General features: G+C 43.1%; 1 protein-coding gene and 1 pseudogene across 2 annotated transcripts; one reads left to right on the plus strand and one right to left on the minus strand.

The window, feature by feature from the left end:
• Positions 1 to 5,707: 5,707 nt before the first annotated feature.
• TGFBR2 (transforming growth factor beta receptor 2) lies at positions 5,708 to 102,482 on the minus strand. The gene is made up of 7 exons (XM_082639742.1): positions 101,991 to 102,482; positions 66,217 to 66,385; positions 62,310 to 62,500; positions 30,317 to 31,116; positions 28,509 to 28,650; positions 10,999 to 11,126; positions 5,708 to 8,320 (listed from the first exon to the last, which is right to left on the minus strand). The coding sequence occupies exons 1-7, from the start codon at positions 102,082 to 102,084 to the stop codon at positions 8,141 to 8,143; spliced, it is 1,704 nt and encodes a 567-aa protein (XP_082495868.1). The 5' UTR covers positions 102,085 to 102,482; the 3' UTR covers positions 5,708 to 8,140.
• An 11,405-nt stretch (positions 102,483 to 113,887) lies between these two features.
• Positions 113,888 to 115,245, plus strand: LOC309813124 (tyrosine--tRNA ligase, mitochondrial-like; annotated as a pseudogene). Its single transcript has one exon. The product of its transcript is annotated as a tyrosine--tRNA ligase, mitochondrial-like (transcript).
• Positions 115,246 to 144,179: the final 28,934 nt, after the last annotated feature.

Below are 144,179 nucleotides of genomic sequence, written 5' to 3' on the forward strand. Positions count from 1 at the left end.
TTTTGAATTCCTTTTTGATTACCTACCACAGGACATTTCTTGAGGGCAGGTATATTTATAGCCCCGCAGGTCTTGTTAAGACGAAGTACCCATAAGCACCAGTTTTAAAGTTTTTGTTGTGAGAAATGGCTACAAGGCAGCAGCATTTCTATATGCCCCACTCTGGCAACTTGGGCAACCAGAGCCTTAGGAAATTTGCGTTCCTGGGTTATCAGAGTGGAATGTGCTAGAAGAAACTCCCGAGGGCTTGTGTCTCATTACTTCTTCCCCCTTACCCTTCACCCACCAAACAAACCCCAACCCTGCAAAACCACTACGTTGAGGGTGCTGTCATCTGTAGGTGGGGCAACTGTAAGGAAGGAGGATGGAGGTGGGAACCCCACCACCAGGAGACGTGGAGACCAGGTGACTTTTCAAAGCTCTTCCAGACCAGAGGGTCCACCCTTCTTTGGGTGCAATGGGCTTGGTTTAGCTTTTGAAGGGCCTTCCTGGATCTGGAGCTTGTGGTCCCATCCAGAGGGGACCAGGCACTACAGGTCCAAGGGGGGCTCATTTGCTGGTACATCCTCCCCAGCTCCCTCAGCCCCATGAGAGTCCAGCCTTGGGACCCAAGCCTGCTCAGGCTCCAGAGGATGTGACACCAGCCCAGGTCACCAAGGCCTGAGGAGAATAGAGTAGGCATTTCTTTCCTTTTTTAAAAAATTTTTATTTTCTGTTGGAGTATGGTTGATTTACAATGTTGTGTTTTTATGAGGTGTACAGTAACTTGATTCAGTTATACATATACATGTACCTATTCTTTTTCAGATTCTTTTCCCACATAGGTTATTACAGACTGTTGAATAGAGTTCCCTGTGCTATACAGTAGGTCCTCGTTGATTATCTATTTTATATATAGTCGTGTATATGTGTTAATGCCAACCTCCTAATTTATCTCTCCCCCCGTCCTCAACTTCCCCCTTCGGTAACGCTAAGTTTCTTTCCTAAGTCTGTGAGTCTGTTTTTGTTTTGTCAATTAGTTCATTTGTATCCGTTTTTAGATTCCACATGTAAGCAATCTCATATGATATTTGTCTTTCTCTGTCTGACTTACTTCCCTTAGTGTGATCATCTCTAGGTCCATCCATGTTGCTGTAAATGGCTTTATTTCATTGTTTTTTATGGCTGAGTAATATTCCATTGTATGTATGTACCACATCTTCTTTATCCATCCATCTGTCCATGGACATTTAGGTTGCTTCTGTGTCTTGGCTGTTGTAAATAATGCTGCAGTGAACGTTGGGGTCCATGCATCTTTTCAAACCATGGTTTTCTCTGGACATATGCCCAGGAGTGGGACTGCCAGATCATATGGTAGCTTTGTTCTTAGTTTTTGTTAAGGAACCTCCACACAGTTTTCCATAGTGGCTGTATCAATTTACGTTCCCACCAACGGTGCAAGAGGGTTCCCTTTTCTCTACACCCTTTCCAGCATTTATTGTTTGTAGACTTTTTAATGATGGCCATTTTGACTGGTGCTAGGTGATACCTCATTGTAGTTTTGATTTGCATTTCTCTGATAGTGATGTTGAGACATTATGTCTTTGAGATATGACAACATCACAACTTCATTGTGGAGTAGATAATAATAATTAATGCTTACGTGCACCAGTCTCTGTTCTAATGACTTTGAAAACAGTAACTCTATTTTTATAGTAATTCTTACTATAGGTAGGTCCTGTCATTACCCATTTTACATGGTAAGAAACCAAAGTAATAAAATGATTAAAAGGTTCATGCCATGTCAGCTTTGTGGAGCTGAACAATAATTTCAACCAAACCAAGGGGATCTGACTCCAGAGGTCCCAATTTTAATGATTTTGTTAGAATATTTAGACAAAATATGACATTTCAAAGGCATTTCATCTTTCTGGTGACACACCAGCATCAGGGCTATCATTATTCTATTGTCTACACAGCAGGCATGGAGCGGGGAAGATTCGAGGACAGTTTCAGCAGCACCGATTGCACGGGCTGCATGCAGAGTGAGTTTTTAGCATCAGGGGTGTGTGTGTGTGTGTGTGTGTGTGTGTGTGTGTGTGTGTGTGTGTGTGTGTGTGTGTGTAGAGAAAGAGTGAGAGAGCACACATTTCACACTGTGTGCAATTTTAGCTTAATTAAAATAGGAAGACTATTAACAAGCTATTTTAAAATGCACCAAAGATCAGGAGGTGTATTAGAATTAAATTACACCGTGTGAGGCTGATTCACAGGCCATGTAATGGGGAAGGTTCACAATCTTGTCTTTATCTGCAGTTTGCAAAGTAGGCCCGAAAGCCATAGCCCCACACCCACAGTCTGGAGCTATAATTATTCAAGTAAAAAAAGAAAAACTAATTGGAAATGTGATAAGCAACGATTAGGCAGCCTATTTCAGAAGGAAAATGAACAGAATTGCAGATGCCAACTATGGTGACTTTTGTGAAAAAGGATGGACACGCTTGCTTAGATGAAAACTTCTCTGTCACCCTGGGAAGGGTTTTCCCTCGGGACTAGCCTATTAGTGTACACCCTGTCATTTGCATAGGGAGCTTAAAACAAAAACCACCACTGCAAACTAGGAACTGCCAGGCACAGAGAGCGCCTGCATTCCAAAGCTGCTGACGGGTGCAAGGACCAGGACCCCGCTGAGGGCACTTGGAGACTTCCTGCCAACCGGGAATGCTCCCGACTTTGCAGTAGCCAAGACTGAAATAACCCGGGTAAAGCAGAGCCTGTAAGGGGGGGCGTCAGAGGACCTTGGCTCCTGTTTTGGCTGGAGCACTTGGGCTGGAGCCCAGAGTCCATGTGCCTTTGAGGAATGACTTTTGCTCCCTGATGGCCACCCTGGCCCCTCCAGTGTACACTGCATCTTCCTCCTGTGGATTTGACCCTAAAGAATCAGACCTCGAGCATTCCAGGACTCCACCTTGCCCTTCAACTCCAGCTTCACCTTGCGTTCAAGGTCTACCTGCGGGCTCTGGAGTCTGACTGCTTCAGTTCCAATCCTGGCCTTAAGACTGCTCACTGTGGGACTCTTAGTAATACCTTGCTCCCTGCCTGTTTCCTCACCTCTTATATGGAGGTAAGACTACCTCACAGGTTGGTGGTGAAGATTAAAGCAGATAAAGATGGTAAAACACAGAGAATGGTGTTTGGTGCTTCCCAAGTGCTCCATGAATATTAGCAATTCATACGGATTTGCTTCCTTGTGGGGAGCACGCCAACCTCATCATTCATATTCCCAGCCCCTGCCGTTGCCAAAAAAAGGACCGTTATCTACTTAATGCATTTTAAAAAGTCAATTCAAGTTTTTAAACCCAGCTATATTTCAAGCAATAATATTTGTGAAAGCCCAGGGTCAATGTGTTTATTTTTTCTAATACATGTTAAAATAAAAACAGACCCACTAAAATAATGTTTTTAAAGGTTGGCACAATCTGAAACTGTCTGAAGGAGTGGGCACACTCCACACATTAGGCAACACTATTTGCTCGTCCTCCAGTTGTGCTCTCGGCAAGAATTTAGACAGCACTTCTCATGTGAGTGGAAGCAAGTGGAGCAACAGAGATAAGAACACACCTTCCTTGTTCCCACTGTGCAGACAGACCCCTGGGGGGTGGTGGTGGATGAGAACAATGATGGTGCTATGGGGATGTTTCATGGTGGTGCAGCCCTCTCATCCTGCTGGGCAGGCCAGATCCCTCAGGAGACAATACGAGAAAAGAACCAAGCATCATTCCAAAGTATTATTTCAAATTTGAGGTCCAGAACAACTTGGCTTTTCAAGCAGACCTACCTCCGTGAGACCCTAGGCTTCTTACTGGAGTCCTCCGAGTGTGATTTCTCATCTGTAAAATGGGCACAGTACCTACCTCATGGACCTAGTCTCGGCAGGTGCTCAGTGAATGGGCGTCCTCCCCAGATGACCAGTACTCACCCAGGACAGGAGCTTCCCTGTGCTCCAGGCCTGCAGTGTGTGTCCACTTCTCTGTGTTGTTAACGCCCTCTGGGATGTATCTCAGTATCGGCCTCTTTGGAAAGCAGCCCTGGCACACTAAACCAACCGAATACTGGCCAGTATGCACTGAAGGCTTTCCAAGTTCAAGACGCAACACCAAAAGCCTTGCCAGTATTCCTTACCACAGTGGTCACTGGTATGGGATGAAACCTGTAAAATCCCGTTGTACATATAATTAAACTGAGGCATGGAGAGCGTAAGTAATTTGCCCAGGCCACACAGGTGGTAAATGGAGGAGCAGGAAACTGCTAAGATTAGTAACCTCTAAAACTGCCAAGCTACTAGTTAAGACGGCACACAACTAATGCCCGCAGTAGTACAGGACCCCGTCATCCAGATAAGTGATTCTCAGCCGAGAGTGATGATTTTTGTCCCCCAGAGGACATGTGGCAATGTTCGGTGACATTTCTGGTTGTTGCAGCTGTGGGGCAGGTGCACTGCTGGTGGGAGTGCACATACTGGTGCAGCCACTATGGAGACGAGCAGTGTGGACAGTCCTCAGAAAGTTAAAGATAGAGCTACCACACAATCCAGCAATTCCACCTCTTGGTATTTATCTGAAAAAAGTGAAGACATTAACTTGAAAACATATCTGCGCCCCATGTTCACTGCAGCATTATTTACGAAAGCCAAGATAGCCATGCAACTTGGGTCCATTGATGGATGAATGGATAAAAAAAAAAAAGTGGCGTATGTATACAACGGAATGTTTTTCAGCCATAAAATCTTGCCATTTGTGACAACATGGACAGAACTTGAGGGCATCACACTTAGTGAAATAAGTCAGGAAAGGGCTAGTACCATATGATCTCACTTATATGTGCAATTGGAAAAAAAACAAAAAAAACAAAAACGAGATTCAGAGAACAGGCTGGTGGTGGCCAGAGGCAGGGGGTGGGGAGTGGATGAAATGGGTGAAGGGGGTCAGAAGGTACAAACTTACAGTTGATAACATAAATAAGTCCTGGGGATGTAATGTGTGACAGCATGGTGACGATAGTTAATAATACTGTGCTGCATATTTGAAAGTTGCTAAGAAAGTCGATCTTAAACGTTCTCATCACAAGAAAAATCCTGTAACTCTGTATGATGACGGATATTAACCATACTTACTGCGATCACTTCACAGTACATACAAATATTGCGTCATTATGTTGTATACCTGAAACATACAATGTCGAATGTAAATTATACCTCAATGAAAAAGCTCCAAGTGGGATGGGCTGGCTGGGTAGAAAGGAAGAGGGAGGAAGCGTGACACATGGCGCGGGGGGGTGGTGCGGGGGGGAGATAGCGGCAGCCTGTTAATTGAGAGGAGTGGGGACGGAGAAGTGGGCATGCGCGGAGCCGGCTGCGCACCCCGCGAGAAGCCATGTGTGGATGCGGGCCGCTCCCGGGACCCAGGGACAGAGGAGATGGTGGTCGGGGACGTAGAGGGACATGGTGCCGGACCTGGGATAAGGGGCAAGCCACCACCAGCATCTGCCACATCTCCCAGTACTGAAGTGACTGCTTTTTTAAAAACAGGGACCTGACACTGTCAGTTGAAGAAGACAATGAATATGGAAGAGTTGGAGAGGATTTGTCTTGTGGCTTTTTCTGCACAAACTGCAAAATAACTAAATGAGGCTCGTGGACCCCTATGAATAGGAACAGGAGGCAGGAAGCTGACCTGAGTATTTTTGTTTTATTCAATTGAATAAACATTTTATTTATATAAAAGACAAACAATGCATAGAATGAAAATAAGTGCTTGACACAGTTGATATAAAAAGAGTATATAGCATTCACATTCCTATTTTAATAAATGAGTACTGGTGAAGTGTTCCATAAAAGAATAAAACTTTCCCTTTATGTAGAGTAGTGAAAAAAGTCAGTATTTTTAGGAACTACAGAATGATATTCCTTGGTCTTTTTCTTGAATAAGGGAAACAAACATAAAACAAGCCACAGTATCATCTGACACTACATTCCAGTTTATGCTGATGACCACCCAGAAGTGATAAAGCTCTTTTGACTCTTGGAAGATCCCATAATGGACCAGTATTCTAGAAATTCACCACTAGAGGTCAATGAGCAACAACTATTGGGACAGCCTCACCAGCCCTAAAGTGCAGGGGATTTCTGGGCACTTCCACGGCATTGCGGGTCAAACTACCTTAACTCTCTCAGCCCACCCCACAGAGCAGGGTTCCTAAAAGTTCCAACTAATCCCAAACTTCAACATATCTGCTAAAACCCCAATGAGATGAGACCTTCCAAAACCCAAGTAGAGCTGGTCACTGCCAGTCCCTCTCCAATATTCCTATTTGGCTGAAAATAAGCTTCAAAAACATTTTTTAAAAATTGTTATTTGCAGCATTAACACTTGTTTGTGGATTAACGAGTTTCCTATGGAGTAGTAAAGCACATTCTTTGTTCTTGTCCATGTGGACACAGATTTCCTAACTGTATGTGGGACTCCTGTGTCCCACATTCAAATTCTGCAAAGGTTGGGAAGGCAGGTGTGACTGAGACCAGTAACCATGATGACAGCTTCTTGGAGTAAAGGGCTCCCTCTGAAAGCAGAGGGGGAAGCTCGTAAAATACAAGCAAAAGAGATGTGGGTTAACAGGGACCACCCAGAGGAGGTCCCCATTAGTCCAAAAGAAGGCCAGCTTCAAATCTTAACCCCAGGAAGGGAATCAAAATCATACTCTATAAGCCAGAGAAGGAGTGCGTGGATGCACATTTCTCACAGGGGCCCTTGGTTGGAAGCAGGTTTAATTCCCAGACTAGGGTGGGGGTGGGTGGAAAACACAAACGTTCATGGCAGAAGTGAGCAGCTTTCAAGAGTGTCCACACCTGCGTCTGTGAATGATGTGGACCAGAGAGAACTGGAAACCATCTGCTCTCTAGAATTACTTGAGGATCTAAAATTTTTTTTTTTTTTTTTTGCAAAATCTCCAAGTATTTAAAAAGTGCCTCGATTTTGTTAAACACTGTGCTGGCCAAGCAAAACACACGTTCAGAGTGCCTGAGGAGACTCCTGATGTGGCAGTGCTGTGCTGCTCAAATACTTTCCCCTTGGCCGAAATGTGCTCGAGTCCCCTGAAGCCCAGAGCATAGAACCTACTAGTGTTGCATAGAAAGCTGGAGACTGAAACCAAGAGTGATAAAAAATACTAAACATAAAGAACCTGGAAGGGAGACCTGTTCCCTTTTAGGAAACAGGGAACAGTAACCTAGGTATGGGGGGGAATTTTTTTAAAAAATAACAATTTCTTATTAGTAGAAGGTGTGGCAATTTCACGGGTGGGGAAATGTGTCCTGATTTTTCTGTAGCCTGTGAAGGTAAAACATGGGGCTTAAAACATTTAAGCAATTAAAATGGGGCAAAATTTCTGAACTAGCTGAGGAAGGAGGTTCACAAACCAGAGGTGGGTCGTGAAGCTCCGGTGACAAGTCCAGGAGAGATGATGGCACACGGGGACCCCAGGGTCTGGTCCCCAAACAGTGCGACTCCAATCAGCTCCATGGCCAGAACAGGACCCAGTACAGGGAATTATTACTTTGCAAAAGCAAGTGCAACTTGGCCACAGCAGGCTCTGAGACCTGGAGTCTCTGTCTGAAGGCAATGACCGCCCCCCCGCCCCCCCCAACCCCTGTGTGCTCAGAGGTCCAGCACACAAGTGACTGCCAAGTGCTGAGGCTTCCCCAGAGCCCTTCCTTCTGTGCTCAGTGCCAAGCTCGCCCATCCAACCCATTTCTTGGGCATATTTGATCTTTTTCCTCACCTCTTTCTGGAGTATGGCTGTATAGATAGATATAGACATATATAGATATATATAAAACATAGCTATTCCATATTTATATACAGGCATTAATAAAGTGCAAATGTTATTGGCTATTGTAAAAATCAATCTCATTTCCTGAGGAAGTGCTAACACAGCTTATCCTATGACAAAGTCAAAGACATAGGACGCTTCCTGTCACCCCCTCCCCAGCTGGGTGGGGAGGGAGCGGCCCCGGGGTTCCAGGAAGCATCGTTCAGGGGCAGCTTCCTGCTGCCTCTGTTCTTTGGCCACAGGGGCAGCCATACTCGGCCGGCTGCCGGAAGAGCTATTTGGTAGTGTTCAGGGAGCCGTCTTCGGGAATCTTCTCCTCCGAACTGCTCCTGCCCGAGAGTCTGTCCAGATGCTCCAGCTCACTGAAGCGCTCGGCCACACACTGCGCCGTGAGCCGGGCCTCGGGGTCGTGGTCCCAGCACTCGGCCAGCGTCTCACACACCATCTGGATGCCCTGCAGGGGGAGAGGGTCCACAGGCCTCTGAGAGGGGATGGCGGCTCCTGGGGGCAAGGCAGCCCCTGCCTCGTCTCTGCCGCCATCGCTCTGTCCCCGCCTGCAGGCCAGTCCCCAGCACTATCTGACTGCAGCTGCAGGCGGCCAACGTTCCGGGGCCATCTGATCATAGGAAGTGGGGAAATGAAGACACAGCACAAGGCCCCCCGCTAGGCTTCTGGGGCACAGCAGCATCCCCAATCCTGAAAATTCCCGTGAAGTGGGCTTCTAATGCCATTTCACACCTTTCTGTTTGGTGGGGAGGGGCACAGCTTTAGGCTTTACTGTTGAGGGCAGTTTTAGGTTCATAGCAAAATCAAGTGGAAATTACAGAGAGTTTCCATATACGCCCTCCACCCTCACGGACAACCTCCCCCGCCATCAACACCTTGCATCTGTGTGGTGCACTTGTTAAAATCGGTGAACGAACACTGACACATCACTATCAACCAAAGTCAACCAGAACACGGTTCACGGTAACGTACAGGACGTGGATTCTGGCAGATGTGTCCCTCATCACAGTACCCACAGAAGGCCACTGCCCTAAACATCCTCTGTGCTCCGCCTCGTCACCCCTCCTTCCTTCCCCCTCAGCCCCTGACCATCACTGATCTGCTTATTGTCTTAATGGTTTTGCCTTTTCCAGAGATTCTTATGAGCTGGAATCATGTACACATTTCTAGGTAAACAGGACTGAATATCTGAGTGAAGTCCAGGCATTGGTCTGGTTGCATTTTCTGGGTTCAAGTCCCATCTTCCAGCAGCTGCTGAGGAGACCCTCTGCTAGGCCCCTCCTCTCCTGCATCAGGCTGGACCCTGTCTGTCTTCGTAGGTCCTGCAGGCTGTTTCAGAGAGTTCAACCTAACCCCATAAAGGCCCCATTCAAAAGGCCCATCCAGAAAACGCTGCCCACAATGCGTGACAAGGGTCTTCTTTCATGGCTTTAATTTTTATTTTGCATTGCAAATATTTTTGTTATTTCAAGTCATTTTTTGGAACTAAAGCAGGCACGGATTAACTAGATAGCCCGATAGGCGGAAACAGACTGTGCTCTTGCCAATCAGAGGCCCAGCCCGATCACTGGTGTCCCCTCACACGAGTGGCCAGATGGGATGGATCAATCCCAACTCTGCCCTGAGAATGGCACTTTCCTGTCTGCAGTCTAACCAACAACTTTCCCCATACACCTAGGAACCTGACCCTCCCTTCCCGCCCTGTGAGCGAGTTCATGATGTTGAATTGTGTAATTCACCTAATTGTTGGTATTGATTGATGGCCCTGTTAAGAGTGGAGTGTTATTGTTGGTACACAAGTAACATTTATTTTTTTCCGGCACTGTAATTACAGGCAGTAAATTAAATAAAATATTGAGCATTAACTTGAAATAAATAGGGCAACAAATCTCATTAAGAGAAAAAAATGTATTATGCAAATTATTTCCAGAATTTTATCATCATGAATAATGGCTTCATTAGAAGAACTGTACAGCAGAGGAGGCAACAAGAGTTTGAAAGAAGCAATACTAGTGCCTTCTGATTTCAGAGTGAACACAAAATAGTCTTGCGTTTTCAAAGTCAAAGAGGCCCTCCCGAAACCCAGGGAGAAGCCCTGGGCCACGGCCTCGTCCACGCTCTCCCCCGGCTTTATCAGGGTCTGTCCGCTGAAGTGGCTCTTGGCCAGCGCTGGCACACACCAGGCTTCCTGCTCCATCTGTCTCCTTGATTGCACCTGACTGTGGTTTCTGTTTCTTATCTGAATTATTTGCCTTGCCCTTAGGAAACCTATGACTTAGCCCCAGCCTTCCCTGGGTAAGGGAATTCAGCCAAAGGCGGCCATAAAAGGTTTACGTCAATGGAAAGGACAGTCTTGTCAGTGAGCTATGGGCACAAGGCCCCTCTCCCTCATTCACGGCTCTTCCCTGCTGTGCCTGACAGTCCCCAGCTCTCACAACCTATGCCTCCTTCTTTTCCTCTGATTGGGGGCATTTTGATGAGGGGAATTTGGATAGGTCTCCCTGTATGTCAGAACCACTGCCCTGCTATGGATGGATGGCCTTACCTACCATTGCTTAAAAAGAAAAAAAAAAAAAAGAAGCCATTAGGAAGTTCTGGAAAGACAGATTTCCTCTTTGTTCCCTTGCCCTTTGCTCTTCTGTGCTTTCCTTTATCCCAGCCTCCTCCTTCTCGACACACCTGCCGCAGCCTGAGCGCACAGCAGCCCCTTGCAGGCCAGCTGGCTGCCAAACACCCCTTCTTTCTCAGTAAGTATTACCTGCCAGAGCTGAAGATTCCCAGAAGAAAACATTTGGAACCCAGAAGGGAACAAAACATAAACTCCCTATAAGAGGTGAGTGGCACAGGCTGCAAACTAAATATTTTAACTCAGAAGCAAGACGGCTTGGACAATATGACAAATGCCCGTCAAACGATTCTGTGTGAGCCCTTTCTGAATGGTAGGTAGAACATGCAATAACAAGGTCATCCCACTTTACTGAAACTTCTTTATAAAGAAAAGTGAACAGGGTCATGGAAAACAAAGGGACCTGCCTCAGATTGATGCCCAATAGCCAGGAATTCTCTCCTACCTAAGATATTACTCTGGATGAATTTTACTTGCCCTTCGCAACAGTCACTCCTTACCTGGTGGTTGAGCCAGGAGCTGGGGATTTCGGGTCGTCCTCGATCTCTCAACACGTTGTCCTTCATGCTTTCGACACAGGGATGCTCCCGCACCTTGGAACCGAATGGAGGCTCATAATCCTTCACTTCTGTTGGAGAGAGCAGGCAAACACAGGGCCCTTGAGAAGGGTGTGCACAGCTAAGACACTGAGTGTGATGCACCTGTGATTATGCTAGGGGCAGTTTTTAATTCTTGTGGGTTCAAATATAAGGAAGGGTTGTGGAAGGAGCTTGAGAAGTATTCAACACATGACTGTTGAGTGCCCACGATGTCCTAACAGCTGGGGACAGAGCAGAGAACAAGACCAACAAGGTCAGGGGATTCAGGTGTTAATGCAGACATCTCAATGGGGCGATTCTGGTTCTTGGGAGGTAGAAAAATCTTACATATTACAATGGTTTGTGGCCCTACAGAGGTCCACAGTACATAAATAGATTTCATATGTGGTATTAAATTTCCTGGGGAGATTCAGCCATAAAAAAAGGAATGAAATTCTGATAGATGCTACAATACAGATTATGCTTAGTGAAATAAGCCAGACACGAAAGGACAAATATTGTATGATTCCCTTTATATGAGGTACCTGGGACAGGCTAATTCAGAGAGACACAGAGCAGAATAGTGGTTGCCAGGGGACGGGGGTAGAAGAGGTAGAGAGATATTGTTTAATAGGTACAGGGTTTCAGTTGGTGAGGATGAAAAAGTTCTGGAAATGGATAATGGTGATAATTACACAACACTGTGAATGTACTTAATGCTATCAAACTGTACCACTTAAGTTTTGAATTGTAACCACTTAAAAATGGCTAAACTGGTGAACTTTATATCATGTATAATTTTCCCACAGGGAGAAAAATCATGGGGAGTAGTGATTAATAAAAAAATGTCTACAAAGGCTCCTTGCAATAGTAATAATGAAAAAGAGGTTCAGAAATGCTGTTTTAGATGACAGAGGAGAGAGACTGATAACACCAACAAACAGAATTTAAAAAGGTAACTTTCCTTCAGTGATACTTGCTAAAAAGAAAAAAATGAAGGATGATGTAAACATTTCATTAGGACTTCAGGTTTCAACTAAGGACAAAATCTTTTCTTCTTTTTTTAAGGGAAATTCAGGTTGCTGATTTTCTTCTAATTTTTCTTATTGAAGTATAGTTAGTTGACTTACCATGTTGTATCAGTTTCAGGTATACAACATAGTAACTCAATATTTTTATGGATTATATTCCATGTAAATTTATCATAAAAAACTGGCTATATTTCCTGTGCTGTACATTACATCCTTGTAATTTATCTATTTTATACCTAGTAGTTTGTACCTCTTAATCCCCCTCACCCCTAACCCTTTTGGCAAGAAACCATAGTTTGTTCTCTGTATCTGTGAGTCTGTTTCTGTTTTGCTTGTTTTATTTTGTAGATCCCACATGTAAGTGAAATCAAGCAGTACTTGTCTTTCAGACTTATTTTACTAAGCATAATACCCTCCAGGACCATCCATGCTGTTGCAAGTGGCAAAATTTCATTCTTTTTTATGGCTAATATTCCATTTTGTGTGTGTGTTGTGTGTACACACATATACATTTTACTTTTGTATGTAGTATGAGAAAGTGTTCTAATTTCATTCTTTCACATTTAACTGTCCAGTTTTCTCAGTACCACTTATTGAAGGGACTGTCTTTTCACCATTGTATATTCTTGCCTTCTTTGTTGTAGATTAATTGACCAAAAGTGTGTGGGTTTATTTCTGGGCTCACTATTCTGTTCTACTGAGCTGTGTTATATGTCTGTCTTTGTGCCAGTACCATACTGTTTTGATTACTGCTGCTTTGTAGTATAATATGAAGTCAGGGAGTGTGATCCCTACAATTTTGTTCTTTTTTTCTCAAGATTGCTTTGGCTATTCAGGGTCTTCTGTGGTTCTATACACATGTTAGGATTATTTGTTCTAGTTCTATGAAAAATGTCATGGGTATTTTGATAGGGATTGCATTAAACCTGTAGATTGCTTTGAAGAGTATGGACATTTTAACAATATTAATTCTTTTATTCCATGAATATGGGATATCTTTCTATTTATCTGTATCATCTTCAATCTCCTTCTTCAATGTCTTATAGTATTTAGAGTACAGGTCTTTTACCTCCTTGGTTAAATTTATCCCTAGGTATTTTAATCTTTTTTTTTTTTTTTTTGTGGTACACGGGCCTCTCACTGTTGTGGCCTCTCCCGTTGTGGAGCACAGGCTCCGGACACGCAGGCCCAGCAGCCATGGCTCACGGGCCCAGCCGCTCCGCGGCATGTGGGATCCTCCCAGACCGGGGCATGAACCCGCATCCCCTGCATCGGCAGGCGGACCCTCAACCGCTGCGCCACCAGGGAAGCCCTAATCTTTTTGATTTGATTATAAATGGGATTGTTTTCTTAACTTCTCTTTCTGATAGTTCATCATTAGTGTACAGAAATGCAACAGATTTCTGTATATTAATCTTGTATCCTGCAACTTAACTGAATTCATTTATTACTCCCAATAGTTTTTTGATGGTGTCTTTAGGGTTTTCTACGTATAGTTTCATGTCATCTGCAAACAGTGACAGTTTTACTTCTTCCCTTCTAATCTGGATGCCTTTTTATATCTTTTTCTTGTTTGACTGCTCTAAGACTTGCAATAATATGTTAAATAGAAGTGACAACCGTGGGCATACTTGTCTTGTTCCTAATCTTAGACAAAAACCTTTCAGCTTTTCACCATTGAGTATAATGTTATTTAGCTGTGGCTTTATCATAATGGTCTTTAAGTTGAAGTGTGTTTTCTCTATACCATCTTGTTGAGTTTTTATCATGAATGGATGTTGAATTTTGTCAAATGCTTTTTCTACATCTATTGAGATGATCATATGACTATTCTTTCATTTTGTTAATGTACTATAAAACATTGATTGATTGGCAGATACTGAACATCCATAACCCCTGGAATAAATCCCACGTGGTCACAATGTATGAGACTTTTTACGTACTACTGAATTCAGTTTGCTGATATTTTGTTGAAGATCTATGTTCATCAGGGATAACGGCCTGTAATTTTCTTTTTTTTTTATAATGCCTTTGTCTGGTTTTTGTGTCAGGGTAATGCTGACCTCCCAGAATTTGTAAATTGTAAATCTGACCTCGTAGTTTAGAAGTGTTGCCTCCACTTCAATTTTTTTGCAACAGTTTTTGAAATAAAGGCATTAACTCTTCTTTATATGTTTGGTAGAATTCACCTGTGAAGCCATCCAGCCCTGGACTTTTGTTTGCTGGGAGTTTTTAAATTACAAATTCAATTTCACTTCTAGCGACTGGTCTCTTCAAATTTTCTGTTTCTTCTTGATTTAATCTTGGCAGGTTGTATGTTTCTAGAAATTTGTCCATTTATTCCATGTAGTCCAATTTGTTGGCATAACTGTTAGTAGTATTCTTACGATTTTTTTTGTATCTCTGTGATATCAATCAGTTGTTACTTCTCCACCTTAATATCTTATTTTTTTTATTTGGGTCCTCTCTCTTTTCTTCTTGGTGAGCCTGGCTAAAGGTTTATCCATTTTGTTTCTCTTTTCAAAAAGCCAGTTCTTAGTTTCATTAATCTTTTCTATTGTTTTCCTGATCTCTATTTTGTTTCCTCTCTGATCTTTATTATTTCCTTCCTTCTGCTGACTTTGGGCTTTGTTTGTTCTTTTTCTAACTCTTTTAGGTAGAAAGTTAGGTTGAGATTTTTGTTTCTTGAAGTAGGCCTGTATCACTATAAACTTTCCTCTTAGAACTGCTTTTGCTACGTCCCACAGATTTTTGAAAAGTTGTGTCTTTATTTTCATTTGTATCAAGGTATTTTTATTACTATTGCTTTGAATTCTTTATATCAGGTAAATTATTTATCTGTTTCATTAGGTGTTTATCTTGTTTCTTCATTTGAAATAGAGTCCTCTGTCTTCTCACTTTGACTATTTCTGTTTGTCTCTCTTAAATTAAGTGAAAAAGTTATCTATCCTGATCTTGAAGGCATACCCTTGTGTGCATCCCTATGCAGTCTGCATGTGCCCTTTGTGGCTTTGGTGGGAGAGCTGGATCTGAAGTGAGCATGGACCGTGACTTTTCCTGGAGTGCTGCCTCTGCTCTGGGGCAGGGAGCAAGCAAATCTGTCTGTGTGCTCTTCAAGAGTGGGGTCTTGGTTTCTTACAGTCCTCTGGTAAGCCCCACTGGTTTTCCAACCAGCCAAGGGGGCTCATCTTCCAGTGCCAGACCCCAGGGATGGGGTGCTTAACATGGGGCTCGAACCTCTTGCTTCCCAGGGAGGATCCTTGAGCTTGTGATACTCCCTCCTCTTCTGGGTCATGCAGTAGGGGTGTGGGTCTGGACAAGATCACTTGTCCTTGCCTCCTACCTGACTTTGTGTGGTTCTTTCTTTATAGTCTTTGTTGTAGAAGAGCTGATCTGCTAATCTTCAGGTCATTCTCAGAGAGATCTGCTCTATATGTAGTGGTAGTTTTGACATGTTCACGGGGGGAGGTTAGCTCAGGGTCTTCCTACTCTGCCATCTTGATCCCCCTTCATGTTCTAGGGTCGATATCTTTATAGAAGCTTCCTTGAATCTCCCCAGAGCCATTCTTTATTAGACATCTGGGGCAGAGTTCTATTTTAGGGTGTACAGCCACTGCTTATCTGTCTCACTCGACCAGACGGTGAGCATCTGCAGGCAGGTTCAGAGTCCCTTTCTCATGCTTGTATTCCTGGCACACACGGCAGGGCCTCCCATACAACAGGCTCTCAATAAATGCTTTGTTGAGCAAATGAATGAATTAATCTTAGATGCTGTCCAAAGTGGCCAACACATAAACTCTGGGACAATACCCATGTCAGTGCATCACAGGACAATTTAGAAAATAAAATCACTCCAGTACTGAAACATGCCTGAGACAAAAGGGAAAAGTAGGCTGGATTTGCCATTTTCCTCCAAAATAAATAGGACCTTTGGCCTTTACTTCAAAATAACCCTGTTTAATGAGTGAAACTTTCAATAATTTGCCCTTCCAGGCTGAGAATTGAAGAAGCATTTAAGGCGAAATGACATTTTGAAAAGAGATGGCTTGTTCTTGTTTATTTGATTTTCCCCCTTTCCCAGAACCTTACTTGCATATTTATCTTTTTCCGCCTCACCCAACTAGAAGAGCTGGCAGGGTATTTTCTTTTTCCTTAGTTGGGATGAAGGCCTCCCCTCCTCCACCACTTTGAGACAAGCACAGACCATCCTTCTGTGTGTCTGCATTTGCCTTCAAGTGCCCATAACACTTAGTCTGTACTGCTCTTGGGGTGAGATCTGAACTTGGATTTGCATAGTATTTATACACCTTATTTCTTTCTTCTAGTCCCTTATCTTTTACCGGACTGTAAACTCCTAAGGCCTAAGGCAGAGGCTGAGTTTTGTGTCTGCTGAAATTGTGCCTTATACACAGTAGGCTTTCAATAAATATGAGCTGGCTTGAATTCAAGCAAGAGCTAAGTTCCCAGTAAGGGTTTACTCTGACCTAAATCTTCTTTTCTATAAAATGAATGGGCTGAACTAGATGACCTCCATGTCCCCCTCCAGAGCTATCCTGTAATTCAATCTAATCAAATAATGATGCTCTCTTAGTGCCATGCCCTGAGGTATGTATAATATAATATAATATAATGTAATGTAATGTAATATGATTTGCATATGACATAAACTGCTCCTTAGACAATGTATCAGTCCACTGACTCTCCATTTCCAACTCTTTAGGCTGCCATAGCAGATGTGGTTGGTAGCCTGCCTAGACCCCCTTTACCAAGCCAAGAACACCAGCCCCGAGGTGCTGCAAACGCTGAGTTGTAAGGGCTCACAATTTCTCCCTTCTATGGAGAATTACCCTTGGTTGATGGGAGCTTCCTGGCCTGGAGGGCAGTCTGTAGCCAATGACGAATTAATATGGGAGTTGTTTTTTTTTTTTAATTGGTATAATTGCTTTACAATGTTGTGTTAGTTTCTACTGTACAGCAAAATGAATCAGCTATACATATACATATATCCCCTCTTTTTTGGATTTCCTTCCCATTTAGGTCACCACAGAGCACTGAGTAGAGTTCCCTGTGCTATACAGCAGGTTCTCATTAGTTATCTGTTTTATACATAGTAGTGTATATATGTCAATCCCAATCTCCCAATTCATCCCCCCCACTTTCCCCTTGGTATCCATACATTTGTTCTCTACATCTGTGTCTCTATTTCTGCTTTGTAAATAAGATCATATAGACCAATTTGTTCAGATTCCACATATATGCATTAATATACGGTATTTATTTTTCTCTTTCTGACTTACTTCACTCTGTATGACAGTCTCTAGGTCTATCCACGTCTCTACAAATGACCCAATTTTACTCATTTTTATGGCTGAGTAGTATTCCATTGTATATAGGTACCACATCTTCTTTATCTATTCCTCTGTTGATGGACATTTAGGTTGTTTCCATATCCTGACTATTCTAAATAGTGCTGCAATGAATATTGGGGTGCATGTGTCCTTTTGAATTATGGTTTTCTCTGGGTATATGCCCAGTAGTGGGATTGCTAGGTCAACACGGGAGTTCTAACAGTCTGTCTTGCCTCTAGAGGAGATGACTACTGTGCAATTCGTGCTCCAGAGCTCCCCCTGGGATAAAGCTGATGGTGGTGGAGATGGAGAAAAATGAGACTGTTGCATTTTTCTTTTTGTGCCTTTGATCAAATAATGTGAAGAACTGCAGAGAAAGCAAGTCAGAAGGTGAGTGGGGTTAGTTCAGAGAGTGCCATCTTTTAAAATAAATAACATCTTTTAAAAATTTTGGGGCCTCCCTGGTGGCGCAGTGGTTGAGAGTCCGCCTGCCGATGCAGGGGATACGGGTTCGTGCCCCGGTCTGGGAGGATCCCATATGCCGCGGAGCGGCTGGGCCCGTGAGCCATGGCCGCTGAGCCTGCGCATCCGGAGCCTGTGCTCCGCAACGGGAGAGGCCACAACAGTGAGAGGCCCGCGTACGGAAAAAAAAAAAAAAAAAAAAAAAAAAAAATTTTGGAAATGCCTCTAAGAAAAAAAAGCAAACAGCTTAGAGAGTAAGATCGAGTTTAGCACTTTTAAAAAAAAGTGCTAATGGTATGCATCATAAGTAGGGGTATTATTTGTTGTGTTTACCCCAGACCCATCATAAACCAGACATGAGGACTTGGAAAAGAGACATCAACTCTTTATGCCTCAGTTTCTGTATCCACAAAACAAGAGAAAGCGCAAGTGCTGGCCATCATTAACAAAGTCCTCCCTTGGTACTCGTGGGGCGTTGGTTCCAGGACCAGAGGCAGATACCAATATCTGCAGATGCACAAGCCCCATATTTGCCCCTCTGTATATGCGAGCTTTGCATCCACGATTCAAGCAACCGTGGACTGTAAACACGGTACAAGATCCGTGAGTGGCTGGATCCACATATGCCGAACCGCGGATGCCGGCCGAGGGCACGCTTACTACCCTAGGATGCTGGCCACAGCGCTCAGCACTCACGCTGTGCACCCACGCTGGCTCAAGTCCAAGAGGGTCAGGCCAGCAACTGGGGTCCACCCTCCCAACGTGCCCCAAGGGCAGCCCTCAATCAGCAGCAGATGGGGGTTGGAAGATAAACCAGGCTTCCTTGAGCTGGGGGTGTGATGCTGAGGTGCACGCGGGCTCTGTGCACTGCCAGGGTCCCCAGTGGGATCATGCTCTGGTTGTCCCCGTGGTGACCTGCCTGCTAGCACAGGGCTCATCAGCTCCCTCCCCTTCCTGACTCACTGCGTGTTCCTTCTCTCTGTGGCTTTTCCTGCCCTCTTTTTCCTGCAGAACGCTCAGCTTGGGCTCCTGTTCCAGGACCCGAGGCACCCAACCCAAGGCAGACGCCCCGCTCACCAATGGCAGGACCACCTGCTGGGACCAGGCTCCCTCTCGCGCCTCAGCTGGCTGCCTCCCTATAGGCGCAACAGGGACCTTGGGATTTCCTTGAGGGCCTCACACAGCCTCTGTTCTAAGAAACTTTTAGATCTCTCTGCTCTTCTTCCCACCCCCATCCCATCCTCCCCTCAGTCCTTTCACTGAGGGCCACCGCCCCATCCCGGCCCCACAGCATCTCTTTGTCTGGCTGGAGGCTCTCAGGAGAAAAAGTCTGCCGTCTCCGGCTCTGGAGCGCAGAGGGGACCCAGGCAGCGGAGATGCTCACTCCCTGAAAGTCAGCATCTGGTCTGCAGCTGCTATTTTGATCGTGGTTCCAACTTCATAGAGCCATGAAGTTGTTGGCAGTTTTCCCCTGAGCACAACCCTGACTTTTATATCTGCCCTCCTTCCAAATTATCCTGCCTGGAAATGCAGGCAGATGAAGACTGCGATCCCAGGCTCTCTTCACTCCTCTCCCACCCCTCTTTTTTTTCTTCCCTCCTTTCCTTTTGATTCTTTTGCATGTTTTGTCTGCCTCACAGGCTGCAGCAAGCTGGGGTTGTGTTTCTCCTCTTGTGAAAATACTTGCTCAGCTGGCTGCTGTGTGTCAGCTGCTATTCAAAGGCCGACATGGCCAGGGATTTGGAAGTCAGCCAGCCTGGGGGCCCGGTTGGCTGGGGTGACGTGAATATTGTGCCTGCTGTGCTCCCAGAGGGGGCCCTGAAGGACCCACCTTCCTCCGCTTCCCACACACCACACACGGTGCAAACACTTGCATGGACACCAGACAAGCCGAAAGCCAGGACAGAGACTTCTTTGTAGAAGAGAACAACTCTCCTGATTTGTCCTGGAGGGATGGTGAGTTCATGGCTTTCCTCCTTCTTTATAAAACAGTAACACACTGGCCACCTCCTTCCATTTGTTCCCTCCTCAAGCAACTCTGAAAAACCTATTTTCTTGGTTTCTCTTTTCTGTACTTTCAGATGACCCAAGTGCCTGAAATAACAACCCCTGTTATTAGCTATCCCCTAACTCTGTTTTGTTTATCTTTCTGCAATCATCACACACACACCCAGCCCAGTCCTTAAGTTATGATTTTATATCTATTCATGCAGTACTTGTCTTTCTAGCATAGTAGTTCTTCATTAGGCACCCAGTCCCTTGAGGACAGGGACTCTTTTTTTTTCTAGTGCTGCATCCTTAGCATTTTCTTTTAATTTTTATTTTAAATTGGACTACAGTTGATTTACAATTTGTGTTAGTTTCAGGCATACAGCAAAGTGACTCAGTTATACATATACATATATCTATTCTTTTTCAGATTCTTTTCCTTTAGAGGTTATTTCAGAATACTAAGCAGAGTTCCCTGTGCTTAGTATTTTTTTTCCTTTGAGGTCATACTGTACATTTCTCAGGTATTATTATTATTTTTTAATTAATTAATTTATTTATTTTTGGCTGCATTGGGTCTTTGTTGCTGCACACGGGCTTTCTCTAGTTGCAGCGAGCAGGGGCTACACTTTGTTGTGGTGCGCAGGCTTCTCACTGCTGTGGCTTCTCTTGTTATGGAGCATGGGCTCTAGGTGTGCGAGCTTCAGTGGTTGTGGCTCGCAGGCTCTAGAGCGCAGGCTCAGTAGTTGTGGCACACGGGCTAAGTTGCTCCACAGCATGTGGGATCTTCCGGACCAGGGCTCGAACCCGTGTCTCCTGCTTTGGCAGATTCTTAACCATTGAGCCACCAGCAGGTCCTTGTTGATGATCTATTTAAACTATAGTAGTGTGTATATGTCAATCCCAAACTCCCAATTTATCACTCCCTGCCGGCCAGCCTTGTTCCTTTGGTAACTATAAGTGTGTTTTCTAAGTCTGTTTCTGTTTTGTAAATAAGTTCATTTGTATCATTTTTTTTTAGAATCCACATATAAGCAATATCATAGGATATTTGTCTTTCTCTGTCTTATTTCATTTACTATGATAAGCTCCAGGTCCACCCATGTTGCTGCAAATGGCATTATTTCATTCTTTTTAATGGCTGAGTAATATTCAATTGTATATATGTACCACATCTTCTTTATCCATTCATCTGTTGATGGACATTTAGGTTACTTCTGTGTCTTGATTATTATAAACAGCGCTACAATGAACATTGGGGTACACGTATCCTTTTGACCCATGGTTTTCCCTGGATATATGCCCAGGAGTGGGATTGCTGGATCATATGATAGCTCTATTTTTAGTTTTGTAAGGAACCTCCATACTGGTCTCCATAGTGGCTGCACCAATTTACATTCCCACCAGCACTGCAAGAGGGTTCCCTTTTCTCCACACCCTCTCCAACATTTATTGTTTGTAGACTTTTTGGTGATGGTCATTCTGACTGGTGTGAAGTGATATCTCATTGTAGTTTCAATTTGCACTTCTCTAATAATTAGTAATGCTGAGTATCTTTTCATGTGCCTCTTTGCCATCTGTATGTCTTCTTTGGAGAAATGTCTATTTAGGATCTTTTGCCCATTTTTTGATTGGGTTTTTTTTTTTTTTTTTTTGGATATTGAGCTGCATGAGCTGCTTGTATATTTTGGAGATTAATCCCTGTTGATCGCATCATTTGCAAATATTTTCTCCCATTCTGTGGGTTGTCTTTTCATTTTGTTTATGTTCTCTTCTGCTGTGCAAAAGCTTTTGAGTTTAATTAGGTCCCATTTGTTTATTTTTGTTTTTATTTCCATTACTCTAGGAGACGGATCAAAAAAGATATTGCTGCAATTTATGTCAGAGACTGTTCTTCCTATGTTTTCCTCTAAGAGTTTTATAGTGTACAGTCTTACATTTAGGTTTTTAATCCATTTTGAGTTTATTTTTGGTGTTAAAGAATGTTCTAATTTCATTCTTTTACATGTAGCATTCCAGTTTACCCAGCACCACTTATTGAAGAGACTGTCTTTTCTCCATTGTATAGTCTTGCCTCCTTTGTTGTACATTAATTGACCACAGGTGTGTGGTTTCATTTCTGGGCTTTCCATCCTGTTCCATTGACCTATATTTCTGGTTTTGTGCTAGTACCATACTGTTTTGATGACTGGAGCTTTATGGTATAGTCTGAAGTCAGGGAGCCTGATTCCTCTGGCTCTGTTTTTCTTTTTCAAGATTGCTTTGGCTATTCAGGGCCTTTTGTATCTCCATACAAATTTTAAGATTTTTTGTTCCAGTTCTGTGAAAAATGCCATTGGTAATTTGATAGGGACTGCATTGAATCTGTAGATTGCCTTGGGCAGTACAGTCATTTTGACAATATTGATTCTTCCAATCCAAGAACATGGTATATCTTTCCATCTGTATGTGTCATCTTTGAGTTATTTCATCACCATCGTAGTTTCTTCAATACAGGTCTTTTGCCTCCTTAGGTAAGTTTATTCCTAGGTATTTTATTATTTTTGATGCGATGGTAAATGGGATTGTTTCCTTAATTTCTCTTTCTGACCTTTTGTTGTTAGTGTATAGGAATGCAACAGATTTCTGTGTATCAATTTTGTATCCTGCAACTTTACCAAATACATTGATGAGCTCTAGTAGTCTTCTGGTAACATCTTTAGGATTTTCTATGTATAGTATCATGTTATTTGCAAACAGTGATAGTTTTCCTTCTTTTCTAATGTAGATTCTTTTTCTTTTTCAGCTCTGATTGCCATGGCTAGAACTTCCAAAACTATGGTGAATAAAAGTGGTGAGTGGACACCCTTGTCTTGTTCCTGATCTTAACAGTGAAAAGCTGAAAGCATTTCCTCAGAGCATGATATTAGCTGTAGGTTTGTCATATACGGCCTTAACTATGTTGACGTATGTTTCCTCTAGGCCCACCTTCTGGAGAGTTTTCATCATAAATTGGTGTTGAATTTTGTCCAAAGCTTTTCTACATCTATTGAGATGATCATATGGTTTTTATTCTTTAAATTATTATTGTGGTGTACCATACTGATTGATTTGCAGATATTGAAAAATCCTTGTATCCCTGAGATAAATCCCACTTGACTGTGGTGTATGAAAATTCTTTTTTAGGTAGATTGCCTATCTTCACTTTACTTAGTTGTTCTCCCGGGGTATCTTGTTCCTTCATCTGGGACATATTCATCTGCCATCTCTTTGTGTAACTTTCTGTGATTGTGGTTTCTGTTCCGCAGGCTGCAGGGTTTTATTTCTTCTTGCTTCTGCTGTCTGCCCCTGGTGGATAAGGCTGGTTCAATGGGCTTGTGCCAGCTTCCTGGTGGGAGGGACTGGTACCTGCCCACTGGTGGCTGGAGCTGGGTCTTGTCCCTCTGGTGGGCAGGCTTTTGTCAAGGGGTGTGTTTAGCAGGAAGCTATGGGCTCAGGAAGATTTTAGACAGCTTTTCTGCTGACGGGTGGGGCTGTGTCCCCACCCTGTTGTTTGTTTGTCCTGAGGTGTCCCAGCATTGGAGCCTACAGGCTGTTGGGTGGGGCCAGGTCTTGGTGAGAAAATGGTGGCCTCCAGGAGGGCTCACGCCAATGAGTACTCACCAGAACTACCACCACCAGTGTCTTTGTCCCCGAAGTGAGCCAGAGCCACACCCTACCCGCAAAGGAGACCCTCTAATAATAGCAGGTAGGTCTGGCCCAGGCTCTCATGAGGTCACTGCTTTTTCCCCTGGGTCCTGATGTGCACGAAACCTTGTGTGCACCCTCCAAGAGTGGAGTTTCTGTTTTCCCCATTCCTGTGGAATTCCTGCAATCAAACCCCACTGGCCTTCAGAGCAGATGCTCTGGGGGCTCCTGATGCCAGACCCCCAGGCTGGGGAGCCTGATGTGGTGCTCAGAACTTTCACTCATGTGGGAGAACTTCTGCCATATAATTATTTTCTAGTTTGTGTGTTGCCCACCCGATGGGTATGGGATTTGATTTTATCACGATTGCATCCCTCCTACCATCTTGTTGTGGCTTCTTTGTCTTTGGATGTAGTATATCTTTTTTGGTAGCCTCCAGCATTTTTTTATCAATGTTTGTTCAGCAGTTAGTTGTGATTTTGGTGTTTTTGTGAGGGAGGTGAGCTCACATCCTTCTACTCTGCCATCTCCTGAGAGTCTCTATACCCTCAGCACTTTGAGTAATGCCTTCCATGCAGTAGGTACTCAATAAATTTTGGTTTAGTGAATGAAAGAATGAATAGATATATCTTCAGAGAAATAAGGATAAGGAAGTTATCTCAGACTTCAAGGCACTGAGGCTGTAACACACTACAGCATTTAATAGCCTTGGGATTCTTTTAAGAGACTCACCCAGAGGTGAGAGGAAAGTCAACCACTGGAAATGTTCAGAAGTGAGGCCATCACTGAATGTTCCCCAAGTGTGTGGCTGTCTTGCCAGAAGCTTCCAGAAAGGCTTCGAGTCAAAGGCCACAATACACAGAGTAGCACTGACTACCCCCTTCTGTAAAAATAATAATGGTAGTCCTAGCTGCCATGGGCTATACATGCTCTCCATTGGTCAGGCCAACACTGTACTAGGAAGGTTAGGGCCTGTGGGCCAGAGCCAGACAACAGGGCTCTGATGCTTGTCTCTACAACCTTCCCACCTCCTAAGACCTCAGTTTTCCCATCTGTAAAATGGAGCTAGTAACAGCACACCCTTCAAAAAGTCCTTGGTAGATGGAATGAGTTGTTCCATGAAGCAACTGCTTATGTAACGGCAGTTATCGTTTCTCGGTGGCCTTCTTCATCTGGACCAAACCTACTTCTACCAGAAAGTCTTTCCCTTTTGACGACTCTCTTCATTTATTACAACCCGTCTCTTGAGCTCCTAGGTGGAATCTTGTGGTAAGGGAGCTGGACCAACTGGCTTCCAAAGAGTGCTATTACCACCTCTGCATTTTCTCATCTGAGGAGAGTGCGGCTTCTCCAGCATTGTGTTGTCTCTTGTTTGTGTTTCCTCTGTACTTCTTGCACAGAGAGGATACTTCGGAGCCTCATTGTTCCTTTGAGAGCTGACCTAACCCTCCTTGCCTGACCCTACTGTTGAACTCCCTTTAGCCAATCTGGGCACTCAGTCTCTTGTCCCCTGCCTTGCCTGTAAAAAAGTCTCCTTCAGTGTTCCAGGCCCAGTAAATAGTACGAGACAAAGCCTAGCACTAAGACCTGTGATAAACACAGAGAGAAGCAGGCGAGGCCTGCTGGGCATCCATGCCAAGAGTTTGGGCTCAGCCCTGAGAACAGAACAGAGTCACTCGAGTCAGGAAAGCTGAGATTTCACCTTCTCCTCCTGCAAGACCGTCCTTTGATGCCTAGTCTCCTGCTTCATTCAGTTAGATGTCCTGCTACTCAGAATAAATGGGAGAGAATATCAGTGGATCTATATTGTGAAATAAAATATCAATCTATAACTCATCACACTGAGGTAAGCATTTTCCACATTTCCTTTTCTGAAATGAGACTGTCCGTGAAAAATAGTAATTACATATGCTGTATTTTCAAGTCACAGAAAGAAGTTTAAGCTTCAGAAAAGCCCTTTTATATCCTGCCCTCTCTCTGTATAAATTAAAGTGTAATATCAACTAGAGGAATATTGTCTATTTTATGTGTAAGGTAAGAAATGTGTCTGAATGTGCTAAGTTTTTAAAAGTAAAGGAGAAAAAAAAAGTCTGTTTCATCAGTAGGCAGCAAGCTTGGAAATACTTGTCCTTCCATCTGTGTTTGTACAACAGGTTAGAGGGAACACACCCTAACTTCCCTTAGGAGGTACTAACTTCAATGTACCCTCTAAGTGGCTCTTTAAATATAAAAGTCTCTGTAATTAAGACTAGGCTGAAAATCTGCCTTCATGGTTTTTGAAGCACAGGCACAAAAAAACAGAAAACAAAACAGAAAAAAACAGTACTTTTAAAAGAAGGCAAAAGAAAGGGTTTAATACATGAGTTCATGCACTTAATCAAGTGAAGGGCTGTCTGCTGGACAAAAGTGAGGATAGACAAAGAACTTTGATTTTTGCAGCCTGAGCGGAGATGGGAGGAACAGTACTGTGGGCTTAAGATCAAACAAAATGAAAACCGGGATGGCCTCTTTCCGGTTCCCTAAAGCTGTCTGTTCTTATCCTAAAGGTTATGAAAGGTTTTTTGAGGCTTGCTGAACAAATGGGACCCTGTTCCTTCCTTGGGAAAACTTATTTATACTGTATCCGTTTTTAGACCTTGTAAAAGTTGGTGAACTCGGTTCTTCCCCGTTAGCCTGAATTCTTCCACACTCAGCAAATATCCACAGGAAAGGGCGTCAGGCATTGATAACCATGGAAGCAGGGAGCTCACATCAGGCCTTAAGAAGCTGGCGGCACTGCCAGAGGGGAAGACAGGGACACAGTCTCCAGCTCACGTTTATAGAATGACGGGGCTTGAAAGGATAAGAGAGATACCGAAAACGAGGTAAATTTATTCTGAGACGATGACAACAGCATCATCGTCTCTTCTGACACAACTCACGCTGGTCTGGTCTAAGGATTCATTTTCGAGCTGTCAAAGCTTTCAAGCACAAAATGATTCTCAGTGGCTGAAACTTGATTAAACAAATTTCACTGTGCAAGAAAAAACTGTTACTTTTGGAAGTGCTATGGGGGAAGACATCTCAGGCAGGAAACCAGAAAATAACAGGGTCAGCCAGACAGGAAGTGCCATCCCCATGCAAGGACCCAGGGAAACAGGTGATGGGACAGCAAGGCTCCCAGCAGGACCCATCCTAGAGAGTCAGCTAAGAAAGTTCTCAAAAGGAGGAATTATCAGAGCAGGAAATGGTGCCAACCAGATCCACCTGGAGCAAAATGCTAGGTAGTTTGGCCCAGTGACCAAAGCTGTTAAATCTAAGCGACAAAATAAATATTGGTAATATTAAATACCCGTAGAATAAGATATATATCCACAACTTCACACTCATATAAATACATAGTAAAATGAATAAATAAAAGGGGCTGGTGAGAGAAAGGATATTTCGTAAGCAGAATATCTATGAATAAATGTAGAAGGGATAAGAAAAATAGAAAATCACCATTAGGCAAATATTACAGTAATAATTGTAGCTGGCAAGAACTACTGATGGACCCTAGAATTAGCAGGTAAAATAATGGTAAAAAAACAGGTCTAGTCTCCTTACTAAACAGGTGTTTAGTAGAAACAGGTCAAAGTGCCTTCCCACAAGATTTGTATTAATTACAAATGGAAAAGGTAGTCTTTACAGGGAGAAATGTGGAGACACCTTCACCACGTGATGAGATTGGACAGCACACTGGCATCTCCGCCCACATGTGACACCCTGAGTAGGGCTCAACATCATTTCTGTGGTATTCTTGCCTAAAAATGCACAACCTCAATCTAATCATGAGAAAACATCAGAAAAACCCAAAGTGACAGACAGGCTATAAAATACCTGGTCTGAATTCTTCCCAAGTGTCAAGGTCACGAAAGAAACACAGATTGAGCAACCATCACACATCAAAGGAGACTGAGGTGGCCTGGACACTAAGGTAACATGGAATCCTGGAGTGGATCCTGTTCCCCATTACTAGGGGCTTGGAAATACAAGTTAGTCCTATAGATTAATTAAAGACATGGTACCAATGTCAATGTCCAATCTTCCGCAGCTGTGCTTGGTTTAGGTAAGGTGTTAGCACAAGGGGAAGCTGGGTGAAGAGCGTATGGGAACTCCCTGTGCTACTCACGCAGTGATTCTGTGTGTCTAACATTATTACAAAACAAAGGCTTAAAATTGTTAGCTTGACTTGACTTAGCATCTAGCCAGGACCAGGTTGGGATACATCAGTTTTCTAAGGTGAGACCTAAGACCTTGACGGAAACCACTGAGAGAAGGGTCAGAAAAGGGTAAAGTGATGTGGACATTAGCCAGTCCCATTTCCAAGAAGATCAGGGGACAGTGCTCTCTAAAACAATGACATCCCCCCGTACCCCTGAAGAATACTGCATTCCTCAATAACCTCTCTCCATTAGATTTTTCAAAATCTAAACAAATATGTCAAACCATTTTGCTTGTTTTGTTCAACAAAGGAAAGTTATGTCCATAAAAGTAAATTTTGAGTCAAATCCAGTTCCTGTACCATATAATTCTGAAAAACCTTAAAATACAAAAAGAAACAAAAGTCAGATACTTTTCTGAATCATGGTACCCATTTGATAAGCAGAAATAATTCTTATAAATATTACTAGTGTTCATCTCTTGCCAGATATGTAAATATCTGTGGTGCAATGGGTCAAGAGGAAAGTAATTATAAACTTCAGGAAAGGAGATAAAATGCTTTATGCTCCAAACCTGGCTTTCAGCTATAAAGCCTAGGCTTTTTAGCACCATTCCGGATCGTTCTGGAATAGCTGTGTCCTACCAGCTCTCAATGAGCACTCTGTATCCCTGGAACCATGTGGAAGCAAAGAGCACGACATAGCGCTCGAAGGCACGTGAGGCACCACTGCACCGCGACAGTGTCCATGCCTACCTCCCACTGCGCTGCAGCGAGACGTCATCTCCCAGAGCACCAGGGCCATGGAGTAGACATCTGTCTGCTTGAAGGACTCGACATTCTCCAGATTCATCCTGGACTCTAGGACCTCTGGAGCCATGTATCTCGCCGTTCCCACCTAAAGCAAAAACAGACATTGAGGCCCATCACTGAATTCCAGCTGCATACCTATTTTCAAAATATAGCTGATGTTTGTCCCCTACACGGGTAGTGGACCTTTAAAAAGCACAATGCTTTTTAAAGTAACAAGACCTGCACAGAAAGGTACAGCTTATGTAATGATTTTTTTAAAAATAGGTGTTCTCTCCCTGAAAATCCTTTAGTGAATATCACAAAATAAAAATGCCATAATAAAGAAATGCCAAAACCCAGAGCTGCTTTGTTTAGCCCCGTGACATATGTCATCATATCACGTATACAATAACATCCTTGAACCTGAGTGACCACATCAGTGATATTTTTGATGTTGATTTTTGTTTTTGCAAATTAAATATTTTTTCACCCTTGTAACTCCAAGATTTGTGGTGAAATAATAATTGCCATTAATTTTTTGTCACTTGAGAATTGTCTTAATCTTCTTTGTTTACCCCATGGCACATTCTAGTGTGCCAAGAATGTCGTATAATTACATAAAATCTCTGCTAAATTGAATTGTATGAAAGTATTTCCATTAAGAGCCCAAACCTGGTCATTTTATAATTTTGATGGGCATGCTATGTAGTTTTATTTGAATGATGACTGGTAGTATGAAAACACTGCGATACATAGGAACATAGAAGAAATGCTTCTGGGGAAAAAAAATCGCTTGAATGTTTGATAATGCAGCTTGTATAGACTGACTAAATAACAATGAAATCCTACCTTCCCAAGGATCCAGGGAATGTCAAGTGAGTTGATAATATCACCCCAAATAACGCTTCTTACTGGCATGCATTAGAAGAAATTTTTCTTTTTAATAGGTCATTGCATGACTTGTTACCCTGGCACAGTAATCTGTCCATGTTTCAACATGTTTATCTCTACACTTGGATGTGTGGCCATGGACCCGGAGAGCTGCCTGTGCAGTGACTAGATGCTTCAAAAGCACTCCCCTCAGCCTGGTTAGAGGAAACAACGGTGCTCTCAACACTTCACTCTAATCCACAGCCAAGCTTCTGGCATGTGAAACATAGAGAATGACGGTAATGTTAGTATCTAATAGCTCCTTAACCAAAAAGGTTTCAATTTTAATCTGTGAGATGCTTCAGAAGAGGAACTCTTCCTTCACCCAGTCCGTCACTCACTCTACAAATACTTATTGGTCACTTTCCCTGTTCAAGGCCTTGTGATGGATGTGACCAAATAGATGTGGATTTGGACTTCAAGGAGACTGCCTTCTAGAATGGTAAAAAAAAAAAAAAAAACCAAAACCAAAAAAAAACCAATATAAGGACCAAGAGTACAGAATAGCAAGGGCTGAGTACAACCCTAAGATAAAGATAAGAGATACAGGAAAAAGATAGAGATACAGTACTAGCAGTGTTCGAAGCAAAGGAAAATAATGTCCAAATGGAAGAGAAATGAGGACTGACTCAAGGAGAAATGCCTGTCCTAAGCTGGTAAGGATCTAGAGAACCAGGGAGAGAAATGCTGCTGGTTGGCAGAGGTAGCCTGGCACGAGAGCGGGGTGCACTCAGGATTAACTGGATTCCCTGGACCAGTGTCAGAGTGCAGGCCTGATGGAGATGAGAGGGAGGGGTGCCAGTAGCAAGGGGAGGGGCCCAAGGGGGCCGGGGCTGCCCTACCTGCCCACTGTTGGCCAGGTCATCCACAGACAGAGTGGGGTCCAGCCGCAGGGAGAGGCCGAAGTCACAGAGGCAGCAGGTGAGGTCTCCCTTGACCAGGATGTTGGAGCTCTTGAGGTCCCTGTGCACGATGGGCATCTTGGGTCGGCCGCACAGCGTGTGGTCGCTGTGCAGGTGCGCGATGCCACGGGCCAGCGAGCCGCCCAGCCTGCGCAGGTCCTCCCAGCTGATGACGTGGCGCGTCAGGTACTCCTGCAAGTTGCCCTTGGCGTGGAAGGCGGTGATCAGCCAGTACTGCTTGCCCAGCTCCGTCTTGCGCTCCTCAGCTGTCAGGAACTGCAGGATGTTCTCGTGCTTGAGGTTGATGTCCGAGAAGATGTCCTTCTCCGTCTTCCAGGAGGCATATTCTTCATAGGGGAAGATCTTGACGGCCACGGTCTCAAACTGCTCAGATGTGTTCTGCCTCAACTTGGCCTTGTAGACCTCGGCGAAGCGCCCTTTGCCCACCAGGGTGTCCAGCTCAATGGGCAGCAACTCCGTGTTGTGATTGATGTTGTTGGCGCAGGTGGAGCTGATGTCGGAGCGGTCATCCTCCAGGATGATGGCCAGGTGCTCACTGAACTCCATCAGCTTGCGCGGCTTGCCCGAGTCCCAGGCCGGGCTCAGCTTCTGCTGCCGGTGGACGCGGTAGCAGTAGAAGGTGACGATGACGGCAATGGCGATGCCCAGCGGTGGCAGGAGGCTGACACCTGTCACTTGGAAGATGACCAACAGCAAGTCAGGGTTGTTGGTGGCGTATTCTGAGGTGGAAACAAAGGAGAGAAGGAGCTGGGTCAGCAGGTGTGCACTGGAAGGAAGTGGTCCACACTCCAAGCATCGTACGTTTTACCTTCAGCATAGTTTTTGTGGACAGCATATGGTGAGTTTTTATTACAGGCATGGATGCTAGTGTGCACTTGTCCAGTCTTGCCTGCCTCTGGCCATCTAGTCAGTATCTCCTACTCTTCCCTCAAAATTCATCTTAGAAATCAAAACTCAACATCAACCAATCAGAGAATTGTGTACGAGCTAATCACATACCCTGGGATACCCCTCCCATGCCTGGTCTTTAAAAATGGTTTGCTGGCAGTATTCACAATAGCCAGGACATAAAAACAACCTAAATGTCCATCGACAGAGGAATGGATAAAGAAGATGTGGTACATATATACAATAGAATATTACTCAGCCATAAAAAAGAATGAAATAATGCCATTTGCGGCAACATGGATGGACCTAGACATGATCATACTAAATGAAGTAAATCAGAAAGATAAAGACAAAAACCATATGATATCATTTACATGTGGAATCTAAAATATGGCACAAATGAACTTATCCATAAAACAGAAACAGACTCACAGACACAGAGAACAGGCTTGTGGTTGCCAAGGGGTAGGGGAGGTGGGAGACGGATGGATTGGGAGTTTGGGGTTGGCAGATGCAAACCATTATATATAAAATAGATAAACAACAAGTTCCTACTGTATAGCACAGGGAACTACATTCAATCTCCTGGGATAAACCATAATGGAAAAGAATATTAAAAAAAGGATGTAGCTATATGTATAACTGAATCACTTTGCTGGACAGCAGAAATTAGCACAACATTGCAAATCAACTATACTTCAATTAAAAAGACGCTTTGCTGAAACCCTTCGGGAGATTTGGGGGTTTGGGGGTGGGGTGGGCATGAGCTACCTGTTCTCCTTGCATGGCCCTGCAATAAATCTTTCTCTGCTAAAAAAAAAACCAAAAAAAAAACACAAAACCCCCCCACAAAACTCAGCTTAAACGTCACTCCCTAAAGGAAATTTAGGAAAACATTCTATTTTATATATTCTCATAGCATGCCACATTTTTCCTGTGCAACAAGTGAGCACAATTTGAGTTAAATAACTATGACTACATTTATTGGTTTCACATCTGCCTTTCCCTACTTTCCCCACCCCAGCAGACTGAGAGCTCTATGCTGCCAGGGACCATGCCTTTCTTCTCCATGACTGTAACCAGCACTTAGCACAGATGAGGGCCTTAATAAGTGTTGAATAAATGGATGAAGCATTTACTGAGTGTTCACTAAGCTCCAAGCACTGCAGGTTTTGGGGATACAGAAAATGACAACTCCTGCCTCCAGAGTGCTCATGTATATGGTATCTCATGAAAACAGAGAGACAGCCACAGTCCTGCCGCAGTCTGTGCTCTTTTGTAAACTCTAACTTGTCCTGTTCTGCTCAACACCCAGGCTACCATGAAACATCAGCTCTGGGCCTACTGGTCTGTGGCAAGGGTCTCTTTGGAAGTCAGTTACCTTATATCCCCCTAATGTTTCTCTTTTCAGTGTCATGTGATTTATAGCTTCATAGAACAGGGATATTTAGTAGCAATAATGGAAACATTAGTGAGAGAAGTTATAGAAGGGAAGTGCAGGCCAGTTTCCTGACTGGGACCACTGAGGCAGGCTCTGTGGGGGATGGAGAAGAGCCCTTATCACCAGCTAAGTAACTACAATGTCTTGTTCCTCAAACTTTGATTCATGAGCTGGCCTTGGTTGGCTCTGGTTAAATAGTTTTCTTCTTGGGAAGAACGTGGATGGAGATGCTCAGTGGGCAAGAGTCAGGGAAACACAGTTCTAGTTCAGGGAGAGCTTTGTGCTAGCCTGTCTCCACTGGAAACGGATGCCAGAATTCTATTACTTTATCAGTCATTCATTTTCTCTCAAAGGTGCCCACTAAGGAGCAGTCCTCATGCTCAGAAGCTAGATCCATTCATTAAACACAGCACTACTGAGGTCCTACTAGGGGATGGGACAGCCCTCAAAGTGGGGATGACCCAGCAGAGAAATTAGAATGTGTCTACACCTGCCTGGCAACATCCAGCCGTCTGGGATGGAAGCTAATGCGTGCCCCCATCTGTGCTGGAGTGTGGGGAAAGACAGAGAGACAGGGATGGCACAGCGGTAAGGACTGTCAGCTGGCCAGTGAAGGATGGGAAGCAGTCAATGATGGAAGAAGGAATGTTATGTGAAGAAGTAAGAATACAGGATCTACCTGAGGAAGAGCGGGAGTCCCAAACTGACAACTGTGCACAAAGGAATAGAGAGGAAAGTTTGGGTAGGTGGTTTGGGACCAGACATCATGTCCAAGGATGGATTCATAATTATATAATTGGCAGTATTCACCTACTGGCGGTGTATTTTAAAAAGTGATGAGACTACAGTCCAGGTGGAACAGAGATAATCTCTCAAAGGGAACCCATTACCTAAATGGTATTTGATGCCTTCACTTAATGAAGCACAGAGAGAAATGAAACTAAGACGATGTCAAGTGGCACTATGATTAACTACCTATTCTTAAGGGAAGTTCTAAGTGGAAATGCCAACTTCTACTGACTATTCTAGATGAAAGCCTTAGGTCTTACATCTATTTATGCCACTAAAAACATGAAAAGTGCCCACAAACATCAGAATTTCAGCAACCAAAAGGAAAAAAAAATCACTGTTTTGGAGGAAGATACATGAATGTATTAAAAAGAATAGACAAATTCGACAAGGTAGCAGGATACAAGATTAACATACAGAAATTGGTTGCATTTCTTTACACTAACAATGAAATATCAGAAGGTGAATGTAAATAAACAATCCCTTTTAAAAGCACATCAAAAAAAATAAATAAATAACAACTTAGCAATAAACTTCACCACAGAGGTGAAAGACTTAATATGCTGAGAACTACAAAACATTAATAAAAGAAATTAAAGATGAATCAAAGAAATGGAAGATATCCCATGCTCTTGGATTGGAAGAATTAATACTATTAAAATGGCAATACTACCCAAAGCAATCTACAGATTTAATGTGACCCCCATCAAATTACCCCTGACATTTTCAAAGAACTAGAACAAAAAATCCTAAAATTTATATGGAACCATAAAAGACCCAGCCAAAGCAAACCTGAGGAAAACAAAGCAGGAGGCATAACCTTCCCAGACTTCTACAAAGCTACAGCAATCAAAACAGCATGGTATTGGCACAAAAAGAGACATACAGATCAATGGAACAGAATACAGTGCCCAGAAAAAAACTCACACACCTACAGTCAATTAATCTTCAACAAAGGAGGCAAGAATATAAAATGGGAAAAAGATAGTCTCTTCAGCAAGTGGTGCTGAGAATGTTAGACAGCTGCATGTAAATCAGTGAAGTTAGAACACACCCTCACACCATACACAAAAATAAACTCAAAATGGCTTAAAGACTGAAACATAAGACATGACACCATAAAACTCCTAGAAGAGATCATAGGCAAAAAATTCTTTGACATAAATTGTACCAATGTTTTCTTAGGTCAGTCTCCCAAGGCAATAGAAATAAAAACAAAAATAAACAAATGGGACCTAATCAAACTTACAAGCTTTTGTACAGCAAAGGAAACCATAAGCAAAACAAAAAGAAAACCTACAGAATGGGAGAAAATATCTGCAAAGATGTGACTGACTGACAGGGGCTTAATTTCCAAAATATCCAAACAACTCATACAACTCAACAACAACAACAAAAAAAACCCAATCAAAAAATGGGCACAAGGGCTTCCCTGGTGGCGCAGTGGTTGAGAGTCCGCCTGCCGATGCAGGGGACATGGGTTCATGCCCTGGTCCGGGAAGATCCCACATGCCACGGAGCGGCTGGGCCCGTAAGCCATGGCCGCTGAGCCTGCGCGTCTGGAGCCTGTGCTCCGCAACGGGAGAGGCCACAACAGTGAGAGGCCCACGTACCGCAAAAAAAAAAGAAAAAAAATGGGCACAAGACCTAAATAGACATTTCTCCAGAGAAGACATACAGGTGGCCAACTGGCACATGAAAATGCTCAACACTGCTAATTTTTAGAGAAATGTAAATTAAAACTACAGTGAGGTACCACCTCATACCAGTCAGAATGCCCATCATTAAAAAGTCTACAATTAACAAATGCTGGAGAGGGTGCAGATAAAAGGGAACCCTGTTACACTGCTGGTGGGAATGTAAATTGGTGCAGCCACTATGGAAAACAGTATGGAGATTCCTCAAAAAACAAAAACTAGAGTCACCATATGATACAGCAATCCCACTCCTGGGCATATACTCTAACAAAACTATAATTCAAAAAGATGCATGCACCCCTATGTACATAGCAGCACTATTTACAATAGCCAAGATATGGAAACAACCTAAATGTCCATCAACAGATGAATGGATAAAGAAGATGTAGTGTGTGTCTCACACACAATGGAATATTAGCCATCAAAAAGAATAAAGGGGCTTCCCTGGTGGCGCAGTGGTTGGGAATCTGCCTGCCAATGCAGAGGACACGGGTTCGAGCCCTGGTCTGGGAAGAGCCCACATGCCGCGGAGCAATTAGCCCCGTGAGCCACAATTACTGAGCCTGCGCGTTTGGAGCCTGTGCTCCACAACAAGAGAGGCCACGATAGTGAGAGGCCTGCGCACCGCGATGAAGAGTGGCCCCCACTTGCCACAACTGGAGAAAGCCCTCGCACAGAAACGAAGACCCAACACAGCCATAAATAAATAAATAAACAAATAAATAAATAAAATCCTAAGAGCCCCTTCTAATTGTAGTCCTGAAACAAGCCTGCAGAACTGTGTGGCTGGGGGGAGGGGTGGCCCTTTAAAAAAAAAAAAAGAATAAAATAATGCCATTTTTCAGCAACATGGATGGACCTAGAGATTATCACACTAAGTGAAGTAAGTCAGACAGAGAAAGACAAATACCATATGATATCACTTATATGTGGAATCTAAAATACGATACAAATCAACATATCTACGAAACAAAAACAGACTCACAGATATAGACAACAGACTTGCCAAGGGGGAGGGGTGGGAGGGGCAGGAAGGAATGGGAGTTTGGGATTAGCAGAGGCAAACTATGGATAAACAACAAGTCCTACTATATAGCACAAGGAACTATATTCAATATCCTGTGTCAAACCATAATGGAAAAGAATATGAAAAAAGAATATATATGTCTGTATAACTGAGTCACTTTGCTGTACAGAAGAAATTAGCACAACATTGTAAATCAACTATACTTCAATAAAATTTTAAAGAATAGGAAGAAGGAAACAATTTGGTGATTGAATCTTGAAAACCTAAGTTCTTACACTGTCAGGCTTGAGTGGGACCCAAGGCAGGTGGGACTAGAGGCTTCAGTGTGGTGGGACAAAGTGATTACAAGAAAGATTGGAACTACAAGTGAAATAGAAGATCTTGTGCAGAAGTATGGATGGTCTCTCTTGTCCAGCAAAGAATGAACCTGGAGATCAAGATTGAGGGGACAGCTGAAATGATATTGAGATGCAGCAGAAAATAAGGTTCTCCTCCTATAACTCCACCTCTACTATCGGGACTATCCAATGGGCATGTTTTCTTCAGGTGGCCACTTGTCTTTAACAACATAAAATGTCTTATAAATAAATGGGTTTGATTCTCTGATTGCTTGTTCTTCCGATGAAAAAGTAAGCTCTACAAGGGTAAATCCACACATATTATCACCAGGCTCTACCCAGCAGCTGACTCAGGGCAGGGCACTTAGGTACTCAGCAAATGTTTCCTGTAGAAGCTGAATGAATGATTACTTATGTGGGACAATATCCCTCCCATTCTTGTATAAAGAAGACGTGGTACATATATACAATGATGGAATACTACTCAGCCATAAAAAGAATGAAATAATGCCATTTGCAGAAACATGGATGGACCTAGAGATTATCATACTAAGTGAAGTAAGTCATTAAGAGAAAGACAAATACCATGTGGTATCACTTACATGTGGTATCTAAAATATGACACAAATGAACCTATCTATGAAACAGAAACAGAATCACGGACATAGAGAACACTGCCAAGGGGGAGGGGGGTGGGGGAGGGATGGAGTGGGAGGCTGGGATTAGCAGATGTAAGCTTTTATATATAGAATGGATAAACAACAGGGTCTCTATAGCACAGAGAACTATATTCAATATCCTGTGATAAACCATAATGGAAAAGAATATAAAAAAAAGAATGTATATATATATATATATATATATGTATGTATAACTGAATCACTTTTCTGTATAGCAGAAATTAACACAACATTGTAAGTCAACTACACTTCAATTGAAAAAAACATCCCTCCCATTCTTTATGCTCTACAGCAGGGGTTGGCAAACTATGGCCCCAGGGCCCACAGGCTGCTCTTATACAGCCTCAAGAGCTGTGAATTTTTCATTTTTAAAGGGTCGTTTAAATACAAAAAGAAACTAAGTAGTTCATACAACAGAGATCATATCTGGCCCAGAAAGCCTAAACTATTTACTGCCTGGCCCTTTACAGAAAAAGTTTACTAGCCCCTCTTCTATTGGTGTTATTTTAACAACCTGCAATGCATTGGCAGAATTTGGAGAGAATTCATTCTGGTCCAATGTGAATATTCTTTTACATATGAGAAAACAACACAATGAAAAAATTTTAAATATTAACTGCATAATTACTCAGCTATGTCTCCAATTCATTAAAGGGTGTAAAATGTCCAAATGAACTGTTCATGTATCACTGATAATTTTATTTTCTAATTCCTGTCCATATATGTAAAAGGGTCTTCCTTGCTGATTTCTAGTCTTCTTCAGGCTAAGGGAAACAGAAAAACAGAAATCTCCTTTAATTTATTAATTGAAGAAGACTCTAGAAATCCCCCTTTCAATGTCAGAAACCAAAGTATTACTTTCCCCTCAAATTTCCTTTGATTTCTTTTTGAAAACCTACAGGTAAAAATGTGGTGAGGAAGGAATTATCTATTAACATCTGTCAATCTTGAAACTTCAAAGCATGGTGAAAAACCCTAACAATAGCAAATCAGGCTGAAAGGAACTTTGGGATGTGGCTTTATCTAAACCAAAGCCACCCACACACTCTCAGAGTTAACCCTTGAGCTGCTCCTAGAAAAACCAACAGCTATAGCTATAGTAGGTACAAGCTAGCTTCTCCTTTACTCAGAGACCAGCAGGAAGTATTTCTTTTTGCCAGACCCCAGTTACACAGAAACTCATAACTATCGAATACAAATTATGTACTTCTCTGTGTGCCAAGAGTTTTATATAATATTTATACTTAATTGAAAGAAAAACCCTATGAGGTAGATACTGCTATTATTATAAACCCAATTTTTCAGATAGGGAAGCTAAGGGTCAGACAGTTTAAATAATTTCTCTTAACTGTTTGATTAGAGACCCCCGCTCTTAACCCCATGCCATACTGTCTCTAAACTTCACATCAGTGGGAGCTGATTAAGAATGACTTCATACAAGCTCTCAATTTGATAAAGTGGTTTTCTTCACTGGGGGCTGGACTAAGTGATTTCACGGCCGTCCACTAAGGTTTAACTCTAAACTATGGGCAGTTCTCAGACAATGTGTCGGGTGTGCAGACTGTTCCCCTTGGCTCTTAACTAAGAACCAGAGTGGACTAGTGTTCTTGCAAATATGCATCTTTTCCCTGCCTGGGAAGGAAAAGTCTCACACAAGGAAGAACCCTAAAATCTTTCACAGGACCTAGAATGTAGGGCACTCAAGATATGGAACCCTCCATGAATTGTTTCTTGGACACACAGGTAACCAGTGCTCAAAAGGTGATGTTCACATGACACTCCCTTGTTATGTAACACTGAGCCACACAGAGTTCTGGGGGGCATTACAAACAAGGGGAACTTTTCCAGAGTTCATACACACGCAGCTCTCCACTGTTAACAGCAGACTTTCTTAGCCTGGGCTCCAGAGATAGACTTCTGGGAGTGTGTAAATTTAAATGGGCAAAATGACATCTTTTTATTTTCTCTAACCTTTAACTACAATTTCACATTTCCCAGCATTAGTGACACCTATGACTTTGTCACCAAGAGAAACCACAGATATTTTCATGCCGCTTTACATGTGTTGCAGAGGCCTCGGTGAATCCTTTATATTCATCGCTTAGCCATTTCAATTTGTTCGATCTGATGCTAGATCTTGTTATTTAAACCATTACTATAGAAGTAAATATTACTACATCACAACTTCATTTTTTTAATATTTGATAATTGTATTACACTATGTTTGATCTTCTTTGAACTCCTGTGTATTCTATTTTATGCATTTGAAGACATCACTGTGAAGAGATCCACAGGCTTTGCCAGACGTCCCAGAAGTACAGGGCACACACATAAAACCAGAGAGCCCTGGGCAGAGTGAAGGCATCAAGCCCTAGCCTCTCTGCCAGGATTTCCTAGAGCAGAGATTTCCAGACTCATCTGTTTCTCTGGGAAGTTAGTAAGGAAGGATACGGGTGCCAGTGACGGATCCTCCGTCATTGGTGGACAAGGGGATTCTATCATGTGTGAGGGGAGCTCTGCAGTGGAAAAGGATGGGAAATTCTCCTCTGAACTCTCTTAAGGACACCAGAGATAACTCCCCTATCATGGGCTTTATCGAACTGGGGAAAGATCATTCACTTTATCAGCAGCATCTCACTTTATTTCTTCAACAGCCAAGTCAGGTTCTGTTCATTGCCCTGGTTTATAGAGGAGGCTACTGAGGAAGGAAGGGAGGGATGAAGGGAGGCAGGGAGGGGAGGAGAGGGGTGGGGAGAGAGGGAGAGAGGGAGGGAGGGAGGGAGGGAGAGAGAGAGGGAGGGAGAGAGAGGGAGGGAGGGAGAGAGGAAGGGAGGGAGAGAGAGAAAGGCGAAGTGGGGGGGGGATGAGAGGCAGAAGGGGGAGTGTGTGAGAGAGAGAGAGAGAGAGGGAAGGGAAGAAAGAAGGGAAAAAAGAAAGAAAGAAACCGAGAGGAGCCTGTTTCCCACGGGTCTGAGCGGCTCCAGAGCCCTTGTTCTTTCCACACCACCAAGATGTCTCCCTAGCAATGAACCAAAGGCCCGTTTAATAATTCCAAAATTTTCCAACCAAATGTGTCCCACATAGAGGAGCCAAACTGACTTGCAAATAAGGAGCCATTTGCAAATGTCAGAATCTTGATAAATAAATAGCTTTTAAGGACAAATGTCAAAGATAAATGTTAGTACACCATTAAAAAAAAAAAAAAACACACACTGGCAGAAAACCTCAAGGGGAAATTCCTTGGTATAGGTTCCTCCAGAATGACTTAAATAAGTTAAAGAAAAAAAAAGTAAATAAGTTGCCTAATCACACACACACAGGCAGGCACACACATGCAACACAATGGAAACATGTAGCTCCCAGGCTCTTTCAAGTCCTCTCTGAGGCCCAAATCCAACACTGATTACCAAAAGGAACTTAAAACTGAATCTCTATAATTCTTTTTTTTTTTTTCAAAAAATCACATAGTAAAAAGGACATTAAATTAAGGCCAAGAGTAAAAATGCCTATGCGGGTTGGTTAATGCATCTTGATAAAAACCAAATTAACAAAGCTGAATTTGACAGATGGGATCCTACTTTAATATTTGAATTAGTTCTGCAATTCCTCCACTCAATGAAGAGTTTGGGCAAAAATTTACCAAGACAGTAATTTATCCAAGACACAGAAAGGGATACAGATGCTCGTTTTCTGTACACCTCAGTGCGTTGGTGAACACTGCAAGACAACCACAGAGATGCTTGAAGTTGGCAGTGACACGCTAACCACAGAGATTTTCACACGCCAACATGTTCATCTAAAGCAACAGGCTGAGATCCAAAGAAGGAAACTGTGCTCAAGAGAGATACGCTGGTGGGAAAGGAGAATTTCCTGTCTCAAGTCATTAATTAAGTCAAGTTAATTGTAATATTTAAAAGCACAGCATTCATTTACTGAGAACCTACTAAATGCCAAACACTGGGTTTCACGTGGATTATTTTGAACCCCTGCAGCCACACTGCTAGATCTGAATCAGTTCCCATTTCCTAGACGTGCAGATGGAAGCCTGTGTGTACAGTGAGCTGCGGTCTTTGCAGAGGAGGCTGGTGTGGCAGTTAGTGGCGAGTTGGAGGGGCAGTGTGTCATCCAACAGAGGCTTCAATATGAGCATTTAGACAAAGGACAAGATTACACAACCAAAGAAAAGAGAAGGAAAGAGAGAGTAAAGATGAAAGTTGAAATCAGTGGAATAGAAAACAAAGTTACAAGAGGGAGAATCAACAATACCCTGAATGGGTTGTATCATGATCAACACAACACGTAAACCTCAGTGAGACTGATACATAGCCAAGGGCAAAGGCCCGGAGAAAGAATCACGGGCACAGCCAAGACTCAAGGGATCTGAAAAACTTCTCCAATAAGTTTGAAAACTTAAAACAATATTGGTCAAAGTCCTAAAAGTTTATATGTGTAACTTACTAAAACTGACCCAAGAAAAACCTGAATAATCTTACAAACATTAAAGAAACTGAGTAGTTAAAAATCTTCCACAGTATAACCCTATTTTTTTAATCTTTAAGCCTTTTACTGTCAAATTTCTTAGTATCAGTGACTGAATACACACGTCAGAATTTTATTTTTGTGGAATTGTCAACCCCCTAAAAAAACTTCCTACAATAAAAATGCCAGTGGAAATCTTACAAAAATGTTTAATCATAGTCTAAACAACTGGGAACCATCAGATAAATCCAGAATGTGCCTCTATAACATCAATGGCCCACCTGTTTCAAGTCAGAGTCACAAAAAAAAAGAAACACACTGAAGAGGCAAAATAACCAAATGCCATGCATGGTCCTTGACTGGAACAGCAGAAACCCCACTGCTTTGAGGAAATTTGAATGTGGACTGTAATACACCCACACACCCACCCCCAGTGCCTCCCCACACACATAGAAATGAGAAGATGATAAAATGTTAACACATGGTAAATAGAAAGGGAAAGGGTATACAGGGGCTCACTGTTCCATTCTTTCAACTTTTCAGAAAGTTTAATTTTTTTCCAGTAAAAATTGGGGGAAAAAGTATCCGAAAACATTTGAGCAACAGTGTTCCCCTTGAAGCCCCAAACACACCTGTCCTAGATGAAGCTGAGAGCCACCGAACTTTCAAGAAGTAGGTTATTTCAATGTCACACAAACTCAGTGAATAGGAAAAGCATTCTCTGAAAATAGGACAACCAAAAGCAGACAAAAAGAATATAAGAAAATTACAGAACAATCTCATTGGTGTACCATGACTTAAAAAAACGAATAATAAATAAAAATGGCAGCAACCCAAATCCAGTCGAGGATATAAAATAAAAAGTATTATTTTAAATTAAAAACAAATATGCAAAGAAAACAGCTCCTATCGTTGATCACATTAATAATTTAAATGAGAAAAAACTGTATGATCAATTCAGTAGATACAGAGAAAGTATGTGACAAAGCTAGAGGCCTCCATAAGGAATATATATACCAACAATCCTCAGCAAACCTTATTGTAATGGGGACGTTTTAAATGCATTCCTTTGAAAAACAGTTCAGGCACTGAGGCCAATTATAGCTATCTCTAGTCAACATGAATTACAGATCCCAACCAACCAGCACAGTAAGGCAAAAGGGGGGAACCTGCCATACCAGATAAAACAGGTCTATACATCAACAGCCTCATCTTGCCTGGTCCTTTACACCTGTTCAGTGTTTCTTAGTCTCCAGATGTCATTGTGCTCGCTCATCTACTGTACAAACAGATCCACTGACAGGTGGCTGCTTTTCTGATGATATAATTTATATTTAAAGGATGATTTGATATTGGGAAGACAGGAAGTTGACAATATTAAAAGCACCCTTAGGGCTTCCATGGTGGCACAGTGGCTGAGAGTCCGCCGGCCGATGCAGGGGACACGGGTTCGTGCCCCGGTCTGGGAAGATCCCACATGCCGCGGAGCGGCTAGGCCCGTGAGCCATGGCTGCTAAGCCTGCGCGTCCGGAGTCTGTGCTCCACAACGGGAGAGGCCACGACAGTGAGAGGCCCGCGTACCGCAAAAAAAAATAAAAGCACTCTTACATTCAGTCCCAAAACCCTATTATTTCCAAAGAGACTAACACAAAGTACATTTTTTAAAATAAATTTTATTTATTTATTTATTTATTTTTGGCTGCATTGGGTCTTTGTTGCTGCATGCAGGCTTTCTCTAGTTGCGGCGAGCGGGGGCTACTCTTCACTGTGGTGCACGGGCTTCTCATTGCAGTGGCTTCTCTTGTTGCGAAGCACGGGCTCTAGGCATGTGGGCTTCAGTAGCTGAGGCATGTGGGGTTCAGTAGCTGTGGCACGCAGGCTCAGTAGTTGTGTCTCGCGGGCTCTAGAGTGCAGGTTCGGTAGTTACGGTGCATGGGCTTAGTTGCTCCGCAGCATGTGGAATCTTCCCAGACCAGTGATCGAACCCGTGTCCCCTGCACTGGCAGGTGGATTCTTAACCACTGCGCCACCAGGAAAACCCACAGAGTACATTTTGTTAAAAGAGCTTATTTGAGGATTTTCATCCCAAGTCTCCTGTATATCCCCAAATCATCTCTCTTTGCCACGCTGTGTTTGCTGCCGGGGGTTTAAGGTCACATTTTGTGCAGGATATTACACAACAGAGACTGCATTTCAAATCCTGAAGTCCCTGCAGCTCTTGGAAGAGGACTTCTCTTGAGCTTTCCAAGTCTACAATCTAAGTGATATACTTTCATGTTACTTCTTTGCCTCTAAACCATGATATGTCCAGACACCACATTGAGCTAAGATTCGATTTCATGATTTTCTCAATGCACACAGAGAAGTTGCCTTTTTTTACAATTTGAAGAAAAAAATAGTTCTAGACTCAAGTAATATTTTATCAGGCAATTTGGAAAGCCCTAAGAATAATCAAAGCAGATTCTTCAATTCAAAAATTGACCGATACCAGGAATTCCCTGGTGGTCCAATGGTTAGGACTCTGTGTTTTTACTACCGAGGGCCTGGGTTCCATCCCTGGTTAGGGAACTAAGATCCCACAAGTCATGCAGTGTGGCCGGAAAAAAAAAAAAAAATTTACAGACACTATTCTGTATACTTAGAGGTAGTATAAGTTGGTTTTTAAGAACTTGGGACTCTGAAGCTTTTGCACAGCAAAGGAAACCATAAACAAAACGAAAAGACAACCCACAGAATGGGAGAAAACATCTGCAAACAAAGCAACTGACAAGGGATTAATCACCAAAACATGCAAACAGCTCATGCAGCTCAATATCAAAAAAACAAACAACCCAATTAAAAAGGGGGTGGAAGATCTAAATAGACATTTCTCCAAAGAAGACATACAGATGGCCAAAAAGCACATGAAAAGATGCTCGACATTGCTAGTTATTAGAGAAATGCAAATCAAAGCTACAATGAGGTATCACCTCACACTGGTCAGAATGGCCATCATCAAAAAGTCTACAAACAATAAATGCTGGAGAGGGTGTGGAGAAAAGGGAACTCTCCTACACTGTTGGTGGGAATGTAAATTGGTACAACCATTATGGAGAACAGTATGAAGGTTCCTTACAAAACTAAAAATAGAGCTACCGTATGATCCAGCAATCCCACTCCTGGGCATATATCCAGAGAAAACTGTACTTTGAAAAGATGTATGCACCCCAATGTTCACTGCAGCAACTATTTACAATACCCAGGACATGGAAGCAAACTAAATGTCCATCGACAGAGGAATGGGTAAAGAAGATGTGGTACATTTATAACGGAATATTACTCAGCCATAAAAAAGAATGGAATAATGCCATTTGCAGCAACATGGATGGACCTGGAGATTATCATACTATGTGAAGTCAGGTAGAGAAAGACAAATATCGTATGACATCACTTACATGTGGAATCTAAAAAAATGATACAAATGAACTTATTTACAAAACAGAAACAGACTCGCAGACTTTGAAAAGAAACTTATGGTTACCAAAGGGGAAAGTGTCGGAGAGGGGATAAATTAGGAGTATGGGATTAACAGATGCAAACTACTGTATATAAATAGATAAACAATAAGGACCTACTGTAGAGCACAGGGAACTATATTCAGTATCTTCTGGTAACCTATAATGGGAAAGAATCTGAAAAAGAATATATATGTATATATGTATAACTGAATCACTTTGCTATACACCTTAAAGTAACACAACACTGTAAATCAACCATACTTCAATTTTTTTTAAAAAGCAGGTAGAAGGCCTTGGAGGGAGTCAGTCTGGCTGCGCTAAGAGAAGGGAAGGCAGATGCTTTTTGGCTGTCTGGTTTGGATTCTGCTTTCCCAGAGACAAAATTCAGTTTTATCACGTCTAGTGAAGTGGGACCCAGTTATAATAAAGAAAATGATGAAAGTGAACAAAAGGTACAGATATCTGCTAGACGTTTACTGGCTATGTTCCAAGTATGTTCATTTGACAGACAAAGGGAGCATTACTGAGTCACAGCCCTGGCCAGGCACAGACACATGGGGATCCCTATAGGCAGAGATACAGGATTTCTTAAGGAGCAAAGCAAATTGCCTCCTTATTCTGTGACACTCCACATCCTACCGGCTTTCCTCTGTTACTGCCCCATCTCTCACTCACACACACACCCCAATCCATCACACTGTATACATACTTTCTAACTCAGGAGTTCCAATATTTTGCATATTTTCTGGTGGCACGGTACAAAAAGGATCTCTTGGTGCCTCCAGGCCAGCAGTATCAGCAGGCAGCACCTGGGAACTTACTGGAAACGCAGAATCTCAGCCCTGTCTTACACTGCTGACTGCAGACTCTGCATTTTATAAAGTTTTCTAGGAGATTCATTTACACAGTAAAGTTTGAGAAGCACTGCTTTGGCAAACATCCCTTGGGATTCTGCCACAGAGTTGTTTCCCTCTTACAGAGAAAATTCACAGTGGACTCGCTTGCAAAGCCCTAGGGCAATTGTATTCAGTGCTAGCCAATGAGCAAATGGTCCATGAGAATGTTCTAGTCAAATGAACTTCAAGAGGAGTGTAGAATGAGATATAATTCCCCATCCATCATCTCAAGAAAAAGTAAACTATTAAATTCAGGCAAACAATAAAAAATCATTTTAATTAAACAACAGAAGGACAGTAGCTTACTGGGCATGCAGGGCTTAATTTAACTTCCAGCATATGGACAGCACTGTTTGACCTTCTAGACAGACTTTGAGAATACATTTTCCCCAAATGATGGAAGAATTCTTCTTTCCAGTACATTTGATTGTTTTATTCCAATTGTACATACTTCAAAACTAAGCTATTGCCTCACCTCACATCCCACTGCAGAGTCTCCTTTAGGTTATTTCCTCCCTACCTCTCTCCCCAACAAAAGGGTCTTAATGTAGCCTAATCCAGTATGACAACCTCTTCCAGAATATTGCTGAAAGGTACAGAGGAAACCTCTGTCATACGTGTTACGACAGAGGGACTCCACTCCTCTATAAATCATCCCATAATCTAATCCCAATAGACCTATTAGGAGAAAGTCTCAACATTGGGATATTTTAAAATATATTCTTTATAATCAAATATGGCCTTCCCGTAAGTCCACTTACTGGCTTTTGTGCTAAAGCAAAAGACAATGCAATGACTCCTTCTTCTGTGGGAGGGCAGCTCTCAGACTGCTGTTAGGCATTTAACCCATTTCCCTAAATCATCTCATTTTCAAGCTGAACATCTCTGTCTTCTTCAATCACTCCTAAAACGACCTATTTATCGGACCCTAAAGTCGGCACGTTTTATCAGACTCCCGCCTGCCAGCATGGAGCAGGCACCCCATACGTGCCGGGTCTAAGTATAAAGTGATCTGGTCTCTGAAATCATTCTTGCTTCTCAAGATTCTCTGTGACGTTTCACCAGACCCAGCTCCAATACGTGGGACGTAATCCATGTAGACAGGACTCTCACCGTTCTTACCAATGAGCACAGACTACTGCTGGTTTGTGTGCTCTCGCTCCCTTTTGAGTCTCTCCACCAGGTCACCCCAACTTCAGAACAACCTTAAATCCCCTCTAACCCCCTGGGTCTTTATCGCCTGAGCAGATGCCAAGCCAGCTTTCTGATAAGCTGCTCCTTTGCCACCAACTGTGTGAACAGACAGGCCTGGCTTGACGTGTATCTGTTCAGTTTCGTACCTCGGTCATTTCAGGCAGTTAGAACCCTGATCCTGTCCCTGCCGTTAGGCATTCCTTCCCCTGTGTTGATCGTCCTTCCCACATGAAGAGAGAGCCTGAAACGTGCCAGGCTTTGCCCACAACACAATGACACGTCCTATGAATATCTATCCTCCACGGGCTGACCTGTGCTCTCAGCAGCAGGATTTTTTCATTTCCTTCTCTGCGTTAGAGTCCTCTGACCACTAACTTAGCTTGGGCTTTGTTAAGACGCCCCAGCTGCCCCGATTCTCTCATTCTTTTCCTGGCTGCCTGTCTGGATCATATCTTCCACCCTGTCTAGGGGCCCTTCATGTTTTCAGGAAACCTGAAAACAGAGAGAGAGGGCTTGAGTTACACCACTATCCTCTCCAACAGGGAGACCCGCCGGCTTTAGAAAAGCACATCAATTATGCACATTATCAATACCTGTCACGTCACCGAAACACCTCCTGCCTTCTCTCTGGCTCCACCTGAACCACACTGTGGTTGGGTTTTGGCACCCAGACCCTGCCATCCACACCTTCAGGTTGCAAATGTGCCTGCCCTGAATGTGTCATTTCACCAGTTCTAAAACCTCAGATGCCTACCTCGCTTGTAAAGTGTGGCAAAGCAGTGACATCCTGTATTAAGGAATCCTATTATTCTCCAGGGAGGGCGTGACCCAGGTGTGAGTTTGCTTGTTTTTCTTCTCCTCTAACCTGGAGGGCTGAATTTAGCTACTTCCTGTGGTGGTTACTGCTCTCTAATTGTTACCATCCTCTTTCAAGTTATATGGGGAACATGATGAAAAATACAAAAAGATGGGGCAGGACAAACTGCCTGGAATTCAGTGGTTCCCAACATTGGCTGCATATTAGAATATCTTGGTGGGTTGTTGTTTTTTTAATCCTGACACCAGGCCCCAGACCAATTAAATCTGAAACTGCAGAGCTAAGACCCAGTTAATGAGTCATTTTTAAAGCTTCTCAGGTGGTTCCAATGTGCAGCCAAGGCCGAGAACGACGACTTCGGCCTGACGGGAGACTGGGATGGGACCTGAGAAAAAAGAGAAGGCGTGGAAGGAATTTTAGTCGCTAAATTTAGGATCCATTGTTCCTGACACTGGGGACAGTGGCATGAGGTGTATGTATTTTTTTAAAGTAAAGAAGCAAATATGAATTGTTTCTTTAAAAGTTAATATTAGTTTTCATAAGGCATAATTATTGCTGGGAACACTGAGACTTTACATAATTAGCAACGTGTAAGAGTTATTTGAGGATCAGAAAAGGTTTTCCAAGAGCCAGTCAGCCAGATGTCCAACTGGAGGTAAATACAGCCTCTGGAGTTCAGGACGGGCGGAAATGAGGGTTAGCTTCCCAGTGGTTAGCTAGCTCCAGTGTTTTTCCGCTGGTGGGACACTGAGGTACTTGCAAAGTAGCAAACAATCTCCTGGACCCTTTTTGCCATCACCCATCTGTGTGTTGTTTACAGAACACGAGAAGGCCACTGTGAGAGGAGAGACTGCAGACGTTTCACCACAGCTTCGCAGCAACGCCAGCCTTCCTGGCTCAACTGTTCTATTGGTCACTCACATCTAAGGGATGGGGTTCGAGACAGACTGTGTCCTTAATGGATTCCACTCGGCTGTGATTCACGTCAGGATGAGGTTCCAGGGTAGAAATATTCACAGCTGGCAACCACATCTGGCCTCAGAGCATCTTTTTTACTTTGCTGCTTAGGGGGAAAAAAAAAAAAAAACCCCTACAGAAGCCAGTTGCTTTGCCTGAAGACACTTCAAATACATGCTAAGCCTCACTGGGCTGAGTCACAGTGCCCTCCGGCATGTACAATCTTTATGATTTCCTTGGCCAGACATGGGGCTGTATTCAGGGATTCAGAGGATGCTTCTAACTCATTCACAACCCAAGTCTCCTTCAGCACTGAGTCATCCCCTCAAATAACTGATTTCTCTTCCCCGGAATGAGACGAGTGACTTTAATCCATAATTTTCTTCCTCTTCTAACAACTTTTCTCCACCAAATTTCCACACTTAGGTTTCTTTTCCTTTTGCATTGAGACCAGAAAGTAAATCTGGTTTGTTTCTCTTGAAACAAAAAAGCACAGCTGGCGAGCCAGCTATTTTGAGTCATGAGGGCACAGTTCAAAGGCAGCAGCACACCCAGAGCCCAGAGCTGCCAGAGCAGCATCATTCTGCTGGTTTCTTGCACGCAGGAACTCAGAGCTTCCCCCAAGAAGCCAGCTGCCGCATGCTGGAGCAGAACGAACACAAAATTAGACTGGCAGCACGTCCAAGCCCTCCCCGACTCAGAAACCAAGATGAGTCCATACAGTACGCAAGGCGCGTGATCCACACCCGGAGTGGGTCTGCTGGATGGCGGGAAGCAACGTTATTAAGGTCACAACAGGTCCAGGGGGACCCAGCTGGCTGAGATGATCTGCTAGCAAGTTAAACAGAGACAGGAAACCGCGTGTCTGATGTTGTAAAAGAAAAAAATCATTTGTCTTCCTGCCAGCTTTAGGCCTGCAAACCAGAGAGGCTGTTTTCATTTAAAAGAAACTCAACAACAATGAGAAAGGAAAGAAGGAGCCTTTGTGGCTACCAGGAGTCCCTGTCTCCTTGTCTCCTTGCTCTCTGCCTCTCAGGGTCCTGTGGGGCCAGCAGGCAGCTTGTGGGTCAGCCAGGAGCATTTAACCACAGCAGGTGAACTCTGAGTCAGAGTGGTTTCTAGAGTCCTGGTTCCTAAGTTAACTAGATCTAACTGACGTATTTACTGATAGTTCCATCCTGTAAAAAAAAAAAAAAAAACTCATGCAACCTAGAGATAGACACAGTAGTGGGGGGAAGACCAAAAAAAAGTAAAAATGGGAGCTGGGATCAAGACAAATGGAAGGTAAATGTAGGAAAACAGGCAAGCAGGGGTGATGTCTGTATGCAAAGTACACGCCCACATATTTGCTAGAAGCATGACTCAAGCTTTTCTGGTAGTACTGTAGGGAGAAATACAACAAAACATGGTCATGTACATCAGGGGTTGGCCTGAAGCCTTGTTCTGTAGATAAAGTTTTACTGGAACATGGTCGCGTCCATTTGTTTACATACTGTCTGTGGCTGCAACAGGGGCTCTCTGGCCTGCAAAGCCCAAAATATTCATGAACTGGTCCTTTACCAAAGAAGCTTGCTGATCCCTGCTCTACTTGAAGCTCTATATGCTTCAAAGTGTCCTTAAGGTCAGACGCAAGTATGTCCTCATGAGGGGAATAATCTTTCCAAAGCAGAGAGCTGAGAGAAATTTCTCCTGGCTTCCTCAGCAAGGTGACAATACAGTGCGGAGAACAGCTTCCTCAACAGCATTCTTTACAGTCAACCTGTCCCTCTGATTCACAGGACTGTTGCTGATGATGGATGGTACTTACAGACGAGTCAGCAGAAGGAATTTTCAGGAAGGAGAATGCAACACGACATTGGTACAAAGTGCCTCACTCATCTGGCTAAATCCAAAGACAATACATTTGAATCTAGGGGAACAATGGTAACTCTTTACAGCCAAAATTTATCACATAGTTGTTCTGTGCCAGGTTCTATTCTAAGTTCCCTATATGAATAAACACATTTATCCTCACAAAAATCCTATTCAAAGTGAGCGCTATTTCTATCCCCATTTTTCAGAGGGGAAAACTGAGGTAAATTGGTTCACCCAAGGACAAACAACTCATAAATGGCTTAGCTGAGATTTGAACCCAGAAAATCTCACTGGGGAGAGCACGTCTTCTCAAAAGATGAGCATCCTGCTGAGCATCATTTATAAAGCTTGTTCCTAACAAGCCCATGAATGGTATAGCCTCTGGTTGTGCTGCTTGCCTAGGACTGGCTGAATGGGGAGTCTGGGCACAGATTAGCAACCAGGCTTGTGTCCACAGCCTCACATGGGGGTAAGACTGTTGTTAACAAGCACCCCACACACACCTGAACGTGGAGGGTTGATGGTACTCCCTGAGAAAAGAGACAAGATTCTCCAACTCTCTTGTGGACAAATGGTGGAGAACCAACTGCGAAATCTTGGGAAATTCACACCACTCTCCAGAAATCCATTTCTTTGTCAGTAAAATGAAAAGTTTGGACAAGCTAACTGCATGGGCTTCATTTCAGCATAAAAAAAGTTGTGACTCCAAAAAGACTAAGATGACAAGTCTTGGCAAGGATGTGGAGAAAAGGGAACCCCTTTGCACTGTTGGTGGGAATGTAAATTGATACAGCTTCTATGGAGAACAGTATGGAGCTTCCTTAAAAAACTAAAAATAGAACTACCATATGATCCAGCAATCCCACTCCTGGGTATTTATCCAAAGAAATGAAAACAGGATCTCAAAGAGCTATCTGTACTCCCATGTTCACTGCAGCATCATTCATAACTGGCAAGACATGGAAGCAACCTAAATGTCCGCCAAGGGATGAATGGATAAAGAAGGTGTGGTGTATATGGAATAGTATTCAGCCATGAGGAAGAGGGAAATCCTTCCATTTGTAACATCACGGATAGACTTTGAGGACATTATGCTAAATGAAATAAGACAGAGACAGACAAATACCTCATGGTATAATTCACATGTGGAATCTAAAAACAAAAAGCAAACTCACAGAAACAGTAAAACGGTGGTTGCCATGGGCTGGGGTGGGGGGCGGGGAATAGGGAGAGGTTGGTAAAAAGGTATAAACTTTCAGCTCTAAGATGAATGAGTGATGAGAATCTAGTGTAAAACATGGTGACTACAGTTGATAACAGTGTCTTGTACAATTGAAATTTGCTAAGAGAGTAGAACTTAAATGTTCTCACTCAAAAAGAAAAATATGTGAGGTGATGGATGTGTGAACTGCCTAGATGGAGGGAATCCTTTCACAAAGTATGTGTATATTAAGTCACCATGATGCACACTTTAAATATCTACAACTTTATTTGTTAATTATACCTCAATAAATTTGAAAAAATGCTAGAACGTGACATCAAAAAAAAGTTATGACTCTAGGAAACAAGGCAACACACCTGAAAGCAGTTAGCACAGGTGGACCAACCACAGCAGGCTCTCACCCCAGGGCAGAGACCATCGCTACTATTGTTCTAGGGCTCCATGGTCTGGGCCTTGGGCATGGCGCCAGCTCCCCTGCACTTCAGCTAAGGAAGGGGGTGGGACTCTGGCCTTGAAACCAAACTTTTCAGAGTCCAGGCTTGAGTTTAATGCTAATTCCCTTTCCCTCATGGCCATGGAACTTGCCATTTCCAGAAGAAGCAGTTCAGCTCTAAGTCAGGAGGAAAGGTGGGATGGCCAGGGATCCAGCCATCTGGGAGCTGAGAGCAGTCCAGAAGCACACCTTCTTCAATCTGCCAAATTACCATCCTAACCCAGCAGGTGATGATAACAAACAACTGAAGAGCAAACAGATTCAGGCCAACTCCTTTTAATGCCTCCCTATTCCTTGTCCAGGGCTCCCCCAGGCTACCAAACAACTCCCTTGTATCAACAGATCCAGTTCAGAACAACATCTTGTGAAATGCTTCTTGAAGGTATTCCTACATGTCTTCTTGCTTTGGGAAATAGTAGAGTATGATCCCATAGGTAAAGTATGTGAACATTACCACGGAAACCAAAGAAACGTTCCTGAAAAGGCACCTCATCTTCTCCACGTGGAGCTCCATGCCGGCACAAAGTTTGTAACGCATAGAAAAAATGACTTCACTATCGCTATGGAAAAACACCCCCATTTCAGTGGGGAGTTCTGTGACACTAAAGGACGGAGTAAAGCATATTTAGCTCATTTCCAAATGACCAGGTTTAAGACCAAATGTATTCCTCTTGGGCTGACTGAGCAGCTGGGCAAGTTACCAGCACGAAGCTGACAAGACCCATCTTTGGTTCTCTGGTTCCATTCCTAGCTGGGTGATTCACACCAGCGCTTTCACACTTCAGTGTGAGAACAGATCACCAAGGACACTGTTACAACACTGATAACGGATGCAGTGGGTCCAGGAGGGCCCTGAGGTTCTGCTCTTCTACCAAGCTGCCCGGCAATGCTGCAGCTGGTCTGTGGACACTTAGAGTAGCGAGGGTTCCCCATTCAGAGGAGGGGTTCTCCTCAGCAAGGAGTGCGCTCCTTATCTGGAGGAATGCGGGAGAATGGAGGCGCCTACTGTGTACCAGCTGCCACGCCGGCCCTCCCAAGCTTCACCTCCTTCAATCCCCACAGTATCCCGAGGCCATAGGTATCGCTATCAGCACTAAGTGGTCAACAGCGGCACAGCCATTCAATGAGGCAGCCACGTGGCCCAGAGCAGCTTTCTGCTGAGAAAAGGAAGACGGAGTGAAGCCCTTTGGCAAGAACAGAAGTGCGATCGCCCCAGCACTGACCTGAACGGCACTGTGAGTCCTCCCATTCGTATTTAGCCACCTCCTACCGTGATTCTGCGTCAAAATAGGAACAACGTGCCTAATGTGTGGTATTATCCGACGATGGAGGGATGTGGTTCGCTTTGATTACAAACTGTGGACTCGGTACGCTCCCCCTGCCTCTGTGAAGGCACGTGGAGAAGACAGAAGCTGCTCGAGGCACGAGTTAAAGCGACACAAGGGCTTCCCTGGTGGCGCAGTGGTTGAGAGTCCGCCTGCCGATGCAGGGGACACGGGTTCGTGCCCCGGTCCGGGAAGATCCCACATGCCGCGGAGCAGCTGGGCCCGTGAGCCACGGCCGCTGAGCCTGCGCGTCCGGAGCCTGTGCTCCGCAACGGGAGAGGCCACAACAGTGAGAGGCCCGTGTACCGCAAAAAAAAAAAAAAAGCAACACAAACCCCTCCCAAACTCTTGCAGCGCGGTACTGACCCTTGCAGCACCACACACAGGAGGTCTGAGTGGCCTGCTGCACACGGTGGTCAAGTCTCCACCGCAGACCTCAGTGCTGCAACACACCAGAGGGCCGGGCGGGCCTGGCTTCACATCTCAGGGTGAGCAAAAGTCCCCATCGGATATAAACCCCCAAATAATATCAGCAGCTAATAGTTAGGGCGCTGTCGTAAGCACTGCATGTAACAATCTAGCCGCACCCCACCCATCCCTCATTTTAGTTCCATTTTACAGACTAGGAGACGTCAGGTAACTGGCCCAATGTGGCAAAGCGAACAAGTGGTAGAATGGGCCTTAAAATTCCAGAAACCCACCACAGACCCATCTTAACCATTACACTGGACTGTTTATTTCGTACCTAAAACAAGCAGAAATCATCTCCTTGCCCGGCACTCTGCAAATGAAGCATCTTTACTGCACTTGGAAACCATTTATGAAATGAATAAAACTGAGTGGTGTTTTGGATTCTTCAAGGCTTAATGAGCGATTCTAGCCACATTATGATTTTGCAAAGTGGACATATCTGCAAGTGAACAGGGAGCCGTTAGCTTGGGGTCCCCACCCCCATCCTGGGCTCACTTTGGTCCAGAAGCCTGACAGGGCTTGTTTGACTGACAGTTGTCACCAGGACATCAATAAGGACCCAGACAAATGCCCTCTCTTCTAACCAGACTCGTAGGGCTTGGTGAGCTCAGGGGGAGATAATGACTTCCTCAGAATTCGACACACCCTTCACCAAGCAGGAATCATCAGACAGGACAGGGAGACCTGATTTTTGGAGAGCAGCTGGAAGAGCGGACCCCGGCCTCATTCTAATCTACTTTAGGGAAGCAGGGAGCCACCAGGCATAGCACAAGGCACTGGGGGGTTTTGGGGGAAAAGATAGGTACTGGTTCAAAAAGAAAGACAGCAAGGTCTCTTTAATTCCTTTGTTTTGAAACATTGGTTTCAAACTCATGAAAGCTGGCAACACCCTTCTGTGATTCACATCTGCTGAAGCTTGGTACACATGGCAGGTAAAGGAGAGCTGATTTACTCCCTTCTCCCTCAGTTCCTCAGAGCAGCCGCTGATGCCCCTCGGAATACAGACTTCAAACCCTGTACTAGGGACACAGACCTTGGTGAGAGTCTGGAGACCAAACCTGTAGCCCAGCTCTGCCACTAACTAGCTGAGTAACTACAGGCAAGTCCCCTAACTTCTGTGTTCCTGGCTCTCTGCCATCATCACCAGGGGACAGTAATCTAATCATCTTTCTGGGCCTTAAGATGATTATCTCATAGAATCTTCAGTATCTTCACTACATTCTCTGCACATTTCTCAGGTATAGAACGTAAAGGTGCTTCGACAAGGTGAACAAGACCAGAGGCATACAAACCATCACTACACACCAACCTCTGGGAACCTGAAAGGAGTGAAGATGGGAGGACTGGTGGCTTGTGTAGAGGCCCATCCTCCCCTAAACCATCTGCCAGGCTTCAGGCTTTATGCCAGGCATACAGACAAGCAACATGGAGCAGGAGAGAAAATCAGTGCTAAATAATGCAAAGAGTTGGCATTTGTCCCCCCCCCCTTTTTTTTTGGTAGACTAGGCCTGGGTGCTTATAGAGGCAAAGGAACACAGTGGTATCTTGTTGTCTGAGGCTGGGCTGTCCCACCTGTCCATTCTTTGGAGGGCTGAGGTCATGGCCTCGGTTAAGTAAACGGAAATCACCAAATACAGGAAGAAAGCAACCAAATTTCTAAAATGAGGATAAAAATCCCAATGATGATGGAAAAAGGGAATAAGGGAATTTACTGGGAGTCACAAAAATGTTCTGTATCTTGATTGTGGTAGTAGTTACACAGCTATATACATTAGTCACAATTCAGTGAAAATAGTATCTTCAAACGGTGGATTTTATTTTATGTAAATTATACATCAATGAATCTGACTTTTAAAAAAAATCTCAATGATATGATTTGCCAAGTTTAGGATTTTTATGCAGAGTTCCATGCAGAAAAATCTCTCTGGATGAATGGATGATCACAGACCAAGAGGAGGCTTTCTTTTCACTGTATCCAGTTTGTCAAATTTGAATTTTTTAATATGTACATATGTTATCTGTTTACAAAGACAGAGATAGAGAGAGTGCAAGAAAGAAGGAAATAAAAAGAGAAGGAAGGGGGGGAAACCCTCACAGAAGTTTTATTTTATACACATTTATACATTATGAATCCTAGCTATGCCGCCCACTAGTCATGGGATCCTGGACAAGGTGTTACAGTTCTCTGAGCTTGGTTTTCTCATCCATAAGATGGGGTTACTAGCAGTGCCTACCTCATGGGGTGGCTGTGAGATTAAATGAGGCCAGGCCATCAAAGGGGCTTAGCAACGCACGGCAACTACATTCCCTCTGAATGTCAGCTATCATTCATAGTAGCACTGAAAATAAAGATCTACATTTAAAGAGTAAATCTTGTGGCTCAACTTTTTTTCTCTCACATATTTAAGAAAAATGTAAGATGTAAGTAATCATTTTCCATTGTTTGTAGATCAGAAATCAACAAGAACAGAGTGCTATCCTAATAAAAATACTATACAGAACACTCCAGAGAGCTTTTGTGTTCACCATCTTATCTGACGTGGAGTAGAAAAATTAAAATTGCTTCAAGAGTTTTCCCACCTTATAAACCTGATCAAGGAGGTAAAAGACTTATATGCTGAGAACTATAAAACATTGATAAAGGAAACTGAAGATGATTCAAAGAAATGGAAAGATATGTGCTCGCTTCAGCAGCACATATACTAAAATTGGAACGATACTGAAATGGAAAGATAACCCATGCTCTTGGATTGGGAAAATTAATATTGTTAAAATGGCAATACTACTCAAAGCAATCTACAGATTTAATGTAATGCCTATCAAATTACCCATGACATTTTTCACAGAACTAAAACAAATAATCCTAAAATCCATATGGAACCATAAAAGACCCAGAATTGCCAAAGCAATCCTGAAGAAAAAGAACAAAGCAGGAGGCATAACCCTCCCAGACTTCAGACAATGCTACAAAGCTACAATAATCAAAAGAGCATGGTATTGGCACAAAAAGAGACATACAGATCAATGAAACAGAATAGAGAGCCTAGAAAAAAAAAAAACCCACACACCTACAGTCAATTAATCTTTGACAAAGAAGGCCAGAAAATAAAACGGGAAAAAGTCTCTTCAGCAAGTGCTGCTGAGAAAGTTAGACAGCTGCATGTAAATCAATGACGTTAGAACACACACTCTCACCATACACAAAAATAAAATCAAAATGGTTTAAAGACTGAAACATAAGACATGACACCATAAAACTAGAAGAGATCATAGGCAAAGAATTCTTTGACATAAATTGTACCAGTGTTTTCTTAGGTCAGTCTCCCAAGGCAATAGAAATAAAAACAAAAATAAACAAATGGGACCTAATCAAACTTACAAGCTTTTGCACAGCAAAGGAAACCATAAACAAAACGAAAAGAAAACCTACAGAATGGGAGAAAATATTTGCAAATGATGCAACTGACAAGGGCTTAATTTCCAAAATATACAAACAGCTCATACAACTCAACAACAAAAAAAAACAACCCAATCGAAAAATGGGCAGAAGACCTAAATAGACATTTCTCCAAAGAAGACATACAGATGGCCAACAGGCACACGAAAAGATGCTCAACATCGCTAATTACTAGAGAACTGCAAATCAAAACTACAATGAGGTATCCCCTCACACCAGTCAGAATGCCCATCATTAAAAAGTCTACAAATAACAAGTGCTGGAGAGACTGTGGAGAAAAGGGAACCCTCCCACACCGTTGGTGGGAATGTAAATTGGTGCAGTGTAGAAAACAGTATGGAGCTTCCTCAGAAAACTAAAAATAGAATTACCATGTGATATAGCAATCCCACTCCTGGGCATATATCCAGATAAAACTATAATTCAAAAAAGATACATGCACCCTTATGCTCACAGCAGCACTATTCACAATAGCCAAGACATGGAAACAACCTAAATGTCCATCAACAGATGAATGGATAAAGAAGATGTGGTACGTATACACAATGGAATACTACTCAGCCAGAAAAAAAGAACGAAATAACGCCATTTGCAGCAACATGGATTCAACCAGAGATTATCATACTAAGTGAAGTAAGTCAGAAAAAGAAAGACAAATACCATATGATATCACTTATATGTAGAATCTAAAATATGACACAAATGAACCTATCTATGAAACAGAAACAGAATCACAGACATAGAGAACAGACTGGTGGTTGCCAAGAGGGAGGGAGTTGGGGGAGGGATCGACTAGGAGGTTGGAATTAGCAGATGTAAGCTTTTATATATAGAATGCATAAACAACAAGGTCCTACTATATAGCACAGAGAACTATATCTAATATCCTATGAGACCCAGCAATCCCACTACTGGGCATATACCCAGAGAAAACTATAACTCAAAAAGACATTTGCGGGACCCCCCTGGTGGCGCAGTGGTTGGGAGTCTGCCTGCCGATGCAGGGGACACGGGTTCGTGCCCCGGTCCGGGAGGATCCCACATGCCGCAGAGCGGCTGGGCCCATGAGCCATGGCCACTGGGCCTGCGCGTCCGGAGCCTGTGCTCCATAACGGGAGAGGCCACAGCGGTGAGAGGCCCACGTACCGCGAAAAAAAAAAAAAGACATTTGCACTCCAATGTTCATTGCAGCACTATTTACAATAGCCAGGTCATAGAAGCAACCTAAATGCCCATCAACAGATGAATGGATAAAGAAGATGTGGTAAATATATACAATGGAATATTAGCCATAAAAAGGAATGAAATTGGGTCACTTGTAGAGATGTGGATGGACCTAAGGACTGTCATACAGAGTGAAGTAAGTCAGAAAGAGAAAAACAAATATCGTATATTAACACATATATGTGGAACCTAGAAAAATGGTACAGATGAACCTGTTTGCAAGGCAGAAATAGAGACACAGAAGTAGAGAACAAACATATGGACACCAAGGGGGGAAAGTGGGGGTGGGATGAATTGGGAGATTGGGATTGACATATATTGACATATATATACTAACTAATATGTATAAAATAGATAACTGATGATAACCTGCTGTATAGCACAGAGAACTCCACTTCGCTGTACAGTAGAAACTAACACAACATTGTAAAAGAACTATACCCCAATTTTTAAAAAATCCCATGATAAACCATAATGGAAAAGAATATATTAAAAAATGTGTGTGTGTGTATATATATATATATATATATATATATACACACACACACACACACACTTATGTACCTAACTGAGTCACTTTGCTGTACATCAGTAATTAACACAACATTGTAAATCAATTATACTTCAATTTAAAAAAAATTTTCATTCCTTAATATAAAGAAGAGATGGTGGCAGTAAGAGAAATGGACCCCAGAGTGTTCTTCCTAATACCTGATGTTGTAGGGGAGGAAACTATGCCCCTACAACAAATAGAGAGAAGAGAGATGGTTATTTTTAAGCATACTCCCTGGAGCATTTTAGAAGACTCTGAAATCACTCAAATATCTGAGTCATCAGCTGTGCTGGATTTCTTGAGTTGTACAATGAGAAACCACCTTTATGCTGATTATCTTACCTCATAAGGAAACAAACAGTCTGATAATGAATAAGAGGGAAAACATGAATGTGGGCCCATGATTATCACATGAGTTGAAAATACACTGAAAACTGAAGTCATAAATCCCTTAAGAGCTTAGAGTAATATACATATATATAAAATATATCCAACTTGCAAACCATTTATCAACTTTTATCCCCTTTGAATGAAATAAATTCTTCCATTCTGGATAAGCCAGTATGAAAAAGGAGAGAAAAGTTTCATAGGTGGTAACAAACATGTCTGGACATTCCACTATTAGGGATTAATTCCTTTGGCTTAGCCTGGGCCTTGTTTTTAAAGGTGAAGTACTTGGGGAAGGTTAACATGGTAAACCAGGATATCAAGGTTACCATGTTTTAGTGTGATTTAATCTAGTTACAGTGTCCCTCCTAACTCAAATTACATAAGAAAAATGAGAGACATGGAGTGCTTGTAGGATGAAAAAACAGGAGAGGGGAGTGATTTTGGTAAGTGTTGTGCTGACAAGATGTACATGCCTGCCTTTGTACACTGAGAACTTGGCACAGGTGGGGAGTGGAACAGGAAGGGAGGGAAACTGGCTGAAGGACACATGGAGAGCAAGAGGTGGGTGTGCAATGCCCATGAGCACCATACACAAAGCATGAGACTCATCACTTTCCATATTTGGGACACACACAGTAGCAGGGATAGTGTGTCGACCCAGCACTTGTGTTCCAAAAGGATTTTTTATTGAATTGGACCTGTTTGGGGCTAAAATAACCTTTCCCCATGCTGAATTTATATTCCTAAAACCAAGAGAATATTATTTGCATCATCAGCCTGGAAAAATTAAAAGGCTTATAATCTCCAGTGCTGGAGAAAGTAGATGGAAATTCATATGCTTATATATCTTCTGGGGGAGGAGAACAATTTAATAGTGGCTATCCAAATTTAAAATGTGCATACCTCTGATCCAGACATTTCATTTCTAGAAATCTATCTTGCAGAAATACTAGCACAAATGTATAAGATGTTTTTACAAAGATAGTCAATGTAGCATTAAGTGGAAAACTGGAGACACCTAAAATAAGCTACCAACTTATTTGGGAATAAGTTAAGAATGGTTAAGTCACTCATAGAAGATATGCCATATTATGCAATTCTGGACAACAATTAAAAGGTGTACAATATATCTACATATATTGTCTTGTTTAGAAGAGAAGTAGAAGTGGGTGGGTGAAAAAAATATTGCCAGGTAATATTTATAGTATGATCAACTGTTTGCATGGAAAGATGGATGAGTGGGTGCAATGAATGGCTGGACAGATGGACAGATAGATGGACAGACAGATGGACAGATGGATGGTGGATGGACAGATGGACTGGTGTTTGAGTGGATGGACAGATGGACAGGTGTTTGGATGGACAGATGGACAGATACATGCATAGATGAACAGAGAGATGGATGGACAGATGGACAGATAGACGAATGATGCATAGACAGATGGAGAGATGGATGGGCAGATGGAGAGATGGAAAAGTGGGTGGATGGATGGATGGGCATATGGATGATGGATGGGCAGATGGAAGATGGGAGGGAAGGTAGGAGGGAGAGAGGGAGGGAGTAGGGAAAGAGGGGAGGGAAGGAGGGATAATATTGGGTTGGCCAAAAAGTTCGTTTGGCTTTTTCTGGAAGATGTTACAGAACCCGAACGAACTTTTTGGCCAATAAAATATACATGATGGATAGAGACAAGTGTGCATGGATAGAGACAAGTGTGCATCCAACAGGCTATCATTACTGAGGTTAATGTACTTTCCCCTTTAGACAAATCCTTGGAGTATGTACACACAATAACTTGAGTTAAAGCAAGTCTCCCTCCTGAATCATACAGCCTCCTCCCAACTCTGGACCAGTCATTCTCGAACTTGAGCTGCCTCAGAATCACCCTGGGCCCGCACCCAGAGTTTCTGTTTCCACAGTCAGGGGTGGCACCCCAGAATCTGCATTTCTAACAAGTTGTCAGGTGATGCCACTGCTGCTGTTCCAGGCACTGCACTTTGAGAACCACTGCTCTGGGTGACACAAACTATTTCTCAGTGACAAATCATAACGTGGGCCCCGGGAGCCAGATTTGATACAGACCAGAGCCAACCCTGATACCCCTTAAGTCCCTCTTTCCAACAGGTGAAGGGGGTCTGATCCCCAGTGTAAGCCCACCATCCAGCACCAGCCAAGAAGGGATGTGCCCTGAGCCTGCAGACCATCCCGAGAGGAACACTCACCTTCGGAGAAGATGATGTGGTCGTTGCACTCTTCGGAGCTGCAGGAACACATGAAGAAAGTCTCTCCAGACCCCTTCTTTTCCTTCATAATACACTCTGGAGAAGCAGCGTCGTCAAGGACAAATCCATGGTAGGCGATCTTGGGGTCGTGGCAGACCGTCTCCAGTGTGATGTTCTCATCATTCTTTCTCCTGGGGTACAGAGAAGGAGGGGGTGAGTGTGGACCCACAGGGAAGCAGTCTGGGCTGTATCTCCATCAGGACATTGTTTCTAACAGCAGCGCTGCCTCCTGTTCTCCATCACTTACAGGTTGTCCCGTCACATCCTGTGCTTTTCCACGCACTTCAGTCTTTCCTTTGCTTATCTCACAACCCACTTAGGATCATAACATGAGGGCTTCCCTTGGAGACAAACCTGTCAGAGAACTTTACACGTTATGCCTTAATTAAATCATTAAAGGGAGGGCGTGGGGAAACAGGAGATCGCTAGGTCCTCGGGGTGACTCCAAACCTTCCATCCTGACTGCACTGTGAGGCTAGCCTTGCATCTCTAGTTTGTTGGACAGAATCTAGCTAAATATTACTCAGTCATAAAGAGAACAAAATTTTGCCATTTGCAGCAACATGGATGGACTTGGGGGGCGTTACGCTAAGTTAAATAAGTCAGATAGAGAAAGACAAATACTATACGATATCACTTAGATGTGGGATCTAAAAAGTACAACTAGTGAATGTAACGAAACAGAAGCAGACTCACAGATACAGAGAACAAACTAGTGGTTACCAGTGGGGAGGTGGGGAGAGTGGGAGGTACCAACTATTGGGTATAAGACAGGCTCAAGGCTGGGAATATAGCCAATATTTTGTAATAACTATAAATAGAGCATAATCTTTAAAGATTGTATAAAAAATTTAAAAGTAATACATTTTGGAAAAAAAAACACAAAACCCCTACCTATCCTTAACCCCCAAGCTATTGGAAAGTCTTGGCAAAAACAGTGGCCATGAAACAAAAGGACCTCCCTCCCTGCCCCCATAGTTGTGTGCCCACCTGTGTAGGTGGGGGTTTGTGTTTGGTTTTGGTAACAAAATAAAGCCGTGCTGAGTCCTCCGGGATCCCAGGGAAAAGCATGGTGTCCCTGCCTTGTGAAGCCTCCAGAGGCCCCGGGATGGGACAAGGAAGAAACTGTGAGCCACAAAGGAAAGCTGCTCTGCAGCCCTGGGGCAGCCCTTTCAGAGCCCCCTGCCTTCCACCCCCCACTGCCTATAGAACTAGAATCAGAGGGAGGAAACTCAACCACAGTACTTGAGGCTCCATAAGGTCCTCAACTGCTTCCTCCACTCAGTGCTGTAACGGTGTCTCCTGGACAGGCAGGGCCCACTGTGCAAAACATCTATGGGTACACTGGAGCACAGAAAGGGAGGATACAGTGAAATAAATACAGACTTCTTTGTCCTGCTACTGAAGAGGCTGTCAATATCTGCGACAAAAGAACCACAGTTATGAAATTAATTTTGGTTCTAAAATATTTCTATCCTTGGAAAGGACTTAAGCGTTTCACGTGGTAAGAGTGCACAACTGGCATTAGTTCAATAAATGAATGAGTCAGCGAGTGAATGAAAAGAACAGTAAAACTGATCGTGGGAGAGTACCACCACAGAGAGCAGAGTCTTTTATTCCCCCACTGGGCTCTTCCTAAGATAGCCTAGTGTCCGAGTGTGCGTGCCCTGGACACAGACTCTGAGGCTGTGAGATCTCTGGATCTCTGTGCAGGAGCTCTAGGGAGATTCCCCTGCAGGGGCCAAAGGGAGCAATGCTGCACAGAGAGGGGAGGGGGGTCGTGATGAGGCTTCTGCTGACCTCTGGGCAGCTGGGGGCTGGGATGGCCCATCAGAGCTGTCCCAAGCTGAGGCAAAGCAGTCAGGCGTTTGGGCCCCTGCACCAACCAGTCCTGGGATGCTGGCTGCTGGTACAGAGAGGCTGAACCTGCCGGACTCCAATGAAGCAGCTCGGGAAGCAGAGGGGAGGAGCACCCCTGGAGGGCTTGGGGTGATCCCTCAGCCCAGGGTGAGCACCTCAGGGCTGCATGGGCAGGGGTGCAGGACAGCATCCCTGGCACCTCCCTCTCTCCACATCCAAATGTGTCTTTGCCCAGAAAGGTAAAACTAACGTTCACTGTATTTAATCTTTAGGGCTGAGACACAGAGGGCACAGAGAGGCTTCCCCACATGCCCGCATCTTCTGAGACAGCAAAGCTTCAATGCCAGGGATGTGTGATTCACACTCCACCCCTTGGACTTGTACTGGGGTAAGGAAACTATCTTTAATGAAAAGAGCCTGTTTGGGTGCAGAAGTATGTTCTCACCTCCAGTGGATATTTAAGTAAAGACAGTCAGCAGAAAACAGAAATGAAGAGGAGCCTGGGGTCACCTGGTCTAGGGTCTGAGGCTTCCTGCCCCAAACCTGACAAGTGGTCCTCCATCCTCTCGAACTTGGTCTGACCCTTCCAGAGAAGGAAGCCTGTCCCACTGGCAGGAAACCACGACTGAGAAAATGTTTCAACTGACCCTGAGTGCAAGTCTGTCTGTCCCCTTGTAAATGCTGTGGGTCTCCTTCTGTCCTGCAGACTTCTGCATGACAAGTTTACTATTTCCACTTGAGAGCCCTTCAGATCTCTCAGCAGAGCCCACGTCCTCTTTACTGGACCAGCCGTGGCTAACTGCCCCCAGCAGCCCTCAGATGGCACGCTTCTGAACCTCTGATCACACTCGTGCCTCTGCTCTGGACACCATCTCTGTCAAAATCCCTTTTTCAAAAGCACCACTCAGAGCTGGACACAAGTGCAGCTGGCAGGTATGGCAAGCTGCCGTGACAGATCTTTGCTGTTAACATTCCCTTAGTTCTTAAGAACCTAATTCATGTCCTGGTACGTAGGGAAATGTGCCAGGGTTTCAGATTTATCATCAAGGCTGAGTATACACGGTCTGGAGAAAGTCTCAAAAGACTCCTTCCAAAAGGAGCGGGCAAGATATCTGGGTTTACATTCTCATTTGCAAATGGCCAGGAGACACAGAGGTTACTTTAAAAAAAATAGCTGATAAATTGAAACCATCAGAATAAGGCTTCAAAATGTTATATTTCATTAATGGATGTGTAGTTTTTTTATAAAATAAGGACTCTCTTAATGATCTCTATTTTTTTTTAATCTCTGGCTTATACTCCTAATTCATAACTATGAGTTAATCAAATGATTCATGAGCACCCACTGTGTGTGTGTGTGTGTGTCTGTGTGTCTGTGTGCGTGCATGCCTGGCAAGACGGGAGGATGAGGGAGGGAGGGAGGGAGGGGAAAAGGGAGGGAGAGGGAGGGGTGGTGAGAGCGAGGGAGAGAAGGGAATCTGCTCCAAGAGGAAGATGTGGTCCTACTCCCAGAGGCAGACGCAGTGTTTGGCCCAGCAGTGGTGTGAGGCACTGGCCAAGGCTTCTGACTAAGGGATAGGTTGTCTCCTGATGCCGAGTCGCTTCCCCCATTTTTGACAAGTGCGTCACTCTTGCAACAGCCACCTTTCATCTCCACGAAACAGGACTCAGTTTGTGTCAGAAGAACAAAGCTCCTGGCATCACTACGGGGATCCCAAGGGGTCTCAATTAAATGACTAGTAAGTGGCAAATCCCTCTCCTTGACACGAGGAATGGTTTCTGGACTTATAAATAGTCAAGGTGCATGTGTGTATTCGAAAATGTATAGAGTATCTCTAGAAATTACACTGAAAGACTGAAAAAGAGATGGTCTAAAGGGAAGGGAATTGGACAGATGTCGAAGTTCCGGGCATGGAGACACACGACTACGTACCACAAACACACACTGCTTATAAAAGGGGAAGAAAGGTGTTACAGGCGACCTTACCAGACAGCCACGCAGACCTCTTGCGGCTTCTCACAGATGGCCGTGATGCTGCAGTTGCTCCAGCAGGACTTCTGGCTGTCACAGGTGGACAATCTCACATCACAGAATTTACACAACTGCGGCAACTTGACGGCACCATTGTCGTCCGTGACCATCATGTCACTGTTAACTGGGAGGGAAAAGAGATGCATTACATGATTAACCAACATAATCAGCTGCCAGTGGATTCCTGATACGATGCAATTTCAAAGGAACCTGGTGTCAGAAGAATGGATGCAGAGAAAGGCCACATAATGCCTCCACATCAGATGAGAATTTGGTAATGAAAGCCAGGGCAGGGTGGAGATGGTTGGGATGGAGGAGGTTTGGTAACTTCTTGCCTTTGTCAGTGAGTGTCATCAGGCACTCTTTCTACAAAACCCTCCTCCTTCAATCCAGAGACAGCGCTTGCGTCGCCCCACTGCATGGTGCTGGGTGCTGGTGAATGTGCCCTTAAGGAAACTACAGTTTAGCTGGTGGATGGATATGAAAACAGACCAGGGCAGGGCAACCCAAAATAAAGAGAGGCACGGAAGACGTGGGAGCCAGACGAGAGTCACCACCACACGGGCAGAGAGGGGTCCCGAGGTGCAGAGCTGTGACGTGGGGAAGGGGGTCGGCCAGCTCGGAGGAGACCCTGGGGGTGAGGTGGGGCTTTGCCATCGCTTTCCTGACCTACACCCGACAGAGCTATCCGGGCCTTCTTTGCAAGAGCCTGGCTTTGACTGCTTCCTGTTGCCTTGAGGCAACTCAGTTGATAAAGTGTGTCTCCTAGACACACACACACAGGTGAGGCCTCGAGTCCCACAGGTGAGTGCCAGCAAGCTCCATCTCAAGGGTCTGCTGTCGGCAACCTCTCTGAACTCATCCCTCCCACCGCCACCAGCCGCCCTCTTATTCTTCACTCACTACCTTTTAAGACACACGGGCCTTTCCTGGAAGAAGCCAACTCCTGCCTTCCTCAGGCCTTTCCCTCGCTGTGCCCTTTGCCTGCCTTCTTGTCACCTTCCTGATCTCCGGTTAAATGTCACCTCTTCATCCTAAAGCAGCCCACAAGGAACCAACATGGGGTTTTGTTTGATCTTCTGCACGATCTCCATCACTCACTGGCTTCTGCTCCACCCACCAAAATGCAAGCTCCACGAGGCCTTCTCTGCCTTGTTTCCACACTGCTTCTCCAGGGCCAAGAAGAGGGGCTGTCACATAGAAGGCATCCAAACAAGTGTACTGAATCAATGGTGACTAGCTAATACACGAAGGAATGAACACAAGAAGCTCACATCTGGCCTTGGCGCCAGGTGGGAAGGGACAGGGAGCTTCCTCCCTCCCCTTGGGGGAGTGTCATGATACATACAATATTCACTCACATTCACCAGTAACACACTGAAGACAAACTGTCCTCAGCAACACATACCTGCATGCTGAGAGGTGCTAAAAAGGTATAACACCCCTTCCCTCTTTTTTTCCCTCAATGAGATCCTTTTCCATTGGCAATGGTGGTAACTAAAGGCATGAGTTTGGAGAGTGAGACCAGGCTATTGTCAACAAACGTGAACTCAAAGACACTTCTTTGCTAGACTAGGAAAGATTAAGCACCCAGACATCAGGGGGCACTAGACCAGACTCCATCAGGAAGCGGGAGGGTGCTTCTCCCAGGGTCACCATTGGAAAGGCCTGAGCAAATCCTCCTCATCCTCTCCTGTGTTAAGGGCGCTCCAGCCTAAGTCCCGATGCACAGCTTCCAAGACCTCCCATGGCCGCTCCCTGCCCGTGAATTCTAGTTTCTGTCACTGACACTTTGCCACGCAGACGTCTTTGTTGCTTGGGCATAGCACCTGTTTCCTGGGTCTCTAAAAATATAAACCTATATAAATTTAAGATTTGCTTTCTTGTGGTGCATTAAATATAGAAGCAAAAAAATAAACCCATTCATCCCTCTCAGGCCTCAAGTTCATTTCAGGAAGTGTATTTTTAGGTAACGAACTATTTTGAAATTCTCAATGTCTCCCAAACCAAGAGCTCTAACTAAGCTTAGCTAAAAATACAGGCCACAATGCTCTTTGAATCTTGTGTTCCATTTGGGACTAAGACAACAATGAATATATATATATTTTCTACAATGGTTAGATTTGGATCCATTTGTGAAACAGCTAATTTAACCCTTCAGGCTTCCCTACAAGACATGGGCAAGGCAAAATAAAAAAAAAACAAGCTAGGCCATGTTCTGTTTATTTGATTTTTTTAATAGAGTAGTTTCAGACAAACATCTATTTGCTGGTTAGAAAGTTGCTGTTTTTAAATATAAAATCAAGCCTCCAAGACTTGGAATTCAGCCTTCCAGCATTTTAGGATTTTAGCCTCTATTAGTGGTTATCAACTTTGGGGCCATGTTGGAATCCATCACTTAGAGCGCTTTAAAAACTCATGAAGCAGCCCCACCCCCCGGACATGCTGATTTAATTATTCTGGAGAGTGGCCTGGGCACCAGGTCTTTTAGAAGCTGCTCAGACAATTCTCGATTCTCACGTGCAACCAAGGCTGAGACCCTGACCTGGAATTAGTTGGAAACGACATAACTGGCACAAAACAAATCAGCACAAAAATACCCTCCCTGCCCCCAACACACAAACACATATATAATGTAGGTGACAGTGGTGGGGTAGCCTCTCAATAAAGCTGGAAGATGTTTCCTTGTGAAAAACACACACCTAAAGCCACGTGATTAGCACTTTGACACACTGCTGATGGAAAGGAGTCCTTCCCTGGGCTGGCAGATCCTTTTGTAACAAAAGCTAAGAAGTGTGACAAAAGTGGCAGAGTCAGGAGTGATGGGAGAGAAAGAAAAAACAGATATGACTGGTGCTGGGAGCTGCAGCGGCAACCACAGATGTGTTGACAAGTATAAGTGCTTTAGATCTGATGCTTGCGAAACACAATCCACAGGGAAGAGACAAAAAAAGGGTCATCAAAAAAAAGAAAGAAGAGAGAAAGAAGAAGAAAGAGGGGCCAGCAGGCTGCAGGGCTCAGGGGGCTGGGAGACAGGCAGATGCACAGCCCTGCTGCCAGATGGAGAGGCCCAAAAAGAGAAATCTCACGGCTGAATTCTGGGGGAAAGGCAAAAGGACAACTTGACTCACACTTGGAGGCAAAGGCATGTGGAGGGAGGGAGACGCATACAACAGAACTTGTCCATGTTAAGCACCTACTATGTGCTAGTCAAGGTGCTAAGTTACCACATAGAGCCTCCTGAGTACCCAGCGAGGGGGCCCCATTTTTCCCTTTGTTACAGTAAAAGCTACCACTGCTAAGGTGAGCAGACTTTTTAGCTTGACCAGCTTTTTTTTTCATTGGAAAAGTTTGAAAGCCTTGACACAGGGCATAGTCACTGCCATGCCCCCACCCCCACCAGGCACTCCATACTAGCGGACCCAGGAGGCTCCTGATCTGGATGATTCCACCAGCAAATAGCATCCAGGCTCCACTTAAGGCCAGTGTTGTCCTTTGTGAACAGGTGCAGTGGTGGGATAGAGAGACAAGTGCAGGAGCATGGCTCCCTTCACCTTTACTGGGGGTCACCTAATCTTGATAAAGGCTTTAAGTGCTCACTTTGAGGCGGGGGGACAGCGAGAAATGCATACAAGCTTTTGCTCATGGTTTCAGAGGCTGGTTCACAGATTCCCTGAAAGCCCATAGCCCCAGGTGAAGAATCTGAGGCCCACCCCGGAGTCCCCGCAGGTCACTGAGAACGTGCTGGATAGTTCAAGGCTAATCAGAGTGGGGGGCAGAGCCCGTGGGGCAGAACGTGGGGGGGACGGTGATTCACTCCACTTACAACTGCCTCTTGTGCCTTCCAGTCCACAGAAGAAGCTACCATCATAGCAAACAACATCGTATGCTTAATACATAATTTTCGTGAAGCCAAAGGAATGAAGAGTTAATGCATGCACCTAAGTAGCCAGGGACAAAGATATTTCTCTAAACAATAGCATAACAAACACCACCTAACGAACCCTATAGCCAACCCCAAACAACTTCAAAATTCCTTCCAGCGCAGGTTGGAAAATTACTCTCCTAAGTGTCTTCAGTTAAGATGAGCTCATATTAAGGTGTATTTTCCTGCCTAGGGATGCTCTGTGAGCAACTAACCATCCTCAGTGAATTTTCTACCTATAACAGACAAATGAGCTCTTTGTAACGTTCTCCAGAATGAGAAGATCTCTCACCTGGAAAGCCATCCAGTAGAGGAAGTGAATGAGGACGGCCTCCTCCAGCATATGACAGTATCACATGCCCCATCACATGTCACTTCCCTTCAAACAGACCCCTGAGTAACAGCAAGACCTTCCGTCTAGATCACACTGCCTTCCTCATTTTAGGGCACATTTTCCCCAAACTCACTACCTAGAGACAGAGGTTCCGAGTCTTGAGAATAAGAACTAAGTAAATGCTTAGCTATGTCTATTTCTGGAATAGTACTACTGTCTTTGAAGGTCATAGATGAGCAGCCTAATAAAGGTTAGATTATCCCAGATAAACATTAGGAATTTTGCATACAAATTGTTACTCCATAACTTTGGAATGGTGTCTACTATTAGCTGAACTATTAGGTAAAGTCTCAAAATTCCACATATAATCCCAAACTTTGGCAGAAATGCATTCATGTATCTTTGAATTCCTGCATCTATCTACTGTTGTTTTATGGCATGTTTTGGGGGCATTTAGGAATTCATTTATTCCACAAACACCTGTGGATGTCTTGCTTTGTGCTATAAATTTCATAGCAGGATCAGTAAAATTGATATAACCAAGTGCAGCATCTCAAAGAATAATCCACGGCAACTGGTAAACAAAACTCACTATGACTCAGAGCAGTGCTCCTCAGATATTAACAAGCACACAGATCCCTTGGGAACATGTTAAACCCACTGGGGTATGTGTATGGAGTGTACTGGCTCATGCAATGGTGGGGCTGGCAAGTCTGTAATTTCTAGTGCAGGCCGGCAAGCTGGAAACTCAGGCAGGAATCAGTGCTGCAGTTTTAAGGCAGAATTCCTTCTCCAGGAAACCTCAGTTCTTGCCTGTAAGACCTGCCAACTGATTGGAGGAGGCCCATTCACATTATTGAGGGTAATCTACTTTCTAGAAAGTCAACTGATTGTAGCTGTCAATCATCTACCTTCACAGCAACCCCCAGATTCGTGTTTGATGAAAGAACAGGACACTAGAGCCTCGCCAGGCACTCGCAGGTACCATCCACGGTAGGACAGCGACTCTGTCCTGAGCTGATACTGATGCTGCCTGTCCATACTTTGGGCAGGAAGTTTGCAGAGAACCCAGTTTGTGGCTGGCCATGATTTCCCTTTCTCCACTCATTCTGGATCTAGCAAAATCAAATACTGATTCCCCCTCATCATTTTTCCAGGCATGGTCTCCTCTTACAGTTCTTTCCACCTGCTCTTCTCTTGCTCCTGGCCTTGTCAACGGTCGTGGACCCAGAGGCTCTGATCACCATATGGGCCACAATGGAAAGACTTGTTCTCGGCAAGGTTTCTTTTTTTTTTTTTTAACATCTTTATTGGAGTGTAATTTCTTTACAATGGTGTGTTAGTTTCTGCTTTATAACAAAGTGAATCAGTTATACATATACATATGTTGGCAAGAAGGTTTTTAATTGCAGTTGGCATTTCAGAGTCAGACACAGAGACAACCATCTGGCAGCCAGCCGCCATGGTCTGCGATGCTGGAACAGACACCCATGGCCCCTGAGACCCGGTGGGACCAGTATACTGGCCTGTCACACGTGCCATCCCACCCAGAAGCAGCCAGTCAAACAACTCACAGGACCCTTCATGACTCGTCATGAAAGAAAGCCATTCCCCAGCGAGTCAAATAAATTGGCCAACTGCTAAATACAAACAAATAAAACAAAAAAAAACCCTCGTAATTAAGTCAAAGATAGTTTAGGAAGATTTCCCTTCTCTGAACTTCTATTGCATACTTGGAACTTCTAATACAAGGCGATACCTTATTAGTTTTTAAGTTGTATTTTAACCCTCATCCCTTAAATAATTATAAGTAAATTGAAAGCAGGAAAGGAGGGGCTTTTCTCCAATGACAGTCCCCCAAAGTCTCTGGGAACCAGGATCAGTACTGGAGAAACCACCACGAAGGTAACTGGGAGGCCAGAGCCTGGTTTTGAGAGGCACAAGAGGACAGAAAGGCATTTGATTGGGAACAGAGCATAGACCAGGAGAGGCTGAGCAGAATGGGGGATCTAAACAATCTAGGGGCAGGATCTCTGAAGACAGCAAATTATTCAACAAACACGCATCCTCTTGTTTTACAGATGGACAGAAGGTGAGGCACACAATGTCTGAGGTGTGTACGCAGGTCACTGCATGGCTTGGCCAAAGCTGGATTTAGAACAGGCAAGAAGATAGACGAGGCACAAAAATTGTCCCAGCAGGAGCACAACAGGCAAGAACAGAATCCAATTTTGTCTGTCTAATCTCATAATAGGACTATTCCCTTCTAAAAATGAACTGAAGAAACTCAATGCCTAGTTTAAAAACTTAAAAGTCAAGGGCTGGTGAATAAACCACTGAATCTGGACAGTTGTAGACCCTCTTAATAAAACTCCAGCCTAAATTCACTGTTATGTAGGTAACTGTGAATGACCTGGAAAGGAGGGAGAGGTGTGTGTGTGAGCGTGAGAGTGTGTGTGTGCACTTACGTGTATCATTCCCCACCCTCTGTGACTTGTTCAACTGACGGAACTTAGCTTTAAGGGTTTCTTTTTTTTTTAGCCTTTTTGGCCCATAAGTTTAACACTTCACTATGGATGGTTTTAAGAAGAACTGTATAAACATAAATTTGTAGCAAATTAAGGAATTAAGGGATGTTTCAAAGGGATTAATTCAATACAGTACTTTAAATGGAAAACTTGATTGTTCCTTTTTTAAAATTTATTTATTTATATTTACTTTTGATTGTATTGGGTCTTCGTTGCTGCACACGGGCTTTCTCTAGTTGCGGAGAGCGGGGGCTACTCTTCGTTGCAGTGTGCGGGCTTCTCATTGCAGCGGCTTCTCTTGTTGCGGAGCACGGGCTCTAGGCACACGGGCTTCAGCAGTTGTGGCATGCGGGCTCAGTAGTTGTGGCTTGCAGGCTCTTGAGTACAGGCTCAGTAGTTGTGGCACACGGGCTTAGTTGCTCTGCGGCATGTGGGATCTTCCCGGACCAGGGCTCGAACCCGTGTTCCCTGCATTGGCAGGTGGATTCTTAAGCACTGCGCCACCAGGGAAGTCCCTTGATTGTGCCTTTGAACTAGGGTTTTTAAATTTTGATTTACAAGGAAATATTAAAGGAGTTATATATAGTATAAAACAAGCTGCAACTGAATGGAAAAATAATTGCTTTTTCCAGTGACAAACATAAAATAACTGAGCAGGAGTTTCACCTGCATCTTCCCTATTTAACACTCCCCGGCCCCTCTAATTCCAAATAGCTCCCAAATAGGCATGCTCTGTTTTCTTACTTATCCCTGAATTTCTTGGATCACTAAGGAATGAAATTGCAGTTTGAGTTCTCAAACAAGTTGAATTTGCTTTTTTTTTTTGATATATGTCCCAGAATCAGGTCACATATCAGGTAACAGAACCCAACCATTTAAAATGATTCTTGCAGATGGAAATATCTATATTGTTGCCAGAGGCAGCATTTCAGAATACAGGCACTTCTGCCCTGTTCAAAGAGTTGAAACACTTTTAGCACTCTCAACTTTAATAGAGATCCTTCATCTTTAACAGGGATCTCATGGATAAAACACCCTTCTGAGAGCTGGACAGAGGTGAGCAGTCTGCAATAAATACCACCATCCACACACTGCCAATTTTAGTTCATCATTGAGAAAGTTGATTTTAACAGTGCATTTATCTGGCAAATCCTAACTGTAGGGTTTTTGAAATGAGCCAAAACCCAAGAGCATGCAGGGCTGGGGCTGAGGAAAAGAGGAAACAAGTTGAAAAAAATGAAGCCATATCAATGCACATAGGATAGTTCATCAAGTGAAGATTAGACTGTGGCGCTAATTCATAGTCTGTCAAAATCATAACTTTCCTGCTAGGAAGGGCTTTAAAATTGGCCCTTTACATAAAGTAATAGTAACTGAGAAAACAATTCTGCCTCAGTTGATATGACTTGGATGGTGGACTGTAGCAACAAGGAAAATAATCCAGAGATTATTGAAAATAAAAGATGATTAACTAACTCTCTTAGTGACAGTCAAAACAACATTGGTAAATAGTCTGATAGAGGCAAGATAATGAGCACAAGATTTATGGAGCATTATCGCATTCCAATTCAGCTAAAATCATTTGTTACTTACCAAAAATATTAACCAACATAAACAAACATGCATTATTTATCTGCTCTGGAAGAGCCTTCAAATTAACCCTTTATGGAAAGGTTGGACAGATAGGGCATGGTTCTTTTTTCAAGATGCTTATGATCCTACAGGAAATAAAAAACTTGCACAAAAACGATTTTTAGCAAAAGAACTTTGGAAACAGTTTACCCAAAGATATGCTTTTCCATTAAGTTATTTATTTAGGAATTAAACAATACTTTAACTCAAAATGCTGAGGCAACTGAATGCAAAATGCCAGAACTAATACAAAATCCGATAAGAAGGGATTTTTAAAAAGGTAGCAACTATTTGAGAATCAGAAAAATAGGCAACTGGGTTGAGCTGTTTGCTTCAACTGAGCAAGGAATTTGGTCAGAATGTCAATCTCCTGTGAGATCCAGCTTTACATTTCTAAATTTCTGTGGTGGCTTTTCCCTACCTCTCTTCCAAAATGGGCTGCAGTGTCCTGATGCAGGCCTGGTGCCGGAAAGGTTTTTCAATTACAGTTTTATGAAGTATGTGAAAATATCAGTCAGAGCAGATGATTCCCATATCTGTGATCTGGAAAAGGACTGAAACACTACTGCACTCGGGAGAGATACTCCTTCAGATGCTGAGTCTCAGAGGCTTGGTTTCTGGCAACGAAGGAGCCTGGGGCTGGACCAGGCTGGGAGATGGTGCAGCCCAGCCAAGATCGCTACGCGGGGGTGGTGGGCGCGGACAGCCCCCAGATGTATCGTTTGGCTTAACTTCTCTTCTTTTTCAAATGTGAGCCAAATTTGAAAATGAGGCGATGTCACATGAAAAGCTGGATTTCCAACTCCACTTAAGAAAATAAAAAGACTGGGCAACAGTGGGCAACATCATCCCATGACAACCATATCTGGCGGGGAGGGGCGGTGCCCCCTCCTTAAGTCGGCCTCATCCCCGCCGCTCCTCTGTGTCTCCTACCCCCTGCCCCTTTGGCCTCCTGAGCCTACCATTAGTGAGTATTTAACATGTCCATTCAATTCTCTCTTCCCGTATTAGAGGTTTCACAGGAATGTAAAAATGCATGATTAACTCTCTACTATGGATATTTTCCAATATGCATTTTATTCTCTAATGTGGATACTCACATTTCAGTTCAAGGAAAAGGAAAATTTTCTACTTTAGAGATCAGATCTGTGTGGGACAAATGATAATAACAACAACAATGACCATTTCTATTATCACCATTTATTGGATGCAAACCAAATGCTTAGTCCAGGGCTAAGTGCTGTAATGATTAGTTCATTTACTCATCACAAATGCCATGTAATTTTGTCATCATCATTTTATAGATGATTAAGGGTCAAAGGGGTGAAATAACTTATGGAACGTCAATGAGAGACGGCCAAGGAGAGACAAAGCCACAGGTCATATGTAAGCCCTCATCCCTCCTGATACGAACAAGAAAATAGAGATTCCCCTCGAGGTTTAAGAGCAGAGCTGTACACTCATTCCAGGTGAAGGCAAAGACTGAGCGTGGCCAGCTGGAGTTGAGGGGAGCAGGTGGGGTGGGGGAGCAGTATGTTTCTTAGAAGACAGCTTTGGTCCTCTGCAATTACTTCACTTATTTTATTTTAGGATACGTCTGTAATAAAGGCAGGTTAGTGAAGTCCAAGAGTTCTCAAGTCAAAGCCTTGAGTGTGAGTTCAGGTTTGGGGGCCAGCCAGCCACTTAACTTCTCGGAACCTCCATTTCTTGATCTATGAAATGGTACTCTTTAGGGTCAAGACAAAGAGAAAACATGCTTGACGTACATGTGAAAACTGTCTAGATGGTAAAAAGGGCCACACAAGCACTCCCTGGAGGGAAAAGGAAGAGGGCAGGCAATGCTCTCTCTCCCAAAAGAAAATTACAGGAAAGGCATGACAATGACAAGACAATTAAGAGGCTGGTAAATCTATTCCCACTTATCAATAGAATGCAGCCATTTGATGACTTCTAGGAAATCTTTCAGGACATCTGAGTAAACAGACAAACTGAAATATAATAACTTTTGTTACTGCGATGATCCAGAGCTTTCAAAGAGATAGAATGAAATCAGTCATTGTTACTGTAAAGTTCCCAGGAGTGCTTAGGGTCTTTAAACAACCCTTCTAGAACCAAATAACCTGGTTTTAAAATATTGTTCATAACCAGCTTAGGTCTCGCAAATGGGCAGTAAGCTGAAGCTCAAGTTCAGTTTTCCAATCCTCTGCTGACCTTTGCACAACATGCAACAGGTCAGAGCGGATCTGCTTTGGCTTTGCTACACCTAGTATGTTACCTGACAACGTGCTGATAAAATTATTGAGTTTTGACACTCAGAGACGGGGAGGCAAGGAGGTGCCTTAAGACTCTGGAATTCTAACATGTTGAAATAAGCTTATGTTTGGCTTTCTTTGAGAAAGAAAGAAAGGAAACAAAACCAAGACACTTAGATTCACAGCTGACCAGAAAACTGGAGGACACCGGCAGCAACTTTACTAGATTTTTAAGCGTCTAGTTAAGAAGGAATGCCATTCAGATGTATGGAAAGCAACAGTCCTTAATCTCTTCTCCTTGAGGCCATTTAGTCTCCTAAAACTGAATGAGGGGCTACTGCTCTCCAAGTCATACTGGAGAGCTGTCCAGGCTGGGAGTGAAGAAAGCTCTAGATGACAGTCAGCTGGCTCCAGGCTCCAGGGCAGTTAGCCCCTCCTCTGCCAGTCAAATACTGGGTCGAACACGATGATTTTTAAGGTCCTTTTCATTTTGGAAAATATTCACAATTCCACCCCCAAAGTCATGAAAGCTGAGTAATTCAAACATGTCCTAGCACTGACCTGGCACCCCTACTTAAATAGCATGAGATGCCGTGATTCCGTTTATATAAGAAAAATGGCTTCAAGACTATCATTTTATTTTGTTTTCTCTGCTAATGAAGAAATCCACTCTGTGCCACTTCTCAGCACGCTGATGAAGGACCACATCCCCCCTTCATGTGCACAGACTTAAACCTGATCAGGGCAGCTGACCAGTCTTCCAAGAACAAAACTACTGTGTCATTCGTGCATCATAAGGTTGGAAGGAAGGAAAATGCTGTCAGGTGACAGGGGATCACTTTCCATTCAGCCCCCATAGTCATTTCCTCTAACTTTACAGGGGATGTGGAGGAAATTCTGATTTAGAACAGACACTTTAAAGTTTCAAACAACAACCTTCAGCATTAGAAACATCTGTGGTTACCCTGGATCCCTTCTCTGGGATCAGCGTGAATGATAACCATTAATAACAGGTATGGTTGTACAAAAACAGACGTTTGCTTGCTCAATGCCTTGATTACGTGTGACAAACAGTTAATGAAAGATGGTATGGCTGTTCCCATTTACAGAACAGGGAAGTGTTTAAATAACTAGCTGAGGCTGGCAGCTTCATGAGGGCAGGACTGTCACCTCTCTTGTTCCAGGACTGACATCCTCAGCCCAGGTCGGCCACATACTCGGGGGTCCATAAATGTTGGCTGAGTTAAAGGCCAAAATTCAAAATCAAGCTCCTACCACGATGCCATCTATTTAAGGCTGATTCTCCCCAAAATGCAAATGAAGGAAAAGAAATACAGTCAATTTTAAGGAAATGAAAGTAAAAAGCACTCCTAGTCTCAGCATTATGTTAACAGGGACCCAATTCTAGAACTTGTGTGTAGGGGGTACTTTTAATGGATTAGGAGCAGCCAAACGACCCTTGACTCGCTGGCATAAGAAGAGCAAAAAGCATGCAGAGATTCAGTTTGGTTTCTAAGATAACACCGCCCACTTTTAAACCTCCCCCTACATGTTGTTCAAGCAGAGGAAGTGAAACGAAAAAGAAACAAGTTTCAAGCATTGTTAAGCCTTCAAGAAAGGACAACAAAGTGTAGGAAATCTGAAACAAAATCTGAGAATCTGCCCTTAAACTGGGCAACTTGGCTTGTTTTCTCACAGTGCAGCTGGATGAGAAAGTGAGGGGGTCTCTGCCCTTCCTGGGCGTCACGTGTGGCTGTCATGACCTGACTGTTATTTGCAGTAAACAGTGTGAAGGGCTCTGGGGAGGTAAGTGGCTGCGATCTGTATGCTATCTTCCGATGAGTGAGAAGTCAATAGCCCTCCCAGCCCTGACAGTCCCATTCACGCTGTTGAGAAGAGAAAGCAGCATTTACATGATGATGTTTGATTGTCAACAGGCTGCAGTAGGGTCAAGATAGATCCCAGCACTCATTTTATTTTATTTTACTTTTTTTTTTTTTTTTTTTTTTGCTGTACGCGGGCCTCTCACTGTTGTGGCCTCTCCCACCATGGAGCACAGGCTCCAGACATGCAGGCCCAGCGGCCACGGCCCACGGGCCCAGCCGCTCCACGGCATGCGGGATCCTCCCGGACCGGGGCACAAACCCGCGTCCCCTGCATCGGCAGGCGGACCCTCAAGCGCTGCGCCACCAGGGAAGCCCTATTTTACTTTTTAAATTCATTTTAACCAAGTCTAGTTGATTTACAATGTTGCATTCATTTCTGCTGTACGGCAAAGTGATTCAGTTATATATATATAAATTTTTTTAAATATTGTTTTTCGTGATGGTTTACCACAGGATACTTAATATAGTTCCCTGTGCTATATGGTGGGACCTTGTTGTTTATCCATATTATATACAATAGTTTGCATCTGCTCATCCTCAACTCCCACCCCTGCCTCCCTCTTGGCAACCAAAGTCTATTCTCTATGTCTGTGAGTCTGTTTCTGTTTTGTAGATAAGTTCATCTGTGTCATATTTTAGATTCTACACATAAATGATATCATATGGTATTTGTCTTTCTCTTTCTGACTTACTTCACTTAGTATAATAGTCTCTAGTTGCATCCTTGATGCTGCAAATGGCATTATTTCATTCTGTTTATGGCTGAGTAGTATTCCACTGTATATATGTACATCTACTTTATTCATCCAGCAGTCATTTTAATACGGAAAAGTGAGAACCACAAAGCCCTGGAAGTGCGTCTTCTCACTTAGTACTGGAATCCAATGGGCTGCTCCCAGCTATGGGCGATGGCCACCTTTACATACTGAAATACCATTCAGTACGAGGGCTAAGGGTGGAGTACACAACTTCAACTATGAAATGCTGTGAATTACCTTTGATTAGGAAGTCAAACTACAATACTTTCTAGTTCTTCAGAAGACTTTTTTAAGCAAGCTCTTGTGTGCAGCTAACTTTGGCATCTTTGATTTGCAGTCAAATAATCTCATTCATTAAACCTACCCAGTGCTGGAGTGAAGGCCAAGATGTGTAAAAAGCTACATAGCCCCAGAGGTGACCGAGAAAGTACCTTCTGACTCCATTTCACAGTCTCTTACCCACCTTAGTCCTATCTTTTTACCAACACCAGTGGAGCTGCAGTCTGGCTCCTTTTCTTGTGGAGTCCAATATAAAAACGTGTGTCTATAAATGTAAAAAGAGAGAAGTAAAGATGAGAGACGGTGGGCGTGGGGAGGTGAAAAGCGGCCTCTAGTTTTAGGGCATTTGAACTCGCTGTTCCCTCCAACCAGAACGTTCTTGCCCCAGACATCTGCCTTTTTCCGACAGGGGTATGACAACCATCACTCTCTGCTCACTTGTACACACGGACTTCATGCTCCAGAAGCGTGAACACTGCCTGGCACGTGGTAGTTGGTCCTCCATAGACACTTACTGTTTCCAGTTTTCTGTTTCCCTTAGTCTTCTGAAGTCAAGTTTCATATCCCTTCCTTAGGTTCCAAGAGAAACCTTCTACCCTCCTGATAAATTCCTCTCATTTGCAAAAAATTAATACGTATTTGCTGGAACAGGCATAAAAATATGCTCACAGAGGAAATAGGGGAAAAAGATGTATTGGACCCAGGCATGGAGGGTATAAATAGTCATGGCAGAGTTTAAAGAAAATGAAAACCTCAAGGATTGGTTAATCAACATTAGCTGTATAAAGAAGTCAGTTCAGAAGTCAAAGAGCGATAAACAACAAGGTCCTACTGTACAGAATGGGGAACTATATTCAACATCCTGTGATAAACCATAATGGAAAAGAATATGAAAAAAAATTGTATATATACGTATAACTGAATCACTTTGCTGTACAGAAATAACACAACATTGTAAGTCAACTATACTTGAATAACTTTTTTTTTTAAATTATTTTTGGCTGCATTGGGTCTCCGTTGCTGTGCATGGGCTTTCTCTAGTTGTGGAGAGCGGGGGCTACTCTTCATTGCGGTGCGTGGGCTTCTCATTGCAGTGGCTTCTCTTGTTGCGGAGCATGGGCTCTAGGTACGCAGGCTTCAGTAGCTGTGGCACGTGGGCTCAGTAGTTGTGGCGCATGGGCTCTAGAGCACAGGATCAGTAGTTGTGGCACGTGGGTTTAATTGCTCCGCAGCTTGTGGGATCTTCCCAGACCAGGGCTCGAACCTGTGTCCCCTACATTGGCAGGCAGACTCTTGACCATTGTGCCACTGGGAAGTCCCTTCAATAACATTTTTTAAAAAGAAGTCAAAGAGAGTTTCTTTCCCAGGAAGAGCTGGCTCACAAAGATGGAGGACCAGGGGCAGCCATGAGAAGGTGCTTCTTTCAGACGCACTGTTCTGAAGTTCAAGGACATTATACGGGGCTGCACTGTGTAACCTGGTGCCAGGAGCACACACGGCTGCTGACATTTTGATTTAAATTAACTAAAGTTAAATAAAATCATACCTCCAGTTTCAAGCAGCACTAGCCATTTTCAAAGGCTTAGTAGTCACATGTGGCCAGGCTAGATTTAGAACATTTTTCATCACAGCAGCAAGGTCAACTGGACAACACTGATCTAAAGAAATCCAAAACCACCTGGGTTCCTCAGCTTCCAAGGAGCTCTGAAATCAAAGGCTCCAAGGGATATGGAAGGAGAAGCAGGGCAGAGCCAGCACAGAAGTCCCCCAGGAGAGATGTGCATACCGGCTACGATGTCCTTGGAAATTAAAGCTCCATCCTGACTACCCTGACTTCATAAGGAATGTGTTTTATATTAAACGACTGGCCATCTGCAGTATTACAACTGAGGGAGGGACAGAAGACAGTCAGGGATAGGGACTAGAGTTCCAGAGTAAACCCATAAGCTGTGAGTGGCAGCGCAGAAGGTTCCAGAAGTGAGAAAAAAATGGACCAAACTAGGTTTGCAACAAGCTGGCACCTGGGAGGGCTCGAGTCAGCTGGCGCCACCTCTCAAGATGCAAATCCCTCTACCCAAAGGCAATACACTGCTCACAAAATAAGGCCCATCTGACTCCTAAGGTACCAGACAGTTCTTATTAAATCCCATTTCAATGGCTGGAACCAAATGCAGAGCGAGGCACACAGATCATGTTTCCATTCAAAGCCCACATAAGCCTACAGCAAGGAAATGAACATTTCAGGAAAAATACTGGCCTTTTTTTTTTCCCCCCAAGGTTTGTGGGAGGGTGTAAGTCACAGCACGCCAAAGAAGGGTGAGTTCCCAGAAGAACACAGCAGAGAGGTGACCAAGCGGGGAGAATTTATTCACAGGGGAAAAATCCCAGTGCCCTCCGGGAAGCCACTTCCACTGGACGCTTTTGAAGGAAGCTGAACCCAATGAAAAGCATTCCTTCAGAGCAAGTTTTCTCCCTGAGATTTCTACCTGCCTCTTTAACTTCTCTACCTGGTTTTCCAGCAGGAATGGTTTATGATCCCTACCTCTCCATGGGCAGAGACCTTAAGCATATTTTTCTCCTGCAAGACAACACTATTTGTCCAGCCCTTTAAAGATTAAAACTAAAAACACAGATAATAAAAGAGCATATTATAATTAGAGTATATTGAAAAGATGGTAGTATAATTAGATTGTATTGCTATTGAGTATTTCCATAAACATTAGGCTATCACGGATCCAGGACAGAGACAGTCTCTAATTCCAAAGGACAGGAATGCAAAGGTACAAATAATTCAATCTGTTCCCCTAAGAAATGACCTGATTATCCTCACTGGAAGACTTGAGGAGAATGGGAATTTCAAGGATATGACTGTCCTGTCCATTATGGTAGCCAACAGCCCCATGTGGCTATTTACATTTAAGTTAATTGAAATAAAATAACATAATTCAGTTCCTTAGTTGCACCTGCCACATTTCAAGCCATATGTGGCTAATGGTTACCACGGTGGGCAGTGCAGGTATAAGATATGGTCACCACTGCAGAAAGTTCTACTAAACAGTGCTGCTCACCAAGACAGCTAAATAATTTGTCCCAGTAACATCATGGAGATTATGAAGTAAAAAGCTCCCTGAATACCAAGTTTCTGGGCTATTGGCATCCTTCTCTAGTGAATTCCTTGCAGAGGTTTATGTATATTGTACAATCAAACCAACCTCCCTGGGCTCAGGCCCATTCAAATGGCATCAGATATAATAAAAGGATTCCATTGAGGCTCTCCTCAATTGAAACTCTAAATTCTTTAGATTTCTAAAAGTATGAAGTGCATGTTTGAGTTACCCGTGGTGCGGACATGCCAGGAAAATATCTATGAGTGAGACTTGGTAAAAGAAAGTGCTCTCTTGGAATTAATGAATCTGTGCCCTTGTTTGTTTTTTCACACCATATTTCAGAGGAGTCAGCAGGCTGTGCGTGGAGTGAGGTCTAGATGGAACCTAAGGATAGGTGGGGATACCAAAGGTTCTGGGACTCTTAAGAGCTTCCCTATGTATCTTTTGAGGTGCAATGAAGGAACTATTGTTTTAAAAAATCATGAAGTGTTTGGGGAAGGGAAGGATTGGGAGTTTGGAGTTAGCAGAGGCAAACCATTACATATAGAATGGATAGACAACAAGGTCCTCCTGTATAGCACAGGGAACTATATTCAATACCCTGTGAAAAACCATAATGAAAAAGAAAAAATAATATGTACATGATAACTGAATCACTCTTCTGTGTAGCAGAAATTACACAACACTGTATATCAACTATACTTCAATAAAATTTTTTAAAATATATTTTTAAAAATAATCATGAAATGCTACTGCTGGTGGAAACCTAGCCCCACCATGGGGTCAGAAATAAGGGTCCAGGAGCTGACTCGATGCGTAGGGAGGTTGTGACGGGCTCCCCTGCCTTCTGCTCATTGCAGAAGCATGATGGGAAAAGAAGAAAGGGGTCCACTGCCTGAACATCACACACTCCTGGCCTTGCAATGGTTTTAGGATGACATGCCCCTACTTATGATTTGCTAGTGACTGGAGAATTAAGCCTAAACAACACGGCCTGGCATTGAAGGCCTCCATAATCTGATTATCTTTCTGCTAAAAAATCCATTATTAGAAACCCTTTGATATGTTAACGCCTTCTGCCTTCCTCACCACTGGCATTTCTACCTTCTCCCAAGATCTACTTGTGCAAGGCCAAGGGATCACCCCCAAGGTGCCTGCCCAGGCCCCGGAAAGAGTTCAGTGCCTCTGCCAGCAGCTGTGAGCTTGACTGTGACCAGGAGAATGGCTTCTCCAAGGAGGCCTGGTGTCCACAGCAGGCTGATGCCCACTTTGGCTGTGGTCGGGGAGCTGGAGGACGGCCTCTGTGTGTTCGGTGGGCACACATCACAGGCAGGCGTCTTCCCAGCTTCCCGTTTCCTTGCAGCAAACGCAGACGTGTGACCCTGGCTAACAAATGGACAGTGGTGCCACTGAGTGGTACTCAGCCCTTCAGACGCAGGTCAACCGTTTCCCCCTTTGGAAGGTCATCGATCTCCAACCCAACCCAGAGAGTTCTGCCTCCTTTGGCCTTGACTTTTAACCACCTTTATGGTGAGGTAGGCCTGTATTTACCCCACTCTGCAGGTGAGCTTCCAGAAGTAAAGGGATTTTGATTCTCCTACAGCTCTATAACAAAACCTTGCTCTTGTTATACAGGATTTAAAGTCAGAAGATGTGAGCTTTTGAACCTAAAAAATGGTACTTCTTTGCTAGGAGACATCAAGTAAGTCCCTTGGTCAAATTCTCCATTTGTAACCTAGCTGAGTGGTTTCCACATGAGAATCATCTGGGGGATCTTTTGAAACAATACTGATGCCAGGGCCCGACCCCAGGGCAAATGAATCGGAACTGTTAGGGGTTTGGCTCAGGCATCTAAAAGCTCCTTAGATGATTCTAATGTGCAGCCAGAATTAAAAAAATAAATACCGGTTAGGGAGAATTTCTTCTATATGGAGTGAAGAACTCACCGGGGACAAACGTAGGGCGCAGAGACGGAGGCATGGCAGTACCGGACAGAGGTGCCAGGCCTACCAGCCATGTTTCCCCACTTGGCCTGCTGTTAGGAAAATCACAGACTGCACTAATACTGTACCTTATTATAAATATATACAGGTAGGGTCAAGTCCAACCCAAGCAATCTTATGTGACTCATAAAAAATCTTTTGGGGATGAGGCAGGGATCATAAACACAACGGCCCCAAGGCATTCGTTTGCTATTGTGCAAATTCCTTCCAGGAAGATCATTTTTAGATTAATTTTGAAGCACAGATTTTACAATTTACTATCATTTAAAGGGTGGAAATCCTCTGCCAATCACCAAGGGGACAATAAGCTTAAAGGAAGGTCTGTTTGAAAGATCTGAGGAGCAGGCTTCCTGAGAAAGCTGAATTTCTCAAGTGTTCTGACCCCGGGAGGCAAAATGAATAGCGAGTTCAAGGAGACAAACGTGAGAAAGTTTATCTCCCTTTAGAGAAACTAGCAAAGAAGTTAATAAGATATACAGTTCCTTAGATGAGAGTTAACAGTTGTAGATAAGCTTTTCCTTCAGAAAATCACAAAGCTAAGTAGATAAAACACACAAAAAAGATAAGTTTTAAGTCAATATGTTCCTGCAATGTAATTTCTCTTCCTAATCTTTGTGATGTTTTTCTTTTTCATTCTATTTAAACAAACATATATTGAGCACCATCTATATGATAGGTCTAAAAAAGGATCATTTCTGAAATGTTCAAAATGTGAGTATTTTCCTTAGTACAATTACATTTGCATTCACAGGAATCAGTATGTAAAAACAATAATTTTTAAAAGGATTATATAAAAGGTATTATTCCAGAGGATTTACTACAAAATCTCTTTAAAAAAGAAAGTGCAGGGCTTCCCTGGTGGCGCAGTGGTTGAGAATCCGCCTGACTATGCAGGGGACACGGGTTCGTGCCCCGGTCAGGGAGGGTCCCACATGCCGCGGAGCGGCTGGGCCTGTGAGCCATGGCCGCTGGCCCTGTGCGTCCGGAGCCTGTGCTCTGCAACGGGAGAGGCCACAGCAGTGAGAGGCCCGCGTACCGCAAAAAAAAAAAAAAAAAAAAAAAAAAAAAAAGTGCATAAAAGGTAACTCTGAAATGTATTATAGTTTGAAGTAAATCTCTCCAATTTTAATACAAATTCATGAACCCAGTCATTATGTAAAGAAGCTCATCTGTTCTAGGAGACATTCACTGAGGAGGAAGGATCAGAATGATCTGTGGTCCGGAGTCCAGGAAGTCATCCTGATGGATCCGGTGGGGGAGAAAAAGAGGTCCATGTGACAGACGGGGCTGCTTTAATGCGTTTCCTTAACCGAAATTAATTAAAACAACAACACAACCCAACTTCTTTTTTTATGTTGTGGGGGAAATAACATTTATATAGAGCACGGTGCAGGAAGCAGGAATCTAAATTAGCTTTGCGTGCTGGCAGCCTGAATAATGCTTCTGCCAAGAGGTCATTTTTTTTACCAAATCCTTTCAAAATGTCACAGTCACAGGCACAGTCTTCGCTACTCCTCAAGGTATAACTTGACTAAACATTACATGTCTAATGTCACTCGTGTTCTGCCAGTCTAAACAATCCTGTTGTTCTCTCCATCTTTTTCAGGCATCCATCTTTATGAAGATCTGTGAAGGATCCCCAGACAGTCCTTGACCTCTGGGCCTTCCTACATAAAGACCCCCATATCCCTGACCATGTCATGCACCTCGAAGCTCTGGGGAAGAGAAAACTTACAGGACTGGGGCAATGGCCACAGGTTTTTATAAATGGCAACATCTGCCTCCTGACAATGGTGACATAACCCTCAGAAAGCAGACCGCATGGTGTTTAAAAGAGAAACTGTCCCCACAAGAAAAGGGGAAAAAGAAAATGACTCACGACATAGTCTGAACTCCAGTAAGACTGGTGAACAAAACCCTCAAAGAAATGTCTGGCAGAAGGTAATGCTCCAGTCCTAAATGCGGCTTCTCAGGCTCAAGGCAAAACAACGAGGCTTCCGATGCCAACCCTTCCATCCCCTCTTTTGCAATTCAGTTACGGAAACATAAAAACACAATGGGACCAGAGTTTTGATCTTATATTTACTTAGAAATTAAGCGGCGAGGGAATACAATGACTAAAAACAGTAAAATGATGAAAAGACAAATGATACTTTATGATGCCTCAGGTGGTTTCACCTTTCTGGGCCTCCGTTTCCATGCATGTCAAATGGGATGACTAGACTCATCTCAGAGGGTTGTTTCCAAGGTTACAGGTGACAGGCAAGGGAAAGTGTTTTAGAGATAACAAAGCGCTCTATGAACGTATGGGATTATTAAAAAAACTATTATAATCAGACATGGTCAATATGTTTTCTTCAAAGTTATCTGACTAGATTTTTTCCACTGGTGTTCTTTCCCCCATCAGTCTCAATGACAGTAAAGTTATTCAAATCACTTCTCTTTTCTGTTTCCCTGGCACTAGTTTTCCATCTGCCTGGACAAGTAAGTAAATGACTAGTTTTACAACGTTTGTTGTGCTTTTAGTTTTCAGTTAACAGCTATTTTAACAATGAAAGACACAGTATATGTTCCCAAGAGATATGCACCAGAGGGCAGTTGGCAGAAATGTTCGCTGAAATAGGGTCCTTCCACTGCAGCCCTGGTCGCTGCTGATAAAAGGCATGCAAGCCCATAGTGTCCTGAGGTTTATGCGGCTGCTTTCAACCAGCACAATCCTCAACTATCCACCCTCATCTCTTGGTTTTCTTATAACTTCAAGACTCTTCAACTGAGAAAGCATGATGGCCATGTCTGCTTCCATGGGCTTCTTGTGTAACCTGGGAAGATGATTTAAGAAAAGTGCCAAGACTTTTCGGGGGCTTGCTCCAAAACCTCTCCTGAACATAAATTATTTTAGAGTATGGGTCATCATCAAAACAGACCATTGTATCAGAGGTCAGGTATTGTCTGGGCTTCATTTTCCAGAACTTAAAGCTAAATGTATAAATAAAGACATACAGAGAAGAACAAAACTGCTTTGACTGGCAGAACACAAGTAACATAGACACCTAACATTCAGTCCATTCCTTTTACACAAAAGAAAAGCAAAGCCAATAGGCTTAGAGCAGAGGGGGTTCAAGTTCGTTGGAGCTCCAACAGTTATTCAAGAAGTAACCACTGAACTGTTAAGAAACCAGATTCCCTCCTGGGCCCCGAAGACACGAGAAGCATCTCATTCACAAACTGGTAACAGAAAACACTCTGAGTTTGACAAACTGCTTTGCAAAGTGCTGAATAAATGTAAGTGATTCTATAATTGCCACAAACATCCCCACCAACACCACCATCAAAGTCTTGGAAGATTCATGTTTTCAACAGTTTTGAGAGCTCACCAACCATACATCAAATTAAAAGTATTCTCTGCCGATACAGATGTAGAGAACAAACGTATGGACAAGAAGGGGGCAAAGTGGTGGGGTGGGAGGTGGTGGTGGGATGAATTGGGAGATTGGGATTGACATGTATACACTGATGTGTGTAAAATAGTAACTAATAAGAACCTGCTGTATTAAAAAAATGAATAAAATAAAATTCAAGAAAAAAAGTATTCTCTGCCTAGTCAGTGCCACAGAAATATTAAGACACAAATTTCTTATTTCGCCTCCTTTTCCCCCATGGATAAAGCAGAGAGGGCCTTGCTAATGCATATCTACATAATTTTATGAAGTCTGCCCCAGAATTTCCAGAGGAGGGTTCAGGGGTGGTGACTCGGCTGGAAAGGAGGGGAGACATGTCTGGAAGCCGTGCTGACCCAGGAAGCACACTAGCGATGGAGCCTAGACAGCAGGGGGCTGTGGAGACCACAGTGATGGAGGTGCTGAGACCTTCCAGGCCTTCTTTGGAGACCCATCCATATTAAGCGCCCATCTAAGGCAGCCTTCTTACCTAAGTCTCCTGAGCATGTGCTGTTTTACCAGGGCTTTCCCAAAAGTGCAACCAGGAGTGCCCCTGTATGTGGGATGTTTTGCATCAGGCAGGTGGAAGGATGTCTTCAGCCACTCTCCACTGCCCCAATACCCCTCTATTCAACGGCCCCTTCTCCAGCCATCCCAACACAGGAAATAACCTACGAGTCAGAAAATGAAAGACAGGACTGGCAAAAAAAAAAAACAAAACCAAAAAACAAAACAACAACAACAAAAAAACCATCCTAAGTCAGGTGGTATGATTTGCTTTCTGACTTTTCCTGGCCTCTGCGGTCATAACACGTTGAGCCCTCTAAAAGATGCACACAAGAAGATAAATGAATCAAAGGCAGGCTGTGATGGATGGAAAAACAACAGGCCTCCACACCCACAGACTGCAGCTCCCCTGAATTCAGAGAAAATAAAGGCTGAACACACAGAAAACCTCCACTGTAAAGAGCAACTTACACAAATCAGAACGTTCGAGATTTCCCACAAGCCCATGGTTCTCTCACACACCACCACACATGGCTATAAATAACAAAGCCCTTGACGACACACTTGGGGGAAAGGCAGGCAGTCTAGCAAAAAAAAAAAAAAAAAAATCTTGTCACCCCCATGTTGGATTTTTTTTTTTTTTTTTTTTTTTTTTTTTTTGCTGTACGCGGGCCTCTCACTGTTGTGGCCTCTCCCGTTGCGGAGCACAGGCTCTGGACGCGCAGGCTCAGCGGCCATGGCTCACGGGCCCAGCCGCTCCGCGGCATATGGGATCCTCCCAGACCGGGGCACGAACCCGTATCCCCTGCATCGGCAGGCGGACTCTCAACCACTGCGCCACCAGGGAGGCCCTCCCCATGTTGGATTTATAAGCACTGTCCCTGGCCTTTAAAATCAACGAATTCCAAACAGCAACAATCTTTTACTGACAACTCCAGGAAGAATCAGACAGACTGTTCTCCCTCAAAGAGCTTTCCTTCTAGGAAGGGAGTTAAAACACACACACGTCCAGCCACAGGGAGCCGCCCGAGAGGAAGCCAGGCCTGATGGCGGGGCTGTGAAGGGGAGAAACAGGACAAATCCAACTGCAGACCTGACAGAAGAAGTGGGGTTCGGCCAAGCATTGGTTCAAAGGAACAAAGGTGCTGCAGGGCATGAAGAGAGAATGGGAAAATTGTGGGGAGCACAAGAGTCACAGGTTAGAAAAGCTGAGTAGAACCAGGGCCTGAGGATGCACGAAGGCAGAAAGGCGGCTGGCACCATCCAGGCCTCTGGTGATCTAACTTATGCCGGGGCCTTTCTCTGTGTCCTAGGAGCCAGGGATGCAGCCCTGACCTCAAAAAGGAAGCAAGGGCCACGCAATCACCTAGGATCCATGGAGAGGATCCACAGAAGGCTTCTAGCAGGTCACCTATTCAACATGACGTCTGAGGGGCAGGTAACTGATGGCGACGTATTGTGTATTGAAGAGATGAAGGGTGTCCATAGGCAGAAACCAACGAGGAGATCCCTACAGATGACAGAAAACAGGAGTTCAGACTTGCACTGTGGTGGCATAATTTAAGAGCAAAAATACATTTCCTGTAACTATGTTCCTGTTGTAAATAATGTCTGATTAAGAGATTCTAGGTATTAAAATTTGAAAGTTATTCTGATAAATAAGTTGAGATCTGATGGAACAGGAAGCAACATGAGACCAGGTTGCAATGGGAAGTGTTTTCTGTCTTTGTTTTTGCCAAGTAAGGTGTCAAAAGAAAAAAAAAAGTCAGAAAATAAAATTATTTGGAAAAATCAGAAAGCAGTTGTGAGAACCGGTTGTTGCAACTGACAGGGACCCATACTTCTTGAAGACAAAAGTAACTGAGGGGCAAACATGGCCTTATGTTGAGTAAAATACAGAAGCTCATCAGTGAGAAAGCCAGCCATGGGGCTCTCAGAACAGCCTAAAATTAATGTTGAAAGATTCAAGAAAAACTGAGTCCTCACTGAGCACTGACCAAATAACTTTCTCAAGACAAAAGAAGATTTTTTTTAAAATGTTGAAAAGTAGAACCACTTCCTGAAAAACCTGACATTAATTCAGTAACCTAATGAGACAAAATTTGTATACAAGGGCGTGCAACATATTTTAAGCAATGCCGAGGTGTAATAGCTCCAAACTGATTTAAGGCCTACATATGTCAAAGTGGTCTGTGATTAAACACCTAAGGAGTAAACATGATGAATGGTGTGAGTTCAGCAGCAGAGAAAAGGATTCCTGGGAGCTACATTTGGTGGTCAAGGGACAGTCAGTGGAGGAAGCAGCCAAGAAGGATGCTTTGGGAAAAGAGATGGGTTAAAACCCACTCATTAACTGACTTGCCCTCAGCAAATCTCTCTCCTGCTAGCCTTAGAGCATTACTTATCCCCAGTTAAAATGGGCCCCATAGCTGAGGAGGAGTCGAAGCACCTTCATAAAACGGGCAGCTACCCTTCCTTGAATCCTTCTCTTCCTCAGTGACAGAAACAAGTCTGATCTGACACACTGAAATCTCTGCACTTGACACCCCTGTGGAAAGGTTTTCATGCTGTTACAACAGTGCTTCTCAAACTTCAATGCACACACGAATCACTTGGGGGTCTTGTTAAAATGCAGGTTCAATGCAGTAGGTCTGGGGAGGGGCCCAACAGTCTGCATTTCCCATAACCCTCAGTGATGCTGATCCTGCTGGCGGCTGGACCACCCTTTGAGTAGTAAAGTACTGGAGCATCTTTAGTTGCTGTTATCAGGGGATGGTAGAAAGGCATCATTTTTGAGCTCAAGGTTCGGGCCTCAAGGCATACTATAAGTCATAAAAAGTAGATGTGAAAAGGAGAATGAGGCTCCTGGAGAGTGAGAAAGTAGAGCCAGCAGGGCTGCAAGGGGAGGGGATGGAAAACAGAAGAGGGCAACAGAGGAAAAGGCTGGCTGGCCCGCTGCTCATTAGAATAAATAAGAGGTGACAAGAAAGAAATTATAAGAATAAAAGTAAGAGTGCCCAGGGTGTGTTGAGAGTGTTAGAAGGTATTTTACAAACAATGAACTTCAAGGGATTCCAAAATAGTGAATACAAAATGTTACTATTGGGTGTTTTTGTCCCTATTCACATATGGTCTCTTTTTTTTTTTTTTTTTGCCTAATACTATGGGTTTTAGAGAATAAAACATAAACGTGAGCTGTAACAACAAGACCGTCATTCAAAGCAATAGTTAGAAGATTTCTCCACTGCTGACTATACAGAAATGCGATTACAGGACTCACAGCTACTCCCCTGCTTAAAACAGCAGTCTGAAATCTGCCAATCTGGAGCAAATTCTGTCTTTTCTGAGAATATTTTAAGAAAAGAGGTGGAGAAATTTTTGAAAGGCAAGACAAGACTATATTCAGACAAGTTTCCTTTCTTTTCCCCAAAAAACATAGAAGCTCCTTTAGGGCTTTCTTTCTTTTCCTAGACATAGCAAAGCATTTCATAATTCTCTAACTTAGGAAAACCCTTCACAGACATTCTCACCAGCTCAAAGAAAGGAGAGGATGCAAACACTGTAATTAACCAGAGGGAAATGGTATTCCCACCCAAACCAAGACAGCCTTTCTTCAGCAAGGAGAAAGTGGGAGCTGCAGTAAACATGCTCTTTAGTGAGGATGTCTGCTCAGGCACCTGCACTAGGGACATTTCAAAATAAACGTGGCTTCTGTTCCTTTCTTAAACAGCAGTTGTCTCCAACAAACTCCAATTGGATGTTTGCGGTATTTGTTAGTTCCAACCTGTGATGACGTTCGATAGTTTTCTATTTTGATTAGCTAAGGATTATGTTTTCTAAGCCAACAACAATGATTTCCTTTACTAACATCCAGAATGAAACATTTTGGAACATAAAAAGCTAAAAATCTCATCTAGTTTAGTGCTTGTCACTATACACAGAAGAAAAATGAGACCTAGAGAGACCAAAGGAGGTAACTAGGTCCCCCCAGACACCTTGATTGCCAGTATGACAGGATTTAATCTTCACCAGCTGTCTCCGAGGCAGATTCTTAATCTCAAACTAAGGGTCAGAGCTGGATTAGATCATTCAAGATCAAGGTTTTGTGATTATTACATATTTGCAACTTCTTTTCTGTTTGGTATGGGGCCTCTAAACTAGGAAAATGATGAAGAGTTTAGGGAAAAAAAACGTTTTGGTTTGGTGATGTTACAATGCAGACTCCAGAGTATTTGGATGGGGTTGAGGGTGAGGAGTACTTTGAATTTATTTTCTAAGCCAACCAGCAAATCCCGCCATTAGGCATGCAGTCAGGTCTTGTGGAAATCGAAGCTTATAAATTTCAGGGGCACTCGTTGAGAAAAAGAATATAAAAATTAAGAATAGAAATTTAGGGGCTTCCCTGGTGGCGCAGTGGTTGAGAGTCTGCCTGCCGATGCAGGGGACACGAGTTCGTGCCCCGGTCCGGGAGGATCCCACATGCCGCGGAGCGGCTGGCCCCGTGAGCCATGGCCGCTGAGCCTGTGCGTCCGGAGCCTGTGCTCCATAACGGGAGAGGCCACAACAGTGAGAGGCCCGCGTACCGCAAAAAAAAAAAAAAAAAATAGAAATTTAGGTATGAAAGAGAATATTAAGAATTTAGAGTGGCATCTTACATATTACAAATTTTAAGAAGCTGCAGATACCACAAATATAAAAGTTAAAAGAAAACAAATATTTTTATTAATTAACTGCCTGATACACCTCTGAAATATTATTGCTACATTTTTTGGTTACATTCTCTTTGATCACCTCTTCCAATGATATTTCACGATATTCTCTTTAGAGAAAATTTAAAATAATTCAACCTTTCCTCTAGAACTGTTGATCAGAATTTGTAAATTTATTCTTGAGATAACTTGGAAGTTTTTTCCAGCTTCATAACTCATTATAAGTAATGTCATATAAATGTTTTGGGTTGCCTCTAAATTTGGGAAAACCTCTATGAAGTTGCTTTTACAGGTGAGCTGTAATATTCAGGGCATCGCAAGATGTCTTAAATATTCTCTACCTTGATAACACTCATTAACCACGTTGCCAGGGCCCCTCCCAGAGCCAGGAGGGGGGCCTGCACCAGGGAGAAGCCTTGAGGTTCCATCCACATCATGGTAAATCCACCTTGGCACACCATATATAACCCCCACCTACTTATGCATCCTTGAATTCCCCTAATTCTTCCAAATAAAGTGCCTGTTCTATTCAGCATACCTACTAAATTCCTTGATGGCATAACTATGCCATGATTCAGCCAGGACTGTATCACCTGATGTGTATATTTCATTTTCCAATCAAGGTCACAAGACAGGCCTAACGTTTGACTACCTGGTGTATGGATCAAACGCTATTTTATTTACCTAAAGAAATTACATGGGATAATATACGAAAAACACCAAAGTCTTAGAAAAATGTTGGATCTCACCATTATTTCTCTTAGCCCCTAGAGTCTCCCAGCACCCATGCTATAATGGAGAAGTGGTTTGTATCAATCGAGGCGGTCTAGGTCCCCAAAGCAGACCATCTCGGGTTCAACCCCAGCCTAATCATTTGCTAATTGAGTGGCCTTAATTTCCCTGATCTCTAGAGGACTTACAATGAGCATTATAAAGTCGACCGTGTAGAGTTGTTTGGAGGTTAAACAATACACGTGAAGCGCTCAACATGGTCCAGGCAGCAGCAGCTAGTGCAGCTACGATCATTACTATGCCTTATCAGGAAACCTGCCCACAAAATCTCTCGAGTGAAGCTTCCTCGAGATAGTAACACCATTCAGAGCGGCATGAGCCACTGTCATCTCCTTCCATAGGAAGCTTCTGCAGAGCTTTAGGATCACCAGCCGTCATCCACAAAGCAGCAGAGTGAATTTCCTGCCACAGCCAATGAATCCTCCGTGACGATTTACAACTTTAACAGATAAAGTGGCAAATATTGAAAATACGAACCTGACTCTGTATTTTCCTTCAAAGACACTCATGGTTGTTCTGCCAAGCCCCCAGCTCCCTGCAATGCACAGTTTTCACAATCCTATACCTTGTATAGTATCTTAACAGCTTTTTACTTCTTTATCTGTTCTGATATTCTTGTTTCCTTAAAAAGGCTTGAGAAGGCCATGGATCACTCAAATAAAACATTTACAGTAGGAGAAGAAAACATCCAGATAAGCTGCACCTTCTTCACCCAGAGGAAATGCAACCAAGGCACTGGGAAATCTTAAAGAAACTATAAGTGAAATCCTGGATAGAACAAGTCAAATGAATACAGCTGAAGTTTCCTGCAGGAAAAGACAAGCCATGAAAAACTGAATTTCCCCAAGGAAATACACCACTATGATTACAGCCAAACTCTTAGCTTTTTCATTAATGAGCAATCTCTCTACTCCAGGGAAAATAGGATATAATCAACAATAACTAATTTTGTACCTAACACCTCTGCAAAGGCGTGTTGTTGGTGCAGATCAATCCCCAGCGTTGGAAGACCCAGGGCGGGGGGACAAATGGTGGCCCACAGACCACAGGTCAGAATATTGAAAGTTATAAGTCACACTGACAAACTGTTCGATAAAGTAGGTTTTATCCTTCTACCTTGATTGACAAATGCACCTCCATAACGTCTTAGAAAAGACCAAGTTCAACTTCAAACTCTTGCCCTGCTCAGAGACCAGCCCTGGAACTGGGGAAACACTGTCCCAGACCCGGCCAACAATCTACCTTCCTCTTTCCACTGGCTGCTCCATCTGGCACCAAGAGAGACCTTGTGACATGTCAAACACCCAAGTTTTAACACTCACACCCCCCCACACCCCACACATACACGGCTGTCCCTTCGCCACCCCTCAGGCCCATAGACCAGTGGCTACAAAGGCCCTCCGGAAGATGGGTCCAAAGGTCCATGTAGGCTGTAAAAGTTGGTCCACAGCCATCCGAGCAGCATATTTTGGGTTTCCAGGTACCTGAAACTGATCTATAAAGGGGAGACTTTGGACTCAGAGGCCCAGGAGTCTCCTCACCCCATAGACAGGGGCTGACCAGAGAACAATAAAAGTAGTGCCCTCTAAATCCCAGGGCAGAGGCTCCTTTTGCCCGTATACTAGGCCTACATTTTAACTGAGCAGAAAAATTGGGGGGAGGGGGGGAAATATCTCATCAGAAAGGAACAAAAATAAAAAAGAGCCGCTTATCTTGAGAGCAGGCAGCCTTCCCCAGATACAATCTCACCCATCACATGCAATTGCCCTGAGCTAAGTCCATTCTAATGATCTACAGCTTCAGCCCTGCGAACAAAACACAGACGCTAGGAAACCCTAAAGAGGCCAAGCAGGAGATCCTAAATTGACCACAGGCAAGGAGGCAGTTACTCCATGTTGAGTGCCAAGACTTAAAAAGCTGATTATGGGGGGCCTCCCTGGTGGCGCAGTGGTTGAGAGTCCGCCTGCCGATGCAGGGGATACGGGTTCGTGCCCCGGTCTGGGAGGATCCCATATGCCGCGGAGCGGCTGGGCCCGTGAGCCATGGCCGCTGGGCCTGCGCATCCGGAGCCTGTGCTCCGCAACGGGAGAGGCCACAACAGTGAGAGGCCCGCATACCGCAAAAAGAAAAAAAAAAAAAAAAAAAGCTGATTATGGCAAATAAAAGACAGATCCTTTTGGGAGAAGAAGAATATTAACCACCTACAAGTTTTCTAAAAGTCAAATCATCCCCCTTTGTGATACTGGATAAATTCTACTCTTCCCACCCTCCCCAGCAGCTGTTCGAGGTCTGTACACAGACGCTGGTCCTACATGCCTGGAATCTGGGGTTGCCAGTATATATCTCTGAAAACAGCGCATGTCCAGCTGCTGTCAATGGTCAAGGCACAGGTCACCTGCAGTGGGTCCCACCACCAAGACGCCATTATCAGACTAGGAACAGCAGAGTTTTCTTGGGCAAAGAGACTCTACCCTATCCTGATTTTCTGTAGGATGATCACAATCAGGTGACAATCAGGAAGGAGGCAGATCATGCAAGCAAAGCAAATCATGATCTCAGGGGCACTGAATGCATATTAGATGGTAAGTTCCCCTTTCTGGAATATGATAACCCTTTACTCACTCCCTGACTTCCATCCCAACACACAGACACACAGATACACCAGGGAAAAGGGCCGAGCAGAACACACAGAAGACAAGGTTAGAAAACACACACACACAGAGGCAAACATCAAGTTGCTTTGTGAAGACTCTATCTTCTCCATTTATAAAATAAAGGTAATGAAAATTATCTTGTCGGTTTCTTCTGAGGATTAAATTAGATAATAATGTCAGGCGGCTGGCTCAGAACAGGTTCTCAAATGTTACTTCTCCCTTCTCCCCACTTGGCCTTGAGATGAGCCAATTCACCTGCTTGGCTTCCCAACCCTCATGACACGCCAGGCAAGAAGGAGAATCATCGTTATCCCACCTTGGTCAGAAGCCACAAGTAGGTAGGAAGCAACATATTACAAGGGAAAGAAGGAGTGCAAAACAAATGGTGAGCATTCGTGCTGCTGATACCTATCTGCTAAATCATTTCTACTGAAAATCATGAGTTAATCTGCTGAAGCTGTACAGAAGGCCCCCGAGGGCAGAAGCCAACAAGGTGACAGAGTTATGCTTTTCTGTGGAAATTGGCTAAATAATGCCATGCTGTAGCCAGGAAGGACTTTTCCTCCACACCCTACTTTAAACTGTTTCAGTGGTTTGCATCAGACCTAAATAATAGCCACACTGCTCTTCTGCAGATAGCGGCTACACCAGGGCTGCACTTCCCTTAGACCAACTCACTTCACTGCTTATAAACCAAAACAGAAGACCCTGATGAAAAAAGAAACTTCAAAGCTAAGTTTAGATTTCGGCACTTCATTTTTAATGAAAGTCTCCTTTCAACAACCTTCTAGAAAAAAAAAAAAAAAGAGAGAAGATTCAGTATTCACTGGCAAATGTCTTTGGTAAGACTTTGAAAAAGTTTTGCAATGGCTTTGAATGCCCTACATGAATTCAAATGTACAGCTAAAGAGGTTGGATGAAAACTTCTAGCAGCTTTCCATCATGTCTGTCAGAAGCTGACATGTTTGTCATCTTTTTCCATAGGTCATCAGAATAAAAGAACCAATAACACGGTATAAAACAGCCAAATTGCCTATTGAGATCAAAGCCAAACTATTCTCAATAAAGATTTTACCATTCAGACCAAACACCCAATAAATAGTGACTGCCTGGTTGTGGAAATGCCCGACTGACTTGCAGTGCCTCTAGGAGGATGAATGGAGGTTCAGCTCAGCATTTCCTGGGTGCTAAGTGATATGCCAGGCACTGCCAGAGACCCTGGAGACAGAGAAATGAGTGGGACAAACCCAGTGCCTTTGACAGAATGGGTAAGGGAGTTTCATCAAGAGCTAATTCTGCCTTACTATTGTTAGCAGCGAAAAGAGAGGCCTGTCCCCGGGAGGAGGGAACCTTTAGCTCCACCCAGGGCATTGAAAGCAGGTTTGCTTAAGAATAACACTTAAGTCAAGTCTTAAAAGATGAATCTAGGGCCTCCCTGGTGGCGCAGTGGTTGAGAGTCCGCCTGCCGATGCAGGGGATACGGGTTCGTGCCCCGGTCTGGGAGGATCCCATATGCCGCGGAGCGGCTGGGCCCGTGAGCCATGGCCGCTGGGCCTGCGCGTCCGGAGCCTGTGCTCCGCAACGGGGGAGGCCACAACAGTGAGAGGCCCGCATACCGCAAAAAAAAAAAAAAAAAAAGATGAATCTAAATTATCCAGGGTAGCAGGAGTTCCAGACAGACAGCAGGTTGAACAAAAGTGAGGTGGCCCAACTGGGGGCCCGGAATAAGGCAGGCACAGAAAAGAATAGATCAATGAAAAACACGTTCAGAGGGACAGTGGAGGGAATGGAAGGAAACACTCAACACCCAACAGAGTGGGCTTTTGACAAAGGGGTCTAGAGTCAATAATGCTTCCAAGTACACAGGGTTAAAATATACATCCTTCTCTGGGCCTCAACACAGCCCCCATATGTTAGACTCAATGGAGGCAAAGACCAGACCTGTCTTATTCACTCAGAATACTGTTTCCAGGTCTGAGCCTCCTGCCTGGCAAAAAGTGACATTCTATAGATACTGTTGAGAAGAAAGAATGGGTAATGGCCACTTTCTGCAATGGCATCAATGAAGTGTCATTCTTAATTGGAAAACTATGGTTAAAAAAAAGAAAATTTTTTAAAGTTGTGTTGAAAACTGAAATGCAGACCATGTAGCAGGTATGCTGGCTCCACAGACAGCAATGAGGACTCATCATTTCAAGGTGGGGTGCTACCTTGAAAAAAAGGCGAGGGACTTCCCTGGTGGCACAGTGGTTAAGAATCTGCCTGCCAATGCAGGGGACATGGGTTCAAGCCCTGGTCCAGGAAGATCCCACATGCCGCGGAGCAACTAAGCCTGTGCACCACAACTACCGAGCCTGCGTGCCACAGCTACTGAAGCCCGTGCACCTAGAGCCCGTGCTCCACAAGAGAAGCCACCGCAATGAGAAGCCCGCGTACCACAACAGAGAGTAGCCCCCACACTCGCCGCAACTAGAGAAAGCCCGTGCGCAGCAACTAAGACCCAACGTGGCCAAAAATACATACATAAATAAATAAATAAAGGCAAGGACTCCAAAATGAGATGAGTATCTTATAGAAACCATAACTAGTTAAAAATAAATGGCCTAGAGGTGAAAAATGTGCTTTCTGGGAACAAAAGCAAATAGACCAAAGATCAAATTCTGGACCTAGTTTCCAGAACCCTGACAAAATCAGCAGTGATTTGGGGAAAGAAACTTATCCGTACAACACTTTTACCAACATTGAGTCCTCAACAAGGATCTCCTGTTAGGTATTCGAAAAGTAAAAGTTATATTTTTCAGATCTGAAGAGTTTTCAAACATTTAAAGTTTTCCCCCAAAGAGCAATTACTTAATTTCGGGCATTTAGGAAGAGTGAATCTACTAAGTCAAAAACAAAAACTAAAATACCTTTAAGTATGTATCTTAGTGAAGTTTGCTCTCATACTAAAGTCCTTGGCTCACTTGTCAATATACTAAATATAAGATGGATTTTTTAAGTAACCTAAGAGAAGGCTGTGAACAATCTCATTTCTTCTTATCTTACCGTGCATTAAGATATTTTGAAAAATGTAGTGACAGATTACCAATTACGTTAGGAAAATCCTGAAACCATTTACTTCCATAGAAAATTAAATGCAAGTGGAATTAGGTTTCCCACCTCCATTATAGCTACCTTTGACCTTCAACTATCTTCAAAATGTAATTTCACATGAATACCAATCCAAAATGATTCCTTAGTTCAACCATTTTGTGGCTTTAATTCCAGAAAAATATGAAATCTGTGGGTTTTGTAACATTGTTTAAAAGCCCAAATAAAAAGCCAGTTGGCTTTTAAGCTAATTGTTTAAAAGTGTGTATATAGATGAACTGAGACTGACTCATGAACTACTGAGTCTGGAATTTGCAAATCATAAATCTTATCTTCCTAAGCAAAGACTAACAGAATCAGGGCCCGCTAATTTCCTTCTTTCGTAATCTGAAACAAAAGTTTTAACGATTTTTAAGGTACACTGAAAATTAAGGGTGCCGTTTAAAATATTAGCAAAATATAACTCAGTTTTTAAGAGTTTGGTGTATAATCAGAGAGTCGAACATTCTGGTACTGCAAAGTAAGAAAGCATCCAAGGATGAAACAGTGGAACTTTATTAAACTGTAGAACTCAAATCTGTGTTAGAATTTTTTTGTTTACAATAGTCCTTCCTCATTATCTTAAAAACTCCCATCTCCATGCCACCTTCAGTAAAAAAAATATAACTTTAAAAAATTTTCAATCCACTTCAAGTACTGTGAAATGTCCCATGTAGAAATTAGTCCACATTTCTTTTAGACAAGACCAAAGGTAAGTCTGCCTCTGGCCCTTGGTAAACAGAATGTGTGCCTCAGAGTGACGGGGACTGTCAGATCCTCCACATTTCATCCCAAATCCACACAGGGCATCTCCAAGTTACCAAAAAGGAGTAGAGAGACAAAAGATGTTAAAGATGAAGGGAACGTAAAATGATCCAAATCTAACCATGTCCTTTCACAGATGAGGAGACTGAGGCCCAGAAAGGTCCAAAAACTCCAAAGACTCCATTACCAGACCCCAGATGCAGGTGCTCAGTTCTGTAGCAAAGAGCTAACAAAATTTCTAACTTTTAAGGTCTCATGGGTTCAGTACTTTACATAACAAATACTTAAGAGTTCAATTCCTGCATTTTTCTACCCTCAAAACCTCCAAGACACCAAGATCAGGTGGGCAGGGGGATTTACGATTTTAACCCTTCCGTTTCATTTCCACCAGACAATTGCATAGAACCTTCAAGCCCGCAAGACGGGGCTGTCCTGCTCCAGGCAACATCTCCAGCACCTAGCACCTAGCAGGCACTCAGTAAATACTCCGCCTTCCACCTGACAAGCCCCACTCCCTCCGCATCCACGCCAGCCCGCAGTGGAGCGAGACAAGTTTCCTTTGGCAATCGCCCTTCTCCTTGAAACTTTGCTACAGCAACTCCGGCCGAAAAAGCAGGTCCGGGGGCATGTGGCCCTGGGCAAGAGCTGAGGGTGGGGGCCCTGCCCTTTCGGGGCACTGGGCGATCCCGGGCCGGGGACCAGGTGTGCCCGCCGCTCGCTCGGAGGCCGCCCGGGCCGCGTCCTGCCTCCGCCGATTACCAACTTCTCAAACTTCCCTTTCCGGGGGTGGGGGCGGCCCGGGACGCAGCGCCCTTCCTGCCCGCACAAAGGGGGCCGGGCGCGCCCCGCGCCCCCGCCGAGACCACTTTCCTGGTCTTTGGAAAGAAAAACGCACCCGTCCCAGCGCAGGGTGCTGGGGCGCGGGCACCGGGGCCACGTCCCGGCTTCCGCCCGCCTCCCGGGCCGACTGTCAAGCGCAGCCCGGCGGGGCCCCGGGGACCCCGGCGCCAAGCCCGGGCGAGGGCCACTCACCCGACTTGGGAACGTGCGGCGGGATCGTGCTGGCGATGCGTGTCCACAGGACGATGTGCAGCGGCCACAGGCCCCCGAGCAGCCCCCGGCCCATGGCAGCCCCCGCCGCTCCGCATAGACCGGCCCGAGCGCGCACGCCGCGCCTCCGCGCCGCGCCCTGCGGACCCGCGCGGGGCAGCGGTGCGGCCAGATGTGGCGCCGCAGAGGGTGGCAGTGGGCGAGGCGCGGGGGGCCCGGCGGCCGAGGGGAGCTGCGCGGGAGGCCGGCCCGGCCGGCGGGTGCGCGCGCGGAGTGTCGTCGGGCCGGGCGCGCGAGTGACTCACGACTTCGCCCGGGCGCCGCGGGGGAAACAGGAAACTCCTCGCCAACAGCTGGGCAGGACCTCTCGCCGCCCCGAGCCTGCTCCCCGTCTCGGCTCCCGGTCCTCGCCCTCCCTCGCAGCTGCCAATCACGTCCCTGGGACCGGCCCCTCCGGGGCTTTGGCAAACTTTCAGCGGCCTCGCGCGTTCCCGCTCCGAAGACTGACTACGGAGCACTAAGTGCACACGTTCCAGAAAGTCACTGAACGCAGAGAATGCCTGCGCTCTCCAAAGCACACCCACCAGCATCCTCCCCTTCCCCACAACCCTCTTCGGGCTGTTCCTAAGTGCTTCAGAGCTGGTTTTCAAACTCCAAGTGGCGACCCAAGAGTGGATGCTGAAATCTGAATTGTGAGCACTTTTTTTTTTTCAAGTAAAGCAGTAAAAGTATTTCCTCATTAAACTTTGTTTCAGTTGTGTATGCCTAAACCATCACATTGCAAAATGTTTATTTTACTGTAGGTGGAAGTCCAGAAGTCTGTTCTCAAACTTTAATGTGCTCATGGACCCCCTGAAAATATTGTTAAAATGCAGATTCTGCTTCAGTACATCTAAGAGGCAGCATTTCTGATAAGCTCTTGGGTGGTGCCTCCCATTTTGAGCTGCCTCTTTCTTCCTGGGGGGTGACTCAGTGAGCAATTATAAACAATAAGCCATCACAGAGTGATAATGGTAATGGGAAATGTTATCTTCAGAATGTATCAGGTATGGCAGAAAGTGTGAAAGTAAAAGTGGCCTGGGAGTCAGCTAAGTGCCAGAGTTTGCCTTCCAACGCTGCCTGTGAAGGGACACAACTCTGAGCCCCTCCCCTGCAAAAGGGGACATCGGTGGGAGCAGAAAAGGACGAACTTTCAACTTTCCCTTCTTGCTAAGGTGACCAGGTTTGCCCCCAAACTATCCTGGTGTACATCTGTTTCAAAGTTGAATTATTAACAGAACCCCCTGTCTCTTTCCCATGTGCCTTAGTTGGATATTGACTCATATGTTCATCCTACTTCCAGCCCCCTCAAAGAGTTAGATTCAGTATAGCCCTCTCTCTGGTCAGGAGATCTTCCAGCAGGTTACACAATAGACTCCTTTATCGGAGACAAAGCTTGTTTGCAGAGGCAGGTGGCCAGGCTTACTGGGAATAAAGGCAACTAGCTCTCCCTGGAAACCCAACCCCTGAAATCTTCCCTGTCAATCTGAGAGTTCTTTTGCTTGATCCTCGAAGTTAAGTCTTGTCACCATTGTTCCACCCAGCACAGAAGCTGACTTTTAGGAAAAGACCACTTCCTAGCTCTTGAATTTAGGATGCAGGAAGTGGGGTGAAATCATCAGAGTTGGGCATCTTCCTTCCCACCAACCTCCTTGCCAAAGCCACTTGAGCAAAGGAGGAAAGTTGAGTTCAAAATCTGTTTCTCTCCATTTCCTCCACAGGCCCTGCCCATGCCACCGCCACCCCTTGAGCAGGAGTCTCCCAGCCACTCACCCCCCATCAGGGCCATTCTGGGCCTTTTCACTCAACTTCTCAAAACCTAGCGAAAGTCAAATTTTCAAAAGGCAAACCTGATTATACCAACCCTTCTATTAAAATCATTTGATGGCTTCCCACTGCTCTTGAGACAGAGGATAGAAATGAGATCCTTGAAGGTGCCTTGAGCCCCTCCTCTCTTGTAACCTTGGGTTTCTCCTCTCCCAATGAGAGGATCTCCACATTCCTAGAATGCACCCGTGTTCCTCCCACACAGAGCCTCCCCCCTTCCCCCAGGGCGTACTTCCCTTCCTCTGTCCTGCCTTCCACCCAGTGCTCTCCTGGTCTTTCTTGGGTGAATCATGACTTCCTTGATGGGCAAGCTTTCCCTCACCTCCCTGAATAGACTTTTTTTAAAAAATAATTTATTTATTTACTTATTTACTTTTGGCTGTGTTGGGTCTTCATTGCTGCCCACGGGCTTTCTCTAGTTGCGGCGAGTGGGGGATACTTGCAGTGCACGTGTTTCTCGTTGTGGTGGCTTCTCCTGTTGCAGAGCATGGGCTCTAGGCACTCAGGCTTCAGTAGTTGTGGCGCACGGGCTTAGTTGCTCCACGGCATGTGGGATCTTCCTGGACCAGGGCTCGAACCCATGTCTCCTGCATTGGCAGGCGGACTCTTAACCGCTGCGCCACCAGGGAAGCCCCTGAATAGACATTTTATTATGGGTTCACTTGGCACCATATGCCTCTCCTTTTTAGCACTTACTACACCTCCTTTCCCTTCTCCCAAATCAAGTCCAAATTTCTTGAGGACAGGAATTCTATCTTTTCTTCCATTCACTATTGTATTCCCAGGACCTAGCACAGAATAGGTGTTTAATAGACATATGTTGGATGAATGAATGAATGAGGTAATCAAGATTCAGAAGAAAATTGTACTTAATCATCCTAATTATTTTATAACTTGGGAAAAGGCATTCTATTACCTAACAAACTGAGATATAAACAGGCTAGATTTTAGCCTGAGGATGATGTCATACTACTTCCTTTTCTTAAAAATGGAGAAGTCTGTGGTTTTGTTTTGTTTTTCTTTTTTTCTAAATTCACCCTAGTTCCTCTGGACAGTATACATACACTTCCTTACTCCCAGAAACACTGAGGCAAATAAATGCCCAACTGATTCCGAAGGCCTTCTTTACTATATTTATTGCAAAGAACAGATATTTTACATTGTTAGAGGCCAGGTTTGAGGTATTTGATTCCAGGGTGGAATATTTAACTGGTGGTCTCTGTCATCATATATGACTAATGTTGATTTTAATTTTGCTTGCCTTTAATATTTCCGATTTCATCCTCAATCTCCTGTGAAACTGAGAGTCTGACTTTGGCATTGCCAAGTGCAAACTCATCTTTCAAAAAGCATTGAAGTGCAATCAGAGACATGTAAACTTGTGTATACTGCAATTTGACAATCTTACAAATTTGTCAATATGAACTTCCTTTAGGAATTCTCACTGAAAGAGCAGTCTGATACCCTTAAGCCATAGTCTTCACATATAATTGTATATTTAACGTAATATAATTTTCTGTGTATTCACATAGGCAGTTAAGATACAATCACAAAAACTGGGCCTTTTGCAGATGGAAACAAAAAGATAAAAGTGTGACTCAGGGTTTGAAAAACAAGGAAGGTAATTTTTAAGTTCTCATCAAATTGAAAAACAATAAAAACCAACTGGAATGAAAGTTAAACAGCTTGAATATCTTCGTTTTTCCAGTTTTACAAACTCTGAACACACACACAGACAACAACTGGACTAGATCAAAAGGTGGTTACTGTAAGCCCTGCATCTGCCGGTTGTGATGAGGCAACAACTTTTGACTCCCCTGTACTTTCTGACATATGGCTGTTGAGGTTACTGGCAACTAAAGCAGTGGACAGGGAGATTCCCCTCCATGTGAACTGGTCGCTCTGCATCCTTATCTCTTATCTCTGGGCCAATTTTGCTTCCATCGTGAAGCAGACCAATAGCACTGAGACAACAGCGAATTTGCGAGGGAAACCTCCCCCCCAACCCGCCCCGACCTTTCAGGTCATCCGGGACGCTACCTCTTCCAGGGAACATTTTGTGATTCCTCCAGCCTAATGTCATCCCTCCTCCCCCAGGGAGAACCCCAGAAGCATTTAGTTTATTTAACCTATTTTTTAATGTTTGTCCTGTTCTGGCATGGAGTGCATTATCGTTACTCATTTATTTGGGGGAATTCTACCTCACTAATTGTAAAGTCCTTGAAAGCACAGATTGTTTTCTCAACTGTGAACCCCATTCTGTGCCCTGCAGTACTCAACGTATGTTTCTTGTCTTCAATAGAGGGAAAAACGAGAGTCTTTCTCTAATCCATTTCCTTGTTTGCAATTCATCACAGATATTCATAGAAACTGCAATTCTGCCACACGTTTACAGAAAGCATGGTTTCTTTTGGAGAAAACATAACTTTTTTAAATTACAAAAGTAATGTATGTTAAATTTAGGTAGAAAAAATCTGAAATACAGATAAGCCAAAGGCAGAAAATAAAAAGGATCCTTAACCCTATCACCCAAAGATAATCCCTTAACATTTTGGAGCACGTCCTCACAATACTACTCTACTCTTCACCTCGCGGCTAAGAAACTGAGGTCTAGAGAGAGTAAGTATTTGGCCAAGGTCACAGGGCTAGTAAGGACCAGAGCCAGGGTGTAAATGAGGCCTGTCCAGCTCCGGAGTCTCCACTCTAGGATTAACTGATCAGGTGGTTGATGGGCCTGGTCACCCTAGTATTTTGAGATGACTCTGGAATGATCAGGCCACCCTTTGCTGTTGCTTCCTCATCTCTTACTCATTAATCAGCCACTGCAGCCCCTTGTCCAGTGGAAAGTCCTTTTGTTTAGCTCACACCTTGTCTGCAACCAGCAAAACTCATGGGCACATTTCAATCGGAAGCTTCCTTGTCTAGTGCCTTGGATACTAGCATGTCACCTCCTTCCTTTGACTGCCATGTTGCTATTGTATCCCCATGGTATGGACTGAACTGTGTCCCCCAACAAACACAGGTTGAAGCCCTACCCAACGTGACTATATCTGAAGGTAGGACCCTGACCCAATGTGACTATTGTCCTTATAAGGAGAGGAAGAGACACCAGGGATGCTGCTGTGAATACACAGAGAAAAAGCCATGTGAACTCACAGCAAGGAGGAGCCCACCTACAAACCAAGAAGAGAGGCCTCCGGAGAAACCAAACCTGCCAATACCCTGACTTTAGACTTCCAGCCTCTAGAACTGTGATAAGTAGATTTCTGTTGCTTAAGCCACCGAGTCTGTGGTATTTTGCAATGGCAGCCCTAGCAAACTAGTCCACCCCATTTCCTACATGCTTATCCAGATGTTCCTTCTCAGTATCTTTACAGGTTTGTTTTCTTCCACTCACTGGTCAGTGCTAGTTCTTATCAGGTTTGTTCTCTGCCCCTTCTCTCATCCTCCTGGGGAACACAGCTATTTCTATGGCTTCACTGATCTATGATCATTTCCAAATCTAATTATCAAGCTCTGATTTCTCACCTAAGCTACCATTATTCCAATTGCCTACTCAACCCTCTTCATGGGTGTTCCACTGGTGCCACATGCTCATTATTCTAAAATTGGATTCCAGAATACCCGCCCCTTGGTACATTCCTGACATCAAGAAAAGGCTCTATCTCCAATGGGTAACCCAAGGCAGAAACATAAAAATCAGCTAAGAGTTTGCCTCTATTTTACCCTCCAGAACTAACTGGGAATTAGGATCTATCTCTTTACTTTTTAAATATCGCTTGAGTCTGCTCTGTTCTCATCCTCAACACTGACATTATTTTAGTTCTATCTCTTGTTATTTCATATAGTCTTATGTCAGTTTCCTGATCTTCTTGCCTCTCTAATCTCACCCCTCCTACTACATCTTTCACTGCTACCAAATGTTCCCCTTCAAAAATACAAAAATAACAATCACATTTAAAATTATCCAGTGGCTTCCCATTGCCTTCAGGATAGAATGTCAAGCTACTGTCCATCCATTTATTTAGTCAACCAGCATTTGATTCTCTACTGTGACCCAAATACCCTTTAAGTGCTGAAGATATGAGGACTCAGAAAATGTACTCCTAGCCTTAATTGCAGGGCATTAGGCTGTCCTTATGATCTAATGTGAAATATATAAGTAAACGAATAATATCAACAAATCTGATAATATGATTATCACAATAGTGACGAGCTCAGAGTACCATGGGAGAAGGCAGGGAACAGAGGCCATTAACCCAGCCTGAGAATAAGAGAAGGCCCAGGGGAAGAAATGCCTTTTGAGCTGAATCTTGAAGGATGGTCAGGTGAAGGCATGAGGAAGGATGCTACAGGTACACAGATCAGCAGTTTAAAGACAAGACGTGCAAGCTTGGAGTGGGTAAGGAAATGCAAAGGTTTCAGAATGCCTGGAGTATAAATTTGAGGGGATTTTAGACGGAATGTTTTGGCCCCAATTCTGCACCCCTCCCTGAATTCACGTTCTTTGCCTCATGTCTATGTAGTTTCTCCCACTAGAGGCAAAGGGTTCTCATAGTTAAACACTAGCATGGGGTTTGTTATGCGGACAGTCGATGGTAAATATCTAATGTGGATATTTCAGTGTTATCTGAAATTATATACAATTATATAATTGTTCTACAATTTTGGTTATATATGCAGTTACAGAACATGGCCAGCATCGTTACTTGCTTGCACAAAGTCTATTCTCCCCTTTCCATATTGCTCTCAGAAGTCCAATTTTGTTTAGGATGTAAATTTAACTACATCTTAGGGAAAGGACCCATCCTTTTTTTTTTTTTTTTTTTTTTTGCAGTACGCGGGCCTCTCACTGTTGTGGCCTCTCCCGTTGCGGAGCACAGGCTCCGGACGCGCAGGCTCAGCAGCCATGGCTCACGGGCCCAGACGCTCCGCGGCATGTGGGATCTTCCCAGACCGGGGCACGAACCCGTGTCCCCTGCATCGGCAGGCGGACTCTCAACCACTGCGCCACCAGGGAAGCCCCAGGACCCATCCTTTTAAGGGTAGATATACGATCCAATTCTGCACAAAGAAACATAAGAAGAAATCTGATCGGGGCTTGTGAGAAAGATTTTTTTCTCTACGTGGTTAGAAAGAAGAGACCAAGGAAAGTCACTGTGTCCCTCACTACTTCTGTTTCCTACCCTTGAACATGATTAGGGGAGGCTGAAACAGAGGAGATACAATAAACTTTCAACAATGAGAGGGAAGCCAAAAGTATCAGAGTTGACCCACTGAATCAATACAGTAACTACCTCCATGCGGACGTTATCTGGGGTGGAAAGTCCTCAGAGATGGCTGTGATCCCTTCCTCCCCTCACCGTACTCACACGTTGCTTCCCGCATCCAGAGGTGGGATGGGATCTATTTTCTATTTTCCCTCTCCTTGAATGGACTGGCTTCGTAACTTACTTTCACCAATAGAATATGATGGAAATGACACAGTGCCAGTTCTAGGACTAGTCTCAAAGAGTGACTTCCTCTCTCAGAAACCAGTTACCAGGTAAGAAGTCTGCATACCCTGAGATCTTCATGCTGTGAGGGAGCCCAAGCTAGCCACATGAAACCACATGGAGAAAGAGACAGCTGGTCAGCCACCAGATACCCCAGCCGAAGCATCAAACATGTGAGTAACGAAGCTATCTTGGATGTTCCAGCCCCAGCAAATGCAGAGGGAATAGACTCAGCAAGGTGAGTCCAATCCAGATGGCAGAATCACGAGATGTAATGAACTGATACTGCACAACTCATTAGTTCTAGTCAAAAATCATTTCTAACTAATACAAAGAAGTTCACCGATCATATGGAAAGAGGAAGGTGCTCCAGTCACCATATGGCTGTCAACCTGTGTACCAAATATGAACCACATCAACTATGAATTAAGATCTGTAAGGTTTCTCCAATTATCCTGTGAATTACACAATTGTATGTTTATGTATTTGTTGTCATAAATAAATACATATTCATTTGTATTTGCTTATTATATGTTGCAAACATGTCAATGTACCAAAATTTTGAGATTTTAGCAGTTCTCCATTTTTTACACATTAATAAGGCATCTCAAAACCCAAGAGGGACCCAGGATAACTTGAGCTCTGGGAGGCCCTGTTTTTCATGTCAGACTGAAGAGTCTGTATTTTATACTCAAGATGATGACAGACACTGAAGGAGATTTTGATCAGGCGAGGGAGATGATCAGAGATAATCATATAAGATTTTCACATTAGTGACTGGGAAGTCTGCAAGATACATCTGAGGGCATAAGACTCTGTCAGGAAAAGAAGTGTGAAATAACAACTCTTCCCAGAGTCATGACCAGGAATGAAGGGAAATCCTAGATAAGAAAGGTAACGGGAGTTCAGTTTGGAAGTAATTGGTGTCTGAATTGACTTGGATGAACCAGAGGGACTCTTGCGGAAGCAGATCCCCAAGTACCCTATACTTAACAATAATTGTAGCCAACACGTGTTGTCCACACATTCATTACTATGTGACAGATCCTGTTCTGAGTTTTTAATATGAATAACTGCCTTTAGTCCTGACAACAGCCCTATGCAGTTGATAGTATTATCGTACCCATTTTACAGGTGGGGATACTGAACCCCAGGAAGGTTAAGTCATGACAGAGCTAGAATTCCAGCCCGGCAAGAGGGCTGCAGAGCCCAGGCTCTCAGCAACTTTGTCATCTACTGCCATCACACCAGCTACCTCCCGGTCTCCCCACTAGACTGTGACATTCTTGAGGCAGGGACTGTGTTTCTCATAGCTTTAGCTTCCTGTGACTGATCCATATTTGTTGCTTAATAAATACCTGTGAATGAGAGGATGATTCATTGAATAAACTCCATAATATGTAATATTCAAGAACCGAGAGTCTGCAGACTGTGAATTTGGGAAATAAAATCTGTGGTGCCCTCAATGCCTGATAACCAAATGAGGCTAGAAATGCTTGTCAAGGGATCTAAACACCAGCATAAACTTCCTCTTAAAATGCTGAAAACTGCTTCCCGAAGTAAAAATGGTACAAATGAGGATAGATTTCACCCAGGAGAAAGGATTTATGTGTTTGACAATTATGTTAATCAGTTTTATCCTAGTAAAACGTCCATCTCTAATTCTTACGTTTTTAAGAAGGTAAAATTAAAACAAAACAGCTTTAAATCTTTTTCTCTAACAATACAGTTGTCTTTGGTATCCATAGGGGATTGGTTTCAGGACCCCCTCAGATACAAAATCCTCAGATGCTCAAGTCCCTTATATAATATGGCTTAATATTTGCTTATAACCTGTGCACATCATCCCTTATACTTTAAATCATATTTAGATTACTTATAATACCTAATATGATGTAAATGCTATGTAAACGGCTGTAAATACAATGTAAACGCTATGTAAATAGTTGCCTGAAGCTCAGAAAAATTCAAGTTTTGCTTTTTAGAACTTTCAGGAATTTTTTTCGAGTCTTTTAATCTGTGGTTGGTTGAAATCTGTAGATTTGGAACCTGTGGATACAGAGGGCTGACTATACTTGCTTCCTAAGAAATGCTGGACAACTTCCCTATCATTTTTTTTTTTTTTTTTTTTGCAGTACGCGGGCCTCTCACTGTTGTGGCCTCTCCCATTGCAGAGCACAGGCTCCAGACGCACCGGCTCAGCAGCCATGGCTCACGGGCCCAGCTGCTCTGCGGCATGTGGGATCTTCCCGGACCGGGGCACGAACCCGCGTCCCCTGCATTGGCAGGCAGACTCTCAACCACTGCGCCACCAGGGAAGCCCCCTCCCTATCATTTTGACATTATTTTCCAATCTTCAAAATCATTCAACTGAATAGTTATTAACTAAAATATATTACAAGACTTGAAAGTTGGAAACTTAATCAAACAAAAGTTATTACTTTAATTACAACAAACTGTTCTAACTGTTCATTTCACAAAAGTACAAAATCACTTAACAGTACAGGTTCAATGACTTAAAAAATATAAGTATCTTAAGGTGGATTTATTTAGCTGGTGTCAGAGAAATGATTAGTAACCATTTTAAGAGCTACATTTAATTTGTACTTCAAATTCATGCTATTTCACAGCTCAAAGCATAAAACATGCATGTGTGCTAATTAGATTCAATGACTATTTGAGATTTTCTGGTAAAAATTTTGTACCCTAGTTAAAGATAAGTATTTGGAGGGTAATGGTAGCTTTTAGGAAGCCCTTATCAAAAGACTGTACCCCCTAAGCAGCTTCCGCCATTATTTAAGCCATCTTTACTTTTTTTTTTTTTTTTTCCTGCACCACGTGGCTTGTGGGATCTTAGTTCCCAGGCCCCCGGCAATGGAAGCACAGGGTCCTAAAAGATGGCCAGGGAATTCCCAAGCCATCTTTATCTCTGATTAACTCCAGAGGGTTTGTCAATTGACAGAAGATCAGAAGTGAATTTTTAGGAGTGGTGCCCTAGACCTCACCCAGTATCCTGTGTTCAGCCACTTTTGGGAGAGTCCGACCCCTGATCTCAGATTAACTGAATTCCACTGCTAGAAAATGGTCACATTTTCCTGAAGTGACCATTTCCTGCAAAATACTTTCAGAATATATGAAAGGACCGAGAGCAGAGTCTTTGCCTCTCCACAGAGGAAGCCAAATGCTGGTTTGCTGACAAATATTTGTACACGTACCAGAATTCAATCTGAGACCCACTTTTATCGTGAAGTGTTACCTGGTAGTGAGGATGTGGCAAGACCTGGGGTTCTGATCCATTTCCAACTTCTCTCATCAACCAAAGGTAACCAAATATTTGTCAATGACAAATTGGTCCGTTCACAGCAGTTCTACAAACACAGAAACTTTAGATTAATGGCTAAGAATGATTGCAGAGAGTATTTGGTAACAAAACACCCGGCCCGAGTGTATCAGGGGTGAAGAATTCATAGTGGGATGCAGTGCTCTTGTGTAATCATTTGCACAAGTCTCAGATGTTATTAATTATTAACCTGCTGAATCATTGGGAAAGCATGGGTCACTTGCGCTGCAGGCATTTCAAAGGGCTGCCTCCTTCCTGAAGTTGACAGTAGACTCATTGGTTCTTGTCTAGAGTTGCCAAGGCATATGCTTATCTCCAAGTCATAATAACATTCAACCATCTGCTCTGGGTCCTCATTCCTCACCTAGAGGCTATCAGAATGCTACCAGTCCTGTAGGATTTCAGAGGAAGTCATTCAGAGAGGCTGCCTTTGAAATTTGTTATCATTTTGCCTGCACACACAGAACAAACTCCTGAAAGACAATTAAAACACTGAGCTATTTTTCCAACACTTAATGTTTTACTTGACTGATTTTATAGACACCTTTTATTATGCTTGCCTGTTTTCCATCTCAGCCAATTGCTCCAATGAAACATATTGCTTCTCTTACAGGGAACACCCATAAGACATTTTTCTCTAACTAGAGAAAATGAGATTATCGTTTTACCACAGAACTTTTTAAAGTTTTCAAATCACATCTTCTACATGAATATTTCACAGAAAAATAACAATTCTGTACATAAAATTCTACTTCTGGGCGAAGTATACAATCTTTAGTCGGACCTCAAAATAAAATTGGGGTAGCATTTGCCAATTTGCAAAGAGTCTCTACACATATGATCTTATTTCTCATCAAAACCACATGATGCTGGGGGGAGGGATAAATCAGCAGTTTGGGATTAACAGATACACACTACGATACATAAAATAATCAACAAGGACCTACTGTATGGCATAGGAAACTATACTCAATATCTTGTAATAACCTAAATGGGAAAAAAATTTGAAAAAGAACAGAAATATATATGCATAACTGAATCACTCTGCTGTACTCCTGAAACTAACACAACGTTGTAAATCAACTATACTCCAATATAAGATAAAAATTAACAAACAAACAACAAAAAAATAAACCCACATGAGGCAGCATTTCCTTCCTGCTGCTGCCAGGGTGGCGATGCCCCTGTTGCGGTGCATTTCCTGGGGCCGGTGGTTTGGGAGCCCAGGCCGGTCAGGAGTCTTGCCCCGGGGCTGTGTAAAGCCCACTTGGGCGCCCAGGGGTTGCTGGAGGTGCAGAAGGCTCGGGGTCTGTTCAAGGAATTCTCCCCAGAGAGAGGAACGAAGACAGAGCTCCCCCAGCTCTTTCACCGCGGCCTGGCAAGCAGTTTTCCCCAGGCCATCCACCGCCGCTTCGACCGCACGGCGGACTGGCTTCCTGTGGGGCACCTGCGGGCGCTTTGGGGCCTCACTACCAGCGAGCGCGCCACCACGTGACCACGCTGGTGGGAGGAGCCATGGCGCCCCGGCGAGACTAAAGCTGCGTCACCGCAGAGCACTAGGCGCTGGACGCGGAGCCTGTGTGAAGAGGCGCGCGCGCCTGCTCCAAGGGCTCGAAGCTCATCAGCAGTGGCTGTTCACTAATGGGCAGACCTGGGGCAGCTTCATGGTGCTGCGCAACCCCGCCTGGTACCGGAAGCAGCACCTGGTGGACTTCTAGTGGCAGTGGTCGGCCACTTCCGCATAGGCACGCAGCTGAACCTCAAGAGCCTCCAAGGCAGGAGTTTGGCTGAGTTGTAACACCAGGTGCTCCAGGCCTCTGATTTCTACTACATGTTCCATCGTTATGGATGCCGGGTCCAGCTGGGTGGATCTGATCAACTAGGCAATATCATGTCCGAATCTGAGTTCATCCACAAGTTGACTGGAGAAGATGTATTATATTTGGAATCTCTGTTCCTGTAATTACAGCTGGAGCAAAACTGGGATAGTCTGCTGGCAATGCTGTTTGGCTTATGGTATCGATTTTTTGTCGGGCAGCAAGATAATTGGGTAGAAAGGTCCCTGAAGCTCTTCACTTTTCTGCCACTTTCAGAGATTGACCACATAATGTAGCTACGTGTCAAAGAACCAGAAAAGCGGGGTCCTCAGAAACGACTTGCTGCATAAGTCACAAAGCATGTTGAGGAACAGAAGGGCTGGACTCTGCTAAAAGGTTCACACAAGCCCTTTAGCAGCATAGATGCACTGGAGGTCATGTGCGATCAAGGGTTACAAGAGTTGTTGAAAGAAGCTTCATTTCTGAATTAGTTCTTGACACTGGAACAAGCGTCCTAGATTTGCTGCAAAGTAAATGCCATTCCAGATGGTCCCTGAGGGTATCAGATGATCACAGAAGGCAGAGTCAGTATAAATCACAGACAAGTAACAAATCCTGAGAGTATGTTAGTTGTCGGACCACATATTCTTAAGAATGGCCTTTCGTTACGTAAAATAGGAAAAAGGAATTTCTACGTGATAAAATGGCTTCAGCTATGATGAAAAACCCTTCTGATGGTTCAAACTTATTCATCATTCATTCCCAAGACATACGAACTTATACCTTCGCTTTTGCAAATCCAAAACAGAGAATGGAGTATACTCCTGGCCTCACAGGGTGAGTAATTTCATTATTTATATAGGTTGGTTATGTTTGTGGAGTAGTGGGCTATTTTATTTCCTGATCCATAAACATTAAGGACTACCATAGAAAAGCATGATTTCCAGGATTAATCTCTCTTAATAAGTATACTTCATGAAATACTAAATGCTGTCTTTCCTATCCTGTCCTTGCTCTTTTGGAGATGAGTAGGAACACTGAAAAAGAGGTACTATAAGGACTTGTGGATACTTTTATATCAGGTGTGTATCTCACTGGAATTTTTTGTTGTTTGGGAAGCAAATACAGTTCTCCGGAAAAAAAGGAGAAGAGTTAGAGGAAGCCATAGTTGGCATTAGAAATTGCAGTAGAAATAGTTTCTTATTTACTTATTTACTTACTTACTTACTTACTTATTTATTTATTGTCTGTGTTGGGTCTTCCTTGCTGCGGGCGGGCTTCCTCTGTTTGCGGTGAGCGGGGCCTACTCTTCAGTTGCGGTGCACCAGCTTCTCATTGTGGTGGCTTCTCTTGTTGCAGAGCACGGGCTCTAGGCGCACCAGCTTCAGTAGTCGTGGCACGTGGGCTCAGTAATTGTGGCTCGTGGGCTGTAGAGCGCAGGCTCAGTAGCTGTGGCGCACAGCATGTGGGATCTTCCCGGGCCAGGGCTCGAACCCGTGTCCCCTGCATTGGCAGGCGAATCCTTAACCACTGCGCCACCAGGGAAGTCCCCAAAATAGTTTCTTTTCAAGGAAAATAAAAATCAGTACTTGACTTTTCAGAAAGTTTCTAATCAATTTTCCAGTCCCTTGCCTGTATTTCCATATAATTAAATTGACTCATAGCCTTGTTTTTTAATTCAGTAAAAAGGTAGCAGTGTCTTAAAACTGATTTAAAAGTTGATAAATGTACAAGTTTCAACTTCTGTCCCCAATCAGATTGCAACTTGAGATGAACCAAAAAGTTAAGTAACCAACAATATGAAATAGAGGCAAATATTATACTAAATATCCAACCATATGAGAATACCAAAAGATATTCCAGTAAGAGAAGTTTTCAGGTCAAATTTAAAGGATTTGGAATCAAGACAGTTCAGTTAAGCTCTGCATTCATCAGGCAAGTTGATTCTCCAGAACTGTTTCCAACATCTGAAAAATCAAAGTATTAACACCCGTATTTCCCCTGAGGATCAAGTAAAACACAAACATACACACAAAATAGTCTACAATCAGATTTGTTCTAGAAAAACCTTACAGGCAGTAAAGCATGGCTTTAACAGTTCAAATTCTAGCCATTTACTACCTGCATTACTTGGAGCAAGTCATTTATCTTCATATGCAAAAATAGAGATGTAATAATACTTCAGTCAATTACAAAAATCTAAAAGGAAAAAAGTAATAAGATTTTCATACAGTATAAGCTCTATTGCTATGTTCCAAAGTAGATTTATATGTTAAAAAGCTATAGCTTATCTAAACTTCCTTCTGGGAGTAAAGTTAGGAAGAATTCATTTACTGACAATCTTTAATGTCACTTCATACCAGCAACTTTATTTACGTAGTAAGAACATACAGGTATCCATTAGAAATGTCAGAGATCATCTCTACATTTCAAAACTTCACTCAGCCTAAGGGCCAACAAAAGGAGCTTTTCAGCTATTGAAAGTCATCTGTGTTATTTCCAGTTTGGGGCTTATTATGAGTAAATCTATACATTCTTGTTCATTTTTCGATGTGAACAAGTATCTTCATTTTCCTGGGATAAAATGTCTAGGAGTTGAATTGCTCAGTTATATGATAGTTGTATGTTTAGTTATTTAACAAACTGCCAAACTTTTCTAAAGTGGCCACATCATTTTATATTTTTACTGGTAACATGAGTGACCCAGTTCCTCTATGTCGTCACCAGGATTTGGTGTTGTCATTATTTTTTATTTTAACCCCACTCATAGGTATGCAGTGATATCTCTTTGTGGCTTTACTTTAATTCTCCAGTGAACATTGATGTTGGACATCTTTTATGTGCTTATTTGCCACCCGTATATCTTCCTTCATGAAACATCTTCTTATGTTGTTGGCCCATGTCCTAACTGCTTTGTACGTTGAATTCTGTGAATTCTCTCTGTGATCTAGACACTAGTTCTTTTTTTTCTTTCTTTTTTTTTTTGCTGTACGCGAGCCTCTCACTGCTGTGGCCTCTCCCGTTGCGGAGCACAGGCTCCGGACACGCAGGCTCAGCGGCCATGGCTCACGGGCCCAGCCGCTCCGCGGCATGTGGGATCCTCCCAGACCGGGGCACGAACCCGTGTCCCCTGCATCGACAGGCGGACTCTCAACCACTGCACCACCAGGGAAGCCCAAGACACTAGTTCTTTATCAGATATGTGGATTGCAAATATTTTTTCTCACCTGTAGCTTGTCTTTTCATCTTCTTAAAGTGTCTTTCAGAGAGCAAAGATTTTAATTTTGGTGAAGTCTAATTTATCCATTTTTTCTTCTGTTGACTTTCTTAAGACTAAGAACTCTAATCTACAGCTAGATCCCAAAGATTTCTCCTCCTAGGTTGACTTTTCTAAAATCCTTGTAGTTTTACTTTCTACATTTAAGTTTGTGATCCATTTTGAGTTAATTTTCTTACAAAATAAGAGAATTAGGTCAAAGTTTTGTTTTGTTTTTGTATGTGGAAGTCCAAATGCTTTTGCACCATTTGTTGAAAAGGCTACGTTCCCTGTGTCTGGGAGCCTCTGTGCTTTATCTCAGTTTATTTAGTGCATCGTCATCAAGATGTGTCCTCAGGTAATCACTTCTTTGCTTCACACCATTTCGGCTTATGAGGGTTTCATAGGAATGCTCTACTTTCGGAGAACGGGAAACCTGTCAATAACATTCCTAAAATGGCAAAAGTATTAAAATGGAGAACAGGTTAGTGGTTGCCAGGTGTTAAGGAGGATGGAAGGCAGTAGGGAGTGGGTGTGGCTACAGGAGAAGGCAACATGAATGTCAGTGTCATGGTTGAAATATTGTACTATAGTTTTGCAATATTACCACTAATGGAAAAGTGGGTTTGGAGTACATGGAATCTCTCTGCTTTATTTCTTGTATCTGTATGTGGATCTATAAGTACCTTAAAATCAGAGTTTAATTAAAAATCATGTATAACTATATTTCCTTGAGAATCAAACATGATCGTGTCTATGAAAGCTCTTTATGACATATATATATACACATATATATAGGTGTGTGTGTATATATATATAATTTATTATCAAAGTAGCATCAATAGTAAGTGTTTCCTTACAGGCACATGAATGTGGGTTTTCGTCAGTGTATTGCACTCAGTGCATTTTCAGGCATTTAACTTTCAGGTTCTTTGAGTGTATATGAAATGAGAAATAGTTAATGAGCACGCAGGTCAGATTCTAATGATAATTAGAGGTAGATAACCTCACGCCTGAGTCTGCACACACCTGTCTCTCTAGCGCTTGAGGATGCTGCTGCCAACGGTGTAATTAACAACCAGTGATGTCCCAGTGATCCTGGGGAACTGATTCAACTTCTCTGAATGTTTTTTCCAATGTATGAAAAAATACTTCTCCTGCTTAGATAGGGATAATATAACATAATGAATCAATGGATATAAAAGTGCCTTATGAAGTATATGCTCACATATTTTATGATTTATTTATTATAGTATGATTACAACAGAGAATTGATTTGGGCGATTCTGATCTACAATATTTCTGGAGATTAATATTCCAGGTGTGAGGCCGATGCTTTTAAATATAACGTGTTTTAAGTACAGTACCTGTGTGTCCTCCCCTTGAGTCTGAGAGAGCAGGGCATGTTCCAACCCACAGAGCTCAGTGAAAATAACACTGCATGATTTCCAAGGCTAGGTCCTAAAAGACCATCCAGCTTCCACCTTGTTTGCTGGAACACTTGCTGTTGGAATTCTGAGCTGTGGGAAATCTGACCATCCTAAGGTCGCCATGGTGATAAGGCCTTTTGGAGAAATCACTTGGAGAGGCCCTAGTGCTACACTGAGAGAGATCCGGTGAGCCCCAGCCATCCATATCATCTCAGCTCAGGCACCAGACATGCAAGGGAACAAGTCTTAGGTAATCCCAGGCCTCATCTGCTCAAGTCAACCTCAGCCATTTGAGTCTCCCCAGCCAAGTTTCCAGGCAGAACAGTGCAAACAAGCCACATTGGCTATTCCCTGTCCAAATTCCTGAGCCACAAAGTTCATAAGCAAAATAACATGGTCATTGATATATCACTAAATTCTGGAGTGGCACATTATACAGTAATAAATAATCAGAAGTTTGTTCATCAGTTTCCACAAAACCTTGCATAATCCCCATTTTTCTAAGATGGAAACTGAGAGTCAGAGAACTTAAGCTACTTGCGGATCTACCTTAGATAATGGCAGATCTAGGATTGGACCCCAGGCCTGCCTGAAGGCAGATTCTTTGTTCTTCTACCACAATCAGCCTGACCTCCGAGGGCACATGTATGACCAGCTTGCTAAGTCCAAAGGATGATGGGCAGAAGGAGAAACATGTATTCTTGCTCTGGTGCTTGTTTGTTTCTGGGATGTCTGCAGGGTGATCATTTGTGGAGCCAAGTCCTTCATATTTGTTATTATCTGCCTCAGACATCTTAATTAAACGCTTTGGAGACTAGTACTATACAATCAAAACTCGAAGCACTTTTCTCTCTCAGGGAAAAAACAATGTAAACTAAAATTTCTGTTCACTGTTCAGATTCCAGCTATTGATTTCTGCTCTTGTTTTTAATCTGTTTTCTCTCGGAGAGTGCAAGTCCCCCAACACGATAAGAATAAATAAAAGCAAGTTGGTGTCATTTGGGTGAAAGGTGTGGGTGTGGGGGGCGTGGATGAGACACCTGATAAGGGCTTGGGCTGGTGGTTCAATAGCAGAAGCGTTAAGAGAGCTTCAGTTAAAACTTGTTTGAACTTGAAAAATCCTTTCCTGAAACCCCAGTACAAGATCTTTTCACTTTTATAGTCACATTTGCTCTACATATGATCTCACAATGAGAATAAGAAAAAGGCAAACCAAGAAAGCAAAGGGATGGTGTATCAAACAGTGAACATTTCACCAACTAATGTTTTACATGGAAAAATAATTCACTCCCTCAGTTTTATTAGATAAAGAGCCCAAGGTCTGGAGGGCCCACAAGCAGTTTCTGAGGTGGCAGAGAAACATGGAAGTGGTGTCTGATGGAGTATTCTCCATTCTCCACTCTTGCTCCCTGAGAGCTGTCCATATTTATTTTTATATTGTTCATATTTATTTTTATTATATTTATTTTTTTAAATTTTTTTGCAGTACATGGGCTTCTTACTGTTGTGGCCTCTCCCGTTGTGGAGCACAGGCTCCGGATGCGCAGGCTCAGCAGCTATGGCTCACGGGCCCAGCTGCTCCGTGGCACGTGGGACCTTCCTGGACTGGGGCACGAACCCGTGTCCCCTGCATCGGCAGGTGGACTCTCAACCACTGTGCCACCAGGGAAGCCCTGTTCATATTTATTTTTATTCGATGCAGTTGCTATGACTGACGCTTGTTTTGCATAAAATTGGACATGTTGGTTCTATGAGGCTGTATTTAGCATAAGAATGGTCAACAGATTTTTAGAGAGAGTGAGAAGTGCAGAAAGAAAGAATAGGGTTTGTTTAAAATGTGAAACATCAACACCATTGTAGCAGCTGACTGAGCACCTAAGTAATCTATGGAAGGCTCCTACTGGGAGATCTGCATGTGTTTTTCATTTAATCCTCACAATTCTGTGAGGTTAGTTTCCTTACTCCATATGTATGTGAGGAATTGCCTTTTAATGACATTAAGTCACCTTCAAAATGATAAAGCTATGTCTTGAACACCCATTCATCTTATCCCAAAGCCTATGTTCATTCCACTGTGTTGGTATCTAGATCTTAGTTCTAAGATGGACTGGATATGTTTCAATATTTATGTGCTTATTTAAGAGTGCATTAGAAAAATAACATAAGAGGCACATAAAGCTGAAATATACATGGGTATTATTTCTTATAACAGAATTAAGGTATTAAGATAAGTTTTACAAAAGCAAAAAGCAGATAGAACTAAACAAAAATATTTACTAAATAATCACATAAAATAGTTTGGGCAAAAAAGATGAAGTAGTATGCAATAAAGTTGAAGTTTGAGAAACTCTGTGCTATGTTAGGCCGCCATATCATTGATTGGCTATTGGCTTTTAAGAATTTCAAAGAATTTGCTCAGATTTACTGATACTTAACACAAGTGAGGTGTAGTTTTAAAGTGATATCAATAATATTAGGGTTAGCATATGCTCTTAAAGAAAAAGTATCACTCCTTTCAAAAGTATCTGTTTAATTTAGTAGGAATGTAAATCTCATATATTTGCAAAGTGTTGTTCTTCAATGAGATACTACTCATCTATCCATCTATCCATCCATTCTTCCATCCATGCATGCATGCATCCTTCCATCTATCCATCCATCCATCCATCCATTCTTCTGTCCATCGATCCATTCATCCATCTACTCATTCAGTGGAGTTTATTAAGTACCTGAAATGTCATAGAAATAGTGTAATTAATGCACGTTCCCTATGTTATTAGAGCTCATGTCTTCTGGGGGAGATGGTCATGCAAACATTTATTCATGACATATATATTTGTGAGCAAAGTGCTGTGGAGTCAACTGAGGAGTAAACTGCTCTCCAGGTCTCCAGATCTCTGAGAAAATTTCACATTGCAGCAAATTCTCTTGTAGATAATAAGCTGGCACTAAATCCAGTCCACATGCAGGACAGGTGAAAACCTGCTACCTACATCTAAGAAGTCATGGGAATCTAGTTTGGGGTAAAGGTGGAACATGGCACTTCAAAATGTGAAAACTCTGCCATAGTCATGACCCAGAGTTCATGCTATTTGAACACTACCCTTCTTTATTAGATAAAATTATGATCAGCAATAAGACTCATAATAATAATGGTCAGAAAAGAAATACAGAGTAATGGTTTAAAACTTTTAATTACATTAATGAATTCTTTGAACAAAGGGGAAGTTGTAAGCCATCATATTGTTCACTCATAGTAATGAATAATAACATTACAGTTGGCTTTTGAGGCTTCACTTCTGCCAATTTGTTGATAACCTCATCAAAATTAATCTTAACACATTCCTTAAAAAAAGGAGATAGCTAGATCTTTTAAATCAGTTTCACTCGCAGTTGATCAGAGAACATGTTTTATTCATTTTAATTTCAAAATGTTTCACATTAAGCAACATATATCAAAAATAGTTACGTAAAATCTTAAACATGAAGATAAATTTGGCAGAGATTATAAAAATTCCATTTTATGATGAATCTCCCCAAACCCAACTACCCATGTATTTGTTTCTTCAAGATAGTGTGATTGATTGTAGGGGCTTTAAATAAAGGTTTTTGCAGTTAAAGGATTGTAAACACAAAACACCATACAATGATAGAATTCATTACTCAAGTTCTGTTTCTTGTCTCTACAATCACTGTGCCATCATTGTTTATTTCCAAGCTACTGTTTAAACACAGGAAGATGTAGCACAGCAGGGGTTAGAAACAGGAATTTAGCCTGAAGTCAGCTCAGAGGATTTCAAACTGTCACAAAACTTACTGTCAAAGTGAATTCATATAGCTGGGTCTAGGTGTTCTGGGGCAGGATGTCTAACTGAGGATTTTATGAGTTTCATGTAGAAATAATATGCTAATTTTCTGCTTCTGCATTTTAAAAAATTCAATTACAACCACAGCAATTGCTTAGAACTTAACAGCATACTTTTTTAGAGAGGAATATCTCAGTATCACTGGCATCATTCAGATTTGCTAGCATGTGCTATTAATAAAAAGTAGGCTGACTTTTAGTCAGTTTTATTACTGTTTTAGCATTGTCTACATGCACTACTTCCCTGTCTTACCAACTGCAGTGGGGGCCAGCCACTCCTGGGCTTCCCTTGGTATGCCCTGGGTCTTGGGCAATCTTTGCTAGATGGTAGAACTAAGTCATGTCTAATCAGGTCCCAGGAATTGGGCCTCGCCTTTCCAGCAAGGTTAATATTGTTAGTAGCAGTAACAATAAACCTCTAATCCCTGGTATGAGACTCTAAGTTTACTGGGAGAAAGCAGAAGCATATCCAGGTGCAAGGAATGCTGCCCACACACCTGCCCTCTGGGATTCCCACTCCCTGGTGTCTGGAATGGCACTCCATCACCTGCTCAGCACAGGGGAGTTTGACTCACTGTGTTCTGCTCCTCTTTACCCCACTGAGGGATAAGCTGGCTTCAACTGTGAACTTGCAACCTCAGTCAAGGCTTTCAATTCTTACGATCGTGTCTCCTCACCTGGAAAAGTGCAGATGCTGAGCTGAATCAGGAGACTCATATTCAGGTGTCAGTAGAGGCTAGGCAGGCAGTAGCTGTGGGTGAAGTGGGCAGGCCATGGGCAAGAGGTGGGGGTGGAGACTGAAAACTGGAAGCAGGGCCCCCCTTCTGTCCAAAGGGAGGAGCATCTACTTTGTTCTTGCTAATCACTGCCACGCACAGGCTTGGTGCTGCCAGATATCTTAGTTTTTCAAAAAACACCAATGATCTTGCATTTCTATGTTAAATCTCATGTTTTTAAATGCTGGCAATGAATTTAAAATACTAAAAACCTATATGAGCCAAACAACATGTATCTGCAGGCCAGTTGATGGTCTCCAAACTTGGTGAGCTTTCTGATCCTTGGGTTTCCTTAATGATTCCACCTTGCGGGAGAAGAAGAGGAGGGCATCCAAAGAATGGTTTCTGGTGTGACACCAAGGTCACAGCTTGGACTTTCATAAATCAAGGAGTGCATTGTTGGTTTGGTCCGAATCTGTTTAATCTATCCAGATCTCATCCACCAGGCTGGGAGCAAAGGGGGATTACCTTTTATCAGTGATCTCCATTCTACATCATGGCTGTGAGCTCCATTTGGAATCAGGTTGACTTTTGCTCTTAAGACATAAATACAAATACAAATGGAAATGAAGCAAATGGAAACTCCCAAAGTAGACAGACAGAATGAAGGGACAGAATCGTTTCATGCTCATAAGCCTCTTTATTTTCATGATGAAAGGTAGGGTCATACCCTTTTTAAAAGGGCACATTAAGTAAGAACTATCTTTACTCTTTGCTTTTAATATACTCGTGTGTGTGCGCGTGCTTTTGTGTTTGTGCATTGTGTGTGAGCGCGCTTGTGTGTGTGCGCATTGTGTGTGCTAACATTTCCAACTTGAGCGGTCAATTATTAGGGACCCTGTTTTGAACTTGCGATTTACTGCAGCTCACTCTGCCTGCGCGTTTCAGTTCTTCTTCTCTTATTGCCTTGGTATTTTTCTAGAATATACAAAATATAATTTTGAAGAAACACTACAAAGAACTTTTAAAGCTGAACAAGAGATGAGTAGTCACTGAAATTAAGAAGGGGAAAAGGGAAGCAGGGGATCAGAAGGCAAAGGCAAGGAAATAGAGCCTGGACAGAATTATTACTCGTTTTAGCCATTAATCAAAGCTGTCACTCTATTACTGTGCTGGGTCCTGGTGTGCTTGCCTTTGCGACACAAACCTGTGCTCTCTCTCTTTCTTTGGGCCCATGTTTCCATTGTGATGGAAGATGGCACTTATTCAAATATAATGCCATTTCTGGAGAAATTAGAAAAACATATTGAAAGTCAACGTGTGAGAATTCTCTTATCCCCCATTTTCCATGCTGTAAAGGACATTTTCATTTGCATTGTTGTGAACAATTAAAGTGGGGGAGAGAGCAAGCTCAATTGTAAATTAAACCTTTTCAGAAGAGGATTAAAAATGATCCTATAAACAGGCTTTTAAGTGTGAAAGCATAAGCTTAACTCAATTGAAAACCAGTACCGTACAGAAACTGAAGCAAGAGCATTTTATTAATCTACAGTTGATCCTCTCATACTGGGATAAGCAAAAAGAAACTAATTTTCTTAGGACCTTTCTGTTCTATTTTTAGGAACAATTGCATTAACTGAGAAGGGTAATTATTAGTACAAAGGAATGCCTGTGGACGCTTTGCAATCACAAGAACAATATTGAAAGTCTCCATGCTTGAAAATTAATCTGTCTCTTGCTGCTGCGATGTAATGAAAGGGTACCTGAATTTCAGCCATTCACAAAACACTGCTTGCATTTCTCTGTACTTGCCTGTTTTTATTTAACTCCTGGAAAAGAAAAAGTCTGCATTTAAAACAATTACTCTAAAATATTGCCTCATTGACGAAATGAACAAAACATTCCTGGCAGGAGCCAAAAAGTGACTTATATATAACACTGTCAATGACTATTTCACTTTTTAATTTGCATACATAGACACAAGCCAAGAGAAACCAGGAATGTAATTTCAGAATCTGTATGAGAATTTCAAGGCTGAATGTCAAACACAAGAATTTAGGAAAGAAGAAAAAAAAATCAACTTCAAAGACAAGGGGATAATCATCTTTGTAACTTAATCTTTGCTCACATCCCTAATTATTGAAATAGGTGTCTTTTTAGGGCATTATTGGTTATAGGGAATCTCGGTGGGTTTCCAACTTTAGATTTTGCTTGAAATACAGAAACTTTGTCTCTGCCCCCAATCAGTGAATCAGAATATCTGATTTATGGGCCTGGAATAGGATCTGGGAAACTGAATTTTAGACAAGCAGGCCTAAGGGATTCTGATGCAGACCACATTTTGGGAAACCCTACTCTACAGCTGCAACAAATTACCCGTGTTTATCAGACATTTTGTGAGCCTCTAAATGCTTTTTAAACTCTTTGTAGAAAGATAACAAATACAGAGCTGCTCTGACAAAGGCAGGTGATCATTCTAAGAACCGGCAGCCTTGACCTGCCCTTCAACCTCCAGAGGTGACCCAGGAAGCATCCCCGGGGCTGCTGACAACCAGCTTACCTCTCTCCTCAAGCTTGATTCCACAAAAGCCCTTCTATCTCTTTCCTGGGAAGAACTACACAGTTAACATGAACATTCTTGTGAGAATTTCGCTAATGTTTTGGGGGATTTTATCTAATGGAGACTAATATGTAAAGGGCAACCCCATTTCAGTCTAACCTGCTGTTCAAGGCCACCTCTGTTCTGATCACTCATTGCCCAAGGCCATCCCCTTTAGTAAATATTCTATATAATCAGTGTTTTTTATTGAATTCTTGTGGCAGAAGCAATATTTGGCTTCTTAACGACTGTTCCCAGCCCCATTTCTGCTTTCTTGCTTTACACTCTGAAGGATGGAAAAGTCCACATTGCCTTTCCCAGCTTCCTTTGCAGCCGAGAATACCCACGTCAGATAGTTTTGAACAAGGAGGTGGAAGAGGCCGTCTTCTGGAGTCCTTCTAAGAAGCGTTGCACCTCCGTGATGAAAACAGGAGGGTATCCATGGAGAGGTTTCTTGCCATCCTGGCTTGCCCTGGGAAGCAGTCACACGAGGAAGTGATGTAGGAAGTGACAGAAGCCACCTTACCACCTCAGGGCAGGGTCCGAGAGAACAGCCGACACCAGTCCCCCACGCATTCATGGAGGAGCTGATGAAATGACTCTGGAAGGGCTGCTCCAGACTTCTTGGTAAATAAAGATCAATGGGCTTCAACTTTGTGTCTCCTTGTAGTTTAGGATTTTCGTTTCGTTTACCTGAGAGCATTCTAACTGATGTCTGCAGCAAACCTCTTCCTTCTTCTCTGGCCCAGGACTTTTTTTTTTTAGTAATATTCCAGAGTTTCTAACTGGGCGACGTATGGTATAATTTACACACACACACACACGCTTCAGATTCAAGATGAAAATATCAGAGCATCCTAATTTAAATTCTGTAACTTACACAAGTACTTAAAACTATTTTCTCACCCATCATTTTATTAATGGATTGATATCTACCTTGTCTTACTCTAAAATGTGTTTAGAAAAACTTACAAGCATTCACAAATTGCAGACACATGAAATAAAAAGAATTAGGATGAAATCTAAACAGAAACAAAGGTTAGGGCGACCAACAGAGCCTGGAGAGAGGAAGAGAGAAAATGCATAACCTGAGATCCTCTATTGTCGGGACGTATATTTGTTTTTAAACCAAGTAGTCGTTATTCAAAGCCAACCAATTGTTCAGAACAATTGTAACTATTCCTGATCCTAATGTCAGGAAGAATATTGTTCTCAAGATCTTTGTAAATGGAGCATTGTAACGGAGTCAGGCTGTTTGCAGAGGCTCCCTTTGACAGTGGCCATCGCACCAGCCTGCCCAGTCCTTCCTGGAGCTGGTCAGCTTGGCCCAAAGCAAAGTAGAGGGGAACAGATGGTTTGCCTACACAGACCACCTAAAAAGGATTTAGGGCGTACATTCCCATAATCCTTGCTTAGCTCAAATAAATGGAATCTAATTTTTAAAAAAGTAGCATTGTGATTTTAGTATAAATGTTAAGAGCACAAACTCTGAAGCCAGGCTGCCTGGCTCTGAACCCTAGCCTTGCTGCTATTAGCGGAGTAACCACGGACAAGTTCTGTAATCCTTCTGTGCCTCAGTTTCCTCGTAGGGATGATAACACTTAGTTCATAAGGTTTTTTGAGAACGGCATGTGTTACAGTGCCAGGCACACAGTAAGTATTATGTAAATGTTATTATCCTATGTAGGGCTTTGAACTAAACCATCTAAAATGTTCTACACCCAATTCCAGTGTAGATGGGTAGGGGCAAGGTGTTTCCCACCCTAAGCAGTTGTCCTACAGCAGCCAGGTGTCCTAAAATTCACCTCAATTCCGACACTATCTACCCGGAGATAATGTCAGATCCCACAGGTGAAGGGCTCAGTCCTCCAAGACTGCCCTCAGTGTCACATGCCAACTGCAAATCCAGGTTGTCACCTGTGCTTCTGACTATTGGCGATAGATCAGAGGTTCCCATGACCCCCTCCTCAGGTTCAATTAATTTGCTTGTGGCTCAGAGAACTCAAAGGAACATTTTACTTACTGGATCACCAGGTTATTATGAAAAAGATAGGACTCAGGAACAGCCAGATGGAAGAGATGCATAGGGCACAGTATGGGAAAGAGCTAGGAGCTTCCCTGCCCTCTGCAAGTCACTCTCCCAGAATCTCCATGTGTTCACCAACCTGGAAGTTCTCCAAACCCTGTCCTTTTGGGGTTTTGTGGAGGCCTCATTACATAGGCATGGCTGATTAATCACTGGCCATTGATAATTTATTCAACCTCCAACTCCCATTCCCCTCCTCAGAGATCAGGGGATTTCAACCCTCTCCTCATTGTTCGTTCCCCTGGAAACCAGCCCCCATCCTCAGGTGCTTTCCTAAGGTCACCTCACTAGCATAAACCCAGCCTTCATGGAAAGGGCTTGTTATGAATAATAAGATACCCACTTTGCCTTTATGGCTGTGAAAAGATTTCACTAACTAAGGACAAGACACCAAATATTATAATGAAAGGTGTTCCCATAGCTCTCATTGGTAAGGAAATTGCACGGGTGTGGGGAATTCTGATCCAGGAAACATGGATGAAGACCAAATATATGAGAAATATAATTGGTCATCTAAATGATCATATATATTTCTTATCAATTACAATATCACACCATGGTACATATTTTTTTAGGGTCCAGTTTATCTATTCCTCATAAAAAAATTCACCCAAAACTTAGTGACTTTAAAAAGCAAACATTTTAAGTTGGGAGATTGGGATCGACATATATACACTATTGATACTATGTATAAAATAGATAACTAGTGAGAACCTACTATATAGCACAGGGAACTCTATTCAGTGCTCTGTGGTGACCTAAATGGGAAGGAAATCCAAAAAAGATATAGCTGATTCACTTTTCAGTACAGTAGAAACTAACAACACTGTAAAGCAACTATACTCCAATAAAAATTTTTTAAAAAGCATTTTATTACATCTCACAATTATATAGGACAGGAGTTTGGTAGGGCTCACATGGGTAGTTTCTCTGCTGCTCTATCTAGGCATTGACTGAGATCACCCACTGGGACTCAACTGGTGCCTGAGCTAAGTTGACCAAGGGCCCAGGATGGCTTTATTCACATGTTTTGCACCTGGGGGTAGTGACTGGAACTCTGGGACTGTCCTGCAGAGAGCTTACACATGACTTATCCAAATTAGCAGCCCCTGTACAATCAGAGTCCTCACATGGTGGCCCAAGTTTCTCAGAGCGGGTAGTCCAAGAAACCCAGGTAGAAGCTGCAAGACATCTTAAGAACGTGCCTTAGAAGTGCCAGAATATAACTTCCACTGCATTCTGTTTTTCAAGCAAACGGAGAGACCAGTGGAGATTCAAGGGGAAAAGGATCAGACTCCATGTCCCAATGGGAAAAAAGTAAAGAATTTGCTGTCATCTTTATCTCATCAAGTACATACCCTCCTGATCCAGCCCAGGACATGTCTGCTTCATCACTGCCTGGAAACACATTTCTACTTCAGCCTCACCAGTGCTGCTGATGCAGCACAATTTAAACAGCGTTAGGAAACATTTGTGTTTGGGGACTTTTGGCCACACAAACCACTGAGCTGTTAATCCTTTAATATTTTTGTAGTATCAATAAAACTATTATATTTTGTACTATGAAGCATGTGCAGGATTTCTTGATTTTAAGATGGGCTATCTCAACTTTCTCTTCTGTGAATTGAACCACAAGAGAATTCAAGCCCTTAGAACTTGGCAAATATGTGCTTAGACATCTATCACGTCCGTAAAGCTATTGGATGCTGCCAGAGATCCTCGCTCAGCATCCAGACTGCAAGACTCATCCATCAGGGGCTTCCCTGGTGGCACAGTGGTTGAGAGTCCGCCTGCCAATGCAGGATACACTGGTTCGAGCCCTGGTCTGGGAGGATCCCACATGCCATGGAGCAGCTGGCCCCGTGAGCCACAATTACTGAGCCTGCGTGTCTGGAGCCTGTGCTCTGCAATGGGAGAGGCCACGATAGTGAGAGGCCCGCGCACCGCGATGAGGAGTGGCCCCCACTTGCCACAACTAGAGAAAGCCCTCACACAGAAACGAAGACCCAACACAGCCATAAAAAAAAAAAAATTTTTTTAAAAAAAGAGCCGATGACACGTACGTGTGCCGAGACAGCGCGAATTGGAGAGAAAAAAAAAAAAAAACTTCAATAGGTTACCAGAGTAATCCAAGGTAAACTACAAAAAAAAAAAAAAAAAAAAGACTCATCCATCAGCCAATGTTCAGGCTGAGTAGGTCAACTGAAAGGTGAATCAACTGCCTTAGAGATGAATAATCAAATATCGAGGTTTAACTTATTGAAAAATGCTTATGAATGGAAGAAACCATGAGGAAGGCAGAAAATTGGCTTTCAGCTTTGCAATAAAGGAAAAGTGGAGAGTGTTGGAAGAACACAACTGGTCTCATATTTGTCTTTTACTCAGAAGTCTCATAGTGGAGCATCCCAGATTGAATTTGTCCCTTACTATCCAGGGAGCATATCATTGTGCTTGTGTTTGTTTTCTTTGTTTGTTGTGTTTTTATTGTGTTTTTGAACGTGCTCTGGTCGGGTATTCATGCTACCTTTAGGCATGGTCCTCACTACTCCTTATGGGAATGCACTGATCTGCTTCCCTTGGGGATGTTACTGGTGTAGGGGCTGAAACCTGAGAAGGCATTAGCTCTGTGGCCTTCTCTGGTCTTTCAGGTCTTTTGGTTCAGAAGGTCACCTCTATCATGAAGGGAAATGAGTACATAAAATATGTATCACTCACCCTTAGCTGCTAACGGTAAGTCCTAGAACTGAGGCCCAGGTGAGCTGGGGTAGGGTTGAATGCCACAGGCATCACTCTATCTTGAGGGAGCTGGCACGTAACAATGGTATCACCCTCTGGTTACTCTCGCTGGCTCTCTGGTAGTTTGAACACTGAGGTTTCAACCCAGTATTGAGTCGATTGACCCTTATTTTCTCACTGCTTACTCTGGTGTCTTACATCATCCATCTAAACCTCCATCACAACCTCAAATATGGTGGAAAAGGCAGCATTTTAAGAGGATGTGCTCAGGGTAGTAAACTGCTTTCCTCGTTGCTCTTTCTTTACTTGGGTGGGGTCATTCTCCCCAGAGTCTGAGAAGCCTGTTGCTAATTATATTAGCCGTGGTTGCAGCAGACCCCTCATAGCTAATAGTTACAGGGAGGACAAGTCTTGTCTAAGTCATTAGAATGTCCCCAAGTTGCCTTTGTTCGTCACCAATCAACCACATCACATCAAGCTTGCCCTTGCTTTGACGAAGCAAGTGCAATCAAAGTGCACTCAATAAACGATCCTATTTTATTAGATACATGTGTACTTTCTGGAAGATAATTTTTTCCTACTATGAATGTGCAAATTCTCTACATGTTTCTTCATATTCATTTCTCCTCATTATTGGCACTTTAAGAACTTTCATGTTAGTCAACAAGATTGAATGTTCCTCAGGTCCTGGAATAATCAAATTGCTGGATTTCACTTAGGAAATTCTGGAATTGAACAGCAAATAATGGTTGGTTCTCTAGTTAAGAGGTCACCCTTACTCCCAGCTCCCTGTCCAAACATGATGCATTTTGAGAACCTATTGGTTTTTCATTTCCCTATACTTGTTGCCTTTTGGTCTTGTGTCAAGGAATTATTCTCATTAGAACAATAACAACAAAAACCCTTTGTACTTTCATTGGTCTCTTGGGTGGTTTTAGTGGTATTGAACTCAGACATATATTTTCTGTTTCTTGAAACCATGAATTCCACATCTCAATGGGATCATTACAGCCCTACAGCATGAGATAAATCAAATTGAATGGCATTTGTTTGAGAGATTTCTAAAGAACAAAAGGAGTGTATGTGTCAGGAGGAAGGATGAGGGTGGACAGAATCTATTCATACCTCCAAGATCATGGAAAACTCCCTCTGCTTAAAATAGCTGCCCTTTGTGGCAAGTATTGCTTGCTGCCTACCCCAAATCCATTTCCCTTCTTCCTTCCTAGCAGGATCCCTGATTTTGTTCAGGGCTGCAATGTATGTAGTTAAAAAGACCCATCTCCTGGAGTTCCTTTGTGTTTGGGAACTTTTCCATATCTTGATTGTGACCATAGTTAATATGAGTCTACACAGGTGATAACATGTCACAGAACTACATACACAGACAGAAAAAACAAAAACAGAGTTCATGAAAAAAACTGGTGAAACCTTAATGGGGTCAGTAGTCTAGTCTCATTAATTGCAGTCTGTCAATGTAAATTTCTTAATTTTGATAACGTACTGTAGTCATGGAAGGTGTTAACATTGGGGGAAGCAGTGTAGTGGCTACACGGGATCTCTCGGTATGATTTTTGCAACTTCTTGAGACTATACTTCCAGATAAAAACTTAAAAAAATAAAGATACTGACCCAGACTTCTTTGCAAATATGAATAACTCTGTGACCCAATTTTGACCAGTGACATATAAGCAGAATTGCACAGGTCAAGTTACACAGTATCTTCTCCAAAATAGGATAATAAACAGGATTGAACTCAGTGGTTGGTGTACAAGGCTGCTTGATTAAATGTATGAAATGTATGAATACACAGCATCTCAGTGTTTTGTCTCTATTACACATTCAATATTTAGCTGGTATTAATGTAAGAACCCAGCCACCCACCCATTAGGCCACATTACTCTGCTTTTGGTGAAGACAGTAAGAAAACTACCAGAGCTGTGAACATAAGCACAGACCAATAAATGAAGGTCTAGAAGGAACTGGGGCAAGACAAATGAAGTCAGAAAAATGAGTTCAATGGGAAATGCGTTATCTTTCTATCCATGCATCTATCTGCCTTCTCTTCCTTTCTGTTTCCCTGTGGATTGGCCTCTAATTAAAAATGTATTTACCAAAGGCAAAGGCAGACTTTTGCTTTTTAGCTGAATGCTATTACTTTATTACTGAAAAATTTTAAGCATACGTAAAACTGGGGAGAAATATACAAAAGCCCCCATGAATCCAGCACCTAAGTATAAAAATCATCAACTCGTGACCATTCTTGGTTCATCTATGCCCTCCATTCCCCTGCCCCACCAGATTATTACAAAGAGAATCCCAGATGTCATAAGCATTTGGTGGAATAACTTTGAGAAATCGTTCGCAATTAATCTTTTTCTAATAAAGCGTAGCCTGTTTGGGCTGTTAGAGTATTCTCATTCTGAGTTAACGTAGCATCAGAAAATTAGAGTATAATAATTAACTGGTGGGTGGTTTATCAGCTTGTTAAAATACAAAGTGTGGGCTGTGATCGTGGTCTGGAGCCAAGAGTCTGCCAAACATGCTTCCCACATGGTTTCAGGGCACTTCTTTTTGTAGGGCAGCGGTCTGAGAGAGATTTGTAAAAGTGGTGCTTTATAAACCTTAAGAACAAATCAAGCAAAATATCAATTCACTTTATTGTGATATATATTTAAAGACCACCAAGAATGCAATATGCTTTCGTATTTAGGAAAATAGGTGATTCAAGAAGAGCCCTGCCATTCCAATTTAGTGAGGATTAGACACATGTATAGTAGATTATAACCCAAGGCCACTTGAAGACTTATAGTATAGAATTCCAAACCAAGGGCTATATCATCAAAGAGGGAGTGCGAGTAATGTTGCATTTGAGGAGATGAGACCAAGAGGGACAGTTTCATAGAAGAAGCAAATTTTAAATTTAGCTTTTAAATAAAAAAAATTAGCATTTTGACAAGTGGACTAGGAGGTGGGTAGGTGAAAGCCACCCCCCCAAAAAAAAGTAAGAAAGGAAAGAAATTTTTAAAAGAAAATTTAAAAGGGGTGAAAATATACACACGCCTTAACCCAGAGATGTGTGACATTTGGGATCCCAATTCTGGAAGTTTCCTTCCAGCATTACATAAGTCCAGTCAGTATTCTAGAAACTTGTTTTTTAATAGATGTCATTTGCTGACATAAAACATTTTCTGCATACTGATGAAATTTAATGGGCAAATCACATAATATAACATTTATATTAATTTTAAATATTCCCATAAAACTGTGGTCAGCAAACTAGAGCCCTCAGGTCAGATCTGGCCCAGTGCCTGTTTTTGTCAATAAAGTTTAATTGGAACGCAGCCATGCCCACTCATGTGGCATTGTCTATGGTGTGATGGTGGGACAATGGCAGAGTTGGGTAGATGCAGGAGCCCATCTGGCCTGCAAAGCATAACAGATTGACTTGGGGTCAGGAGGAGGGTGAGGTGAGGAAGGGGCCTGGGGTGTAAAATTTAAGTAGGTACTCATTCCCAGGGGCACCTGCATGACCCTGAATGAGAGAGAGCTTCCTTAAATTTGTGCCTTAGAAGCCTCACTTGCCTTACCCTAGTCCTGGCTGTGTATTTACGCTCTAGAGCAAAGTTTTTCCAATCCTTGTTATAAAATAAAAAGATTTGCAGCACACTATATTCTTAAATTATTTAGCAGTTTTCCTGGGATGAAATGAAGTCTGTTCATCATCCAATAGACAAGAAGAGTGGGAAGTGATGGATTTCACCTTCATTAATTTGTGGTAATATGTCCCTGAAGGGAACCAGAATAGGGCACCCCGAAATATGACACTTTGCTGTTAGGAATATTTTGAGCGAAAGGCAATTGAGAGCCAGCAGACACTGGGAAAGCTCTTCACCTCCCCCTAATTGTCTACAAATAAAGTAAATATAAATGTCCTTTTTTATAAATTAAATAAATTTACTTATTACAAATGGAAATTTCCATTGTAGAGATGTTTCTGTATCAGAAAGAAGACTCTTATCACCTGAAAGACTCTAGTTTGCATAGCAAGACTACCCTTACTGATCATGCTTTTCTTCCCCTGGACTTCCCAAAACTTGCCTCTCTTGCCCAGAAGCCCAAAGGCCCTTTTCCTTTGTTTAGCCATATGGCAAGCCTCAATCACCTGGCTGCCTCCTAGAGCCTCATTTTTCATTGTGAAGTCTAGTGCACGCATTTATAATTAGAGCTGTGTTTTCTCTTGTTAGTCTGTCTGTTACCAGTTTAATTTGCATGCCGCAGTCACTGAACCTAGAAATGCAGAAGGAAAAAGATTTTTCTTCCACTACGTTACTACATGGAAACTATTCCACCATTTCTGCAAAGTATCCTGGGGCCAGGACTGTTGATTGGAGCACGGATGATTCAGTTAAACAGGATTCATTTGTTGGTCTATTCCTTTTCTTGTTTATCTCGTCTGTTATAATTTTCTTTTCTGGATATCTCCCCAAGGTGTTTGCATTATTATAAATTTCAGGTTATATGGGAAGATTACTTTGTATTTTATGCATTTTGAATCAGTGCATGCATTGAGTTTAATAAAATTACTTCTCATAAAATGAAAATAATAAAATTTTTAAAAAACAAATTTATAGAACCAGACAATAGGAGATGGGTCAGAATAAGTGAAAGCTCAACGGAATGTGAATGGCTCTTGCCCTTTCATCCTCTACTGATTTTTCATCTACCCCTGTGGGCTGCTCGGAATACACCCCAGTTCCTAGTGCTTCTAATGGAGCATTTTCCCATATGAGTTCTATTGTCGCTTTGGTGAGGGCATTCCTTTCAGAGAAAATTGCTTTGGAATAACATTTCCTGTGAGTTTTTATCCATCTTCTTGTAGCTCTTACCATATAAAAAAGATTTCAAGTTGTGTAGTTTGAGGGCATCACATCACTCGTGCTACAGTAGACAGAACCAGGGACCCTGATACAATGAGGATGTATTCTGAGACTTTGATGTTTCTTCTTATAGGAATACACAGCTACTCAGTTAAGAAATGAAAATTGTTGGCATATTTTGAAACTTCATGAATAGATATAAAATATTATGTAATAAAAAATTCATGGAGTAAACATTAGATTCTAAAAAAATAAGACAAGTAGTAGGAAATGCAAGGATGCATTTGGGGGGCTTCCCTGGTGGCGCAGTGGTTGAGAATCTGCCTGCTAATGCAGGGGACACGGGTTCGAGCCCTGGTCTGGGAGGATCCCACATGCCGCAGAGCAACTAGGCCCGTGAGCCACAACTACTGAGCCTGTGCATCTGGAGCCTGTGCTCCGCAACAAGAAAGGCCGCAATAGTGAGAGGCCTGCGCACCGCGATGAAGAGTGGCCCCCGCTTGCCACAACTAGAGAAAGCCCTCGCACAGAAACGAAGACCCAACACAGCAAAAATAAATAAATAAATAAATTAATTAATAAACTCCTACCCCAAACATCTAAAAAAAAAAAAAAAGGATGCATTTGGTATTTTCAAAGCATTCCAGAGTGAAAACAATATTTTTTAACAGCTGTGTAAATAAACAAACCGAGTAGAGATAAATAGAATAATTGTCTTGATGCTCCAGGTAAAGTTAGAGTTCATACATTTTTAATGGATCTAATCAATATGGATTTCTAGAAGTTATTATTATTCCATAGGCAAGAGTGGAAAATTGAATATGTAACATTTACCCAAGTTCAAAGTAAAAAGCTTAGAAAAGGTGGCACTGTGATCCTCTTAGAGATCAAAGAAGGTGAGGCACGGAGAAACCAAGGAGTGATTGAAAATAATAAAATATATAGTGGTGTGTGTGTTATCACCATTCATAGTATATTTTTTGCAGCTCAGAAATCCTGCTCACTAAGGTCCCTAGAAATACAAACTAGGAGGACAGATGATTGGATACTGTTTATACATCCCATATGCTTCAGGAAGAAAACCACCCTTCACATACTCCCCAAAACGCCCCTCCGCACTCAAGCAAGTGGTACACAATAGGTGCTTATGCGGTGTTTAGCCTTTCCTCAAAACAACCTGGCATAAGTCTCAGTAGGAGACAGGATATCAGAATAAATAAGTCATTGTTCTGTTCCATTAGGGTAATTCTGGTGTTCCTGTTGCTTGACAAAGACCCAAGTGCCAGGAAGGAGGTTGATTATTCCATGGAGCTCACATTTTAAAGTTCTCCTCAGTTGCTTGTTTGGAGTAGTTCCTCTGCTGCAAACCCATCTAGGAGAAAGGTCTTGGTAACAGTGCCATGGGGAGATAGCTTTTTCTTTTATTCTACTTCTCCTATTCACCATCTGTTATCAATTACTTAGTCCATTTGCTAAGCATTTTAGAAGTAGAAAAATGAGCAAGCAGCCTCAGGTCTGGGGAGGATCCGTGTTTAAAAGTGGAGTGGGAAAGTCTTGGCTTCAGCACCAGTAGACCAGTAGAAGTCAGATCATGGGTTGATGGTATTTCTTCTTTTCGAATCGTGAATGAAAAACATTGTCTGCCATATCAGCAAACAAAGGATACAGCGGCCATCAGGCCATCAGCCACTATAGCCACCCTGATGAGCCCTGAGGGATGGGAATGAACAGGACACTGGATGTAGGTAGCTAAGGTGCATATCTAAGGAAAGATTTCAATGAGCTCAGATTTTTGCATCTTCTCATACATAGAGAAGTGCTAAAATTCATTAACTTGAGATGTCTGGTTTTCTTTAGTTAATAGTTTAGATGTTCAGACTACTGGTTTTTGTTGCAAAAACTCCTGTATATCCCAGCTCCTCCCTTACCTCTTCAGAGCAGTTCCTCAGAGCTGAGAGCCTGCCTCCTGGGCTTGAGTCCTCAGAAAGTCCAAGGAATAAAATGTGTAATTCTCAACTTCAAGGTTGTGCTTTTTCTTTTTTTTTCAGTCGACAGTAATAAGGAAACATTTTAACTACTCTTCTATGTGTAATCTGATCTAGGTACCAACTGGATTTGGAAATTTTGAAAAGGTGCCTATATTAGTTTGCCAGGGCTGCCATAACAGATTGGGTGGCTTAAACAGCAGAAATTTATTTTCTCACAGTCTGGAGGCTAGAAGTCCAAGATCAAGGTGTTGGCAGGTTTGGTTTCTTCTAAGGCCTCTCTCCTTGGTTTGTGTCCTCAAACGGTCTTCATTCGGTGTCTTCATTCAGTGTCTCCAAACGGCCTTCCCTCCATGTGTGTTTGTGTCCTAATCTCCTTTCCCTGTAAGGATACCAGTCATGTTAAAAAAGGGCTCACCCTAGTGACCCAAATCCACAGGCCCAAAATGGTGTCCCTTGGGCTAAAAGCAAACCTAGATTTAATACCTTACTTAATTGCAGTTTCGACCTTCCCTAGAAATGTAATCTTAATCAAACTGTTTGGAATTTTCTGGCCCAGAACAATGCCTTTTACACTTCTTACTGGCAGAGAGTCCCTTTTTGGCTCTGATTAGACGAACATGTATCTGGTTTGTAAATCTCACCTATGTTGCTGAGGGCTCACCTCATGCAAGAGAAACATGGTTAACTTGGAGGTCAGAGGTTTCCTTCCTCCTGAGATCAAGGCTCTAAAATGGAATTTTTCCAAGTTCCTTCAGAATGAGGTTGGGGCCTGAAGGGCTGGTCTCTGTGTAAAGTGCTAGTGAGACTGGAAAATTTTTTTTTTTTTTTTTTTTTTTTGCGGTACGCGGGCCTCTCAGTGTTGTGGCCTCTCCCGCTGCGGAGCACAGGCTCCGGACGCGCAGGCTCAGCGGCCATGGCTCACGGGCCCAGCCGCTCCGTGGCATGTGGGATCTTCCCAGACCGGGGCACGAACCCGTGTCCCCTGCAGCGGCAGGTGGACTCTCAACCACTGCACCACCGGGGAAGCCCAGCTTTTTCAATTTTTAACATAAAAAATGGTCCAGTCTCTGGGCTTCTCTGGTGGTGCAGTGGTTGAGAGTCCACCTGCCGCTGCAGGGGACACGGGTTCGTGCCCCGGTCTGGGAAGATCCCACATGCCACGGAGCGGCTGGGCCCGTGAGCCATGGCCGCTGAGCCTGCGCGTCCGGAGCCTGTGCTCCGCAGCGGGAGAGGCCACAACACTGAGAGGCCCGCGTACCGCAAAAAAAAAAAAAAAAAAAAAAAAGTTGGCACATAGCTTACAATCATATATATACTTTACGTTTTTGACATCATCATTTTCTACTTCCCCCTCCCTACATAACTTGTCCCTTTTCATCTTTCTTTTGACATCAATTAAAAAAAAAAGATTTAACTGCACTTCTTGCTATCTTTTATTATATCACCTCAATCTAATTAAGGCAGTGACATATCAAAATTTATTTCTCTGTTAATATTAAGTTTATCAAAATGTGGCCTTCATTTTAACTCTCACTGTTAGTGTCCCATGAATATTAAAAGAGATTTAAAATATCCCTCTCAGGTGTACATATCAAGCATTAATTTTCTATTTATCCTAAGAATTTTATTTAAAAATTTTAAGTATATAAGTTTGAAAAGAATTTAGAATACAGACAACTGATAGTATAACATGGCAGCCAGTGCGTGGCAGCAAGGTGTCTGAGTTACAGCTACCCTGGGAGTTAAGCCAGGTCTGGTGGGAGCCACAGAGAATACTCCTTATACTTTGATAAAGGCATGCAGCTCCCTCTCTCCCCAGGCTGGACTCTGGCTGGAGAAGTCACTTTCCCGTGTCGGGCTGTGATGACTCTGTGTAGGGTCTACCTGTAGGAAAAGCAGTGACGTAGCTAAGAAGGGCGTTGAAGGGTGTGGGCCAGTTCTTTCCAATTCCTTGTTGAAATATAACAATCTCTCTAAAACGTAAATGTGACCACTGGATGAAAATCAATACTACGTGGTGGACAGCACATTCTACTCTTTAAAACTCTTTAGAAGACACAGTCATCTTTTCCTCTTGATGCCAAAACCTCGGCCTCTGTACACCGGTGCTGGTGCCGAATTGAATCTCAGAGACAGAGCTTTGAGTGAAGTAGAAAATAATAGCTTTATTGCTTTGCCAGGCAAAGGGGGACACAGCAAGCTAATGCCCTCCAAACTGTGTGTCCCAACCCAGGGGGCCTTGGTGAGGAGTTTTATAGCAGTGGTTCAAGTGCAGGGTTGCTGATAAGGATCAGGGTGTGTGCAAGGCCTTCGCTCCTTTAATCTGGCCTCAAGTGGTCTCCTGATGAGCTTTGAGGTTATCAAACTGTGACCCTCTCTCTGGAATGGTTTTAGTTCTGTAAAGCGCTCAAAGATATTGTTAATGTTTATCCCTTGAGGGGGAACCAGGACCCTGCCCCAAGGCTGCTCTATTGTTTCTTGGCTGCTCCTCCCTTGTCTCTGCATCCCCTCCCTTCCCTGATTAGCAGCTGTTTGAAAGGCTTTTGTGCCCAGGAGCCCTACAGTATCCTGCTCGGTTTCATTCTCACAACTGCCCAGTGACAGCAGGCAGTGTATCCCCTGAGTTCTGAGTCGTGGGGACGCCCCTCACATGTTTTATCTCCATTGGAGAGGAGGAAACTAAAACTCAGAAAACAAAAGAAAATAATTTCCTCATGTATGAGTCAGGAAACTCATTGACAAGATTTTGTTTTGGTGGCCGATTTGTGAGATTTACTCACTTTAGTCATTGATGGAGTTGACTTGATTTTTTCTCACATTATCCCAATAGACAGACACAGGCCTTAAGAAAAGTTAAAAAAAGTCCAGGGTTATATAAATCTTTCCATTTTACAGATTTTCTAGAAAGTCCTTTTATTAGTCAGTCTTGTCTTGCTACTTTTTTGTCTGCTTTTATAAAATAACACTTTCATTGTGTCTAATAACCTGGACATCTAAGGATTATACACATGAAACCGTGCAGCTCAGATTGGGACTTGAACCCATGTGCCGGGCGGGACTCAAACCCAGTCAAAACCCAGATTGGGACTTGAGCCCATGTTCTTTTAACTGAGATCACACACCTGGTCTCAGGACTTAATGAAGCTCAGGTTCTTGATGTCTTATCGAAGAAAGAATTCAGTGAGAGACAAAGTGATAGGTAAGAAGTAGATTTATTTAGAGAGAAACACACTCCACAGAAAGAGTGTGGGCCATCTCAGAAGGTGAGAGAGGCCCCAGGGTATGGGGTTGTCAGTTTTTATACGGATGGGTAATTTCATAGGCTAATGAGTGGGAGGAGTATTCCAGCTATTCTGGGAAAGGGGTGGGGATTTCCAGAAATTGGGCCGCCACCCACTTTTTGACTTTTATGGTCGGCCTTGGAACTATCATGGCACCTGTGGGTATATCATTTAGCTGATGTGTTACAGTGAGCATATACTGAGGCTCAAGGTCTAGTGGAAGTGGACTCGTCCACCATCTTGGACCTATTTGGTTCTAATCAGCTTATGTCGTGTCCTCGGGCTGTGTCATTCTTTTGAAGGTTGTGCCCTGCCCCCTTCCCTCCTGTTTCACATGTACACAAACAAAATTGGAATCATGCTAGATAATCAGATATTTACCAAGATGACGTCACAATTTCTAAGTAAGTTTTTCAATCTTAACCTTAATGATTAATTTTTTTTCTTAAAAATTTGTAGTATTTATCTCTGGACAAAACTGACTAAAAAAGTCTTTGGGGAGAAGACACTGTCTCAGTACTTTCTGCTTTGTAATTCTTTGCTGAGTTAATGAATTAGAGAAGTGATTGGAAGAAAAGAATTTCAGAAATGGGACACGGGGTAAGTATGTTTTGAAGGATGAGAGGTAGTGAGAGGTACAGAATGTACCTGGCAGGTTTCCTACAATGTTAGGAAACATCTTCTAGCTACAATCCATCAATGTCACTTATGGAAAACATCCCCATCCTTCCTCTTTGCTCTGAAGATAACCTGAAACCTATTTGATATAGAACCTGTGATTCCAGTGTGGTAACTGTTAGCCACGTGTGGTTATGTAAACATAAATTTAAATTAATTTAGATAGAACAAAATAAAAAATTCAGTTCCTCAGTGCATTAGCCACCTTCCAAGCCCTCAGGAGCCATGGGTGGCAAGGGGCGACCATGTGGGCAGTGCAGATATGGGACATTTCCAACATCGCAGTACTGGCCTTGGCCAGGGGAGGAAAGAACTCCATGAGAAGGTAGATAGGTGCTAAAAGAGGAGCAGGACAGGGATTGAAAACAACCTATGACTGCTTCAAATCTGACCTTGGCCAAGGCCTGAGATTTTATGAGACATGAACTTCTCTGCCCCTCCAGGATGCTAAGGATTGAACACAACACGCCCAGACTTCCCCAAATGAGTCATTTCCTTTCCCATCACTACCTGCGCTCAACTCAAAAGTCTCCTTGCAGGGGGGCCCAGCTGTTACTACCTTTCATTTTACGAGTCACTTTTTAGTATTTCTTTATAAGGTGTCAACTTAGTCCACCTCTTCTCAAATTACATTTTATAGACGATTGCAATTAAATTTAATCAAATATATTAACTAGATATACTTCCCATATTCTGTAGAAGGAATTTCTTTCCACTAAACTCTGAATATCATTTGGGTTAACATTTAGTGTCTTACCATATCACAGCATTTTAGTTTCAAGGCTGAAATCTTTTAATCATGTGCTTAAAGTAAATGGAAAATAGGTTATAGGATCCATGAGTCATTTTGTTTTGCTTTGCTATTCTTGCATATTATTAATTTTCATATGCAACAACCATGAATATTACATATTAATTGAATCGCATTTTTACTTCCCTTTTTATAGTCAATATTAGTGATTAAAAGACCTTTGAATTTACTTGTCCTGGCATCCAAAAGTAGGACATTTTAGTTCTCATAATAATTGCATATATAAGAGATGAAATCATCTGTTGGTTTTAAATGCTTTTAAGTTGAAAATAATTTCCATGTGGTTGAATTAGTCACGGTCTCCACACTCGTAAAGATCCATATGGCTGAAATGATATATCCATGCCTTTAGAGAAAGTGGAGAAATAGGTAAATTTTACCACCACCAACATGTAAATTAGCAAGGATGGATTGCTTTTCCAGAGCATCTAAAATCAAACTGCCAATCACAAAGACATTAGTAATCCAGATTTGGCCTTTAGAGGTAAAAATAAAAACATCTATAAATTATCAGCACTTACTATGTGCTAGATTACTGTATTAAGTGCTTTGTATATATTATCAGATTAGGGCTTGGCCAACTTTCTCTATAAATAGCCAGGTAATAAACATTTTAGACTGTGCAGGCCATACGGTCTGCATCACAACTACTCAGCTCTGCTGCTGTAGCACCCAAGTAGTCAGAGATAATCCTAAAAGAAGGGCATGTTTTAGTGAAACTTTGTTTACAAAAATGGGCAGTGGGTCTGTTCTGGCCCCTTGGGCTCCAGTTTGCCAACGTTTGATCTAAACAGATCCTCATAAGTAACTGGTTTATCTACTGAGGACATATCTCCAAGCCACTAAAGGTAGCTGCTCATGAGATAGAGAAATCAGGAGATCCCTCGCTCTACCCCCTGGACAGGTAGGATGCACCCCTGCAAACAGTTCCACATCTTAGGAAGTCTCAGACTTACCCCTTGTCCTGGCTTTCCTTGAAGCACTGAGCACAGGCAGAAGACTGTGGTCCAGGGCCTCAGACTGTGGGGTCCTTAGGCCTCTGCTGCTGCTTGGATTTAGGACACAGGTTTACCTATGCAAAAGCCATGGTTTGAGAAATCACTGGAGAAAACCCTTTTCCTGAAGCATTAGCAGCTGCCAGGACTCAGGGAAGAGACAAGGCCTCCCGCCATGACATCTGAGCCTCTGCTCTCAGCCGCCCATCATCATGTGGCCTATCCAGCCACCTCTTCTGAATAAACCCTTCTTTACCCATAGACTCTCCATAGAATCTCTTTTCTACCTGTTCTTTTTCTTAAATTATGCAATGTGCTTTTATTTGTCTGTCTTT

Source organism: Mesoplodon mirus, assembly GCF_964341445.2.
Source record: "Mesoplodon mirus genome assembly, chromosome: 12".
NCBI lineage: Eukaryota > Metazoa > Chordata > Mammalia > Artiodactyla > Ziphiidae > Mesoplodon > Mesoplodon mirus.

What these genes read in the sequence shown, in the direction of transcription:
- TGFBR2 (XM_082639742.1), bottom strand. Translation starts at nt 102,084, where the DNA reads ATGGGCCGGGGGCTGCTCGGGGGCCTGTGGCCGCTGCACATCGTCCTG. An exon ending in CCACATCATCTTCTCCGAAG is followed by an intron (nt 31,117 to 62,309) that starts GTGAGTGTTCCT and finishes TTTCCACCTCAG; the next exon opens with AATACGCCACCAACAACCCT. An exon ending in TCGCTGCAGCGCAGTGGGAG is followed by an intron (nt 11,127 to 28,508) that starts GTAGGCATGGAC and finishes TCTCTCCAACAG; the next exon opens with AAGTGAAGGATTATGAGCCT.